The sequence below is a fragment of the Apium graveolens genome, unplaced genomic scaffold (assembly GCF_009905375.1).
Source record: "Apium graveolens cultivar Ventura unplaced genomic scaffold, ASM990537v1 ctg7811, whole genome shotgun sequence".
In the NCBI taxonomy this organism is placed as follows: domain Eukaryota; kingdom Viridiplantae; phylum Streptophyta; class Magnoliopsida; order Apiales; family Apiaceae; genus Apium; species Apium graveolens.
In genome coordinates this window covers 6368-135807 of record NW_027420650.1, presented here as the reverse complement: position 1 = coordinate 135807, position 129440 = coordinate 6368, and the positions used below count along the sequence as shown (strand labels likewise).

Below are 129440 nucleotides of genomic sequence, written 5' to 3'. Positions count from 1 at the left end.
TAATTAATTAATAGAGAATAATACTAACCCTGAGCAGCATCCATTCTTCTGACAATCTTCTAAAAGTCACTGAGACTTATGAATCAATTCCGCCACTTCAATGCTGACACTCGATGTACTGTCTGGTTCATGAGTGACTAACTTTCGTGACGTTTCTTCATGTCTTGACTTTGTTGTTCTGATTGAATCCTTGTAATAAATGATACCCTGACGAGATCTCTGTCACTTGATTAAATCCACGATCTTGATTTATATCACTGAGGCATGATCAAATTCTTGAACTTCTTCCAGTGAATCTTCAAGTCTGCAGATGAACAATGTTTCTTTATTCTTTGACAGATGTTACTTTGTGAGATCTCTCTGATGATTGATCCACTATTTACTTATTACATTCTTATTTGAGTTGAGTTAAATACTCGAATAAACGAGTAGGCTATGACATATGCCTTTCAACGAGCAACACACCAAGGCTTACAGGTGCTCCATCTCAGAATGTGCCAAGGATTGAAGGACCACCAGCAAAGGACCAGCCAAAGGCCAGGACATTCAACATGATTATGAAGGATGCTGTTCAAAGTTCAGATGTGGTTGCAGGTACGCTTCCAGTCAACTCATTAGATGCTAAAGTTTTATTTGATTCTGGAGCTACAAGGTCATTTATTTCTCAAAGTTTTGTCGATAAACTACATTGCGAAGTTAAGTTGTTAGGACAAGCATTAATGATAGAGTTAGCTAATAAGAATCAAGTTTCCGTCGACCAAGTGTGCCCGAGGTGCGATATTGAGATAGGAAAACATCATTTCTATGCCAACTTGATACCTTTTAAGTTGGGAGAATTTGATGTTATCTTAGGAATGGATTGGTTGTCAGAAAATAACGCTCAGATTGATTGTAAGAATAGGAAAGCAAGACTTCATACCTTGGATGGTAAGAAAAAGGTGATATTTCGAGGAAATAAGCAAGAGAAAAAGTTCTTAACGATAGCTCAAGTGAAGAAGTTATTGCGTCAGAATTGCGAAGCGTATTTGGCCCATGTGGTAGACACCAGCCAAGAAGTTCCAGTACTAGAAGCGATTCCCGTTGTCAACGAATTATCAGATGTCTTTCCAGACGATCTTCCAGGATTACCACCCGACAGAGAAATTGAATTTGTGACTGATCTAGCACCCGGAACAAAACCAGTTTCTAAAGCTCCGTACCGGATGGCACCAGTGGAGATGAAGAAATTGGCAACTCAGCTGCAAGATCTTTTGGAGAAAGGAGTTATAAGACCTAGTGTATCCCCATGGGGCACACCAGTATTGTTTGTCAAGAAGAAGGACGGGAGTATGCGACTGTGTATTGCATAAGCGGATGCATAAGCGTTCCACACTTAGAAGCATCATGATGACTTGTATCATATTGCATAACATGATAGTCGAGGCTGAATTCGTAGAAGATGAATTTTTGGAGTCAGTGGAAGAAGATCTAATAAATCCATCAACATCACAGGTTTATGATGGGCCGGTAGATAGTAATGGAGTTCGAATTCCTTTTGCACCAGTACAAAAAAATGGAAGAAATCAACAAGCATTTTGGGATCGTATTGAGAACTTGAAATCAGCTTATATCCATACAATGCTTCAAAATGATTTGGTGGAGCACAGTTGGGCAATAGAAGCTAATCAGTAGTTGTCAATTTCTTATCTCTTGAATTGTACGACTTGGTGATTGAAATAAATTTATTTTATTGAATTCAAAAGAAATAAACATGGTTGAAATTAAAAAACAGATACAAACATGGTTGAAATTTTGTTGAAATGGAGGAGAAGTAGTGGGAACGTCTACAAATTGAGGATGTGCCGCAACTTCTCCATAACATTCCCATCTATCAAATGTCTTATTCATTTCTTTAAAATATAGTCCTTGAGTCTGAGTTATCTACAAAAATAACAAATTTTGGATATAAAGTTAGCACATGAATAATATAAAAATATATTTAAAATATATATATAAATTTACCTCATCTACCAAATTGGTTCCGTTTGCACTATATCTACTAGCTTGATTCTTTGCACATTGCCATTTTTTTAATGCTCTCTTCAATGGTGTCCAATGCGAGTCAAGAGCAACTTTTGAACGTGGTTCTGCATGAAGATTCTCGGGAGTGCCACACCAAATTTTTGCATAATCCTCGTGAATTCGCCCCCATAAATTATTTTGTTCGAATATCGGCCGGTGATCGGATCAATAGATTGTCGAGCCCACGAAACACATAATTGTAACTCTTCGGAAGGGAGTCAATTAGTACCCATTTTCTTAAATATGTATTTATATAAAACAAAAAATATGTAAAAAATAGAAGTGTGTAAAAATTTATGTCGTAAGTGAATCTAAAATTTGTAATTTATAGGCGACAAAATATGACCGTTAAAAATTAGAAATATAGCTGTTAGAAATTTGTAGTAGTTGTATAGTCGTTGAAACATCACAAAACCATGTGCAAAGCAAATAAAACAGGATAGTAGATATGGACCCCCACTAATTGATAGCATCAGCTAGTCCATCAATATTTGATAGAGAGGGTGATGAATTGATGCTCCATCAATAATTGATGGAGCCAAAAAGCAGGCGTTGCATTACATTTTTACACTAAAACATTAATATAGCTGCTGAATTGCTTTCTTAATCCAACCCGTGCATATGCTCTAAGGGGGTGTTTTGTTAATGGTTAATGTGCCCGTTAAATGTGAATCAGAACCTTAAATCCAAGTGACAGTGTTTCGATTATAAATTTGGTGGTAGAGAATCGAAACCTCATTCACTCTTTGATGGGTAAATTAAACCCTCCATATATCTTGGATTTTCATTTCATTCTCATTCTCATTCTCATTAACCCTCGTTACCATACCCTTCATTCTAATTCCCAGGGTACATCCAAACGCCCCCTGAGTTCACTAATATGTTGTTTAATATTTTTAAATTGAGTAGCGCTAGAGGTTGGTTCAATTATTTTAAATGAATATTTTAATGTGAATATACATGAGTTAATCTTTTTTAATTACTTTATAATCAAGTAAAGAATGTCACATGATATTTGAAATTTTTTTAAAATCCAATTTAAGTATTCTAGTATTTTTCTTTTAAATTAGTACTATATATCAAAAATACTCGATTATATTTTTCCATTCACGTACCATTATTAAGTAAATAAAAAATAGTATAGTTACATTTCCATTCACTGTTATTATTAAGTATTCCCTCTATTCCAATCATTTCTTTATACTTTTCTTTTTGGGACTCTTCCAATTATTTACATTTCAAAATTTTCCAAAAGTAATAAAGTTTTTATAATATAAAAAGTAAAGGGAAATGTTATTTACAGAGCATATTTTTAATTTCCAGAGCAGATGAGTTACGAAAAGACGAAATTACCCTTATACTCCTCTTTTCCTTTTATTGTTTTCTTTTGTTGTTATTGTAAATGCATGGGGGCAGTTTTGTCATTTCATACTTTAAATGCTCTGGAAATAAAAAAAATTGGCTCCGGAAATAGTATTTCCCAAAGTAAACTCATTCACTACTTAACTCCACTATATCCACTTTATACATAAAATATTAATCGGTCTCACCATCTTACTCACTTTTTTAACTTTTCATCACTACTTTATCATTTTTCTTAACTTCCGTGCCCAAAAGAAATGTAAACAAATGATTGAGAACAAATACTGCTGGTATAATAAAGAGTGACGTGACTTGAGATGAATAGAATCCCGTACTTGATGGCTGTGTGCATGGAAGTGCTGAGAATGATTATGAATTTAAAAACCCAATAACATTGTAAACTCAACTTGTCGAATAAATTAAGGGAGGGTGTGTGATTGTAAGTTTTTAATTATGGATGGGTTTGTTATGGTAATGTTTGAAATTTAAATATTTTAAATGAATATTGTCGTAGTATTTAACATGCCATTTAATTAAATTGGTTAGTTTATGTATGAATTATCCTTACCTTTATTCGTAAATCTATTAATTTTAATGTCATAGTATTTAACATGTCATTTAATGTTAATTTTAATGAACTTAAATACGAAGAATGTAATATATTCTTAATAGTAACGCTATTGAGCATTCTACTAAAACTAGACATAAATAAAAATTAATTGAATTATACGTAAATGTTATGTCAATGATTGTTAATATTAGGTGGATAAATTTTTCATAATTTAAAACTTTTTTTTCATAATACAAATGGAAATCAATATAAAGATTAGTTTATAAAATAATCATAGTTTGTTTATCCTGAAAAGTAAATTATACAGTAGATAATATGCACGTCGTAATAATACATATATTGTATTTGATTGTCATCTTTTATATTGAATTATTATAGTAGAAACAAAAACAATACATTATTCGTTATGTCAAGATAAACGATCATAAAACTCATTTGCCACAAATGTAAAGATAAATAATATATTATATAATAAATAATAAAATTAATATAGAACATTCTCGCTTGCACGAACTCTAGAGTTAGTTATATCAAGAACATCTAAATAATGTACATCTTTTAACAATATCATTTATGGTTGTGATATCTTTTTATTTATTTTGATGCTTAATTAAATTAAAAATATCTCAAACCAACGTAAGGTTTTTTGACAGAACTTTATAATTTCAAGTAGGTTAGGTGAGTAAACTTTAATTTTAATGTAAATCCATCATGGGTACACTTATACAACTTAATTAAAAATAAAAATTTATTATACATATTATAGAGCAATTAGGGGATTTATTGAAACAATTTATTTATTCAAAATACTAAACCCTCATAAATATATCTTAATAAATGTCAAATTTAATAATATATATTAATTACGTCTATTCCCTTAATTATTAATATTAATAATTTTGTATTTACTATTAATTCAATATTATATATTAGAGTTAAGTTATATGGTAACCACGTTTTTTGTTGCAGACCGCAGAGACCACTTATGTTCTGCAACTAAAATCTTGCATAAAAACATTGCAAAATGTATTATTTTGTGAATTATGTTCAACAAAGATTATTATTTTATTCAAAATCTTGAATATCATACATGTACTGCATGTAGAATATTACAAAATGTTTTATTGTACGAAACATGTTTAGTTTGTAGAATATTTCTTCAAATTGCAGAACATACATTATACTTATTAAACTTAAATGATCTTCAACAATTTTAATAAATTAGTGATATTCGTAAAACATATTTCACAAAAAAATATATTTCATAATGATGTGATGGCAGAACATAAGTGGTGTCCATGGTATCCAACAAAAATGTGGTCTCTATAGAACCGACTTTATTATATTAACAACTTACAACTATTAATGTAATTTTTAGTTATAGCTATTAGTATAGACTAAAGTTTTAATTTTATTATAATTTTAATATGTTGACTGATAGGGTATAAGAGACCCGACTAGGATTCAACTTGGATCTAATGGATACCAGGCTCGATCGATGGGCCGAGACCCCCCTCTCCCAGAACAATCAAATGGAGAGACCAGGCCCAGGCCCATCCCATGACCCGGATCCGGATCCAACCCGGAGCCTAGGCCCGGGCCTATCCTACTCCCCAGGTCCGGATCCGCCTGCATACCCGGATCCGGATCAGGGCCAAAACCACAGCGAGGGAGGTCCCAGCAAGCACATGCACATCCCACAACCCGCCAAGTAAGGGTACGTGGGCACGTGACTATGACAGCTATCAACAACCAACACACCAGACAAGCACGGCGCGTGTCAGAGGCCGTTAGGACACTCTGGAGGTGGTCCTCCCCTGGACACGTGTAAGCAATCCACCTAAGCCAGGCGTCCTCTGGTCCCAAGATCCAACGGCCCAGATTTAGAGGTAACTACCCCTAAACCCTACCTTGGGGCTATATATACCCCCAAGGCTGAAGGGTTTGGGGGTTGGAAAATAATTTCTCTTGCACTCACACACTCACACACTCAAAAACATATAGCAGCCATCACATAAAAATACACATACACAGCAGCCTCTAAATTATATAAACGTATATCCCTTCATCTTCTCCAAAGCTTGTTCTCATTCTCACACCGGAGGCGCCGTGGGAGCCAAACCCCCCTTCCGGTGTTGTTTCGCAGGCGCCCAACCTACAACTACACCTCTCTCACGCACAGAAGGTCCAGGAACGCCGACGGACGGAGCCGCCCGCTCACCGGAGTTATCATTTGGCGCTAGAAGGAGGGGGCCTCCATCCTTGGGTCTCGGTGCCCCTGGATTCATCTTCATCAGCAAACTCTTGAGAGAGTCCACTTTCAAACCTGTAAGAACATAAACAACCAAACCCTTTCTTGAATATGAGTTTTCACTTTGAACACGTTTGTATGAGCTTCTTGCTTTAGGCCGTGTTTGTGTGAGCCCGCTCTTGTTTGTTAAATTTTAGTTGTTTAGGGTTTGATAGTCTTGGTAATCTCGAAGCCTGGGGTTTAATAGTCTTGGTGGTTTAAAACCCAGAACTGTTTTAGCTTGCGTATTTTCTTTTGTGTTCAAGAGCCTGTTGTTCTTGTTTGGTATTATTTTTAGCAAAACCCAGAAAGTTTGCTTGCTGTTATTCTGGACAATTTCTGTAATATTCAAAAAAGCAACCTCAGATCTACATTTGTAGCCTCAAATTTTGGTTAGTTGTTTGTACAATTGTGGTAATGGCAAGAGCAGGAAAAAGTACAGCTGGTAGGCCCTCCGCCAGTACCCACATTCAAGATCAAGACCCCTCTCAAGTTCATGAACCTGGGGGAGACAGGGAAACCTTCCAGGAGCAACCACTGACACAGCATACTCCAATCAGGGATGCTAGAAATGTCATAGAGCTAAATCAGTACAAGTACACAAATGTCCCAGTGGCAGAGGAGCATATGGCTAACTTAACAAGCCATGAACTTGCTGAAGCAATCAGGCTCTACAGAGATGAACAAGCCCGGGCTCAGATGGAATTTGAGCAAGATGATGAGAAAGAAGAGTCCGGGGACTCTCAGCAATCCAGGAGATCTGTCTTCGACCGAATTGGGGCTAAGGCAAAAAAGAATCAAAAGGAGCCTAGCAAGAAGGAGACAGAAGCAACCAGAAAGAAAAAGCTAGAAGAAATCAGAGAAAAGATAAGAAAAGAGGAGGAGGAAAAGCTGGAGCAAAAAATTCAGAAAAGAATGCAGATGGAGGAGGAGAGACTCCTAGCTAAAACAAAAGGAAAAAGAGCACGGAGGGACCCTACCCCCGAACTCATTTCCGATGACGAAGAGGAGGGTCAGAGAGACCTCAAGGAAATGATCTACGAGCTCCAGAGAAAAATGGAGAAAGAATCCGGGGTGGAAGTTGGGGAAACCCTCACGCCCTTCAGCCACTCCCTAGAAGCCATCCCCCGACAGAAAAATCTCAAACACTACAACTTCGATTCTTTCGATGGGCTGGGGGATCCGGAAGAGCACCTCAACTATTTCGAACAGATAGCCCAGATATACTATTACAATGACTTGACGAAATCCAGATTCTTCGCTTCGATCCTCAAAGGGGGGGCTCAAAGATGGTTCAGCAGAATCCCATCAAGAAGCATTCACTCCTGGAAAGAATTCAGAGAATCCTTCCTTAGAAGATTCAGAGCTAATAAAACACATGAAATGCACATGTGCCACCTGGAGACAATCCGCCAGTACGATAACGAAGCACTCTCAGCCTACATGCGGAGGTTCCAGGAAGCTATCAACAAAGTTTCCAATCTAGATGAAAGGGAGGCTCTAAGCATATTTCGAAGAAACCTGGATCCAGAACACAACGAGAGATATATTGTGGAATTGATAAACAAGGAACCCCAAAGCCTGGCCACTGCTTATTCTATGGCAGCCCGGTTCATAAAAGAAACGGATGTTCTTCAGGCAATGAGAATGACTCGGAATGGAGGGAACAGGAACAAATCTTCTGATGACCGACCAAAAGGGGGTTACCATCAGGAGAAAAAGTTCAAACAAAGCAACCAAACCCAGCAAACAAACGTTGTACAAAACACCTCAATATTCCAAAGATTGGGTCCTAAAACAGAATCCAAAAGTGATCTCGGTCCCCCTAGGCAGCAAAAGGAGCCTAGGCAAGAGCCAGAGTGGACACAACTAAACAGGACCCGGGAAGAGATACTGAAGGAGATCAAGGGAAAGCCATTCTACTATCCTCCAAAGCCAATGCAAACTCCCCCAGAGAGCAGGCCTTACAACAGGCAGTGCGACTATCATGAAACCCATGGACACAAGACTGAGAATTGTCTCTCTCTAAAATACTTCATTGAAGATCAAGTCAAGAAAGGCAACCTCAATCAATATATCTCAAGGGAGAAAAATCAGAGAGAGGAAAGGCCAAGAAAAGGTAAGAATGTGGTAAATGTGGTCCTGGGAGGCTCGCACTCTCCCCCTAGGAGCCCGGGCTCAGGGGATGAGGTATTCTCAATCCAATCCTACCCGGAGATGATGATCTCATTCAACAGCAAGGATTATGAAGGAGTCAACCCGAATCACAATGAAGCCTTGGTTGTAACACTTGATATCTTTGACAACGAAGTAAGAAGGATGTTGATCGATAATGGATCCTCAGTAAACATACTCTTCAAGCATACTGTGGACAGGATGAAGCTTGGGAGCGTACGCTCCAATGAATGCCAAGAGGACCCTCTGTATGGGTTCGGGAACAACTTGGTCCCGATCCAAGGAACTTTATACTTGCCAGTAATGTTTGGATCGGCCCCAAACCAAGTTACCCATGTGATTAAGTTCTACGTGATCAATACTCCCTCATCTTACAACAGCATAATTGGGCGCTCAGCCTTGACCAGGATCCAAGCAATCACCTCCATATCACATTTGAAAATCAAGTTCCCAACCCCAACCGGGGTAGGAGAAATCAAGGGAGACTATGAGGTAGCTGAAAGATGTTATAGCCAGGCTCTGGTAATGGCTGAGACCCATCAAGATAACAAGAGAAAGGTTGTCGTGCTCCGGAAACAGCAAAGTATTAAGAAACATCGCAAACAATCAAGGGATGAGGGGAGAAAAGAAGTTCAGGTCATAGAGACCCTCTCAGATCCAAAAGCAACCAAACAAAGCTCAGAAGAGCAAAAAAGCAACCAAGTCATAAAGGGGATTGAATTGGGCCTAGGCATTGACCAAACCAACCCTACTGTGCAAGCAACCAACCCAGAAATAACTGAAGAAAGAGACAATAAAGAGATGACAGCCCAGGCTCAGATTTATATGAAAAAGAACACAGAGGCTCGGATCCAAAAGATGGTATCACATACGGATCAATCCAAGATAGAGGCCGCTGTTGAAATAGAAACAATTCTGATCAGCACGAGCGATCCTTCAAAAAAGATAAAGATAGGATCCGGGCTCGAGGCTAATTTCAGAAAAGACTTGGTGTCACTACTCCAAGGGTACTCTGATATATTCGCTTGGACCCCGAAAGAAATGCCCGGGTTGGATGAGTCCATAGCAATGCATAGCTTGGACGTCAACCCAGAAAGGAAGCCAGTCAAGCAAAAGAGAAGAAATTTTGCCCCAGAAAGGCAAAAAGCAATCGATGAAGAAATTGAGAAACTACTGACAGCTGGAATAATATGCGAAGTCAAATACCCAAAATGGCTGGCAAATGTAGTGATGGTGAAAAAACCGAACGGAAAGTGGAGAATGTGTATCGATTACACAGACTTGAACAGTGCATGCCCAAAAGACCCCTACCCCTTGCCAAATATTGATCAATTGATCGATGCAACCTCTGGGCATGTGATGCTAAGTTTCATGGACGCCTACTCGGGGTACAACCAGATAAAGATAAATCCTAGAGACATTCTAAAGACAGCCTTCATCACCCATAGGGCGGTCTATGCCTATGTAATGCTGTCGTTCGGATTGACTAATGCGGGAACAACATATCAAAGGACAATGAATAAAATCTTCAAGGACCAGATTGGAAGGAACCTGGAATCCTATGTGGACGATATGATTGCAAATCCACAAGCGTCCCCGGGCACATAGGAGACCTGAGAGAATGCTTCGACAACTTGAGAAAATACTCACTCAGGCTCAATCCAGAAAAATGCACATTTGGAGTAGGGGCAGGAAAATTCCTTGGATTCATGATAAGCAACCGAGGAATTGAAGCCAACCCAGAAAAGATAAAGGCAATTCAAGAGATGAAGGCTCCCAGAACACAAAAAGATGTACAGAAGCTAGCAGGATCGCTAGCAGCACTCAGAAGATTCATCTCCAAGCTAGCTGAGAGATGCCTACCCTTCTTTGACCTATTAAAAGGAGCAACCAACAAGAGAGAAGTTAATTGGACCCCGGAATGCCAAAGCGCATTTGAAGAAATCAAAAGGTACCTTTCTCAACCCCCTGTGTTAACAAAAGCTCAACCCGGGGAACCCCTATCCCTTTACCTGTCAGCAGGGGCCCTGGCAGTTGGAGCAGCCTTGATCAGGGAAGAGAATGCCAAATAGCAACCAGTTTATTATGTGAGCCAAGTGCTAAAAGATGCAGAAACCCGGTACCCGAGGCTAGAAAAGTTTGCTTATGCCTTAGTCACAGCATCCAGGAAACTCAGACACTACTTCCAGGGAAGGGAGATACGAGTTGTAACAAATCAACCATTAAGGAAGATAATACACAAGCCAAATATCTCAGGGAGGTTGGTAAATTGGTCAGTTGAGCTAAGTCAGTTCAATCTAAGTTTCATTCCTAGAACAGCAATCAAAGCCCAGGCTCTAGCTGATTTCATCATAGAATGCAATTTCCCAGAAAAAGAGCCCGTGCCCATGAGCATTGACCCTGAGAGAAACACAGATCAAGAAACAGAAGCCTGGGCTCTCAAAGTTGATGGTTCTTCAACAATTGAAAGATCGGGAGCCGGCCTCATCCTAAAGAGCCCAGAAGGGTTCACAATCCAAACAGCAATCTCATTTGCATTCTCAGCAACAAACAACCAGGCAGAGCACGAGGCCTTGATTGCAGGACTGAAGCTAGCAAGAACACTCAGGATTCAGAATCTCAAAATCTACAGCGACTCCCAGATCGTCGTAAAGCAAACAAATGGTGAATACATAGCCAAGGATCCAGTTCTATCCAAGTACCAGGCTTTGGTCCAAAGCTACCTCGCCTTGATACCAAAAATACAAGTCATCCAAATCTGCAGAGAGGAAAATTCAGAAGCTGATACACTATCTAAGCTTGTTCAAAATTCATCAGACCTGGATTGTTCCGTCTACTTCGAAGAATTGCAGAAACCAAGCACAGAATCTGAGGAAGTCATGGAGATAGAAAACAGTCCAAATTGGATGACTCCATTCATTAACTACTTGGAGAAGGGAGAGCTCCCGGAGGATAAAGGCAAGGCTCAAAGGTTAAAGGCAAAATCTTCGAAATTCTTCATGGAAGAGGGAATACTCTATCGCCGGACCTTTTCCTCCCCAATCCTCAAGTGCATAGGCCCAGGAGAGGCACAATACTGCCTCATAGAAGTTCACGAAGGAATCTGCGGGGACCACATGTCCGCAAAAGCACTAGCTCACAAAATCATAAGGCAGGGGTACTACTGGCCTACTATCCACCAGAATTCAATAGACTTTGTGAAAAAATGCAAGGAATGCCAACTCTTCAGCAATGTGACACGGATGAGCCCAGTACTACCCTCCTCAGTCTTGTCACCAATCCCATTTGCCGTATGGGGGATTGATATCATGGGACCATTTCCCAGAGCCAGAGGAGACCTCAGGTACTTACTAGTCTCAATTGACTATATGACAAAATGGGTAGAGGCAAAGGCAATGAGAACAATAAACCAACAAGACTGCATCAAGTTCATGGACAACATATTGATGAGGTTTGGAATCCCGAGAGTACTTGTCTCAGATAATGGTCCGCAGTTCATCGGTTCAGAATTTGAATCCTACCTTCAAGAAAGGGGCATCCGACACAAGAAGTCATCTGTAGCCTACCCTCAAGGAAATGGCCAAGTTGAGGTAACTAATCGAATACTTCTCAGGGGGATAGAGAAGAGACTCAGGGAAAGCAAAACAAAATGGCCAGAAGAATTGCCTAATGTACTCTGGGCATACAGAACAAGCCCCAGAACAAGCACAGGAGAAACCCCCTTCAAGCTGGCTTATGGAACTGAAGCCATGCTACCAATTGAAGTAGGATCCCCCTCCCATCGAGCAATCAACTTTGATGAAATAGCAAACGAGGAGGGGCTCAGAACTAATATTGAGCTAATTGATGAAGTTCGAGACCAGGCAGTGGCAAAAATGGAAAAGTATAAACAGAAAACAAGAGAGCACTTCAGCAAGAAGTCCCGGGTCAAAAACTTTCAAGTTGGAGACCTGGTCCTTCGAGACACGGAAGCTTCAGACCCCACCAACACTGGAAAGCTAATGCCAAAGTGGGAAGGCCCATACAAAGTCAAGGAAGTTCTAAGGCCAGGAACATACAAGCTCATGAACATGGATGAGTCTGAAGTACCAAATACATGGCATGGACTCAGGCTCAGAAAGTTTTACCAGTAAAAAAAAAGCAACCAAAAGCAACCAGAACTTGTAGCCTATGTCAAGCAACCAATCTATGATAATGCATTTTGTATGAAAAAATTTGCAAATCAATGAAAAGAATTTTCCTTTCTTAGAAAGTTGTTACTTTTAAATTACCAGTCATGGAAGCAAAAAACAACCCGGTTACGATTTCATACCCGTGTTGGAAGCAAAAAACAAAGGCAACCACTATTTGCTTAGAAAATTTCTAAGTAAATGGAGCAATCACCAATCCGGATTAAACATACCCGGATTGAAATCAAAGTTAAAAGCAAAAAACAACCCGGATAAGCATTCAAATCCGAGTTGCAAACAACCATTATGTACTTTGGTAACCCTCCAAGTACATAAAGCAAAAAAGCAAAAACCAACCCGGATAACAATCCGAATCCGGGTTGAAAACAACAATTATGTAAAGCAAAAGAGCAAACAACCCGGATAAGCATTCAGATCCGGGTTGCAAGCAACCATTATACATATATTTCTCAAGTACATAAAGCAAAAAAAAAAACAATCATCAACCCGGGTGGTTCATATACCCGGATTGAAAGCAAATTTAAAAGCAAAAAACAGCCCGGATTAACACTCAAATCCAGGTTGCAAACAACCATTATGCACTTGTATTTCCCCAAGTACATAAAGCAAAAAATTATACTTCAACCCAGGTGGGTATCATACCCGAACCCCTTTCTAACCATCTCGCCCCGGATCTGTTCTCTACCAGACGAATCCGGATCACTCTCCTCGTCAGAAAAGTTGGGATAGCAGTTGTATACTTTCCTAGCTCGCTCTTTGATCCGGACCATATACCTATTAAAATGAAGGTCAGTTAGTCTGGGCCCTACAGATTTTATTTGTCTTCTAAGTGGTTCGGATCAGGTACGTTATTTTATCGCAACCTAATGATCCGGACCACCAATACAAGTCCAACCCGGAAAAACATCAACGATCCGGATCATGTTAACTACAATCCACAAAAGCAAACCACCATGGACCCGGATCCTGATGGCAAATACCCAGATCCGGATCCATAACAACAAAAAACTTAAAGCAAAGCCCGTATACCCGGATCCCAACGACAAACAACCACGCCCGGATCAAAAGCACCAAGAACAGATCAAAAAACCTAAGTTACGCAATCCTACCATAAACCTCCCCCAAATCCGGACCCTACACCCCAACCCGGATCAAAATCAAAACCCTAACCCACAAACAGCCAACCAAAGAATCAAACAGCAAAATCTACCCTCTTTACATATACATACATATATTTCCATCAAGAACACGAAGAACACAATCAAAAACCCCAGAAAACCAGAACACAAAACCCAATTTCCGTGCAAAAAACATAACAAAGAAGCCAAAAACTACAGATCCAAACAAAGAAAACCAAAAAACAACACCACCAATAACAACATATAACCGCAGAGGCCGATTTGTACTCCCAAATCACGAACGGGATATAAAACTCGAGCATGCATCAATTTAAAGAAAAAACGAAAGGAATCAAGAAAAGAGACTAAAAAGGGGGAGAGAAGAACTTACAAATCGCGACAAAAACAAAAAGAACAGCAGCACGACGGCGGAAATATCCGGCAAGAAACGCAAGACTTCGAAAGAAAAGGGAGACTGTTGGGCTTCGTTTATATCTTTTTTGTGAGATAAAAGAAAAAATGAAAGAAACAAATGGCTTTTTATAGGCCCTGGAGAATAAACAGCCCCTGCCACGTGGCAGGGTATGGTTGGCTGGCAAATCAGTTACAAAACCAAAAAGCAAAAAACCCCTTGGTTTGCCCATGTATTTATATTTTATATACATGAATATTAAAGCACATTTAAACCACTCAATGATAGTGGGGCGGGTTTCTAGGGAGTAACTGCCCAAAATTCAAATTCGAAGGGGGGAAAATGAGCAAAACCGTTTCCAAATTACATACTTTTCAAATTCCACAGACCAGGACCCGGATCAATAGCAATAATCCGGATCATTGTCAACCAGAATCATTCTTAAAGCAACCATTCTACTTAATCCAGATTGGTATCCATTAATCCAGATCCGGATTGGGGGGCAACCAGGAGCATAAATTTTTATGAATTATTCTACTTAATCTGGATTGGTATCCATTACACCAGATCCGGATTGGGGGCAACCAGGAGCATAAATTTTTCTCCAAGGCAACTATGTAAATCTAATCTACTCCCTCATCCAGAAAATCTGCATAAGGGAGTGGGGGGCAAATGATAGGGTATAAGAGACCCGACTAGGATTCAACTTGGATCTAATGGATACCAGGCTCGATCGATGGGCGAGACCCCCCTCTCCCAGAACAATCAAATGGAAAGACCAGGCCCAGGCCCATCCCATGACCCGGATCCGGATCCAACCCGGAGCCTAGGCCCGGGCCTATCCTACTCCCCAGGTTCGGATCCGCCTGCATACCCGGATCCGGATCAGGGCCAAAACCACAGCGAGGGAGGTCCCAGCAAGCACATGCACATCCCACAACCCGCCAAGCAAGGGTACGTGGGCACGTGACTATGACAGCTATCAACAACCAACACACCAGACAAGCACGGCGCGTGTCAGAGGCCGTTAGGACACTCTGGAGGTGGTCCTCCCCGGACACGTGTAAGCAATCCACCCAAGCCAGGCGTCCTCTGGTCCCAAGATCCAACGGCCCAGATTTAGAGGTAACTACCCCTAAACCCTACCTTGGGGCTATATATACCCCCAAGGCTGAAGGGTTTGGGGGTTGGAAAATAATTTCTCTTGCACTCACACACTCACACACTCAAAAACATATAGCAGCCATCACATAAAAACACACATACACAGCAGCCTCTAAATTATATAAACGTATATCCCTTCATCTTCTCCAAAGCCTGTTCTCATTCTCACACCGGAGGCGCCGTGGGAGCCAAACCCCCCTTCCGGTGTTGTTTCGCAGGCGCCCAACCTGCAACTACACCTCTCTCACGCACAGAAGGTCCAGGAACGCCGACGGACGGAGCCGCCCGCTCACCGGAGTTATCATTGACCATTTTTGAAAAAATACTATTAATATATTAAACACCAGTCCAAAAAATGTGAGGGAACTTTCTCTTCATATACTGTTGGCGTTTGGCCTTCAGAAAAAAGTGGAACTAGTCAATCATAAAATTAAAAAATTTATAACATTCCCGAGTATATCTTTACGGACATTATCTACTTGTATTCTATACAATGGAAAAAAAATGTATCATCACATCATATTTTTTAATGGGTTTGTCTAGTGTGTGTCCATGGGCACATTCTAAACACTAAAATTTATAAAGTTTAGAATGTTTTGATTGATGTATTTGTTGTAAATGCAGGGGGTCTATCATCATTAAGAAATACACTACAACAAAAATTACTAAAATCCACCGCCAAATATCGGTGGAATTTATCTATAATCGGCCATATTAACATGTTTGTGGCTTTTAAGAGGGTGGATTTTAAGTTTTGCGGTGGAATTTATATAAAATCGACCGAATCTTTGGTCACTTTTATAAAATTTGAAATTTGAAATTTTGTGAAAATTTGAATCTCCCCCCTAAATAAATTATACCAAAATCGGTCGATTTTAACATTAAATATTTCAAAAAAAAAAAGAGAACCACCCCACCTATGAACCACCGACTACCACCGGAAAAAATTTCAGAAGTCTTTGAATTGATAACTATGTTGCCAACATTCCGAGCACTGACTTTACAGGATGTGGAGCTCTAGGCACTGCTGCATAACATATAAGATATAGTATACTTGATAAATGATCTAACGCATATGATGCTGTTATTGACTTAGACAACCTAGAATATTCAGACTTCTAGAACATACGGACAATTCAGCCTAACATCGACATCAACTCTCTCAAAACAATCACAGCTACTCGTCTGATCGTGGACGCGCAACCGAAAGCCTCCGTCGACACATTCTGTTTATGCAGGATGCTATTAACTCTATCGAGAAATGTCGAAAGCCAGTCATTGCCTGTATTCTTGGTGCTTGTATTGGAGGTGGAGTTGATGTGATCACTGCCTGTGATATTAGGTTTTGTATCGACTCAGCTTTTTTCTCGGTTAAGGAAGTTGATTTTGCTATTGTTGCTGATCTCGGGACGCTTCAGAGGTTGCCTCGGTTGTTGGTTATGCTAATGCTATGGAGCATTGACAGTGAGAAGAGGGGAGCATGGGATGGGATGGGATGGGAGGGGGTGGGAGTGAGTGGTGGGTGGGATTAATTATATAGTGATTGTTAACATATTGTTAAAATATTTAAACAAACCGTTAACATAAAAACCACTGAATATGGTTGTTTTTGTTGTTTCCGATATTTGTAATTTTTGGAGGAAAATTTCCCGCCTATTATTATTGAATTTAATAAAAAAAAAGGGATAACAAAGATTAAATTCCACCGATTAAAAGCGACCGACTATAAATTCCACCGATTAAAAGTGACCGAACTTAAATTCCACCGCACGCGGTGGATTTTATTCATTCGTTAATGAAAATTCTAGTTGACTTTAAATTCCACCCAAATCGGTGGATTTTAATGTCGGTGGCTTTTAGTTGGTGGAATTTAGTTATTTTTGTTGTAGTAATATGAGCCAATCAAAACAAGCTAAATTTATAGAAGTCTGTGCTTAATGTGTGCCCATGGGCACACAGCAGAAAAAACGTTTTTCAATTACATAACAGATACATAGTTGATTAACATTTAAGTTCAAAAAATATTCGTGAATCGTACATGTTATAAAGTACATATGTCAAAAGAAGTTATACTTACAATAAAAGTAATACACATACGATATAACTTCTAACAAGAGTAACTATATTTCATTTCATAATAATATTTATTTTATCAAATTTTCTCACAACAAAAATATATTATATTTCACAATAATCGATGTTATATTATACCAATGCTTTATACGGGTTATAGAGTTATTTATCATTTTAATATAATATTACTCATGTAACTTAGTATGACAAATTTATTTACTCTATCAATAAGTGAGTCGGACCTAGTCTATCGTAAGAGATTTGCCATTTTTATTCATTCTTACATATTGGATAAAAATTCTTGAATGAGGTATTCAACTCTAGGGATGAATCGGAAAAAAATCTTTATTGACTCTACCTATTTTTTATGAAGAGGATGAATTCTTTATTAAAGGATTATAAAAAATTGGATCCAAATCTTCTGCGAAAATTATTTGAAAGATCAAAAAAAAGAATGGTATTTTCTAGTAATAACCTAATGGAGGTGGTCAATTAATATGGATTAACCTAATTTTGATTCAAATATAATATAGCACCAACTGGCACATAAGAAATATATTGAATTGATTCTTTTTTAATGAATAGATCTAATCGTAACTTCGAATACTTAGATTTATATTTCTCTTTTTTGATATCAGGAATCAAGCTTTGTTTTTTTTAGTATTTTCATGTAGAGGTCACGACCTCAGGTAACAACCCTGAAGTTAAAACAAATACAATATAAAAGTGGGGATATTTTTGTAAATACATAGGGGAAATTCAATTATTACAAAAATGACATCCATCATTTATATGGAAAATTGTTATAACCTTAGGTAAGATAGTCAGTTTTCTCTTTTCATTTTCATGTATTATATTATGCAATGACATGCAAAATTTATACAATAATAAATCAGTGACTAATATTATTTTGAAAAAGTAGTTAATATAGATTAAAACAAAACATGAAAACATGCAAAATATATTAATTCATCTGGTAATCCACCCAAAAAAAAGATATAGAGCACATCGAAGAGAAATAATTAACGAAAGCCGGTAGGAAGGGAGAGATACAGCACGTGGAACATGTGCAAGGGGAGGCAGCAGTAGCCAGTAGGTGCAAACATACAAACAAATGAAGAAAGAAAGAAACTTCATTCTAAACACTATTTGTTGTTTCTATTATTACTAGCTAGCTGTTGTTTCTTATCTATAGTTGCCATTCAAACAATGCTTCTTTTTTATATTTTTATTTCTTCCCAAATATAATACTTATTATGTACACAGCTTTCGAAAATAAAAACTAATTGATTAAGGTCTGATTTATAGTTTATTGGACAATTTTTGAAAATTAAATTATTTACCAATAGCTAGCTTATTGTTGATTTATCAAATTGGTCAAATATTTTTGACCAATTTATTATCGATTTTTAAAAAATAATTTTTACAACATATAATAACTCTTATAATTCAATTTATAATTCTTTCGTCAACTAAAATAGTGGATATTAAGTCTATTGGTCATCAAAATTTCTTCAAATAATATCACCGACATTGCATTATGATCCATTTTTAAAATAACTTAAGTAAATATTTTATATCTATTTACCTCATAATATTGCCATTATAATAATAAAAGCAAATCATGAAATTTTAATAGTATTTATAATCAAAACTTGAAAAAATGAGGGTGGTGACGAGGGAAAAGTTGAAAACAAAGCTCATCTTACGGATCTTGCTTAATTTCATATGGCTCCCACACACATGACACCTCCTCCTGCCATCTCCACTTGTTAATAATTTTGTGTACTTGAACAATGTGTGTATATATAATACTACATATGTAACATAATTTGGGTAAGTCATTTGAGGAGGACAAGAACTCGAATGCAATCAATATCATACATACATACAACCTAGCCTATACAATCCACAGGTTTTCTTTAAAAAAACATGGAGAAAATGGCTTCTTCTTCTTCTAGCAACACTTCTTGGGTGAAAACAATCACAACTCCATTCAGAAAAGCTCGAACTTTCTTTAATCCTAATGGAACTTCCACTAGATCAAATACCAAGTCACACCTCCACCAAGGTACATATCTTTTTCGCATGTCAGATAAGGTCTGCGTACATTTTATCCTCGTGGGTACATATATATACTGAGTAGGGTTGATTTGGTTACTTTTATTTATTTTTAGCTTTAACTGATGTAAAACTAAAATTGCAGGACATGAAGATAAGAGGATAATGGATCTTCAACTACAAGGAGAAGTGATGGCATGTGCCTATGAAGATGTTCAAGTCATGTGGTCCATTTTGGACAAATCAAACCAAAGAGTTTGCAATGTTTCTTCTTAAAATTTGCAAGTCTTTAAGGGAGACAAAGAAGGGGAGATGTGTTTGTACTAAAATCAAGAACCTCTGCCTCTGCTCTATTGTTGTTAGGCTTAGTTAGGTAGCTTAGTTAGCTATAAAATCATGCTACCTCATGTTTGATTAAGAAAATTCAAAGATGATTAGAATAATGAAACAAGAGGGAGTTGAAGAAATATGTGTTCAAATGGTCAAGGAGAGATGCTGATTTTGCTTTGTAAATTTAAGCTTCTTGTTCTTTTCATCATCTCAAGATGAGTCCCTATGAAACATATATCATGTTAGATTTTTATTTTCAGTGATATATGTATATCAGATATTGTACAGAGTTAATTTCTATGTCTATGGCGATTGAAGGGCACTTGTTCTCTGATTCATACAAATTACAGACTATTTCTTTTCTGGCAGATATTGCAGATTGCAGGGTTGCTCCAACTGCTGTGGCTTAGACCAATCTTTAAAAATAATTGATCTATAAAAATATGGTGTTAATTAAATTTGGTCCCTAAAAAATTACTAATCCAATCCGAGTGTCCAAAGGTTCTGATTGCTCCGGTACGGTTTCTTTTTTCGATATAGAGTATAAGATGTTCGTTGATCTTTCTCTAATAACTTAAGTTTTTAGATGAAGTGATATAACGGACGCATAAAATTAATGTATTATATTCAAGTAGCAGTGATTAGTGATTGCCGACTACTTTTCAAGAGGTTAAGACAGAGTTACTGCAACATCTTCTTCATCTTTTTGATAGACAATTTTGACCACAAAAAAGGAGATATTTTATTGAGACATTTTAACCTGGTTTAACTGGGCCATCATATCTTTCTTTCACCATTTCAATAATTGATGCAAATCATATGTCATGACAAAACTTCAAATTCGGTGATGCCATTACAATCCAAAATTTTATTTATTTCTAACTGTATATTATATTGATTCTGTAGAATATACCACAAACACTGCATATTAAGATTATTATGTATATTTTTTGTTTGATTTTAGTCAATGTCAATGTTTTGATGAAACTAAATGAGTTAGAAAACTGGGTGTTCAATCATTACATGAATTGACATAAATGTGGAGTGTGAACACCTCTAATTCATTGATATATTACACATGATAATGCAGGATCTTGTTGAGTATTCTAATATCTTACGATTTTAGACGACGATTTTAGACGAGTCGGTTACTTAACTTGTATATCAATCAATTGAAGAGTAATCATTTAGGTGATTTTGTTTAGATAGATAGTAATCTTAGTAGAAAGATGATATGATTGTGTAAAAGCATGTCATGTGGCTGATATTTTTTGACATTCAATCTGCTGATATTTCAGCTTTCACTACATATATATATGTGTCTGCTCCTGCTCTGCTTTTAGGATGAAAAGTTTGTGTTTGTAGCTTGACCACCCTTTTTGTTTCTTTTGTTTGTCTTCATTTAATGTTGTCTTTTCTGCTGCTTCTCAAGTTTTTTAAACCCAATATTTTTTCTTTTCTAAATGTATTAAGCTCAGATTACAAATGAGGTACCTTTTCTTCTTGCATAAAATACTTTCAAATAATATGGTGTCATTCTATATTATACATAATGGATATCTCAGTTGTTTGCAATGTTATAAGAAGAGAGAACAAAAGAGCATGCTGCATACATTCTCTCAAATCCCAGAATTGTTAAAATGTTTATGACAAGTACAAAGCCAAAATTTTTGCCCCTCTAGTTCCAGATCTTTGCATATCTCTCAAGAGGGCCGGCTGGAATAGATATACAACTTAAAATCAAATCTGAAATAGATATATGTACCTTTTTTTTTGTCAGTTAGGACATCTTCCATGTACATGTACCGGTTAGCCCATAGATATGATTTTCAGATTTAAACAAACTGATAATTTCTTAAGTTAAATATCCCATGTTATTTGATGCAAGTGTAGCAGCAATCTTAATGATCCCCGCGATAGTCGAGCTGAAGTGGTAGCCAAATGATAAAGAAAGGAACAAGAAAGAAGTACGCAGATAATGATCTCAAAGAGGTGCTTCACTGTAAAAGAATTTCATTCTTTCTCTTTAGCTCTTTACCTGGTATCCTGTACCAATGACTGTTAAGGAACCGGTAGCTCAAGGCCTCAGCCTAAGCCCTGATACCATGTTAAGGAACCAGTTGTTTTGAAATCTCGAGGTGTTAGAGGAAGCCCTTTCCACGATACTCTATTTCATACAACTTCATAAATTTTGGGGAAACAATACTTTTAGATTCTTGTTTGCAAGCAACCTGATCTGCAATCCTTTAAGGACTTAAAGTGTCACTCTGGAGCAAGTATCAAACACAAGATGTCAGATATCGTCATGTATTGACTGTTCAGTGATATTTTAGAGGCATTAATATGTAATCCACTGCTAACTGGTAAAACAATTAGTCCAGACATATGAACATAGATACACAATGAAAGGCTTTCCAAGTGAAACGAAATAAAGACCCATGAATGAACAAATCTGAGATGTGATGAAGCTACTATCCTGTCCCCATTGGCAGCCAATACTCGAGAAGTTATACCAGACAAAAGCCGAAACAGGATGCTGGCTATAGTTTGCTTTGCTTTGATTCACCCTAATCAAACTGATCAGTACCCAAAGTAGGCACTGACCCTCTATTCCCACAACCTCCCAGCTTTGGCAGCCAGAACATATAGAAGCTTAAAACATCAGTGCTTTAGTACCATTCTTTTCATTCTTAAGTGCTTTAGTATAATATGTACTTCATAGAATTCATCATGTACTTGCATGCAAGAATCAGATTTCGTCCTAACACTTTTATGCTTATTGATCACTACTAAGTAAAGATCTGTGTTTTCAATTCAAAGTTTTCGTTTGTTTAATAAGTAAAAGTGACTTGTGAATAACTAACAAACTGAATTTTAAAATGCACAAAATAAGTTACATAATTTAAAATCTGCAATCTCACTTCATAAAAATGAAAAGCATCCTTTCTAAAGTTAACTTTTAGTACTTCATTGTTATGTTGTTAAATTTGCATGTTATAAGTTATAAATAACCATAAATTTATCCAAACTGATAGTAACTTATGAGTTGAAAAATACATACTGTACATAATTACAAGGTTTTACTGCCTGCAGAAAACTAGTGTGAAGTAGACACAGGCTACTCTATATGCTAATAACAAACTAAACTATAAATGTTTTTTGTCAAGTATTGAATTGCATAACTGCACTTAGTTTTGCCATACAATTCCACACCTGTCTGTAACTTATTACCTAGTCTTTGTTGTGAAATAAAGCAAAACAGACCAACCAGACAAAAGTAAATGCACTCGTAAATATGTTCTGGAGAGGGTAAGATGTAAGACGACCTTACCCTACTTTTTACTCCAAGAAGTAGTAATGAACTAATTCCTCGTTCATTATTATACCAGAATAGAGCAATACATGACGCGCTACCTGATCAGGAAAAATTACTTAATTGGTTCCTTTCCCTTGTTCAGTTGCAAAGATAACTGGACTCCATCCTGAAGGAGATGGATTGTTACTAGGAGTTCCTGTCAGCATCGGCTGCTCAATGGGCTCAACTGGAACATTTATCTTGTACTTGTACCAGTTGGCCCAATACACATAATTTCCTAAGTTTAAAACACTGAGAATTGCCAAGAACCAGTAAAAAAGTTCGACATGGTTCTTGTTCATATCAAGGCCTTCTAGCCACCCTTTCTTGCTTGAAGTATACCTGCTGGTCACGGAATTTATGATTTCCACGAAAATTGTGCTCAAGTAAAATCCTATTGAGAGGGAAAGCCATGAAAATGAAGTGGAGAGCGATTTCATGCCTTTCGGAGCCTCACTATAGAAGAATTCCATTAATCCAACAAATGTAAACATGTCTGCTATTCCAAATATCCCGTACTGATATGAGAGCCAGAAGAGGTTAATGCGCTTGTTGTGGTTCACAAATTCATTTCTTCGTTTCACTTCTACAAGTCCTGCTATCCCCATAGAAATGACTGAGAGCACCAGCCCAACACCAACTCTCTGGAGATGGCTAATGCCGCTTGGATGACCTGTCAGTTTTCTGAACAAGGGCACGAAGAAAACTTCATATACGGGTACGAGAATGCACATGAACAACAGAGGAATGATGGGAATTGAGGCTGCCGGGACATCAAAAGTGCCAACTTTTGTGTCCATTAGGGTGCCCTGCTGGATGGAAAATGTTTGTAACTGAGCTAAACATGTGTTCATGAGTGTGGTACTTAGAAGGATAGGTATCATTCTTGTGAGAATCTTTACTTCTTCAACTTGAGTTATTGTGCATACTTTCCATTTTTCTGGCTTGGTGCCTTCAGGAAGAACAGCAGCTTTATCTAGAAACCTGCTCCAATTAATTCAGTTAAATTTTTTAATAATACTTTTACACAGTTCAATTCTCTGTCAAAAATCCAAAAAATGAACAAATCATTTTTTATCACTAGATTATGAGATATATTACCTAAATTGTTGGCTGTAACGAATGCGTTCTCCACATGAAGCCTGCTCTGGGGTACTGTGCAGCTCATACAGCTCTCCAGAATTCTGTGGCAGCTGCAATTTCCGGTTCTTTCCAGCAACCAATAAGACCTGCAGAAGTTCATTAATAAATGAGTATGGGAAAGGTAATTCCAATACAAAGTCATCAGTTGATGATTACAAAGTCGACAAGATTCCCAACTCCTTGAAAAGATAGCATAAAAAGTACCTGTAAAACATTCAGAAAGGCACTTTCTCCAGGCACTCGGATGCGATAAAAAGGCTTTCCCAATGCAACAAAAACTAGACCGGTGAATGTACAAGCAATGGATATGATGAAGCTCTTATCCCATCCTTTATTTGTGCTTACCCACACTACAACTGTAACTCCAATACAAGCTCCACCAGATACAAAAAACAAGAACCAATTAAAGAAACTGGCTATGTGCTTACTTTCTTTTGGAATATTCTCATCAAACTGATCTGCTCCTAGAGAAGGCACTGATCCTCTAATTCCACCTCCCCCCAGCGCCAACAAATAAATAGAGGCATAAAATAGTAGAGCCTTGGTACCTTTCACACAGCTATACTCCCCACATGCTTCAGGTTGTAATTTAGCATAATGTGACTGAATAATGATTAACAAATATCCCTACAATATATAAAGTAGGATACAGTTAAACCTGAATATACAGTAGCATTCTTTGCAGGAAGGACAACTGAGAATTAGTTACCAATAGCTCGATTCCGCCAAATAGGAGGCAGGTATTGAGGCGATTCATGTAATTGTCAGAGACAAGGCCTCCAACAAGTGTCAGCAAAAACGTAGTGCCCAGGAAGTTGGTGGTGGTGTTCGCAGAGCCAGACAGATCAAAACGTATGACATTTAAAAAATACAGAACCAGGCTTACCATATTTGCAACAAAGCCTATGTTATCCAGCAACATTAGCACTGCAATATTAATGAAAATGAATCTGATAAGGTCATGCACTCATGCTTACTTCTCCAACAGCTAAAGCAATGCATCTTCATTCTGAAATTCAAGTGAAATGAATTATAGGGTCTTATTACTCACCGAAAACAAAGAGAGTGGGCTTATAACCACCTTGTCTAGGATTATGCAAGGTTCGGTAAGATAGATTTTCCACACCTTCATTATTTGGTGCCTGAACAAATCCAAACAATTATGTAAATTCTGAACATGCATACTCATATATTCAGTTGCTGTGTGTTTTTATTTAAAATTAAAAACAGTTGATTGCATTGCTCGAGTCTAATCATGCATGCTAGTGAATGATAAGATGACTAAATGAAACTGATTAGATTACCATGGTTAAGAAAGCCTTGGCGAGTGCGACCTAATTTAGAGATGTATATACCTAATTCAGAGATTTACATATGTAATGAAATGAAAGAGTGCCCTTTCTAGTTTAATATATATACACATACAGATACAGGATGAGTTTACAGAGTAAAAAAACAGGGATGCAATCTGACAAAAGAACAAGTATCTAACAGATGAACTGAGCGGCAATGCATGTTACAACAAAAGATCATCATATTATAAAGAGAAGTATCTAACAGATGAATTAATTATGTATTCAGTCAATTGTAGATTTAACCAAAGACAGGTCTCTCTCGCAGCCCTGCAGGAGACAAAAAGAAAAGCTTGTTTTGGTTAGTATATTGCAAATCAACAAGTGACTGCAATTGTTTCCTGCTAAATTTTTTAACAATGTAACGAACAAAGAGATAGCTGACATTTGTTTATTTTATTTGACACTGATACCGTTAGCACTCTTTCTGATCCTGCAGCCACAGTACATCAATTTCAGAAAAGCACTTTCTCCAAGCACTCGAACGCGATATAATGGCTTTCCCAATTAACAAAAACTAGACCAAAAAATGTACAAATAATGGAGATGATGAAGCTCTTACCCGCACTAAAACTGTAACCCCAATACCAGCTCCCCCAGATACAAAAAATAAGAACCAATTAAAGAAACTGGCTATGTGCTTACTTTCTTTTGGATTATTCTCATCAAACTGATCTGCTCCTGGAAAAGGTACTGATCCTCTGATTCCGCCTCCCCCCAACGCCAACAAATATACCGAGGCATAAAATAGTAGAGCATTACTACCCTTCACACAGCTATACTCCCCACACGCTTCAGTTTGTAATTTAGGATAATGTGAGTGAATTATGATTAACAAATATCCCTGAAATAATGAATAAACCAATGTGCAGGTTATTAGTGAATATTAAGTAGCAGTCTTTGCGAGCAGGACGGAGGTAGAAAATAATAATTTACGGAGAATTAGGTACCATTATCTCAATTCCACCAGATAGGAGGCAAGTGTTGAGGCGATTGACATAACTGTCAGAGACAAGGTCTCCGACAAGTGTCAGAAAAAATGCAGTGCCCAGGAAGTTGGATGTGGTGTTTGCAGAGCCAGACAGATCAAAGTGAATGACAGTTTAAAAATACAGAACCAGGCTTACCATATTTGCAACAAAGCCAAGGTTATCCAGCAACAATAAGACTGCAATATGCATATAAATGAATTCGATACTGCCTCCTTAATTTATCCATGCTTGTTTATGCGGGAAATTTAAAGAATATGTATATAAATAATAGGGTTTTAGTACTTACCAAAGACGAATAGGGTGGGCTTATAACCACCTTGTCTAGGATTATGCAGAGCCTGGTAAGATAGATATTCCACACCTTCATTACTTGTTGCCTAAACATATTCAATTATAAATGTATATGTTAAACATATTCACAATCTGTCATGTAGACAGCTTTTGGTTCCTTTAAGGCCATTGTATTTCTTCTCTTTTCAAACATATTATCAATTTAGCCAAAAAAAAAAGAGAGAAAATAAATCACATTACTTGGAAAAAACAAATAGATTACAATTCCGAAAAATGTTGATGAATTTGCTGTTGTTTATCAATCGGAATATCTTACAAGTACTTATACCAGTTACCCCAGTGATATTAATTTCCAAACATAGTAACTGTGTTTATTTTAATTTCTAAACATGTAAAGACAGCACTGGAGCCTAATAACTTTTCCTTTCGATCATGCTGTCTTTAGCTTTGGAATTGCTTGCAAAGGTCCGAGTTTTTTTGCCGACACCCCCATTGTCTCCCTCATATCTATTGTCTTCCCATCATCACAAAGCTCCCAGTCAAAATGGTGAAGTAAGGAGCCTAGAACTAAATGTACCATTCTATGTGCTAATGGAAGACCTGGGCACATCCTTCTTCCAGACCCAAAAGGCAAAAACTCGTAGCTTTGACCCTTGTAGTTAATATTAGAGTCCAGAAATCTTTCAGGCTTAAAAGACAAAGCATCCTCCCAACTATCTTCGTCTCTTCCAATTGCCCAGTAATTGATCATGACTTGTGTGTTTTTCGGAATACTATAGCCCATGAAATTGGTATCTCGAACCGCCTTCCTTGGAATCAATAGTGGAGCGGGAGGATGTATGCGCAGTGTTTCTTCCACAATTGCATGCAAATAAGGAAGACTACCAATGTCATTCTCTTGCACTTTGTTATTTTCTCCGACAACTCTAACAAGCTCAGCTTTAATCTTCTTCATTTGATTTGGATTTTGTAAGAGCTCGCACATCGCCCACTCAATAGTGGCGCTTGATGTTTCTGTCCCAGCAAAAAACATTTCCTGCACAAATCTTATGCAATTAAACATGTAATTTTGTTATCTAAAATTATATAAGCACAACTACTGTAACTGTTAATGTTGCCAGCAACAAAAATAGCCATGATTGACTTTACGGCACTATTTCTGACAACGTTACTTGTGCTTATACTCACCATTAGGAAAACTGTAACTTGGAACTCTGACAATTTAGCTGGTTCAGCCTTTCCAGTGCCCCTATAATCTAACAACACATCCAGGAAGTCCTGCTGCTCTGATGATAATTCCTGATTCTGTTGCCTCTCTCTCATACGCTCCTTTACAAATGTGGAGATAATTTCGATGGCTTTTCCTAAACTACGATCTGCAGTCGTCCTTATTCCTTGAAGGTCAAATCTTCTAAGCCAGGGGAATATATCAGAGATATTGGGACGGCCTACACATTCGTGGAAATCTGCCAAAGCCGTGCAAAATTCAGAGGAAATTTCTGATTGTGGATCCGCCAAGTTGCGGGACAGCGTGAGATTCCCGATCATGTTAAAAAATGTTGGGAACACAAAGTCTCTAACCACAATTCTACCACCTGCACTTTTCTCTACTTCATTTTCAATCCACGACAACAGTTCATCCACGCGCTTTTGCCTAATAAGGACTGTGTCGTTAATCCTCTTGTTAGCAAATATCTCAGAGGTGCATATTCGCCTCAAGGTGCGCCAGTAGGTGCTGGATGAGCCAAAAGCTATAGAGACCGTGTAGTAGTCATGAGGCCTGGTGGAGTCATAAGTGAAGCGGTCAACAAAGGAGAGATCATGGTTTTTGAAAAAATCTTCGGCTGCACCAGCGGAAAGAAGCACCATGGTGTTGACAAAACCAAGATTTAACCATACAACAGGACCATATTGTTGTCTCAGTGCTTCTAGACTCCTGTGTGGAAAGCTCCCAAGATTAAACATATATCCGAAAACTGGCCATCCCCTAGGACCAGGAGGGAGCTTGGAACGTCTGTAATTATTCTTCCTCCTCAAGTGCCAAACAAGAGAAATCAAACTTATCAAAGTCCACCAGAAAACACAGTTCTCCCACTCCATGAAAATACTACAAGGAAATATATCCCGATTGAGGTACTAACCGCGTCTGGTGGTCAGTGATCCTCTATTTTCTTCTAGTTGAACAGGTTTGCTGTTCATAGGTAGATAAAATAGGTTATGCAAGAGAAACAATTATATGTATTGAGCTGAGGATTTGCACAATTGTATGTGTGAGAGAGATTCCTTCAAGATGTACGTGTGCAGTTTAGAAACAAACGCCCCCCAAATACAACAAGCTAGGAATAGAAAGACATACATACAATTCATAGCACCCCTGTTACAAAAACCTTAGGCATGAGTAATCATATTACTCAGTATATAATACCAATGAAATCTTACTACACAAAACAAAGTCAACTGCCTGTAAAATACAATGTGAGCAACTAAATGTCAAATAAAGCAAAATGCAAGGATCGAAGTTACATAAGTCGTGAGATAATTAAGATAGAAGAAGGTACCAGTTTCTGTGAAGAAAGTCGTGGTCGCAGAGGCTGGGATTCAAATTCAGGCCAGAAGCTGTGATTTGTAGTAATAGAATTGTACCATGTTTGTTTTCCAATAAAAGATGCGAAGTGATCACTGCCGACAGATGTACTAATTTGAATATGCTTAATATTCTAATATTAATTACATGACTAAAAAGAATGTGTTACTGTTACATAAATCACTAATTGGACTAAATCGGCTGAGAAAATCGGGGATTTATCGGATTTATAAATCGGATAAAAATCGCATATATTTTAATAATAAAATTAATTAAATATATTAAATTCAAATATTTTTACTGAAATATATATATATATATATATTTCATGGAATAATATATTTGTGTGTGAAAATACTAAAACAAATAAAAAATTGTTGCTACAAAACTAAAGAAATAAAAAAACAAGAAAACTAATAAAGCTGTTGCAGGAATATTATATTAACAAAACAAAGTAAAGCATAAAAACAATTCTATTTCGATCAAATAGGTACTCCCGTCCTACCAAATTCTTCATTTTGAGATAGTGTCCAACACGTATTTTAAGATGAATATAAAGTATAGTTATATAATTTTTTTTAAAAAAATTATTTTTCTGAATAAAAATAGAATGTTTAAACTTTTATTCAATAAAAGATTTTTTTTAAAAAAAATCATAAAACTATACTTTCGATTCATCTTAACTGCCGCATACTATTTTACTCCCCATCCACACTTCATTCCTCTCCATCTCTCCCTTTCTCTCTCATATATCTTCTCCCTTCTCTCGCTTTATCTCCGTCTCATGTGTCTTCTTATTTTTTTTGTGTATATATGCTTAGGTATCAAGGAAATTAGTATGATGGAAGAGACAATTAAAGTTCATGCTTTCCTATTTCCTCTTCTCTCTTTTACAATGGGATTGAAACCCGGTTCTGACCAGCTGATTTTTTCGATTTTGACCCGTTTTTTTACCCGAAATCGTCAAACCGTTTTTTTTGTAGCGATTAGTCTTAATAATGTCGGCAGCACTGATCTGAGCGAATTATCGGCCGATTTATCGACGATACGGCCGATTTTTATAACACTGGTTACACACTTCAAATGTTCTATTTATGCTGGTTAAAAATTTCAAGGTAGGATCATTAGTTGACATTTAAAAATGTATACATCAGTGACATTTTGTTCTTTTCATATTTCTTGTTAAACCAAATTATCATGCATGAGTGCAACCACTAAGGCATGATTTAGCAAGTCATGAAAATATTCAATCCCAACTTATGCCGAATCCTTTCCCTATTTAACCTTATTTTCTGTTCATTTTCCCAAACTAACATATTTTATTCAATTCTTCCCAAAATGATCTACTTTTTTCAACTCTTCCCGAACTAACCTACTTTTTATATTTTCTAACTTTTAGTTATAATTATAAATTATACATTATTATTAATTATATATATGCTGAATTAAACAACTTAATAAACTAAAACACATAGACAGAACATTTACTTAATAAACTAACAACTTAAAATTAAATTAAAAATATTACATTAAAGATCTTTTTGAGGACAACGTGCACTGCGTCTCGTGTGACCTTGTTGTCCACATTTTTCACAAATTTTACCAGTCTGCGAGTTATCCATTTCTGTGCGAATTCTTTGACTTTTGCTGTGCTTTTTCTTCTTTTTCTTCCTCCAATCCTCATTAGGTACGAGCTTTCCATAACCCTCCCAATTATTTGCTATTGGAAATGTCCAATATGATTGATGCGGTATTGAGAAAAATTCATATTACCACATCTTATATGGTTCAATGTATTGCTTCCAATCTAGGTTACATGTCATACAAGCAGCAACTATATAGCAACTATATGAGAACAAGGAGAGTGATACCTGTGCCATTTTCCACAAGAACAATATCCTTTAGAGAGATCTATATGATGCTTGTTGCCACCTTTCCAAAATCCCTTATCTGTTTTCTATCTTGCAGTAGTCACCTCAAATACCCCTCTTTCTTGATTGTATGGAATAATCTTATGTGCCGATGCCTTTTCTTCAATCTTTTGAAAGAGCTCTCTCGAATTCTTGCAATATACATGACCATTTTGAAGATCGTTCAGTGTTTGAGTTCGTCTTTCAGCAACAAGTTTGACACTCCGATAATATATGTACTCAACCATTGAAGTGAGTGGGAGATGACGAGCGGATCGTAATTGACCATTATATGTTTCAACCATATTTGTTGTTGCTTGACCATATCGATATCCTCCATCATGAGATATAGTCCACATCTCTAGTGGAATGTCTCGTAGCCATTCTTCAGCACTCGAACTAAGGTCTTTGATTTTTTTCATCGCTCTTTCAAATTTCCTCACTTGAGATGTATTTCCAGCCAACCAACATAACAACTTCAAATGTGCACCTGGATTAGCTGAAGAAAAATTCACCTGAATTATTAGTAAAAGCCTCTGTTGTAAACCATGGGGCGGTAGGTACATGTGTTCCGACTGCTGCGATTGGATTGTCTCCTTCTTCACCATCATAACTTGCTGAACCTGAATTGGGATTGTCTCCATCTTCACCATCAGTTTCATCACTTTCAGACTCGTGTGGAGAGATTAAATGATCAGTTTCACTTAAATTGAATACTGCATTTGCTCTTTCCATCATATCTAGAAAACTCTCATTATCCATCTGCAAATTAATTTGCTTTGTTTTTCTATGATTTATTTGTTGTAGATTGGTTTGTATATATAGGCATTTTAGAGATAGGATAAGAGTAATTTTGTTTTGTGTTTTGATTGGTTGTCAAGATTACATTGATATCAACCACAACTTTTAGATATTTTATTAAATTTTAAAGATAAAATATTATCTCAATATCTTCATTTCTATTGGTTGTCGAGATTTCACATTTGATCATATCTGATATCAATAATGTAGTGTGGTTGTCCAAACAAGTTTTTTTTAATTGCTCAAACAAGAAATATGCGAAACAAAATAGAAAAAAAAATATGCATTATATTTAACCAAGTATTAATGAATTATTGTATTTTAATTTTATTTATTATTGAAAATGTTATATCAAAAAATTAATTCAGCATATATATAATTTAATAATAATGTATGATTTATAATTATAACTAAAAGTTAGAAAATATAAAAAGTAGGTTTGGGAAAAGTTGAAAAAAGTAGTTCATTTTGGAAAGAATTGAACAAATTAGATTAGTTTGAGAAAGTGAACAGAAAATAAGGTTAAACGGGGAAAGGCTTCGGTTATGCCTGCATAGCTAACCCCCGGATATTTGCTAACAACAAACCATAAATAACAGTCTTGCTATTCATTTTTGTACCAGTCTATCACTTATTACAGAGTTCTATCCAGTAAAATGAACTATAACAGCCCATAAACACCAAGTACAGTCTAAGGAGGGTGAGACTTTCGACGAGTTCTCCTCTGACCATTCCCTACTTTTACTCCTACAAGTAGTAACCAGCTACCAGATCATTAAAATTTACTTAATCGGTGCCTTCTCCTTGTTTAGTTGGCAATATCAATGGACTCCATCCTGAAGGAGATGTAAGGTTAATAGGAGATCCTGTCAACATCGGCTGGTCAATGACTTCAACTGAAGCGTCTTTCTTGTACTTGTACCAGTTGGCCCAAAATAAATAATTTCCAAAGTTTAGAATACTGAGAATTGCCAAGAACCAGTAAAAAAGTTCAAGATGGTTCTTGTTCAAATCAAGGCCTTCTAGCCACCCTCTCTTGCTGGAAGTATACTTGCCAGTCACTGAATTAATAATTTCCACAAAAACTGTGCTCAAGTAATATCCTATTGAGAGAGAAAGAAATGCAAAAGAAGTGGAGAGTGATTTCATGTCTTTTGGAGCCTCACTATAGAAGAAATCCATCAACCCAACAAATGTAAACATGTCTGCTGTCCCAAATACCCCGTACTGGTATGCGAGCCAGAAGATGCTAATGTGCTTGTCGTGGTTCACAAGTTCATTTCTGCGCTTCACTTCTATAAGCCCGGATATCCCCATAGAAATTGCTGAGAGAACTAGCCCCACACCAATTCTTTGAAGATGGCTTATGCCATTTGGATGACCTGTCAGTTTTTTAAACAAGGGGACAAAGAAAACTTCGTATATCGGTACAAGAATACACATGAATAATAGAGGTATAACAGGAATCGAGGCTGCTGGGATTTCAAAACTCCCAACTTTTCTGTTCATTAGCGTGCCCTGCTGGACGGAAAAAGTTTGGAACTGTGCTAAACATGTGTTGATGAGTGTGGTGCTTAGAAGGATAGGTATCATTCTTGTGAGGATCTTTACTTCTTCAACTTGAGTCACTGTGCATACTTTCCATTTATCAGGCTTGCTGCCTGCAGCAAGAACAGCAGCCTTATCTAGTAACCTGCACAATTAAGTTAAGTTAGTTTTGTTTATATTATTAAATGCAGTTCAATCCTTCGCCAAACAACATAAAATAGTCCATTTCGCCGTCCAACAAATGGACAGATCAATTTATCACTAGCTAATGGTTTGCAGGAAATGGACAGATCATTTTTATCACTAGCTAATTGTTTGCAACTAATGGACAGATCATTTTTATCACTAGCTAATTAAATATCTTACCTAAATTGTTTGCTGTGACGAATGCGTTCTCCATGTGAAGCATGCTCGGGGCTACTGCGCAGCTCATATAACTCTCCAGAATTCTGTGGCAACTGCAATTTCCGGTTCTTTGCAGCAACCACCAAGACCTGCAGAATTTCATAATGTTGAAAGAGTTATAAACAATCAAGGTGATTGATTTTAAACTAGCTTAAAAAGTATCATCAGTTGATGATTTACAAAGTCATGACAATATTTTATCCGAACTCTTGAATAGTTAGCATAAAAAGTACCTGGAAAACTTTCAGAAAGGCACTTTTTCCAGGCACTCGGGTGCGATAAAATGGCTTTCCCAATGCAACAAAAACTAGGCCAACGAATGTACAAATAATGGAGATGATGAAGCTCTTATCATATCCTTTATTTGTGCTTACCCACACTACAAATGTAACTCCTATACAAGCTCCACCAGTTCCAGCAAACAAGTACCAATTAAAGAAACTAGCTATGTGTTTGCTTTCTTTCTCATCATTCTCATCAAACTGATCTGCTCCTAGAGAAGGCACTGATCCTCTAACACCACCTCCTCCCAGCGCCATTAAATAAATAGAGGCATAAAAAAGAAGAGCCTTAGTACCCTTCACACAGCTATACTCCCCACACGCTTCAGGTTGTAATTTAGAATAATGTGATTGGATAATGAGCAACAAATATCCCTGCAATGATGCAAAAACTAACATAGAATTAAACCTGAATGTATAGTGACACTCTTTGTGTTAAGTAATCAGTCGCTCTAAAACTTTAAGGTATTAGAGGAAGACCACAACGGGATCTTATACTCTTTAACACCTGGTAGATGGACGGAAAGAGAAAATTATAATTTAGCGAGAAACATTATTTACCAGTAACTCAATTCCACCAAACAGGAGGCAAGTGTTGAGGCGATTTATGTAACTGTCAGATATTAGGGCTCCGACGAGTGTCAGCAAATACGCAGTGCCCAGGAAGTTGGTGGTGGTGTTTGCTGAGCCGGACAGATCAAAATGTATGACTGTTAAACAATATAGGAACAGGCTCACCAAAATTGCAACAAAGCCAATGTTATCCAGCAACGTTAAAACTGCAATATGCATAAAAGAAATATACATTAAGGCCTGCATGCTTAGTTCCGAAACAGAGCAAAATATGAGCGAAACCTTGTCCCTGACAAGGTAAGAACCCTGAACATCCCGTAAAGGAAGCAAGAGAGTTACTGCTACACCAAGAGGTGCTGGGTTAAGTCTTAGTACTTACCAAGGACAAAAAGGGCGGGTTTATAACCGCCTTGTCTAGGATTATGCAAGGTCTGGTAAGATTGAGCTTCCGCACCTTCAATATTTGGTTCCTGAACATATTCAAATAGTACGTAGTGTATATGTTAAACATGCATAATCATAAATTCAGGTGCTATGTGATGACTGAATGAAACAGATAAGATTACCATGGTTAAGAAAGTGGTGCGGAGCGCCAACTAATTTAGAGATGGCGACTAATATGTAATGAAATGAACAAGTGAGCTTTCTAGTTTAATATATATAGACTCTTGGGGTAAGTTAATATTTTGTTTGGTTGGGGAATTTGTCAACAGAATAAGCATCTAAGAGCTCAACTAACCAACAATGCATGTTACAACAGAACTCTGATAAAACCAGTACTCTACAGTTAAAATTTTGAGATTACAAAACAATTTTTTTTTTTATTTTTGAAAGTCGATCAGCTCGGACTTTAGCCTAGGCCGGGCCTTGGTTGCGGCAGCAAAAGATCAAGTAAAATCCGTCAAATCAATAGGCATTTAGCACCTCTACGAGAAAAACCAGTTTTGACAACAGAAAATCCGTTGGAATATTATGGAAATCCATTGATATTGCAGCATGCCAACGGTGGAAAAAAAAACATTTAATCCTCAACAATTGCTCTAGGTTGACCGATTATTCTAAATAATCTAAAATACAAAATTTAAATATTTAAACATAATTTTCAATAGTGACTTTTCGACCATTTCTTGCTGTAGCAGACTGCATTGTTTAGAGAATTGTAGTATTATTTATGCATTCAGTCAGTTGCAGATAAACCAATACATAGGCTTGTGATGCACAAGACAAAAGCATGGCTTGTTTTGTATAGTATATTGCAAATCAAGTCTGCAATTGCTTTGTATATATGTGTTTTACTTTGGCCAAACAAACAAACAACACAAGGCTGCAATTTGTATACTATAATTACCACCTTTAGCACTGTGTCTTACTCTGCAGCCACAGGATTCTCAGAAAATATTTTCATTACATAGCAAATATCATGAAATATTTGTCCATGTCACAGTTTGAAATGAAATGTGTGCCTTAATATATGTCCTTCTCATCATTCAAAGAAAGTATTCATGTAATTTTTAAATTATGCATACTATTATCTATTATGGTTGCTTTGTCATGTAAAGTGTTGAGACTCTGAGGCTTCTATCAGAGCCTCAAAACTTTCAATCCATATAATGTGCCTACGTATCCCTATTCCCTAGTTTGAGGGAATCGAGTATTGAAGAAAAAAAATTACATCTAATGGAAGTAGTTTCTTAACCGGACGGCCAAAAATTGGTAAAGGCCCCAGAAGACCAGAATATTGGCGGAATATCCACTCATACAAGTCCAATATGATGAAGTCTAGTCATACAGGTCCAAGACTCGGCCTTCCAGTGAGAAGTTGACGGATACAAAACTGATCTGGTATAACGAAGTTAAGACTAACTGCTAATTCTAGAATTAGAAGATCAAAGGGATGTAGACCGGCTAATTTTGGTGCAGAAATATCATTAAAAAGTGATTTAGCTTATTAACAAAAGAAAAACGTGCCCTTCAAAATTTAATTTTGTTGGTACCCCATTGGCGGCCGGTTCTGGATATCTTATTGCGACGCTGCAGCATTTTCCTGATAGACAATATATAATTGACCACAAGTAGGAAACATCTAGACCTTCCAAAAAAGGGACCATAATATCTTTCTCTTAGGTGCAGATCATCGCGTAAATCCTATTGGTTTGGGACCTTACTTCTGAGAGAGACATACTAGGCGTGTTGTGTTTGGCTAATCAATAACAGTAATCACATCACATTAATATAGCCAAAAGAAATGAAAAGATCAATGAATTTGCTCTCGTTTGTCGATTGGAACATCTTGCATGTGTTTGTACCAGTTGGCCCTGAGATTTGGTTTCCAAATTTTAGCATACTGAATATGTTGCTTTTGGGGAGTTTTAGCCTTGGCTAACACATAAACTAATTGTTTTTTCTGGCCTGACATATTTAACCATATGCTTATTTAACACATGAACAAATTTGCACCAACATACAAATCAAACTTATTAGTTGGAATTTTTCAATTAAATATTTTAAACTTTTCTGCTCGGTGTATGTGTTTGTACTCAGTTATATATACGCGTTCTTGATTTTTGTATGGTTGCCCATTTGCTCGTAAATTTCTTAAGGACATGACATGTTGACAATAGTGTCGGTGATACTCTCTGAATGGATAATGTATTGCAAAGATTTTTACAAACAGAGAAGACAAGAACAAAACCAGAATTTTTGTTTCTCTCATAGGGATAATTTTTGAGTGCCTAGCTTATGCCTGCAGAGATGACTAGTGCCAAGTAGACACTGGATATGTGCTAACAACAACCCATACTAGAAAATTTATCCGTCAATTATGAGTTGCAGCAATCTACTTGGAAATCTAATACAACTTTAGATCTTAGTATTCAATTATATACCAGTCTGTAACTGATTACAAAGTTCTATCTTGTAAGATGAACCAACACAGACCAAGAATACCAAGAACATGACACTCGCAAGTATGGTCTGGAGAGGGTGAGATGTACGCGGACCTTACCCTACTTCTACTCCGTGAGGTAGTAATTAACTTGTTCATGTAGAATCAGTCCCTTCCTCCTGTTTAGTTGCAAATATCACTGGACTCCATCCTAAAGGAGATGGAATGTTACTAGGAGTTCCTGCAGTCAGCACGGGCTCATCAATAAGCTCGTTAATAGGCTCGATTGGAACATCTTTCTTGTACTTGTACCAGTTGGCCCAATATACATAATTTCCTAAATTCACAATACTGAGAATTGCCAAGAACCAGTAAAAAAGTTCTACATGGTTCTTGTTCATATCAAGCCCTTCTAGCCATCCCCTCTTGCTGGAAGTATACTTGCCTGTTACTGAATTAATAATTTCCACAAAAACTGTGCTCAAGTAATATCCTATTGAGAGGGAAAGCCATGAAAAAGAAGTGGATAGTGATTTCATGCCTTTCGGAGCCTCACTATAGAAGAATTCCATCAATCCAACAAATGTAAACATGTCTGCTATTCCAAATATCCCGTACTGGTATGAGAGCCAGAAGAGGCTAATGCGCTTGTTGTGGTTTACAAATTCATTTCTTCGTTTCACTTCTACAAGTCCGGCTATCCCCATAGAAATGGCTGAGAGAACTAGTCCAACACCAACTCTTTGGAGATGGCTAATGCCATTTGGATGACCTGTCAGTTTTCTGAACAATGGGACAAATAAAACTTCGTATATGGGTACAAGAATGCACATAAACAATAGAGGAATAACAGGAATTGAGGCTGCCGGGACATCAAAACTGCCAACTTTTGGGTTCATTAGGGTGCCCTGCTGGATGGAAAAAGTTTGCAACTGAGCTAAACATGTGTTCATGAGTGTGGTGCTTAGAAGGATAGGTATCATTCTTGTAAGGATCTTTACTTCTTCAACTTGAGTCACTGTGCATACTTTCCATTTATCAGGCTTGGTGCCTTCAGCAAGAACAGCAGCTTTATCGAGTAACCTGCTCGAATTAATTAAATCAGTTTTGTTTATAATATTAAAAGAAGTTCAAATTTTTTGCCAAAAAAACAAAAGAATGTCCAGTTTACTTTCCAGCAGATGGATAAGTCATTCTTATAACTAGCTAGACAGCTATTTTACCTAAATTGCTTGCTGTGACGAATGCGTTCTCCACGTGAAGCATACTCTTGGATACTTTGCAGTTCATACAACTCTCGAGAATTCTGTGGCAGCTGCAGTTTCCGGTTCTTTGCAGCAACCACTATGACCTGCATGTTTTTGAAAATTTCAATAAGTATTATCAAACCAAGTTAATTTATTTTAAAATATCTAAAAAAACCATTAGTTGATGATAAGAAAGTAATGACAATATTTTATGCCAACTCTTTGAATAGATAGCTTAAAAAGTACCTGTAAAACATTCAAAAGGGCACTTTCTCCAGGAACTCGAATGCGATAAAAAGGCTTTCCCAATGCAACAAAAACTAGACCGACAAATGTACAAACAATGGATATAATGAAGCTCTTATCCCATCCTTTATTTGTGCTTACCCACACTACAACTGTAACTCCAATACAAGCTCCACCAGACACGAAAAACAAGAACCAATTAAAGAAACTGGCTATGTGCTTGCTTTCCTTCGGATCATTCTCATCAAACTGATCTGCTCCTAGAGAAGGCACTGATCCTCTAATCCCACCTCCCCCCAGTGCCAACAAATAGATTGAGGCATAGAACAGTAGAGCTTTAGTACCCTTTACACAGCTATACTCCCCACATGCTTCAGGTTGTAATTTTTCATAATGTGACTGCATTATGATTAACAAGTATCCCTGCAATATTGCAAACACTAATGTCATTCCTTGCAGGAAGGAAAGAAGTAGAAAATGATAAAATTACTGAGCACTACTTACCAGTAACTCGATTCCACCAAATAGGAGGCAAGTGTTGAGGCGATTCATGTAACTATCAGAAACAAGGCCTCCTACTAGTGTCAGCAAAAAAGCAGTGCCCAGGAAGTTGGTGGTAGTGTTTGCAGAGCCGGACAGATCAAAATGTATGACATTTATAAAATATAGAACCGCGCTTACCATGTTTGCAACAAAGCCTATGTTATCCAGCAACATTAGCACTGCAATTTGCATGAAATGAGTTTGATAGGGCCATGCTTAGTTCATGAAACAGCTAAAGCAATACTTGTCCAAATTACAATGAATTATGGGGTTTAGTACTCACCAAATATGAAAAGGGTGGGCTTATAACCACCTTGTCTTGGATTATGCACGGTCCGGAAAGATAGATCTTCCACACCTTCATTATTTGGTTCCTGAAAAATTCAAATAATAATATAAATGTTAAACATGCATAGTTAACTGGTGTTGTTTTTATTTAAAATTTTAAACAGTTGATTGCATCGGTCAAGTCCACGCAAGCGTATATATCCTCACTGAGTACTGCATAGCTGCTACAATGTAGTAAGATACTAAGTGAAACTGATAAGATTACCATTGTTAAAAAACTGTCGAGAGCACGAACTAATTTAGAGATAGAAGTATGTAAATGAAGTGAGGTTTCTAGCTTAATATATAGACATATAGGCTGAGTTAATATTTTGTTTGGTTGAGGAATCTAAGAGGCTTATACTTGCTGCTGAAGATAAAGAGAACAAAGTAAAAAACAGAGATGCAGTCTGACAAAAGAACGAGCGCCAAGGAGCTGAACTAGCCAACAATGCATGTTGCAACAAAAGATCATATTTCTTTTAAAAAAACCTGTAGGTCAAGTTTATGAAATCCCAGTTAGTCAAGGTGCTTAATTGTTTAAGCAGAAGTAACAAAACAGTAAAGACTAGTGGTATTAACGGGTAGGTTCCGCTCGGTTTTTACCGAAAACCGTTACCAAACCGTTGATGTCGGTTCGGTTACTAAAAGACCATATGGTTCATGTGCATGAGCGGTGTATAGTATAGTAGGACACTAGGATTATTTTCATAAGGTGTTGACATAAAAGATCTATGACTGCAACCATGAGCAAAATCCCAGAGTTAACAACAGAAGTTATGTTTCTTATGTGGCTTTTTTGGACCATTTTTTTGCCGAAGCAGACTGCATTATATTATTTATTCAGTCAATTGAAGGTAAACCAAAAGATAGGTATCTCATGCAGGAGACAAAAGAATTGCTTGTTTTGCTTATTGGTATGATTGCAGATCATATAGTGTTGTGGCATTAACTTTGTAATATATGTTTTACTTTGGCAACCTTTGTTTTCTGGGTACAATTTGGGGACATTGTTGCACTAAATCTAGTAACAACATAACAGACTAGCACTATGTCTGCTCCTGCAGCATCAGTATACTTTTTTAAAATTTCACTTAACAACAATATAAATATACAAGTCATAAGAAATATTATTTTGTTATACATTTATTAGACAAAATAAAACGTGGTTGAACAATTTTTTGTGCACTGAAATTGCAGAGAATAGGAAATACTACAAAAAAAAAATAGCCTTCCATTTATGGGCATTTCATCGTTCCATCTCGTCTTCATTCCATTCGCTCACACACGATGGTCTCTTAAAATTGCAGAGAACAGGAAATACAGCAAAATGTAAGAAAAAATTGTCCCTTTCTGCATTATCTTTATTCTTTAGGTATTTTTGGTAAGCAAAGCCATTTTAGAAATTGCCATAAGATATGTTCAAATTGGAAAACCAAATGGGGAGAAGCAAGGAATCGAACATTGACCTTGACGGTCGAGTTCATTGAAACTAATTGTAAGTTATTTTTGCTACATCAATTTCTGTTATTTGCTTCCGGTTCATAAATGTTTTCACCTTATCAAATATCAACATGAACCAAGAAACAACATCAGTCGAGGTTCCCGTAAGACTCAGCAAAGGAAAACATGATATAATAACAAAGTTTACCCTTTTTTCTTCTCTAATTCCAACAGCCAACTTACAGGGGACTTGAAAGCATTCTTCAATTACAACATTTAGCTTATGAGCTGACCCTTCATCCATGCTTCTTTCTACATACAAATTTTCTCATAAAATTTTTTGAAAGGAAAATGAAAGATTCTCAGAAAATTTCAATTAACCACTCAAGTTCTAGAACTGAAGGCCATGTTCCCGGGCAGCATTAGCAAGTGCTTCAATGCGCCCATGGTAAGGGTATCCACCTCGATCAAACGCCACTTTGGTGATCCCTTTGTCAATACAGGACTTGGCTATCGCTTCACCTACTTTTTTTGCTACATCCTGATCAAAAAATAAAATTGCAATGGTTCAGTTTGAGGCTTTTTCGTATTCATGTCATAATACGAAGGTGCAGTTTATTTACAATAATTTAAACATGTAGACAGATTTTTTCTTTATGAATATAAATATGGTGCTTAAAAACTCATCTATAGTGATAGCGAATTTGTGAAGAAAACAAAGTAACTAATAAGTGATTCTAGCCTGAATACATCCAACTGATTAGTAATAATTACCTCACACGTAGTCATTAACAGAAACTCTTGGTTAAATACAAAGATAAGACCCTGTTTAATGTTTTCACCAGGTAGACGTATATAATAATCAGGTTCCTGATATATTATCGAAAATTAGATGTGCCAGATGATGAAGAATTATAAGCAACCTACGTACAATTGTTCCAACATCTCGTGGAAGTGACAAATAGCAGTGTTCCAGAAATCGCTAGGCGTGCCAGGGCGGTGAGGGTACCTTCGAGAGATTAATCGGCAAGTCGGAGATTAATCGGACCGATTAATCGGAACACTAATCGGAAGGATATAAATATTATTTTTAATTTTTATAATTATATAATGATCAACATGTCAAATATTTGTTTGAAAAAAGAAATTAGAATGTTATTAAACAATATCTACACATTTGATATGCGTTATGTACTAATTATTGAGTTTATAATATTAACTATATTTTAATTCACACTTTTAAATTAATTATAATATGTTATTTTTATATTTTAAGTGAGAAAATAAATATTTTAGATTACTTGCTACTTCTTACCAATACTTTATATTATAAATTGACATGATATTGTGTGAAATTATGAAATTAATGATTTAAAATTATAAAAACGTAAAAAATATATATATTTTAATTATTTTCCGCCTAGGGCCGATTTTTGACCGCCTAGCCCGCCTAATCCCGATTTTGACCCGATTTTTTGAAAAAACGCCTAAATCACCGCCTAGGTCCGAGTCGGGGCATTTTACCACCGCCTAGCGCCTACGCGCCGCCTAGACCGATTTTTAGAACACTGCTATATAGCGATCTTAAACAGATATTTGGTCTCATAAAATGTTTAATTTTTTCTGCTAAATTGAATATGTCCAAGTGTTCAACTTCTACATGTGTCCCTTTTAGAGGGTGGAGTGGGGATGGTAGCTGTAAATATACTTTTAAGTTAAGTATCTAATATGTCAACTTACAATAGTTGGACCAGCGCTGAAGTCAAACTCCTCCGAGATGGGTTTCTGCATTGTTGAAGCTGAAGCAAGAGTATGCATCTTTGTGTCGTCTATCACCTGCACATATATATGCTTGTTGGAGCGGAACACACTTAATCTTGGTCTTTCTGTTGTCCCTTCAACCTTCAAGAAAAATATATAGTGACTTTATAGAACTATAAATTTAAATTGTACATTAAACTTGGTCGTTCAAAACCCAGTACATATGCATTATTTCATACTGTTGAGTCATTATACTTTCCCGACTGGGAGCCTTGTGCAGTGGGATTTGACCCTTTTTAGTTGACAGTTATAAACTGAAAATAGATATCTATAATCAACAAAAAACTTAATGAGCTGGTGTTCTATCTGTTCTTGCAAACAATACGCCGATGTGCTATGATGAAGACTCGAGCTGTCGGTTGGGAATTCGAGGTGCCTATCTGGCCATTAGTCTCGTTTTTTTCTATTATTGATGTCCACGATTTAGAATTAAAGAGTATCAGTATATCAGTCTAGTTCAGAAGGCCAAGTAAAAGGATTAGTAACCTAACGAGAATCGGAAACTAAATGCTGGATATCAAACTGATTACCTTTAGTGCCTTACTTTGCTTCAGATATAGAAGTGATTACATTCACAGATACAGAAGAAAACTACCTAGTGGTACTCAAGACATTTTTATTGCCTTCAATTAACAGAAGCAAAATCAAGAGCAGGGCAAAAGATGAGATATTGAAGCGGAGTCAATATAAGAGTATTAGACTATTAGTAATACGGACACAAAGTTAAGCATTAAAAGTTTACCATCAAGACATTAATAAAATAGTGACCCCGGTGTTTCTAATTCTTGGCTACACCTCTGTAGTCATATACACTTAATCTTGGTTGGAAAAAAATTAAGCGGGAGTAAACTGAAATTTGTAATATTACGCAAGTAATTACTAACATGCTTCATTCCTATTTATTTCCTGTCAGACTACATCATAGACAATTTAAACTCTCTTTTTATCTCTTCCCTTTAACATCCTTTCTTTCGCCTCTAACCTTGTCAACATTTTTCCAATCCATCCCTTTTTCATTCCAATTCTCTGACACATGTAGTACTAATCTCCCAATATTGCAAAAACGAGTTATATACTACTTCAAATTTACCAAAAACACAACAATTTACCACCCAAGTTACCGAAAAAGTAAATGCAGCATCATATGGGTAAGTACAAAAGCAAGAATAAGCAAATGAGTAGGCAACTAGGCATAAAATCAAGAATAAGCAAATGGGCAATTACGAATGAAGAATAAGCACATGGGTAGGCACAAAATCAAGAATAAGCAAATTGGGTATGCACAAAATCAAGAATAAGCAAAAGGGTAGGCACAAAATCAAGAATAAGCAAAAGGGTAGGCACAAAATCAAGAATAAGCAAAAGGGTAGGCTCAAAATCAAGAATAAGCAAAAGGGTAATGCACAAAATGCAGATACATAAACCTAAAAGTAGATAAAAAGGAGAAAAAAGGGACCTTCTTGCGGATACGAATGTGACGAGCAACACGATTATCTTGCCTAGTTCTTGCCTTGGCTTCAACAACTAGTGACTGGTAGTGTGGCTTTGGTGCTGATAATAAAGATGGGAGCTTTGGGCGGAGAAATGGGTGGTGTTGAGAGTACGCTGCTGAAGCGCCAGGGAGAAATAATAAGGAAGAAGCTGAAGCCATCTTTACAAAGATAAATTTATCAGTTGTGTCCAGTGTTGTAGATAAGGTGTGTGTTTGTAATTTGTTTATATACCCCATTTATCCAGACTCCTGGAAGTTAAAACTCAGAAAATGTCAATTGTCAAAGCTCATTTACAGATAATTTTTTTAAAATTTAAGAAATAAAAAATGGTAGTAGTTGTTAATTCGTTGTTACGGATTTCGGAAATCGATATCAGTTAATTGAGACATTATCCATTTATAATTTATCGGTTAATTTTTGTAAAATCAGATGATTTATAGGTAATTTTAAAAGATTCAGTTCATTTCTATAATGGTGGTTGGTATGCATATGTAGTCTGAGTTTTTATTCAATTTAAACTTAGCAAAAATTCCTTTATTTGTTGGAACTTTCAAAATATACCGTGTTTCAAATATTTTTGTTAAAAAAGTAAATGCATTCTTACCTTAAAATACTACTCAGTATTTACTTAATATAGTGTCAGAGCTCGGTTTATGAAAACAATTTCCTTAAAAATCTTGACTAAACTGAGGAGCATAGATAATAGATAACCTTTAATGATAATTTTGAATATAGGAGATCTACAAATGAAAACGAGTTGGCACTACTCTTTACTCTTCAGGTTACTTCATATCGCTAGTAGTAAGAGGGAGGGGGGAGGGGGTTAGATTTTGTTGCTTTTGCTCTATAAAGCACACAATTCATACTTTATATTTTCCCGTAAGAACTGAAAGAAGGTATCACTTGGAAATCAGGGAATTACACATCAATGTAAATGATACAAAATCCCTATCTTTGAACTCCTAGTTACTTTGTTTCTACATTTATGAGTTTTCTATCTCATCTGTTCATATGCGGATGGCACATCATGCAGGGGATGGCCTTTCATGTTTCTCTCGATTATCCGCCTTGCAAGGGTCACTTGTTTGCCAACCACAAAAATAAATGCTTTTCCAACACCCCCAGCACCTCTGGCAGTTCGTCCAACACGACGTACATATTCACTTGGGTCTCGAGGGAAATCAAAGAGTATAACATGATTGACACCTGTAAAGTCAATTCCACGTGATGCTCTGCAGAACAAAAAGTATCTCCACATAAGTGACACTATATGTTACACTTCTCATTTCCCTGTTTCTTGTATAAAGGGAGCTTAACTAGAAGAAAATTTGTGAAGTAACAACTGGTTAACATTCTATAATATTCAAGGATCATACAAGGACGAAGCAAAGTATACCTATCGGTGCACACCAAAAACAGGCTGTCTTTCCGCTGAGAGCTGCGGAACTCCTCCATATTTGCAAGTCTGGATTCTTGTGCCAAAGCAGCATGAAAAGGTAAAGCTCTCACTCGATATTCGTTTCTATCAAACCGTTGTAATGCATTCTCAACTTTTCTGCACGTCTCAATCTATACATGGAAAACACTAGACTCAGCTTTTTTTAAAAAGACTATCACTGCTATACAGATAATGCAAAAATCAATATGAATATAGTTGAACTTACCTTGTTACAGAAAATAATTGTCTTGGCAACTTGCCTTTCCTCTACAAGACGCAGCAGAGCAGTTTTTTTGTTAAAAAATGCTGTTTCTGGAGTTTTTTCTGCTCCATCATCCCCACTGCAATCCACCAGGATCTGGAAATCAAATATGGTTATCTTGTATAATAAGAGCAGGTTAAAAAAACAAAAGCACCCGAAGACTTATGATATTTCATATGGAACGTATGGAAAGCAGTTCATAAACTTTAGCACAGACACATCAATTTTATCTAGCCTGAAAAGCTGTTATATTATTTGGAAAATACCAAGACATATATATACAGAGAGAGAAACCCAATATCCCCAAGGTAAAACATATTTTATTAGTTTTAGAATAAGAATAAATAGCTGTGTAGCAGTATAGCAGAAACCAGGGACAAATGAATTCAACCTTTAATAAAGCTTAACTTTTTTACCACAAAGGCAATTGCAAAAACAGACGTATCGTTAATGCACTGTGGAAGATACGTTTTTGAAGAAAATTTACCTCCTCAAGCCCAGGGCTTGTCCTGTGCATGCCAGGCCCCATAATAGCTTCACAATCAGGAAAAACTTCAACTAGCTTGTTATATATATTCACTGGTAAAGTCGCAGTAACAAAGAGGTATTGTGTGGTATAAGGTGAAGAGTTGATTAATATTTGCAGTGCTGGCTCGAAATCTTCAGAACTATAAAGTATGTCTACCTCATCCAACACAGCGCTGAATAAAATTTAGACATTACATTAGCAATGATCAAATGCCCAGTTAAACATATTTGGTAGGTAACAAAAGCTCCGCATACATGTCAAAAATGCTGCTAGGGGGGTTCATTAATCAATTTAATGTTAACCAAATTGCTTATTAACAAGGGTAGTACTTAAATTTTCTTTGTTAATAATTGGAGGACCCCTTCTGAGAGGTGATTGTTAAAGAGTATAAGATCCTGTTTGGGCCTTCCTCTACCACCTTAAGGTTTTAGTGTGACTGGTTACTTAACATGGTATCAGAGCTCGGTTTAGGGAGGGACTCGGGTTCGAGTCCTCCCACCCCCATTTATTTAATTTGAATATTTGTTGTTGACATTGGTATTGGTTGTATTTGTTGTTGTCAATCGTAACGAAAAGTATTGTACAATTGAGGGAGTCTTAAAGAGTATAAGATATTGTTTGGGTCTTCCTTTACCACCTTAAGGTTTTAGTGTGACTGGTTACTTAACAGTGATAACTTGACAACGTAACAGATGTCAGACCATCATCGCCAACATTGACGTGTCCCAAACATTACACACACACTAAATTAAGATGACTACAAAATAATAATGAAGGATAATATCACCATAGAGAGACATATACATATATAAAGTTAATGAATGGATACATTTGAATGCAATATAAATAAAGCTCTCTAAGCAGAAGCAATCGACTTACCATGTAAGATTAGTTAATTGCAAGAAGCCTTCTTTAACTAGGTAAGTGAGTCGACCAGGTGTTACTATTAGAACATCTAACTCCTGACGGAGACTTTCCAGTTGCGTTTTCTGTTTGAAACCTCCTGTGGCAACCATAGACCGAAATGGGACACCAAACTTTGACATCAAACGGCAATTAGTTAAGACCTGCAAAAGTTGTACCAAGTTACCAACATCAAGAGGTAAATCTTGACAAAAATACATGAAACCAACTAGCCAAAAGTTCATTGATGCTTCTTCAAGTTTCATGGATGTTGCTTACATCAACAAAGAATTTAGAAAGTGATAACAAGAAATATACGATAACAAGAAAAGTTGTACTGTTTCTAAGAAAGGTTTATGTTTCTACTTGAACACTATTAGGATATTCTTACCACTACACCAGAACACACCAATTGGTTCTGTAATGACTTAAATATAGGAAAATGACTGTGATCAAATGATCATCCACTCTAATCAAAAGGACACGGTTGGAGGATCACTTTTACGAGAAGATGAATATTGATGAAAAGACTAATAGTGTCAGCACTCAGCAGTGTGAATGTGATAAATCATATTATATCCATGGTTATCAAACAGAAAGGAGGAGCACGTGCGTGGCAATTGTGAGAGAGAAAATCCAAATGATAATATTTATTTATACGGCACAGACAACAATCAAGTATGTAGCATAGATGAAGAGCTGTTGTGACTTCATTTCGCAAGTTTCAGAATTGTAGGTGTGATAACAAGTAAAATTATTTCTAATAGATTTAGGAGCACCAGAGAGCAATTGAACTTATATTTATAAACAAGTCCCAAAAATATAGGAAAGAATAGGAAATTTGAACAGTTCTTACATACTCTGTGGAAGCATGGTCAAGTACACAAAGATAGGCATACAAATGAAAAATTATCGACTTGAAAACAATAAAGCAATAGAGATATAACTAAACTTCGTGAAGGAAATATCTCCACTAAAAAGACAAATATAGAGCTTGAAGGATCTACAACAAAAAGTTGTAATAGCAAAGTGTAATCAGACCTGAGAAGCCAACTCAGCTGTCGGTACAAGTATTACTACTCGTGGATTTTGTGGTAAGGATTTTCCAGTTCCTTCTAGCTCTTCTTGCCTAATGCGTTGAATAACTGGTAAGAGATATGCCAGAGTTTTCCCAGATCCACTTTGATCAGCAATAATGCAGCTCTTTTTTTCAAAAACAGGTGCAAATGCCATAGCCTGCAATAATCGACTTCATCATTTTTAAGTTATGCTTCCAAAAGAGGTACTACAAAGGACAATTACTTTAAATTGTTTTCGTGTTTTCATTCTGTTCATATAAATTTTCCCAGTGATCATATCTCTATCAGTTCATAGTACTTGTATACCTGAATATGTGAAGGGCGGTTAAAGAGCCGGCTCTTTAGAGATTCAATCATATATTCGGTGCAGCCCATATCTTTGAACGTCTTTCTGCTAAAAAAATCACTATCAGCATGTGCTTTCTTCCCTTTCTTTGGATAAACTGTTGGCCTATATTCATATTCATCCTCCATTGGAACACCGCGGCTCCAGCCCCTGAAGGAAGCAGCAGAGGTTCTTGCACCAGAACTTCGAGGATCAATCCTCTGATATTTGGGAGATCTACTCTGATCCTTAGGTAGTTCCTCAACTTCATCTACATCAACGCTCTCATAAATTTCCATGTCTTCTCTTGTCATAGCCTTTCTTCTCATTGTACCTTGGTTATCCTGTGATCGACTAGCTCTTGAAACATTTAACTTATCTCTGAGAGCATCAAAATTTCTCTGTACAGCCAACTTTTCATTCTCATAAGGTGAATCAACAGTCATATCTGAATAAGTGTCTTCAGCGCCTTTCTTGCCCGTTTGTTGAGATGACGAAGTTGTTCTAGCAAGCTTCCTTACTTTCTGGACTTTCAATCTTCCAAAATTTCCTACTAAACTTTTATTTCCTGCTGCAGGAAACGCAAAATTGACTTCAGAACAGAAATAGATAAAAATCTCCGCATTGAGTGGAAAAGCATTTATTTACTGATTTTTCATCATCTCCGGTTTGAGCACCTAAAATATATATCTTCTAGACTAAATTAGTACTACCATTGCAATTCAACCCTTGCTTGCTTTGCCTTACGAGGTGAAAAATTTTATCCTATCATAAACGAGATTCTATATTCCAAGGGCTTGTGTAAGAGCAAATCTAATGTTAATGCTAAAACAGCTATAGCTACTGCATAAGTTTTGTCACCAAAAACCAGTATTTGTTGCTAAACTAAAACATACAGTCCACGCTCGACTTCGTTTCAATCATCATTGTCGCATTATTGTTTCTTATATACAACCTCAACTCTATTTCCCTAACCAGTATTAACAACTACATTTTCCGAAAAAACTTATCCTAATTATTCCAAACCAAGTCATTTCTCGCAAACACGCCAGATAATAACATAAACACAAATTCACCAAACAATACATACACACACAAACTACACATTCCATTACCTTTACTTCTACTCTTATTTCCCTCTCCCTCGAAAACCGACTCACTACGCCTACTCGTATCGACACTAATTCTCTTCTTACTCTCCTCCGGCTTCCACTGAATCACATCTTTCGAAATAACCGAATCATTTTCCACATCACTATCATCATCTCCCCAAACAATAACCTTATCGCCTGTTTCATCATCAATAAGCTCATACGCACCCGCAGTCTCGAGTTTTCGCCTCGTATAAGCAGCTCTCGCCACAACTGAAACCCTAGCACCAGCTCCGCCACTACAATTTCTTCTCCATTTCATTTGATTGATAGTAGTGCAGGTATTATCATTGTTGCTGTGATTTCTAGTGGTTGTGGTGAATGAAAAAGACGGTCGCCGGAGAGCTTCTGTCCGGCGAAACTCGAAGCTTATCGCCGGTGGTAATTTAGCTAGCATTTGATTTTTCTAGTTGTTTGAGAGAGAGAGACGATAAGAGTATTGAAAATATCTTAGGGGCCGTTTGGCTAAGATATTTATTAAACCTTTTTTTTTTCTTTTTTCTGGTCCGCTGACATTTTTGAGATTCTTTTTACTAATATTTTTTAATTTTTTAATTTTTTTTTTATGTTTTTTAATGGTGTGCACATAAACACTAAAATTTATAAATTTAAATTATTTTGAATGATTTGTTTTTGTTAATACACCATTGCATGCAAAAAAACTCCGTTAATCAAAATATCGTAAATTTATAAATTTTCGCTCGTATTTTGTACCTGTGGTCACGTAGATTTTTTTTTTTTTTTTATATACATATTTTGTAGTGTATTTGACAAAAACTATCATTACATATTTTAATATATTTATCTTATCATGAGTAGTTAATTACTTTATGCAAGAGTTGAGTGATATTTTATTGATTTTAATATGTTTGTTTGATTGTATTTTGATTTTTTTTTGTTATTGTTAATCTGTCATTGAGCGCTTTATACAATTAGATGAGTAGCTAACTTCTAATTAAATCTTTAGGAGTTATAACGAATCGGTAGAGGAGTTGTAATTCTAGTACATGATATGATGGACACAATTTAAGTGTTAGATCGAGAGATTGATATGTGATTTGCGAGACTAAAAATTATTGGTTCTTAATAGTTTATAATTGTACTTTATGTGACTATGGGAGTGACATTCAAGAGATAGTTATAGGCACTATAATCTACAGTGAGAGAGGATTTTATAAATATTAAAAGGATTGTTTTTAACAAAACAAGAACACAAATTAGACATTCATGAAAGCCATTAAAGAACCCTAATTCTTGTATTATTTCCTCTCACACTTGTTTCATAGTTATATTTATTTATTAGATTAATTTAGTTGTTAATTATACACATCCAAAAATTATTCTCCACGCTTCTGAATTGTGAAAAATAAGACACTTGAGATTGGTCTTTAAAAGAATATTTTCCTCAAATGATTTCTTATCATTGCCTTGCTATATATACTCTTTACAGGATACAAGATATGCCATACAATTAGGCCTCAATACAGGAAACTAATCCTAACCACACTGATTTACAGGACCTAATTTACAGTAATTGATTTACACTAATACCAAAGATATCTCTAATAACAAACCATATCTACAGATATCTTAACACACCCCCTCAGTCGAAGCGGGAGGAAGACGGACACTGAGACTGTCCCTGAAATCTTCAAATAAAACACGTGGAAGACCCTTCGTAAAAATGTATGCAATCTGATGTCGGGAAGGGATATGAAGAACTCGAACTTGTCCATGGGAAACCTGTTCACGAACAAAATGAATATCCATCTCAATATGCTTTGTTCGTTGATGCTGCACCGGATTACCCGAGAGGTAAATAGCACTCACATTATCACAGTACACCAACGTAGCCTTTTTAACCGGACACTGAAGTTCCAATAACAAGTTACGTAACCAACATGACTCAGAAACAACATTAGCCACACCCCGATATTCCGCTTCTGCACTAGAGCGAGAAAGAGTAGGCTGTCTCTTAGCGGACCAGGAAACCAAATTGTCTCCCAAAAACACACAGTACCCAGAAGTAGAACGTCGTGTATCTGGGCAGCCACCCCAATCAGCATCAGTATACGACACCAATGATGTTCGTGAAGATGAGTAAAGATGAAGACCATAATCAAGCGTACCCTGAATATACCTTACAATTCGTTTAAGAGCTTGCATATGGTCAACCTTTGGAGCATGCATATGTAAGCACACTTGTTGTACTGCGTATGTAATATCCGGCCTGGTGAAGGTAAGATATTGTAGAGCCCCAGCCAGACTCCTATACAAAGTAGGATCCTCAAATGCACTGCCAGACTCAGCACTAACCTTCTGTTTTGTGTCAACAGGAGTAGCAGAGGACTTGCACGAAGACATTCCAGCTCGCTCAATTATCTGCGTAGCATACTTACGCTGGGAAAGAAAGAGACCCTCCTTATGTCTCGCTAGTGCAATGCCCAGAAAATATGACAAAGAACCAAGATCTTTGAGGGCAAATTCAGAGCTAAGACTATCCATGAGAGACTTGCGGAGAGTAGTAGAAGAAGCTGTTAGAATTATATCATCAACATAGAGCAAGAGATAAGCCATATCAGTCCCGTTGTTATATATGAACAAAGAACTATCACACTTGCTATTTGTGAAGCCAAGAGAGAGAACATAGTCAGCAAAATGCTTATACCACGCACGAGGAGCCTGCCGAAGACCATATAACGCTTTAAGCAATAGACATACATAATCTGGATAAGCAGGATCCCGGTACCCCAGTGGTTGATGCATATAAACTGTTTCTTGGATATCACCATGAAGAAACGCATTCTTCACATCCAATTGATGAATGTCCCATGCCTTGGAAAGAGCTAGAGACAGAACTGTGCGAATCGTAGCCGGCTTCACCACCGGACTAAAAGTCTCTCCACAATCAATACCAACCTGCTGAGTCTTCCCATCAGCCACAAGACGAGCTTTATGTCGCTCAAGCACCGCATTTGAATTTTCTTTATGAGTAAAAATCCACATAGATCGAATGACATTAGCATCAGGCGGACGAGGTACCAACACCCATGTCTTATTTTGAATAAGAGCATCATACTCATCATTCATTGCCATTTTCCAATTAGGATCCGTGAGAGCCTCTACTGGGTTACGAGGCAAAGCAGAACGAGCCACCGAAGATAACAAACCATATTTTTTATTTGGCTTAAAAATGCCATGTTGACTCCGAGTGACCATGGAAGGACGAAAAACTTGTGGCTGTTGATTTACTGAAGTGTGTTCAGAATTAAGCTCTGGGCTGAGAGATGTAGTTTGACTCGGTGTAGAAGTAGACGAAGCATGCTCAGGACTGGGAGATGTGGTCTGACTCGGTGTAGGACTCGAAGTAGACGACAGTGGGCTGCCAGAACCTTGTGTGGGAGGTGATGACGGACTGACTGGGCTTTGTGGTGAAGGTGGAGTGACTGGACTAGTGTTGGGGACCAGATTTTGTATGTGGTGAAGCATATATGGTGAAAGATTATCACCTAGAAAATCATAGTCAGAGGGAGAAGGAGCATGTGTGTTGGCAAACGGAAACACCTGCTCATCAAAGATCACATGACGACAAATAATAATTTTATTTGAAGATAAATCAAAACACTTGTAGCCACGATGAGTTGACGAGGGATATCCCAAAAACACACATGGAGTAGTCCAGGGTTGTAATTTGTTAATTGTTGTAGACGGAAATAACGGATAGCATAGACACCCAAACACTTTAAGATGAGAAAATGATGGAACCTTTTTGTATAGAATTTGGAGAGGAGCTTTATTTCTCAAAATCTTACTGGGAAGAATATTAAGAAGATACGTGGCCATTTGTAAAGCATGATGCCAAAATGAAGGAGGAAGAGACGCATGAGCAAGAAGAGTGCGAGTAATATTATTTATACTCCGAATTTTCCTTTCAGCTTTACCATTTTGAGACGATGTATGAGGACAAGATAGTCTGAATGACATACCATTAGTTTTACAAAGATCCCAAAATTGACCATTGTCAAATTCCCTCCCATTGTCACATTGTAAGGTTTTAATCGGACGTTCAAATTGGGTGAGAATATGGTTTTTAAATGTCAAGAATTTCCCAAACACTTCTGATTTATTTGCCAACGGAAAAGTCCATAAAAAATTTGAATAATCATCTAAGAACAAAACATAATATTTATGTCCCATAGAACTCAAAACAGGTGATGTCCAAATATCACTATGAATAATATCAAATGGCAAAGACGTGCAGGAAGTAGAAGATGTAAATGACAACTTAATATGTTTCCCAAAAATACATGATTGACAAATACTGGACCCCGAAAGACGATTACAAGCAATACTTTTATTGAGCCTAAGAGCATCAAAAACAGGAGCCCCTGGATGACCTAATCGAGCATGCCAGAGTGTAGGAGAGATAGCTGCAAAGGCGGAATGGAAAGCTTGATTTTTGATAGAAGTAGTAAGAGGATACAGTTCTCCCTGACTATCACATCTCATGATGAGTCTTCCCGTCGGAAATTCCTTCACAGAAAACCCAAAAGGATCAAATTCAACCGTCATATTATTATCAGTAGTGAATTTTCGAACGGAAATTAAATTTTTAACAATTTGGGGGGCATGAAGGACATTGTTTAGGACTAGAGGATGACTCGAGGAAACAAACTCAGTACGTCCATAACCACTGATTGGAATAGAATGACCATTGGCGACCATAATACCACTATTATGAGGACTTAAAGCAGTATAAGAAGATAAATTACCATTTGATGATGTCATATGAGATGTTGCCCCAGTATCCATGTACCATGAGGAATCAGGTAGATTAAGAGACATAGTATGCATTGCTGCTTCAATATTTGTAGGAGAGTAGGAGACGGACTGATTTGGAGCCGCCACAAACGCTTGCTGAGGACGAACCACTTGTTGAGGACGAGTCCCCAGAATTCCAGGCTGCTGTTGCTGTGGGTGATTCGAGTATCCTCGAGACCAACCTTGGGTTGGATACGGGCACGGTGGAGTAGCCCATGGTGACATCCAAGCCCAGGGTGGAACATTACCCCACGGAGCTTGATTTCCCCACTGATGTTGTTGATGACCACCACTGCGGCCCTGCTTACCCCTTCCAGAACCACGACTAGCACCAGTATTCGGTCTGCGTCCAAAGCTTTTCTTGTTGCCAGAAGGTTTACCATGGCTCTGTGTTGGTGCCGATTGTAATGGGCCAGAAGTACCATCACCAAAACCCGAATTTGGGTTGGTAAACAAAGCAGATTCTGTGGTAGCCTCTTTTGCCAGTCCAGCCTCCTCGAGCGTGAGCATCGAACGAGCCTTATAGAATGAGGGTAATGGGTCACTCTGGCGGATCAATGTCCCAACACCCCTATAGGCTCGAGAAAGACCAGAAACCAGTTGAATGACTAGTCGACTTTCCGATACCAGTGCCCCTACATTCTTCAATTGATCAGAAAGTGTCTTTAGACGTTGGCAGTAAGCCGAAACATTCGGAAAATTTTCCATCTGAGTATTGGAGAACTCATCCTCCAGAGTTACCACACGGGAATTTTTATTATCTTGGAATATGTCACGTAAACGATTCCAAGCATCCATGGCCGGAGCATCCGGTTCAATAATTGTGTGCAATAGATCGCTGGAGATTGTTGCGTAAATCCAAGAAAGAACCGTAGCGTCAAGAGTAGACCATAACTCTTTTTCATCCTCAGTAGTCTGGACCTTCTCCTTGCCTTCGGCGGGAGGAATAATATGGTGAAGGACCTTGTGAGAACGTGCAACAATCTTGAACAGCTCTGCCCAGGTTGAGTACTGAACATTCTCCATCTCAATAATGATGGGAATATGATTGCGGATATTCGACACCGCAAGAGCTGGATGAAAAGAGTGTTTGTTTTCAGATTTATCAGACATGATGCTGAGAAAGAAACGAAAAAGAGATGAAGAAAATAGAGAAGAGAATAGAGAATAAGATAAGCAAAACGCTCTGATACCATAAAAGAATATTTTCCTCAAATGATTTCTTATCATTGCCTTGCTATATATACTCTTTACAGGATACAAGATATGCCATACAATTAGGCCTCAATACAGGAAACTAATCCTAACCACACTGATTTACAGGACCTGATTTACAGTAATTGATTTACACTAATAACAAAGATATCTCTAATAACAAACCATATCTACAGATATCTTAACAGTCTTGATATCAGTCATTTCTTGAGAACGATACTCTCAAAAATACACATCAACAAATTGGTGTTGCTGCCGGGGAAGACAACAATACTGATTCTGGGTTAATTGTTTCTTGTAGTTTGGATTTTATATAGTATTTTTTCCTTACTTTTGTTTTTCTTGTGTGTCTACAGGTTTCTTTGAGGTAGACGACGTAAAGCTTTAAATTGAGGAGACAATATGTATAATATTTTTTGTTGGAATAACGCTCATGATTTCATCAACAATCAAGAAAGGTATCAAGACTTTAATTCTTCTCAGAATTTTAGCGCATATCAGGTGAACTCGTCCGATTGTTACAGCTCATATTATGCTCCATACTCTCCTAGGACTGATTTTTCATATTATTTGAAAATCAATACCATGATTATTCATATGTATGCAATGGTGTTAATGAGAGATTGAATCATTTTAATCATTCTTTACTTTTGTTGGGACTTTTTAAAAACTTTAATGACCCAACTTTTGAGATAGCTACTAAGAATGATATTTCACGAGAACCAGAATCAATAAGTTGGTATGAGGAGAATGCTAAAATGAATAGTTTTATTATGGAAGTTCAACTTGTGATGCATGATGATTGTCTTCAAATTCCTCCCTGTGTCAATTTTCCAACAATCCATGATTGTTATTTAGCAATTGATGACAATTTTGTGTATGACGAGTTTACTTATTTAGTTAATGATAGTCCCGTGTGTGATAATGATAATTTGGATGCTATTGAAATTCTACCAAATTTAGAAAATATTGTTGAGCTTAATAAATTGGTAGACGGGGTAAAAGTTGACGAGTGTCCAATTTTAATTGAGGAGGAATTTAAGATTGATGAAAATGAATTTTTTGGTTTGGAATATAAGGATCCAATTTGGGAGGAGTTTATGAGCCGTACTTATGATGATTATTCTGATGACTTTTCCGATGACTTTGATTTTTTTAAGTCTCTTGAGCAGGTGAAGATCATAAATATTTTCTTATATTTTTATGGATTGAAGATATATTTACACATCATAATTCTAATACTGATTCGTAGATTTATGCATTTATTTGCTTTTTCACCACATTGATAATGTTAGTTGCATATAAGTCAAGTTAATGACATTAAAGAAGCGTTGCTTGGGAGGCAATCCAAGATAATATTATTAGTTAGAGTTTGTATTTTTTTTACTCCCATAAGTTACCTTGATGTGTTTGTTTGAAGTGGTAGTTATGAGAGCTGAAGATGAAAAATTCACTGGAAATTTTTTGGTTGAGTCAGCTGCCTTGTATTTGCGTTTTCCGGAGTTTCAACGGTCGGATCATCCTGAATTTTGGACAACATCTTTAATACTTTAATATCTAAATTTTGAACAATGAAGATCGGATTTGGAGGTCCAGAAGATGAGTTTATCAATTCCTGAATAGAATTTTTTTAAGACCTTGTGTGTTCTTTTCAAGACCTTGAACGCTCTCTTTGAAAAAAATAAAGAAGCGTGGGTTTGATGTAACCGAACATAGGGACCGCAACACTTCATGCTTATGCATAGGGGAGTATTTCTTTCATTCTTTTATATTATAGAATTATTAGTTTAGTGTGTCATCGAAGATATTGACTTATTTAAGCGTGATGATGTGTTTTCAGTGTTGCGTTATATATAAAAAACAAAAAATCATATAGATTGCATTATAACATATAGTTACATTTTATGTTAGTTGCAGTGTAATAATAACATGATCTCAAATTAGTAGTAGTCCAAGTTAGTGACCTATGATGATACTATTTGTAGCTAGTTTTTGACTAAGTCTTGCTATGATCACATACTAAAGATGTTACATGCGTAGTGTCACTTGTGCATAACTCATTTCTTAACACACACTTATTATGCTTTTGAGTTAAGACTTAGATATGCTTATTTCTTGAGGGTAACAGCTTATTGATGATTAGAATTTTGATTATTCCCTTTTGAGCTAAGACGTAAACGCTTAAGTTTGGGGCAAACAGTGGGGTGTACATGTCTTTAAAAAGGATAGATGTATAAATAGTAGCAATAAGTTACGCGCAAAATAATTATGGTATGATTGACTAGGTTGAGCTCATTAATACTCGAGTAATTAAGTCCGAGAGGACTTTGTGCCTAGTAACCTAAATCCTTTCCTGGTTTGAGATTGCTGACCTAACACTCGCTACATGGGTATTAGGGCATAAATCTTTAGGGATCTCAATAGTTGCACTGTTAAATAAGCCACTTGGAATATATGTGTGTATAATATGGTTGACAAAGTCTGATGATGGCTGTAACTCACTTACACTGAGAAGCGCCCCAATCTTAGACCGAGCCTGTGAAGTTTTATGGTGGCCGTAACTCACTTACCCTGAGGAGCGTCTATAACGACTCCATATTTTGTGTTATTAAATATATATATATATATATATATATATATATATATATATATAATAAAAACTATATTATTCTACAAATTATGTGTTACGTGTTAAATGCTTAATATGTGTTAAATTATTCATGCTCTTAATTGTTGTTTAATTAATATTTAAATGGTATTATTTTATCCTACTATTTAAGAAGGAATTATTAAAGTTTAATTTTTATAAATATGAATATTATTTTTTTTAAATTTTTTTATAACTATATAATTTCAATAATTATTTATAGGAATAAATAAAACTGAGAAAATAATATTTCGTCAAGTATTTAATTCCAAATTATTTACTAAGTGTAATTAATTATTAATTCAATGTTAAATTCAAAAATGATTTTAAAAAATTAAAAAATTATGTTTTATTAGTTTTCAAATATTTCGTGAATTTTAAAATTATTTCGATAATTTTTTGACTCGTTTCTATCCGTAAATTTATATCGTTAAAATGTAAAATATGAGTCAAAAAGCCAACTTGCAGGCATGGATGGACACATGTCAATTCAGGGAGACACATGCCCTGTTAGTTGCAATACATGAATCTGATATATATAAATAAATAAAATAAAATAAAAACACACACAACCTCACCACCGCCTCTGTCTCTTCTCTCTCGACTCTCTCTCTCTCTCTCGATTCTCAATCTCTCCTGCCTCTCTCCTCTCTCTATCTCATCCCTCCTTCTCACTCTCCATGTTCTCTCCTCTTCCTTTCTTCCTCTCGGCTGTTTCCTGGTAACTCCCGTGCCTATCATGTTTGTAATATCCCATATTTTTAGATATTATTATTATAATTATTTGGAATTATTTATGTGATTTTATGTGAATTTTAGTGAATTATATGATAAGTGGAATTGATGTTTGGGTGTTTATATGTGATATTATTTGAGTATTTCAATTTTTATGTGCTCAAAATAAAATATGGGATGAGTCTGTGTGTTACTTTATTGTTAATTTTGGGTAATTGTGGATACGAACCTTATTTGTATAATTAATTATTGAACGACATTATTTTGTTCTTAAAATGATTTTATTGATTATTTATTCTCATAAATGCTAAAATTATTTCTAAAATTATTTGTATTGTTTTATAATTTTATTTATTCGTTTTAGGAATTTATAAAATTTAGAAATCAATATTTTATTGATTATTTATCTTTAAATGATTGCCTGATTTCATCTAATTATAAAATCAGTATTAAATTCAGAAATGCTTCAAAAATCAAGAAAATTTTATTTTATTAACTTTTAAATATTTCGAGCATTTTAAATTTTTTTCGTCAATTTTCTGGAATTGTTTTGTCTGCACCTCGATCCGTTAATGTCAACTTTCGGGATAAACCGGGTTTCAGAATCTTCGTGATTATCTATTAGTACACGCGTTTGATTTTAGGATGGGTTTGGCTTCGTGTCACTTTCTTGTTGGGAAGGAGTAATGGAAAAAATAAAACAACAAACACAATAACAAACAAAAAAAAACACAGCCCCCCCCCAGCTTTTTCTTTCTTCCCCGTCGCTGCTCCCCTCCCCCGCCTCTACTCCACCGCTTCAACGCCTTTCCTCCACCCCTCTTATTTCTTTCTTTTTCTTTTTGTTTCTTCCGTTCTTTAATTCAATCACCCTCTGAATTTAACCCTCAATCAGGTATATACTCTCATATACATACATATATATATTCGGCTTGATTTCTTTTGTTTTAATCCTACAATTGATGTTGGGAAGATCGCGAATTCCTTGATAGTACGAGAACTGGGCTGCTTCGACGAACCAGAGGCTCGACCTCGATCTTCACCCGTGATTTGGGGTCGATCGGAGGTCAGCCGGCCGCCGGCAATGAACTCCGGCGAGTCGGCGGCATAAAATATTATTTGGTTTAGGTTGATTTTGCTTGTTAATTATAGTTATGAACTTGCTAATTGATTTTGTGTAGTTTCGAGTTGTGTAAGTCAATACTTGGTTGAATTTCGCTTATATATTCTTAGGCGGATTGAATGTCTAAATGACAACTACTATTCTTGATTTTATAAAATCTGAAATTTCAGTTGGTACAGATGATTTCCGGGTTTTTAGATTTATAACATTGGTGTAGTAGTGTATAACTTGAGTTTTGGTTTGTTAAGTGATTATGGCTTGACCCGGTTAATATATGTTTAAGTTATAATAGTTTATGGTGGTTTTAAATTTCAGTCTTGGTATTTTGAGTTGTTCTACAAAATTTTCAGATTTATACATAGTTATTTGAAGGATTATTAGTGAGTTATATGCATGATATGTTGTGAATTGTGTTGTCAAATCCGTTTAGAAATAAGCTGAGTTCTTGTTAAATTCGTAGCTTTTAACTAGTTCATCGTATGATAATGATTTTGCACTCTCTGGAAAGATAATGGAATTATCTACAATTTTCATTCTTTGTGTTTTTCCAAATTCGGCCTGCAATTATGATAAAATCTGCCATTTGTAAAATCTGTCCTGTTATTTCAGTTTGATACATCCTGACTTCAAAAATTCGTAGTAAATTCATTATTTTAGCTATGACTTTGAACTATACCAATTTTAAAAGCTTAATTCAGGATCTACAATTGTTACTTATAGTTCATTAATCAATTCTATGATTTAGGAGTCTCAAATACTAAGTTACTTGCGAAAACAGGGCTGAATCTGCTTATGCAGCTGTGTATTTTAAAGTTTCTGAATTCGTTACTTGGTCATTTTTAGCGAGCCTTACCATTTTGGAAAGGTCGCTAAATATCCTACAACTTTTATGTTTTAAACTTTTCTGTTTAAGTTCATCTAGGTGTTGTAAAATGTCATTCTTCCGAGGCTGGTTAACTTAAATTTTAGGTTCGGTAGCTATTTTGTATGTTATAACTCGACATATGGTTTCGTGCTAATATATGTGATTGATAGTCATTGTTTAATAGATTAAATATATGAACCTATAATATAGAAGTGTTGGTTAGTGATTTGATATGTGCTTTCTAGTTTATTAAATTATAGATTTAAGTTAGCATACTTGATGACATACTTGACTTGTGCACATGTACATTGACTTGTTATTTGTATATGTGATAGCAACGATGTGTCTTATGAAAATACATGTTAGTATATGCCTATTTGAGATTGAGTTTAGTTGCTAATTATTAGAGTGTGATTTGAATATGTGTATAGTTAGTCTATGTGATATATGTGTAAGGTGATTTATTTAAGTGTTTACTCAAGTTGAATTGGTGATGCTAAATTATATAACTGTAAGTTCAAATATTATAAATTATTCAGTATACTTAATTGTTTAGGTGCCGCAAGTCTGGGCGGGTAATTTTCCTTAAATGTTTAGGTGCCGCAAGTCTGGGCGGGTACTTTTCTTACTTGTTTACTTTTATGTTGCTGCAAGTTGAGGCAACTTTATTTTGTTTGTTTATAAGATTAAATTGTGGAATTGAAAAACAGGCGGATAGTCCTAATTACGAATACTTCATGCCAAAATTTTCTAAAATTCCCCTGTATCTAAATCTATTTGACTTATTTGATTTCAATGATTTGAAAGCATGTTATGATTGTTAGTCGTAACACGTATAGGATATGTTTGGGTAAGAACATTGAAATGACTTGTGGGTTGTATTTGTGGTGTGGTTATTCAGGGTATTTTCCATATTACAAATAGGTCATGCCGATTTTTTCGTAGAAATATTATCATAAGTTGCGCGTTCTCGTGTTAAATAATATTCTGAGTTGGTAGTAAGTTTTAAACTATAATATGTGCGACCTGTTATGTGATATATATATATATACATATATATCGCGAAAGGGTAGAAATAAGATAATCATTTCAGAAGGATACTAAAGTAGTATATTTTTGCTTATGATAGGATCAGGCATTAAAGGCGTGAGACCAAGAAAAAGAAAAGAAAAAGGGAGAGTTGCATAGGGGTTCAGTAGTTACGGATGGTTCGAGATTAACAGAACCATACGTTGGGGATCAAGACTGAAGTTGGATAAGATTTCGTATCAGATCCCAGTAACTGCATTAGCGACATATCAAAGAGTTAAGAATAAGAAATTGTGACGTCTTGAGAAAGCATCATGAGATATTTGTGTTTTTGCGAGTGTGACTAACTGCTAAAAACCCAAAGGCAAGTATTCCTAACCTTTCTCCTTAAATACTGCAAATATTTATTCGTTCCTATTCTAAGTTCAGAATAGTTAAACTGTTTTATATTTCGCTGCAATTACTCTTATTTATGCAAGTTCCTTTCACTATTATTCCTTTATCATCGATTGCTCTCTTGAGCAAGTACCCAAAGTGATTTGACATCAAAATACTCCACGGACTGGATGGTTACTATATATATATATATATAAGGACCAGTGATGAGCTGGATCCTATGGGCCGGAGATGAACCGGACCCTTTAGGCCATAGTTGCCTGAGTACTCCTTATGTTGGTTGGGTCTATGCAGTTGGGTATAGATCCGCACTATATTCTGACTGATCAGCAGATTATAGTGCATATGTTGGTTTCTAGTATCCAGTCTAATTTATTGTTGATCGCCATTGACGGCATTCCTTCTTGAAAAGAAATTATGATTATGAATTAATTTCTTAGCACTCAGTTTCGGGAAAATTACAGTGTTTATAAATGAATTCGAAGTTCAGATTGTTGCTGCAGCATTTGTTGCTCAGTGATAATTAGAATCTTGAATGAATTGGGATCTTCTTAATTATTTAACCCGTCCTTATCAGGCTGGTTTAGCAGGCTAAGTCTATGGAAACTTAGTCGATAATGATGGATACTGAATAGTTAGGAATTTCTTGAACATTGATAAGTATTAATTTCCAGAGTTCGGTTTTGAATAAAGTTTATGATTCAATATATATTCATTGTTTCATGTTATTGTGGTTTACGATATTTCCGTAAACACTGTTTTACGAGTTTTATTCTCGTCAAGATTCAAAGTATTGCTGAAGCCTTTCGCTCAAAAGTATCAAAATGGTTTTGAATATAATTAAGGAATCAATTCTGGGATTCCTCAACTATAAAATTTTATGATTCAGCAATTATGATTTTTTTCTATGTTCTGCGCTGATGCAGATGTCGGTTTTATATCAAAACGACCCTATATATGTTATAATTAACTTGCTGAGCATTTCTTTCGCTCATACTTGCCTGTTTTTAAATTTAACCTCCAGTGAGGATTAGCTTGCGTTGTTTAGCTGCATAATTCGAGGAAGCAAAGAAGAAGCTCTTGGAAGGTGGTTGGTCCAGGGTTTGCGGACTAGTGTAAGTTTTATTGTGTAAAGTTATTTATATTAGATTATATTATAGTTGTATATTTTATTTGGGCCTAGTACACTTCATTTCGAAGTTATACTAGTGGGTTTAGTTTTGAGTTGGAATTTATTGAAAAGAGTTTTAAAAGAAAGTGAGAAAATTTATTTATTGAATTTGGATATCTTGTTTCTAGAACTGTAACCTTAAAAGATCTTGGATTAGTTTGGGGTCATTTATGATAAATATCTTCCGCTGGCATTTATTATTTGATTTAACAGGTTATTTTGGATTGAGGTTTCATCGTGACGACCAAATCCCCTGACCCCGGATTTTGGGGCGTTACAGGTTGGTATCAGAGCTGAGGTTATAGTAAACTAGAAACGAGAGTGTGTAGGAGTGTGTATAGCTATGTGAGGACGTTTGAGCTCATATCGAGTTCCTGTTGGACTATCAGATATAGTGCCAACGAGTAAGTTAAGATAGGCGCATTCGTTCGAGATGGTTGTGTTGAGCTGGACGGAACTCCGGGAAGCTGCAAACTTCTATTGTGGAATCTTCCGAGGCTACTACGATTCGACGACGATGAAGATTATCGATATCCTTGGAACATAAAGAAGCGTCTAGAATCAGATGGCGAGTCAACTGGAGAGTTCAAATTGAAGATAAATATTAAGACTTTGGCAATACCTTTTCTTTCTATAATTCCTTTTGACATCTCTCAAAAGAAGTGATTGTTAGAGGATATATTCCCTAACACTCATTTTCAATCCTATCTGTGTTTTAAATGTGTCAGAGGCTGTCATGAAGCCTATTTTTTCAGGTTTTGATAGCTCTGCCAAGTTATGATAATTTAACTTCCACTTTTCTTATTTGGTGGATGGTTTCTTGGTGATGTGACACCACTTGCTCATTTGGTGCCATAATTATTTTCTCTGGATTTCATTCCTTCAGAAATATCAGCTTTGAAATCTTTTCAGTTTTATTCATTTGATTTTCGATCACTTTGACATTCTTTTATTCTGACTGGGATAAACAACCCTAACTATAGGGGACACAAGGTATACCTGTCTGTGTGATAGGAGTTGGATGGGACGCCATCACTTGTGTGTATTGTGAATACATGAAGGTTAACAACCTTTAGTAGTGTCTTAATTTGGACACGCAATACCAAGTTCGTTTGATCATATTGATCTCTCAGTTATTCTTTTATTTCAACAATACTTTTTCTCAAATTCAGATTTTGGTTCCGTTATGGTATCAAATTCTTTTCTTTTTGAAATTCCATGATTTTGTCATCCCAAACATTCGAAGGTATGCCAATCAAGTTAAGCTGAGTTATCCTGGTCAAGTCAAAGCAGGGTTATGTGATGGGATTATCAAGAGCAACAGTGGATTGCAATGCGATTAAAATATCAGGGGTGTATAGCGAAGTCATTCTGTTTCTTTATTTCTCTATCTTTCTCTTTCTTTTCTTCCCTCTATCTTTCTCTCTATTCTTCTTTCTCGCAATCAGTAAAGCGATTCTATTGAGGAATTGGTCAAAAGAGGTGAATGGAACAGTGGTGCACGGTGAAGCTCCTATAAAAGTTTTATCATACAACGAATACAAGATTTATTTGAGATTATGGAAAACTAGGATTATTTGGGAATGGAAAGTTGGTTAGAAAACCCTTAGTGCTTTCTTCTGCTGATTCCGAGGACGGAATCCTTATAAGGTGGGTAGATTGTAATATCCCATATTTTTAGATATTATTATTATAATTATTTGGAATTATTTATGTGATTTTATGTGAATTTTAGTGAATTATATGATAAGTGGAATTGATGTTTGGGTGTTTATATGTGATATTATTTGAGTATTTCAATTTTTATGTGCTCAAAATAAAATATGGGATGAGTCTGTGTGTTACTTTATTGTTAATTTTGGGTAATTGTGGATACGAACCTTATTTGTATAATTAATTATTGAACGACATTATTTTGTTCTTAAAATGATTTTATTGATTATTTATTCTCATAAATGCTAAAATTATTTCTAAAATTATTTGTATTGTTTTATAATTTTATTTATTCGTTTTAGGAATTTATAAAATTTAGAAATCAATATTTTATTGATTATTTATCTTTAAATGATTGCCTGATTTCATCTAATTATAAAATCAGTATTAAATTCAGAAATGCTTCAAAAATCAAGAAAATTTTATTTTATTAACTTTTAAATATTTCGAGCATTTTAAATTTTTTTCGTCAATTTTCTGGAATTGTTTTGTCTGCACCTCGATCCGTTAATGTCAACTTTCGGGATAAACCGGGTTTCAGAATCTTCGTGATTATCTATTAGTACACGCGTTTGATTTTAGGATGGGTTTGGCTTCGTGTCACTTTCTTGTTGGGAAGGAGTAATGGAAAAAATAAAACAACAAACACAATAACAAACAAAAAAAAACACAGCCCCCCCCCAGCTTTTTCTTTCTTCCCCGTCGCTGCTCCCCTCCCCCGCCTCTACTCCACCGCTTCAACGCCTTTCCTCCACCCCTCTTATTTCTTTCTTTTTCTTTTTGTTTCTTCCGTTCTTTAATTCAATCACCCTCTGAATTTAACCCTCAATCAGGTATATACTCTCATATACATACATATATATATTCGGCTTGATTTCTTTTGTTTTAATCCTACAATTGATGTTGGGAAGATCGCGAATTCCTTGATAGTACGAGAACTGGGCTGCTTCGACGAACCAGAGGCTCGACCTCGATCTTCACCCGTGATTTGGGGTCGATCGGAGGTCAGCCGGCCGCCGGCAATGAACTCCGGCGAGTCGGCGGCATAAAATATTATTTGGTTTAGGTTGATTTTGCTTGTTAATTATAGTTATGAACTTGCTAATTGATTTTGTGTAGTTTCGAGTTGTGTAAGTCAATACTTGGTTGAATTTCGCTTATATATTCTTAGGCGGATTGAATGTCTAAATGACAACTACTATTCTTGATTTTATAAAATCTGAAATTTCAGTTGGTACAGATGATTTCCGGGTTTTTAGATTTATAACATTGGTGTAGTAGTGTATAACTTGAGTTTTGGTTTGTTAAGTGATTATGGCTTGACCCGGTTAATATATGTTTAAGTTATAATAGTTTATGGTGGTTTTAAATTTCAGTCTTGGTATTTTGAGTTGTTCTACAAAATTTTCAGATTTATACATAGTTATTTGAAGGATTATTAGTGAGTTATATGCATGATATGTTGTGAATTGTGTTGTCAAATCCGTTTAGAAATAAGCTGAGTTCTTGTTAAATTCGTAGCTTTTAACTAGTTCATCGTATGATAATGATTTTGCACTCTCTGGAAAGATAATGGAATTATCTACAATTTTCATTCTTTGTGTTTTTCCAAATTCGGCCTGCAATTATGATAAAATCTGCCATTTGTAAAATCTGTCCTGTTATTTCAGTTTGATACATCCTGACTTCAAAAATTCGTAGTAAATTCATTATTTTAGCTATGACTTTGAACTATACCAATTTTAAAAGCTTAATTCAGGATCTACAATTGTTACTTATAGTTCATTAATCAATTCTATGATTTAGGAGTCTCAAATACTAAGTTACTTGCGAAAACAGGGCTGAATCTGCTTATGCAGCTGTGTATTTTAAAGTTTCTGAATTCGTTACTTGGTCATTTTTAGCGAGCCTTACCATTTTGGAAAGGTCGCTAAATATCCTACAACTTTTATGTTTTAAACTTTTCTGTTTAAGTTCATCTAGGTGTTGTAAAATGTCATTCTTCCGAGGCTGGTTAACTTAAATTTTAGGTTCGGTAGCTATTTTGTATGTTATAACTCGACATATGGTTTCGTGCTAATATATGTGATTGATAGTCATTGTTTAATAGATTAAATATATGAACCTATAATATAGAAGTGTTGGTTAGTGATTTGATATGTGCTTTCTAGTTTATTAAATTATAGATTTAAGTTAGCATACTTGATGACATACTTGACTTGTGCACATGTACATTGACTTGTTATTTGTATATGTGATAGCAACGATGTGTCTTATGAAAATACATGTTAGTATATGCCTATTTGAGATTGAGTTTAGTTGCTAATTATTAGAGTGTGATTTGAATATGTGTATAGTTAGTCTATGTGATATATGTGTAAGGTGATTTATTTAAGTGTTTACTCAAGTTGAATTGGTGATGCTAAATTATATAACTGTAAGTTCAAATATTATAAATTATTCAGTATACTTAATTGTTTAGGTGCCGCAAGTCTGGGCGGGTAATTTTCCTTAAATGTTTAGGTGCCGCAAGTCTGGGCGGGTACTTTTCTTACTTGTTTACTTTTATGTTGCTGCAAGTTGAGGCAACTTTATTTTGTTTGTTTATAAGATTAAATTGTGGAATTGAAAAACAGGCGGATAGTCCTAATTACGAATACTTCATGCCAAAATTTTCTAAAATTCCCCTGTATCTAAATCTATTTGACTTATTTGATTTCAATGATTTGAAAGCATGTTATGATTGTTAGTCGTAACACGTATAGGATATGTTTGGGTAAGAACATTGAAATGACTTGTGGGTTGTATTTGTGGTGTGGTTATTCAGGGTATTTTCCATATTACAAATAGGTCATGCCGATTTTTTCGTAGAAATATTATCATAAGTTGCGCGTTCTCGTGTTAAATAATATTCTGAGTTGGTAGTAAGTTTTAAACTATAATATGTGCGACCTGTTATGTGATATATATATATATACATATATATCGCGAAAGGGTAGAAATAAGATAATCATTTCAGAAGGATACTAAAGTAGTATATTTTTGCTTATGATAGGATCAGGCATTAAAGGCGTGAGACCAAGAAAAAGAAAAGAAAAAGGGAGAGTTGCATAGGGGTTCAGTAGTTACGGATGGTTCGAGATTAACAGAACCATACGTTGGGGATCAAGACTGAAGTTGGATAAGATTTCGTATCAGATCCCAGTAACTGCATTAGCGACATATCAAAGAGTTAAGAATAAGAAATTGTGACGTCTTGAGAAAGCATCATGAGATATTTGTGTTTTTGCGAGTGTGACTAACTGCTAAAAACCCAAAGGCAAGTATTCCTAACCTTTCTCCTTAAATACTGCAAATATTTATTCGTTCCTATTCTAAGTTCAGAATAGTTAAACTGTTTTATATTTCGCTGCAATTACTCTTATTTATGCAAGTTCCTTTCACTATTATTCCTTTATCATCGATTGCTCTCTTGAGCAAGTACCCAAAGTGATTTGACATCAAAATACTCCACGGACTGGATGGTTACTATATATATATATATATAAGGACCAGTGATGAGCTGGATCCTATGGGCCGGAGATGAACCGGACCCTTTAGGCCATAGTTGCCTGAGTACTCCTTATGTTGGTTGGGTCTATGCAGTTGGGTATAGATCCGCACTATATTCTGACTGATCAGCAGATTATAGTGCATATGTTGGTTTCTAGTATCCAGTCTAATTTATTGTTGATCGCCATTGACGGCATTCCTTCTTGAAAAGAAATTATGATTATGAATTAATTTCTTAGCACTCAGTTTCAGGAAAATTACAGTGTTTATAAATGAATTCGAAGTTCAGATTGTTGCTGCAGCATTTGTTGCTCAGTGATAATTAGAATCTTGAATGAATTGGGATCTTCTTAATTATTTAACCCGTCCTTATCAGGCTGGTTTAGCAGGCTAAGTCTATGGAAACTTAGTCGATAATGATGGATACTGAATAGTTAGGAATTTCTTGAACATTGATAAGTATTAATTTCCAGAGTTCGGTTTTGAATAAAGTTTATGATTCAATATATATTCATTGTTTCATGTTATTGTGGTTTACGATATTTCCGTAAACACTGTTTTACGAGTTTTATTCTCGTCAAGATTCAAAGTATTGCTGAAGCCTTTCGCTCAAAAGTATCAAAATGGTTTTGAATATAATTAAGGAATCAATTCTGGGATTCCTCAACTATAAAATTTTATGATTCAGCAATTATGATTTTTTTCTATGTTCTGCGCTGATGCAGATGTCGGTTTTATATCAAAACGACCCTATATATGTTATAATTAACTTGCTGAGCATTTCTTTCGCTCATACTTGCCTGTTTTTAAATTTAACCTCCAGTGAGGATTAGCTTGCGTTGTTTAGCTGCATAATTCGAGGAAGCAAAGAAGAAGCTCTTGGAAGGTGGTTGGTCCAGGGTTTGCGGACTAGTGTAAGTTTTATTGTGTAAAGTTATTTATATTAGATTATATTATAGTTGTATATTTTATTTGGGCCTAGTACACTTCATTTCGAAGTTATACTAGTGGGTTTAGTTTTGAGTTGGAATTTATTGAAAAGAGTTTTAAAAGAAAGTGAGAAAATTTATTTATTGAATTTGGATATCTTGTTTCTAGAACTGTAACCTTAAAAGATCTTGGATTAGTTTGGGGTCATTTATGATAAATATCTTCCGCTGGCATTTATTATTTGATTTAACAGGTTATTTTGGATTGAGGTTTCATCGTGACGACCAAATCCCCTGACCCCGGATTTGGGGGCGTTACAATGTTTCTCCTCGCCGCCGATGTATTTTCTGGCGAAGGTTAACTGTGTATGCGTTTGTGTGATTGTGAATGTTGTGCATGTGTGCGTGTTGTGTGCAGTGGTGGTGTCGATTTTGTTGGCCGTTGAATCGAATGATTATTCTGAATTTTGTTCGAATTATTTTTGTATAATTCGAATGATTTCTGTGATTATTTCGAATTAGTGATTATTTAATCATTCGGGTTTTTTAAAATTAATGGTGAAACCCTGACCGGAAACCCGTATGGGCACCGTCGGAGTTATGCCGCCGTCGGTGATGAAATCATTGAGCCGACGGATTATTGGCGATGATGATTCGTGAGCCATAATATTAATTACGCAGTATTATTTCATAATATTTGAAATAAAAGAAATAGTACTCGGAAAATTTAATTTTAAAAAAATTGATTGGTTTCTTTTTGCTTGGTTATTGTGTTAATTTGAGATCGACTGGTAGTCCGATAAATAGAGAAAATGTTGCCCGGTTTCCGAGAAACTATTTATTTTGGAAATTCGAGCGTATATCCTTTAATTATCGGGAATAATAATCAATTATATAAACATTCATTTATAAATCATTTTACAAACTTACTTTCTTATTTTAAGAAATTAATTTCCAAACAGCTATTAATATTAAATTCGTTTGGTGAAACATTTTTGTAAAAAGAATTTCGAAAACCTATTTCATATAACTAAATCACATGCGTATCTGGTACCGTATTAGTATACTGAAAATATTCTTTTACGTGAAACCTGTATATAATACGATATGTAATTATGTGTTATAGCCTCACTTCTTTTTTATCGGGTAGAATTAAATAGCGAAGATATGTCTAGCATAATCGAATATCTAATCAAGGGTATTTTAATTCTGTAGATTCCCGGTCAAAGGTCTGGTTTCCCAAAGTCAAGTTAGGAATAACTCGTGTCCCTGTACCCTACTGCAGCAAGGCAAGTACCTCTGACCATATCTTTTATGGTTCAATATTTTATATATGAATGAACTGTTGATTATAACTCATACTTGATCGATATGTTTTAAGTTGCGTACCCCCTTTATTCAGAATTTTTTGATTTACTTTTAATAATATTTTAAGGGAGAGTAACTTGTAGCAATACCTATCTCTAAATTGAATTATGGCCCTTATTCTCACAATTTGGAGGGAGAAGGCCCAAAATCTCACAAGTTTTATGATATGACCTTTTCTATCACTCAAAAACGTTATTAATGCTTGCGTTTTCAGTTATTACAAAATGATATTGCTAGTTCAGTGGTTGAGTGCAGGATTTGGAAGTTTTTTGTGCTGAATAAGCAGGGTTTGAACCCTCGCACACCCAATTAAATTTTTGAACCACCAGCAACGTAAACTAACTTTGTGTTTTCTTTTAGACAAACGCATGAAATAAATGCGTTTAACTCTTAACGCAAAATTTAAATGCGTTTTCTTCCTTAATTCATATATTAATAAATTTAGTTTAGAAAAGTAAACGCATTAAATAATTGTGTTATTTATTATAGATAGAAAACACAAAAAAGTTTGCGTTTCAAAGTGATAAAAAAGACCATATACCCGAGCTTGTGAGATTTTGGGCCTTTTATCCCTAAATTGTGATACTAAGGGCCATTACCCCTCTAAATTGTGCTTCGCATTCAGAAAATATTTAGTAATCAGTCATTACTAAACTTTGTGATGAAAATCGTGTTTGGAATAAAATTATGTTCACCTATGTCATGAAATTTTTTAAGAGATAAGTATAATCAAATCAAAATTTTAGAAATAGAATATCGGAGTAGTTTTAGCATTCTATTGGAGTTGCGTAAGAGGTCCGTTATTCGGTAATGGCCCAACATTTGGTGGCGTAAGAGGCTAAGTCGGTTGTACACATTCGTTTAACCGATTAGTTCAGCGTATTAAAGACCTAGCTAGTCTTTAAGTTCCGGAATATATAATTATAAGTTAGCCATTAGAGCTGTCCGGTGCTTGATAGACTGGTCTCTTCACCTGTTTAAACGTCCAATGTATCTGATTAATTCAAATTTTTGAAATATTTACAGTCAGTTTATTCAAGTGAGAGATAGCATGTTAAAATTGAACTTTGGAATTCATTCATCTATGTATTGTGTTACGTTTTAAAAGAGCATGCTAGTATATGGTGGTTTATAGTTCTTAAATGATTTTAAATATTTTATTCTTATAACTGTTTAGAAAGAAATATATATATTCCGCTTATTCATATATTTGGTACTGCTAAGTGATTGATAGCTCACCCTTGAAAATCTCTATATTAACCTATTTCAGATGCATAGAGATTGTGTTCCCTCTAGAAGAACCACTGTTGGTCATAGTCAGGGTCGGGTATCGGCTCCCCCTTTGTTTGGATCTTTTGAGGTAGTACTAGTTAGACTAGTTGTTAGGTCTGTTGGTCTGTATAATAGACATAGTTTGTAGCAGAATTATTCTAAGTCTTCCCTAGTGTAATATTTTATAACCTTGTTCATACTTAAACCTGGAAAGATCTTGGCCATGGGGTCGTATGTGTTATGGTGGTATATTTAATTTCAGTCTAGTTGTTATATATTCTTTTTTTGTTATTATTTTTGACGTCAACTCTAGACCTCAGACTTGAGGCTGTCACAGCGTCCTGACCATAGGCCGAGCATATAAAAGAAATCATATGTGTATATACTAGTATTGAAAAAAGCTAGTGCTAAGTAACGAAGTGTTTAAGATCCATTCAAGTACTCAACTTGGGGCTATTAACTCGCATAAATTGTCATGTTAAAGCTTGTGCTCCTTTGTTATTGGTTCATTAGAGAGCATTTTGTTAAGCTAAGCACACACGCACACTCTCTACTTGTGTTTACTATATGTTGATATTGTGTGTGAGCCTGATTTGTCTAAACTTGGTGCATAAATATCTTATGGTTATTGCTTACTTGGCATACACTATTATAGTTGAGATCTTTGCATTTTAGACCATTTAATTACATTCATGTAATTGCATATTTACATGAGCTAGATGAATTTTGTGGGTACATTTACTATAGGCCCTCACGAGACCTTACCCGTTCACTAGGGCTACCTTAGGGTTTAAATGGCTTGTTGCATATGCCAAATGTAGCAATGATCACCTACAGAAGTGGTACTAAGTCATATTGACAACCCTAAGACTTAGTTGTTTGATAATCAACTTTATATTTTGTATTGTATTACTTGAGTCTGTAAAATGGTTAGAAGATTAGACTGGAGTATATTTCTGTAAACAGTTCAAACCTAAGGAATAAACTCTAGAAGAAGATAAAGTTAGATCATGCATCAGAGAAATGATACAGAAGCTTGGAGTTGAATAAATCTGTTTTTTGAAAAATGTTCTAAGTCAAGATAACGACAAGTCACAGATCAAGCAATATAGAGAAGTTATTCGAGAACTCTAGAATGACTTATCGAGAAGTCCAAAATGGCTTTGTTAGGAATATATTGTGAACTTGATGATAACTTGAACAAAACACTTAGTAGATTTTATTTAAGTGAATTTTGTAGCTTTCAACGGATGATCATTTCAACATCCGTTGAAAGAGTAGCTTATGTAACATTAAGACTAGTAGCACATTCCTGCATATTAAAATGGCTTAGTGAACTGGAGATATTCAAAGATGCTGGAAAGAGAAGTGAAGCAGCATGAAATTAGACTAGAAATATTTTGTCTTATTTACTTGTCTTTTTATCATATATCTTGGTGATATATAAACCAAGTGTAGCAAGTTGAATAGTAACTAAGTTAGTACGCAATTACCAGAGAAATAAAAAAGCTACAATTGTAAAGAATTTCTCTGTTCTTTGTAAGTTCAGCTTGTAAGCAGCTGTGTGCAAACATTGCATCACAGAGTTCTCATATTAATATATATATCTGGTGGAAAAGTTTAATCCACCAGAAAGTTTTTAAGTACTTGTATTTAAATACTTTATGTTTTGATTTCTATACTACTTTCATTCCGCACCATTGCTAAATCAAACACAGTTATATATTCTTAGAAGAACTGTTCTTAAAATTGAAAAGTAGCCAGAATTACATTCAACCCCTCTTCTATAATTCTTGTTTAGATTGTTTGGGAATAACAATTGGTATCAGAGCAAGCTCTTAAAGAACAAAGAGTTTAAAGATCACAACAACTCACAAGATGAGCAGAAAAGATGTTGGAGTAAAGATTCCATTTCTGGACAAAGACAACTATCATCATTGGAAGGTGAAGATGCACCTGCATCTCCTATCTTAAGATGAAGCATATGTGGACTGCATTGAGAAAGGTCCACATGTCTCTATGAGAGCTTCTACAAGAAATGAAGCATCTGTCCCAAAGCCTAGAGCAGAATGGTCTGATCCAGACATTAAACATGTTCATAAGGATAAAAAATCCATGAATATTTTGTTTAATGGTGTTGATGGTGACATGTTTGACAACATCATAAACTGCAAAACTGCTAAGGATGCCTGGGACATAATTCAAGTTATATGTGATGGAACTGAGCAGGTAAGGGAAAACAAAATGCAACTCTTGATTCAGCAAAATGAGCATTTCCATAGTGAAGAAAGTGAGTCACTCACTGATATTTTCAGTAGATTTCAAAAACTACTAAATGCTTTAAAGTTGCATGGAAGGGTCTATCAAACAAAGGACTCAAACCTTAAATTTCTTAGATCTCTACCAAAGGAATGGAAGCCTATGACAGTCTCATTGAGAAATTCTCAAGATTATAAGGAGTTCACCTTGGACAGACTGTATGGGATTCTAAAGACCTATGAGCTTGAAATAGAGCAAGATGAGAAGCTGGAGAAAGGAAAAAAGAAGGGAGGATCCATTGCATTGGTTGCTGAGCAAGAAAAGGAGAATGAGACAAAGGTTGAAGCTGTTGAATCTGTACCAAACCCAAGAATTTGTGAAGGCAAGGGAAAAGGGCTAGTAGCTGAACATGAAGACCAGCTTAGTCAAGATGACATCAATGACATAGATGAGCATCTTGCTTTTCTGTCCACGAGGTTTTCCAAGCTCAAATTCAAGAAGAATTTTGGAGCAGTCAAGTCAAACAGAAATATGGTTGATAAGTCTAAATTCAAATGTTTCAAGTGTGGCTTGGCAGGTCATTTTGCTAGTGAATGCAGAAAGTCTGATTCTGATAAAAAGAAGTTTGAGCCTGTTGATTACAAACAGAAATATTTTGAGTTGCTCAAACAAAAGGAAAGGGCTTTTATCACACAGGAAAATGACTGGCATGCAGATGGATTAGAAGAGGATGAAAATACAAGCTATGTTAATCTAGCACTTATGGCCAAATCAGATGAAATAGAGGTCAGTTCATCAAGTAATCAGGTAATCACCACTAATCTAGCACATATATCTAAAGCTGAGTGTAATAATGCCATAAATGATATTTCTACTGAATTGTATCATCTGCGTGTTACACTCAAGTCTCTCACTAAAGAAAACACTAAACTTAAAGGGAACAATTTGTTTTTAAGTGAAAAAAACATTGTGTTAGAAACTCAATTTGTTGAGTTTGAAAAATTGAAGATAGAATGCAAGATTGCTAAAGATGAACTAACTGGATCCTTGAAGAAAGAGGAGATTTTAAGAAAGCAGCTTGAACGAGAACATGAAGTAATCAAGGAATGGAAATCATCTAGAGATGTTCATGCTCAAATTACTAAAGTTCAAGGTATAGAATCTTTCTATGATGAAGCCTGGAAAAAGAACAAGGAGAAACTAGATTCCAATTTGGTAGAAGGACTTTCAACGGATGTGGATTCGACGGATGATGAATGTTATCCGTCGAAAGATCAAAAGGATTATCCATCGAAAGACAGGGAATCACATCCATTGAGTGAAAGAAATCCAGTTAGCAAAGCTAAACTAGCTAAACTAAATGAGAAATATACTTCAGTTTCTAAGAACTTTGTTCCAGGAGAAACAAGTCAAGTGAGCAAAAACAAGAGAGTCAATGTAGGACATCTGTCTATCAAGCAATTGAATGACAGATTGGAGAAAATTGAAGTGAGAGCAGAGTCTAAAAAGAAAAATAATAGGAATGGGAAAGTAGGAATTAAAAAACATAACAACTACACACCTGATAAATATGCACCAAGAAAAACCTGTGTTAAATATGGTAGTGTTAATCATTTATCTGTTAATTGCAAACTTGCTATGCCTGCTCCCATGTCTGCACCTCCTTCATTTCCCAGTATGCCTACAATGCCTGTGAATGTTATGCCTGTACATAATTTGAATGCACAGTTTGCTAATATGCTATTTGCACAAAATCCTTACTATGCTGCATTTAGTATGCCATAAATGCCATTTAGCATGCCATACTAGAATAACATGTTTGCACATAATATGCCTTTCCATGTTAATCATCATGTGCATAATAATTCTGCAATGATGAATGGTTCTAAGGGTTATACTTAATTGACTAAGGATGAACTTCAAATGCCTAAGTCAAATGAGGACAAGCCTAAGAAACCTAAGAAAAAGGATAACAAAACAGGACCCAAGGAAACTTGGGTACCAAAATCAACTTGATTTGATTTTGTTGTGTGCAGGGAAACAGAAAGAATCTTTAGTATTTGGATAGTGGGTGCTCAAGGCACATGACTGGAGATTCTACCCTGCTCACTGAGTTCAAGGAAAGAGCTGACCCAAGTATTACTTTTGGAGATGACAACAAGGGTTATACTGTGGAATATGGCTTGATTTCAAAAGATAATGTCATCATTGAGGAAGTTGCCCTAGTGGATGGACTCAAACACAACTTGTTGAGTATCAGCCAACTTTGTGTTAAGGGCAACTCAGTAACATTTAATTCTGAAGCATGTGTTGTGACAAACAAGAGAAGCAACAAAGTGGTTCTCACTGGAGTGCGAAAAGAAAATGTGTATTTAGCTGACTCTAACTCATCAAATGCAGAATCTGTCACTTGTCTATTTAGCATGGTAAGTCTAGATGAAAGTTGGCTATGGCACAAGAAGCTGTCCCACCTTAACTTCAAGATTATGAATGAATTGGTTAGGAAAGATTTGGTAAGAGGTATTCCTTAATTAGAATTCTCAAAGGATGGACTGTGTGATGCATGTCAGAAAGGAAAGCAGATCAAGGCATCGTTCAGAAAGAAGCTTGATTCAACAATTGAAGAACCTCTACAACTACTGCACATGGACTTATTTGGACCAGTCAATGTATTGTCCCTCTCAAGGAAAAGATAATGTCTAGTAATTGTGGATGATTTCTCAAAGTTCTCTTGGACATATTTTCTAAAATCCAAAGATGAAGCTAGTAAAATCATCATCAATCACATAAGACAAGTCAACAATCATCCTGATTTCAAAGTAAGAAGAATCAGGATTGACAATGGAACTAAGTTCAAGAATTCTGTGATGAGATCTTTCTGTGAAGAGAATGGGATCATGTATGGGTTTTCAGCAGCAAGAACTCCACAATAAAATGGAGTGGTGGAAAGAAAGAACAGATCTCTTATTGAAGCTGCAAGAACAATAGTGAAAGAATCAAAGTTACCAACATATTTTTGGGTAGAGGCTGTAAATAATGCATGCTATACTCAGAATATTTCTTTGGTTAATTAAGCAAAATGCATGACACCCTACCAATTGTTCAAGAATAGGAATCCAACACTAAACTTTCTTCATGTTTTTGGCTGTAAATGCTATATCTTAATGAATCAAACTGATCAGCATGGGAAGTTTGATGCCAAAGCAGATGAAGGCATTTTTGTTGGATATGCAGTTGGAAAAGCATATAGAGTCTACAATCTTAGAACAAACATTGTTATTGAATTTGTACATTTTGTGTTTGATGATAAGAAAATTAAAGGACTGCAAGATGGAGATTTCCATGAAAGCCTCAAATTTGATAATGTTGAGATGATTTGTGATGACAGTGATGATAAAAGTGATCAAGAACAAATATCCAAGGACAATACAAAAAAAATCTACAATTAATGAAGCACATAATTCAATATTCGTCAAAAGATCAAGTGCATCATCCGTTGAAAGATAATCTGCATCATCCGTCCAAAGGCAAAGAGCAATATTCGTTGATCCATCAATAGGAGTTGAAAGCCAAGTTAGATCACAATCAGAAAGAACTCCAATTTCAAGTCAAAGATCCATAAACTCAGGGGGAGTTTCTGACAATCAAACCTTTGTCACTCATCAAGACAACAATGAGGCCTCTTCATCTAGAGCTAATATACCTCAACAGAGAAAATGGACTAGAGATCACCCATTTGAACTGATCATTGGTGATTTATCTTCAAAAGTGCAAATAAGAAAAGCAACTGAAGAGGAATTTCTATATAGCAGCTTTCTATCTCAGGAAGAACCTAAAAAGGTATAAGAACCTCTGTTGGATCGTGCTTAGTTTTTAGCTATGCAGGAGGAGCTAAATCAATTTGAAAGGAATAAAGTTTGGATGCTGGTACCCAAGCCTAAAGGAAAGAATCCTATTGACACCAAGTGGGTATTCGGAAACAAGATGGATGAAGATGACATAGTGGTCAGGAACAAAGCTAGATTGGTTGTTAAGGGCTACTGTCAACAAGAAGGAATGGATTTTGATGAAACTTTTGCTCCAGTTGCAAGACTTGAAGGCATCAGAATTTTCCGAGCCTATGCAGCCCATGCCAATTTCAAGGTCTATCAAATGGATGTCAAAAGTGCTTTTCTGAATGTAGATTTGGAGGAGGAAGTCTATTCCAGTCCGCCTCCTGGTTTTAAAGATCCAAATTTTCCAGAATATGTCTACTATCTTTTTAAAGCACTTTATGGATTGAAGCAAACACCTAGAGCCTGGTATGATACTTTATCAAAGTTTCTTTTAGAAAATCACTTCACAAGAGGTACTGTTGACAAAACTTTATTCTTTAGAATGGCTCTAGCATACTTGTTCAAATTTATGTAAATGATATTATATTTGGCTTTAAAGATGAAAAACTTTGCAAAAAGTTTGCCAAATTGATGCAAAGTAAATATGATATGAGCATGATGGGAGAACTAACTTACTTTCTTGGTTTACAAGTTAAGCAAGTTAGTGATGGAATATTCATTAGTCAAACCAAATATACGTATGATCTCTTGAAGAAGTTTGACTTAATGGATTGTACATCTGCAAAAACTCCCATGACCACTGCAACTAAACTTGAATTAAACACTACTGAAAAGTCTGTGGATATTTCAAGCTATAGAGGCATGGTTGATTCACTTTTATATTTAACAGCTAGTGGGCCAGATATAATGTTTGCTAAATATCTGTGTGCTAGATTTCAGGCTGATCCTAGAGAATCTCATTTAGTAGCTATTAAGAGAATTTTCAGATATCTCAAAGGAACACCAAAACTTGGCATTTGGTATCCTAAAGATTATGGTTTTGATCTAACTGGTTATTCGGATTTAGACTATGCAGGTTGTAAAATTGATAGAAAAAGTAAAACAGGAACCTGTCAATTTCTAGAAAATAAGCTAGTATCATGGTTCAGTAAAAAGCAAAATTTAGTCTCTACTTCTACATATGAAGTTAAGTATATTGTTGCTGGTAGTTGCTGTGCAAAGATTTTATGGATAAAAAATCAACTGTTAGACTATGGTCTACATGTGAATAAGATTTCTATTTTCTGTGACAACACAAGTGCTATTACAATCACTGAAAATCCAGTACAACATTCAAGGACCAAGCACATTGACATCAAGTATCATTTTATTAGAGAGCATGCAATGAATGGTACTGTGGAACTTCATTTTGTTCCAAGTGAGAAGCAACTTGTAGACATCTTTACCAAGACACTTGATGAATCCACCTTTACTAGGTTGGTAAGTGAGTTAGTTATGCTTAATTACTTTTAATATGTTTTGATGTCTAAGCAGTTAAAATTGCAGCCAAAATAATATCTGATATTTCTTGTCAAATGTAAATCTTGGCTAAGTCAGAATTTACATCTCAACGGATGTTCATTATCCGTTAAAAATGAATATCCGTTGAATCTTATCATCCGTCGAAGTATCAATTATTACTATGGGTACTTTTATCATTATCCGTCGAATTGCACTCAATCTTAGCCGTTAATTTTAAGCATTATCCGTCGAATTTACTTACATCCTGTATGTATATTTCAACGGATAATCTTAGAATTTTGACAGTTTATTTATGAGTAAGTATACAAGCTAATTTCATTTCTATTATTTACTTTTATCTTTCTCAAGCAATTTTCCTAACTCTCTTCTTCTCCAAAGCAAATACTCTCTTTCTGCAACTAATTTCAATCACAGAAATGGCACCCGTAGTCAAAATCACGTTCTCGACTGGGTTCGTCTATGAAAAGAACAACTTTGTGGCTCTGGTGAACAAGCAAATTCCGACATCTGAAGATTATCACAAGATGATGGACTTCATACTAAACTGCAAATTGAGTTATGCCATGCTTGAGTCCCCAACCATCTACTGTGAAGTTATCGAGGAAATTCGGACTACAGCAGTGTTCAACTCTAAGGACAAAATATTACCTTCACTATCAAAGGTAATGAACACTGTGATAATTATGATGCTATTGAAAAATTCTTTAAATTGCCTGAAAATAACACAGTTGCTCCACACACAGACACTGATGTGAGTAATATGCTAGTTTCTATGGGCTATGCTCTTGATGCCACTAAGTAGGTGATGTTAGGAGACTGGGTCTTAAAAAAGAATGGATTTTTCTGTGTGATTCATTCATTAAAGTGTTTTCTGGAAAAATTAGCAATTTTGATGATGTATCTTACTCACTTGTTCACATGCTTTATATGCTCCTTAGTGATAAGTACTTCAATTTTAGCACTTCTGTTATGTATGAAATAGGGAGTAATTTAGGGGATATTAAGAAGAGGTCTATGAATATTTATTATGCTAGATTCTTCATGATGCTAGCTAATTTTATTTCTGAGAACCTCTCAATTGAGAACCCAACAAACAAGTTAGATTGTTGGGTTCAAGAGAGGAGAATTATTGTTGATTTAAACAGGGCAAATCATCACAAGGATGTTACTCTTGTGTATATGCCAATCATGGAACTGCCTCAGGTAAGTAAGGTAAACATTTCTGTCCCTACTACTTCCCAACCTATTACTTCTTTGCAAACAACTGTGGCCATGGAACCTGTGACAGTGACCAAACAGGTGCCTACCCAAGCCTCAAAACCAAAAATTTCTAAATCCAAGTCAAAGAAAGCCCCCTCTAGTTTCTCTCAAAAGAAACTAGTTGTAAAATACATTAAAATCCTAGAGGGGAGTGTGAAGGGAAGTGAGACTGGTGAGGGACAGGGTGGACATCAAATAAGCCCTAAGAATAAGGATGAGAGGTGAGTGCATCCCAGCCTAGCCACACTGCAGTTTCCCAACAAACTGCAGTGCTTAATAAGCATATAAGCTCATTGTTAGTTGCATCCTCCCAAAAGGATGTGACTATTGAACAAAGCTCTCAGCCAAGAGCACATGCCAAAAGGGTTAGGGACACAAGCTCACCCCAAACTTATATTAGAAAGAAGAAATCAAAAATCCTTGGGGATACACAGGGTGCACACACTGTGCCTACTGCAGTCAAAGACTCAGTTCATGCACCTTCTCAAAGTCAGGTTGATGTGGCTCCAATAAATGTGGAGTCACAACCAAAATATTTAGTTATAGAAGCACCTCACACTCAAAACTCACCCACAAATTCTCTGGATGTGGACATGATTCACATATCAATTCTTGATTCTCCATCTTTAACTCTCATTGAGGAGCCAAAATCTATAGCAAGTGAGTTAGGTATGAAATGCACATAAGAGGAGGGGGGTGAATGTGTGATCTTGATTTTTCTTGCTCAAAATTAAGTTATGTGTTTGGCTTACTCTTAAACTTAACAGACTATGTAATATTTGCAGTGATAATTAAATTTACTATAAAAGACACAAAAACAGTTATCAAAACTTACTTGATCTTTATATTAAAAACCAAATATGTTGTGCTACAAATCCACGTTCTTAAATATTTAAGAACTCGGCTACTTCTTGAGAGAATAGAAGAAATCCTAGATCTATTTGTTGCTTTGGAACTATAAGGACCCGTGACATGTTTTATAGATCAACATGCACAGTTTACTCAACTTTCCCTTGTAAAGTTTGTACCACCAGTGCATTTAGATTTTCTCTTCTCTCCCCTATCAAGAAGAGAGTATTATTGTCTGGCAACATCCAACAACTGTTTTTGCATTTAGATATATTCTCCCCCTTTGACATTATCTCTAGGTGGAAAGATTCAGCTATATGCACAATGTTCAAGCTTTTGTCATTGTCTATTTAGAACAATATCTGCAGCTTCAAGCTTCAGTGATTTTTGTAGTGATGAATTCATCAAGTAGAATTAGAGACTTTAATTAGATCCGCATAAGAAGTCTTTTAGTACCAAAAGGTCATAAACTCTCTGTTCTTTTTAATAAGTAGTCTCACTACTGCTCACTGCACTAGTCTCGTGACTTTTAAGAGTCAGAGTTTCCTCACAAGGATTACTAAATCCAGACACTCATCTACCTCTCCTTTTGCCAGGAAGGATCCTGCCTATCTTATTTTCTGTTTTTCTCTCAATCTTTTCTCTCATCCTCACATGAAAGGATCAAATGTTGTTTGACCTACAGAAATAAGAGGTGGTTGAGAAGAGTTGTTTGTGATCATATGATTAGGGGTGATCCATATAGGTCTAATCATACTCATTTCACCAAAAGAGTGAGTATGCATTTCATACCTTGTGAGATGCTGAAGAATCAGTTGATTGATTTAGCAGTACTGAGCAGCTGCATCTTTCATCAGTTTCAACTGTTCCCACAGTGATTTCAGTGATTCTGCCTTCAGCACCATTTTGAGGTAATGGTTCTTGTGTGGCTGGAGATTCAAGAGTTGTTGGATGACTTTGACATCCAGGTTCTTGTGTACTCTACTCCACTGTCTGAATTCCGAGCTGCTGTTAATACAATTTGTTGTGCAGTTATGTCATGTTTATCAAGAGATTCTTCCTTGTCTGCTATACTATGTGAAGTATAGGTTCTTGTGGAACATGGATCAGGAAATGATAGTGCTTCTATGCCCCATTAAGAAATAGGTTCTTGTGTGCATGATCCAGGAAGTAAAAATCTTTTGTTAGTCTCATCTATATGTCCAAGAGTAATCGCCTTTACTTTCTTTTAACTTTGATATTGTAGGAACTTCTGACAGTTTTCCTTAGCAATTATTCCTTAAGTCTGACATAACAGGGTTGATGAGCTTAAGAGAAGATCAGTATTAGATGAAGTTCTGGTACTTTCTTTGGAGATGAATCATAATATCTTGGAGCAGTTCTGATTTAGTAAGCACAAGTATCCCCTTCATGAATTCTAAAAGTTTTATATAAGCATGAGGACCTTGGCTTTTTACATCCTTCTTTTCTTAAACAACAAAACAAATGAAGAACATTTTGTGAGGTTTTTATCCTTTTGTAAAACAGGTTCCTTTCGAGAGTCACCTAAGTGGGATTGTGTTTGAGTTTGTGTTGATGTTGTTGTGCCTGGGTGAACTGCAATTTGGTTGTGAAAGATGTATTAACTGTAGTTTAGTACAAATGCCTGTTGAGTGATCCATAGATCTCAAAAATCTTGTAATTAACGAGTTTCTTGCAATTATAGGCAAATTCAGAGAATTTTGCAAAAAATTGATTTTCAAATATGTTTACATACAAAAGTTAAGAGATTTAAAATATAAATCAAGAATGATTTTATGTAATATTCTACTTTACTTATCCGTTGATATGTCGGATGCATCAGTTGAAGCCAAATGTGTTATCTCTGCTTCGAGTGATTTGTCTGATTTTCCTGTTATTGTCTTAAAGAGATTGTGTTTACCCTGTACTGTATTGGACATATGTAACTTTATGATATTTAGTTAGACATATGCAGAGAGATTTTCAGTTGCATGCAGTATTACAGGAAAGATGATACTCAAATAAATGGTAAACACATAGCAAACAAGACACAGACAACTTTAAAATAGAGAAGATGAAAGATTTTCATTAATATGGAAACAGAGTACATGATGATTTAGATTCCAACAATTTAAACCCTAATCCTAACTACTCTGGTTTCTGCTTCTTCTCTGCTTCAATCCTCCTCGCCCTGCGTTGGTACGCTCTGGACATGCATCTTTTAGATGATTTGTTGGATCACTCGTCATTTCATTTTGATTCTACTGAGAATACTGCGCAAAATCTCAAATCAATCACCACAGATTCTATAGTAGTTTCTACTCCAAACTCTGTCATTTCTACTATCTCGACGGATATTGTTCATCCGTCGACTAGTGATTGTATCTCGACGGATGTGCTTAACAACAATCATCTGTTGACACTCTCAACTACCACCTCGACGGATGTTTCTCATCCGTTGAATATCACTGCACCACTTCTAATTTCAACTACTGTTACAAGTGCAACTGATCTAGTGGTTATACAATCACTCTTAGGATTGAGGGAAGTGAGTGAACAAAGTGAGAGGCTGAGTTGCTCTCAGGCAAAAGGATAGGAAAAGAGTGAAAATCTGCAAGCTATTTCTTCCAGCTCGAAAAAAGTGAGTGAGTGGAGTCCCACCTTAGTAGGTGAAGGTGAGGGTGTGAGGGTGGGAAGCCAAGGGGAGCCCTTGATGCAAAAACAGAGAGAACATGAGGAAAAAGCAGGTACAGGAGAGATAAGGGTGGAAACCATTGCTAGTGAGTCAATGAATGTCAGTGATGCAGAAAAGGAGAAACTGTTTCAGTAAGAATATCAAGTTGTAATAGATTCTATCTCTCTGGATGCTGAGACATTTACTCATCCTGTTCCAGCATATCAAATTCTGGCTGGACAGGGCAATAAGGAGGCTGAGAAGACATTGAACCTGGTGCACACTACTGCTTCTATGCAAAGGGCCAAGGATGCCATCACTGTCATGCCATCCACAGTTGGTGATGATGTTGATTATCGAACTGGTGGTTCTGAAGATATATTTGGGGATGAAGGAGATTTCATGGATATAGGGGAAGAAGCAGGCCCTAGCTCAAGATCAAACATGTCATCTTGGGTGTTTGCCAAAAATGTGATGAGAACCATTTCAAATCCACTCTTTTTTACATCATTCAACAAACACAGACAACTCTTCAAGCTACTACAAATGCCAACACCAAGAGATTTCTCTAAGTACATCTAAACTCTCTTCAAATGCACCAAATTCAATCTCTCAAGCAAAATCTAGATGTCACTAAGCTAAATACAGAAATTGATCAAGTCAACAAAGATATTACTGTAATATTGGAGGCTACCTTTCCTAAAACAACAATGCTAGATATTAACAAACAACTTGGGAAAAACTCTGATCTAGCCAGAAAATTGGACTCCTTAGACAAAAGGCTTAAGACCCTGGAAACATCAATTACTGAAATCCATCTACATCAAGCCCAACAAACTCTGCTCCTTCAGAAAATGGTGGCTGCACAAACCTCAACCTCAACTCAACTTGATGCTAACAAAAAGGGGAAGAAAGACTCTATCATTCAAGTTAGTCAGGGGGAGTCAACAAGTGAGGGGGAGAAAGTGCTAAACACTCAAGTCAGTAAAGTGATTGTGCCAATAATTATTTTCTCTAAGTCACCAGCTCTTGACATCATTGATCTGATCAAGATAGCAGCTGCTAAGTTGGAATCAAATGAAAAATTGCAAAAGCTTGATGTAGCAGCTGAGAAAGAACTAGATGCAAAATGGAGGAAGCTTGATGAAAACATCAAGAAGAAGTTTGGTCCAATTGGGAAGCAAGACAAGGTCTTCTCTCACTTCTCCCAATTGAGATAAATTTCAGGAAATAAAATGAGCTTAGGGAACATGGAAAGGGGTCAACCCTCATCAATCAAGTCTCCAAAGGCCAGTGTGATTTTTCATCCAAAAAGAAATTATCCAAAAAATTCAGACAAAAATCCACTGGACTTATCCTATGAAACACCTAGGCCAGATGAAAAGAAGTTGCTTGCAAGGTCCATTTCCTTATCCAAAGATCCCAGAGACACAGTGTCAAAGAACAGAATTGCTAAGATCTACAGGAATGGAAAACTAATCAGTGTAATGGCTGGACATCCACAGTTTGCAGAGGCTAAGAAAGAAGAAAATGTGAGGCTCAAACAACAACAAAAGCAAGCTGCTTTAGAATCCAAAAACCTAACCAAGAAGCCTGCCACAACCTAAGCTGCATTACCTGTTGTGACAACTGAAAATCTGAATGAAGGAAAGAAAGAAGAACCAAAGCAGACTAAGAGGAAGTTTAGATACAAACTCCCAGCAAAGAGGAAGCTAGACTTTGATGAAGATAAGGAAGACTACATGCCAACCCAATCTACAACTTCAAGCCAATCAACCATACCTACTGTGAAGGAGGCTGTATTCAAGGTTGATCCCAACATTACTTTCCATGGTGAACCTGTAACTTCCAAGGATGAACCTATAGATTGGGATAGCTTGCTTCTTTCTGATCTAAATATTCCAATCTTTGCCAAACCAAGAAAGACAAAGAAAAGAGAAGTCAAAATAGTCAAGCCTGTCAAACCTCAATCCAAGACAGTGACCCAACCCAAACCTATTGTCAACAAGGGAGATCAACTCTTCATATATGACATCAAAGAATTCTCAGACATAAATCTTTATCTGGAAGAAATAGATGAAGTTAGAGCCATTGATGCTTATAGACATCTTCCAGAAAGATTAGTCTTCAAGTACAAGGGTGGAAAAGAGATAACATGGCCCCTTCACAAAATTCTCAATGAAGGTTATTCTACTCTGGTGACTATCTTTTCCTCAATCAAGAAAAACCTTGGATTCAACATGGTTGCCAAGAAAATGGTACTAAACAAGATTGAAGAGATAAGAAATAGCCGGAGAGGACCAAATGCACTTCCAAGAGTATTGAAAATTCCTTTTACTGGAGATAGGGTGCATTTGAGGCCATACTGTAATATGGAATTCAAGGATGATAAATACATCAGAAGGTTCTTCAGATTGGAAGATCAGCTAAAGATTGCAAGCAATGAAACTCTCGAGGAGATGCAAGAAAAGCTGGATCAGTCAAATAAGGATGAATCGCAATTTTTCAGGTAACTCCAAAATCAAATTGAGGAAAACATTGTGAAGCTAGGAAAGAAGTCAAGACAATCAAGGAAATGATCTAAATTTCCCCAGTCTAGAGGAGCACCTTGAAAATGATATGTAAGACTCTCTACAAATTTTTCTTTACGGGAATTTTCAATAATTTGCAGCACTTGTAAATGTTATCTACTGATTTCAATCTGTATTCTTAGAGTGTTTTGTTATCAAGTTTCTCTTAATTTATGGCTACAATTCTAGTAGACATAAGTAGACATAAATTGGGGGAGATTGTTAGGAATATGTTGTGAACTTGATGATAACTTGAACAAAACACTTAGTAGATTTTATTTAAGTGAATTTTGTAGCTTTCAATGAATGATCATTTCAACCGTTAAAAGAGTAGCTTATGTAACAATAAGACTAGTAGCACATTCCTGCATATCATAATGGCTTAGTGAACTAAATGTTGTAGAAAGTATAGGTCATGTTGACTACTAGATTGATATGCATGATAGGTTCGTTAATTGTAAATATCAGATGCCTTGTAATCTTGCATAAATGAAATGGAGTTAACTGCCAAGAAAACAGTCTCAACGAATGATTCACAAAGTTTCAACGGATGCTCAGCTAAAGCTTCAACGGATGATTCACAGAGTCTCAACGGATGATCAGCCAAAGTTTCAACGGATGATCAACCACAGTTTTAACGGATAATTCAATAAAGCTTCAACGGATATTCGAATTCAAAAGAGCAGTTGATAGTGACTTGATAATCACATGCGTTGATTATATGCAAATGGAATGTGGCAGCCTATTTGCAGGGTTTAGAGAACAAAGAAGCATTCCCACTTCCATGCTACACTAAAGATATTCAAAGATGCTAGAAAGAGAAGTGAAGCATCATGAAATTAGACTAGAAATATTTTGTCTTATTTACTTGTCTTTTTATCATGTATCTTGGTGATATATAAACCAAGTGTAGCAAGTTGTAGAGTAACTAAGTTAGTAAGCAATTACCAGAGAAATAGAAAAAGCTAAATCTGTAAAGAATTTCTTTATTCTTTGTAAGTTCAACTTGTAAGCAGCTGTGTGCAAACATTGCATCACAGTGTTCTCATATTAATATATATCTCTGGTGGAAAAGTTCAATCCACCAGAAAGTTTTTAATTACTTGTATTTAAATACTTTGTGTTTTAATTTCTATACTACTTTCATTCCACATCATTGCTAAATCAAACACAGTTATAATGTAATATCTGGGATATATCGTGTAATTATTTTTGCTAATAAATAAATGTTATGAATATTCAGTATTTATTCTGTGAATTATTTGTTAAGTGGTTTATGTGTTTGGATGTTTAAAAATAATATAAATTGAGTATTTTAATTTTTATATGTCCAAAATAAAATATAGATAATTGTCATATCTTCCTATTTATTTTTATGATGATTTATGATTTTATAGAAAATTTATGGATTTTAGAATTTCTTTTTCCGAGTATTTATAAACTATTTTATATAATCGGGAACCAGCCGACTTCACCTGTTTTTATATTTTTATAACCCGAAACTCTTCCGAAAACTCCTTCCTAACCTAATTATAATATTCCAAGCATTTTCCATGTTTCGACTTTTTCGATCCGGCGTACGGTTTGTCCTGTGCGGGTCCCGGCGCAATATTTTCGATACAAAATTCTTTTCGGTAAATCAATAAAACTTGTATTTTCGATAAACGGGATATTTTTATTAAACTATTATAATTATCACCTCGTAATACGTGTAACCAGGCGCTGAGACCAAGACTGCAGTACAAATTGTACAGATTTGGATAATTATCCCGAAAACCGTACCGTTTGGATCTGTTTTTTATAAATAAACGTACTATTTTATATCCGGAATGATCCAACGGGATACTAATTTTCCGTAAATATAAATAGCCTTTACCGTATTTTATTTCGTACGGGAAGTCATTTACAAATAGTAATTATAGAATTTTCCTGAGAAACACCCTAATTTCATAAAACCTTTTGAGAATCAAACTACAGTTTCAAGGTGTTATTGAAATCGGTTGGGAAAGTTGGAGTAACCAAAATGAAGGATTCAGAGTGTACTTTCAGATTCTAGAACTCGTTTTACTACAGAAATCAAGGTTTAATTTCTATATTTTTCTTTATTTTTGAATTAGTTTGATTAAAATTATGAATTTTTGTTCGGATGATTGTTTGGATGATTTGATGATTGCATGTTGTAGAGCTTTTCTTCCTGATGATTTTGATATGTCATATGACTGATTTGGAGTTCAATAACATGTTTAAAATTGGGTTTAATTCTCGAATTTCAAAATTAGGGTTTATAACCCGTATGAATGTTCTTAATTGAATTTTGGGTCTTTTTGTTCTAGGGGTTATTAGACGTTTTTGTTGATTGCTTCATGTTATTTGTTGAATTTGTAATCGATTCATATATATTACAACAACTGACGATTCGTGGTTTGCTCAAATCGAAGCAAACAAGTTCGCCGGAAACCGGCGAACATCTCGGCCAAATTCCGGCCAACTCAGGGGTTATTAGAACGATTTGAATACATGGTTGCGTTCCTTATGAGCTGTAGTTGTGATCTGGAGGTGATGGTGGTGTGAGGATGCCGGAATCGAGTTCTCCGGCGAGGCAGGGGAATTTTCCGGCGAGGGGTGTAAAAATTGCACTTTAGCCCCTGTATTTTTGAAGAAGATGAAGTTAGGTCTCTGTGGTTTTCAGAGTTTGCAGAAATTGGATCCCTGTTTTAAAAATATTTAAAAATCATATTTCCTATTTATTTTAATTATAAAAATTCATTTTTAATTATTAAAAATTCTAGAAATTATTATTTTAATTCCAAAAATTATTTTTAATTCAAAAATAAATCTAAATTAATTAGTTAATTAATTTTAGTTAATAATTAATTGATTAATTGGTCAATTAATTTGAAAATTAATTGATTAATTGATTAATTGATTTAATTAATTATTAACTAATTTTAATTTATTATTTAATTAGATTTAATTAATTATTATCGATTTAAAAAATTCGAAAAATATTTTCGAGTTTTAAAATATTATTTTAAATTATTTTCAAGGCTAGATAATTATTATAAAATTATTTTGAAGCCAGATTTGGCCAACCAAACCCTGTTTATTGCTTTAAAATTGATCCAACGACCTGTTTTGACTCCGAAAAATATTTTAAAAATCATATTAAATACCCGAAAGACTGTTTATGACCCGAGACTTCCTTATAAATAAAATTTCATTGATTGTTTGATGTGCTATGTGTTATACGTGACTTGTTTGTTTGACTGCCGGACTTTGTGATTAGTGTTTACTTGTTTTTAGCATAACTTTTAATCCGTTAATCGGATTTGGATAAAATGAAGGGTAGATAGAAGTGTATACCGAATAGAATTATATGAGTTGAGTATTGATAGATACTTATGATATGTGAGCAGAAGAGGCAAGGCGTAGGAAAGGGAAGCAAGTAGTCGAGAAGTAGGTGATTGTGATTGGAAATTGGTGAAGTATAGCAAGCTAATATCAGGCAAGTGTTCTGAACCTTCTCGAGATATATTGTAGATAATTGATAGTTCTGTTTTATATTGCAAGTGCTTTGAAGCACTGAACCCTAAACCTTGATTCCAGTTATTGATCTTTGAGCCATAAACCTTATTCTTTCTAAACTATTGATTGTTGATTACCCGAATACAAACTACTGAGATATAATACTACTCCACAAATACATACAAACTAAATAACAAACTCTGAACCAAGGTTGCTTACATACTCAAATAATTGTACCTTCTGCATTGAAAGATCAAATCCACGTAACCCTGAACTTTGATTCTTTTGTTATCCAGTTCTTTCATCACTTGTTAGCCATACTTCCTTTGTGAAGATTGAAACCATCTCCTGATTGGTAATCCAACGTTGCTTATGATTCTGTTTATTGCTTTACATTGTTTATTCTGTTATATTGTTAGACTTGAATTGTTTTATAAAATTGTGGACCAGATTCGTGGTCAGACCAGATTGGTGGTCAAGTTAGGCCAATGTGTGCCTTGGATCCAGTAATTAGAGCAGAGCTGTGTGCCTTGCTTGAGGTTAGTGCGTGACTGATTAGCAGCCTAACCTTGGTTTTTAAAATGAAAATATAATATCCAATTCTGAATCATTATTCATTGTTCACTTGATACCTCAAATCATTTCACTTGATCATTTTATTCTCAGTATTGTCAATGTGACTTGATGGGCTAGTTAGCTCATTTGTGCGATGTTGTTTATGTTCTTTTCCAGTTAAGAAGGAACCTGTTGGTAGCGAGGATCCCCAATCCAGTGCGAGAGCTAGGGGTCCAGGTTGATCGAGTTAAGCTAGCTGACAGCTTTTGGGATAATTTAAGTTTGTAAAGTTTGTAATGATGTTTAATATTCAGTTGTAAATTTGAATAGTTGGGATTTGGGCGTTTGTAATATAAGTGTGTGTGTGGCCTGTGTGCATACTTTAACCTGTTGCGATCCGTGGTAGTCGGTAAGTAAGGTCACTGCATATTATTATCTTTATTATTGTTATAAGCAGGCTATAAATAAGGTGTGTGTGTGTGTGTGTGGACCCCAAACTTCTGACCCGGGTTTGGAGGGCGCCACATATAGATTCTTAGAAGAACTGTTCTTAAATTTGAAAAGTAGCCAGAATTACATTCAACCCCCTTATGTAATTCTTGTTTAGATTGTTTGGGAATAACAGGCTTATAGAGAAGTCTCAGAGATATCGACAAGTCAAATGAAGATGTGAATATTGGAGATATCGACAAGTCATTTCTGCATGTAGAGAACTCAGAGAAATCGACAAGTCAAAATTAAAATGTGAAGATTGGAGATATCGACAAGTCAAATTATCATTAGAGATCTCAGAGATATCGACAAGTCAAAAATATATATAGAGACCTCTGGGATATCGCTAAACTAGAAATAGAAATAGAAAAAGGTTGCTTTAGAAAAGAGTTTAGTATATTTTAGTGCAAGTTTTGTAAACCCGTGCTGCTAGTGTATAAAACATGCATTGGTCCTTAGTTTAGATGTATCAAACAATTTTAAATTTTCTTGTATTCTCTCAAGGAAGAAGTTGAGTTCTTATATTTTTAATAACACATAATTTGTAGCAAGACAAACTTAATTAATACAAATTAACTGAGTTTTGAAATATTATGCTTGCTGTGCTTGTTGTTTTAATTCTGCTGACATAATATCTCTACAATTAAACTACTTTGTTCACACTCCATTATCCAAACTTCAAAAGGCTAAAAATCAAGAAAATATTACACCATAGATGGCCTATAGCAACAACAAGAAAATGTTACAACAGACCCAAAAAAATGTTACCATAGCCAGCTAAATCCCTAAGGTAACATAAAAATTAAGTTATTTTTTTTCAAGTTACCTTTGGTCCCTAAGGTAACATCCTTCTTGACCTGGTGCAACATTGACATTTGTGTTACAATAGCAGTCAAAGGTAATATCAAACTATGTCTATAATATCACACTATGTATGTTACCCTTGCACTTAGAATTAGCAAAAAAAATGGGCCCCACATATTGGCCATAAAATCATTGTAACATTTTTTTCCATACTGTAAAGTTTATAATCATTTGTATTATATTATACCAATTTATTTGTAACATTTAAGTACCTAATGTAACATATTTCTCAAAAAAAAATTTGACAGAATTTGTTTGTAAATTGAACATGCCATAAACCTGTTTTTCATACAAGTCAACAAAATAAACAAAAATGAGAATGATTAGTTTTGGTATTAATTCAAAAAATACATGATCAATATCAAACATATTCTTTGCAAGCAGCGTGATTCTTTTCCTTTGATACTAATTCTCCACCCGCATCATTGAAATACTTATTCTCCCACTCATGCATTTTGTTCAGGAGTACTAGTAACGATTTCAGATATCTTGACACCATTTGCATCGGCAACCGTAGTTGTTGCTACAAGAGCATCTTTACCATTACCAGGTGCCTTTGGGCATGGCGATGTAGGTGGATTAAGATCATCATAATTGTAGTATAAAACTGTGATGTTAATCAAGAAAAATATAATATATATTAATATAAAGAACTTATACAACAATAATAAAATATAGTACCGATAAGGTGATAACAACATGATGAACTGTATGGCTTGATTTGAAGAACTCCAAAACACTCTGATGTGTTAGGAACTGAAGGATGAGGACCATCTATAGTCCTTGGTTTATGTAGACTCCAAAAAAAGTTGGATTAAATTTTGTAATCAGATGAATAATATTTATAACAATAAATGCAGAACTTCTGAACATTCAATCAAAGCACATTCAATCAAAGCATACTATCTCAAGTAAGTCACAAAGAATGCTTATTGCTGTGGTAAAAGTATACCTACTTTTCATGCATTTTGCATGTGGATAGATATATTTGCGAACATTTTACTATTCCTAAAATGCAAAAAAAAATTGATAGTGTACATATGAATTCCAAGTAGAACAAATATAAAGTTTCAGAATGTATTAAGTTAATATCAGGTGACATAACAAGGAAGTTAAGAAAATTGCACACAGAACTTTCCGAATGAACCTCTACACTTAATTGGCGACTCAGTAACCACTCTGTAATATACTTATGTAAACGTCAAAATAGTTGGGCTATTGTATCCACAAAATGTGTCACCTACGCATTTTCTTAAAACTGTTTGTTCCAAGTACTTTACACGCCAGACTTATTGAGTACAGTTGGCATTAAAAGAAAGCAAAACAGACAAAATGCTATGTTGCTTAACCCTACTCTACTCTCATCAACCTTTTAAAAAAGACAATTAGGATACCACGTCTTATAAGAAAATTAAGCAGTGTTCTTATGGATTGAGTGCGAAATGCTTTGTTTGATCCACAATCCAAGTAAAGTAAATTGAAATACAAAACCGAATTAAATAGAAACAGAAATCACTTACTTTAAATCAATAGGATTCTCATCGACCGGTATTTCCTTGATCAGAAAAGAGATCTTCCAATAACTTTAATGGAGACCTTGCGTCTTGCCATAGATATATATCGTTAATTGCGAGTCCATGATCTTTGAGAGAATAATTAGTCCAAACAATGTATAGTATTGGTTCAAACTGTGGTATATGAATTTTAGCTGAATGCAAAAGTTCGACTGTAATTACCCGAGTTCAACCAGTTTACATTTCCAGGAAATTACAAGGTATCTATGCTAACAATTTGAGAAAATGTACATAAATGTAGATTATATTTATATACAGAGAACTGTGATACAATGGTGCTCATACAGAGATCAAAAAGGCAGACTTAGAGACAATTATTTCCTCATGTACTCAACAGATTACGGAAATACAATATGCTGTTAGAATGGTAATTTGATAAATTTTTATATACAGAGAAGAAAAAAAAGTATCACAGGTTAACATAGGTAGGGAAAACAATTCCCAGACTCCTAGTTTAAACTACTTTTAGATTTTTTTGTGCACACTTATAGCACTAGAAAAAAGGGGAACAAACAACACAACAACTAAAGCAATCAACTGCCGTTTGCACAATAAACAGGTGGTACTGACAAACCAAAAAATTAAAATAATATGCATATTCGGAATTATGTAGAAAGTGAGTGACAGCAATCTAAACGCTCCTCTTTTGTGTTATTACTGCATCTAACCAGTTACTCCACACTAAATATATATCTATAAAAAGATAGGGGATGAATAAACCTGATATGGTTTCAAATATACTCTATAATGTTAACTAGAGCTTCCTAATCTGTACCTTTTCTATCATCGATTGTGTCATTATCCAGCGTCCAAGGTATAAGTCTAGCATTTCAACCTCGGAGAAGGACTCACTCCCATTGCCGCCACCAATTGCAAAAATTTTATTTTGTAAAGTTGCACCAGCTAGGCTTCCCTTTGGTCGTCCAGTAGAGGGACGAGGAAACCATTTGTTGTCAGCTGGATTATATGATTCAACTCAACAGGCATGAAGCAAAATATGTAAGTGATTAACGAGTTTTATAAAAGAAAAGGAGAAGAAAAAAAGAGCACTGTGTAGTACCTATATTGTACCATTCAGAACCATGTTTCTTAAAAGACCCTATATAAAAGAGTAAAAATGCTACTCAGAAGAAAAAATTACTATTATATAATAAGATTAATTGTTAGATATATGATTTTGATGAGTTGTAGAGGATCACACCTGAGCTGAACTATAAATAATGTCTATATTTTTCTCAATGTATTAAGACCATTCTGGGCAGGAGCAGCAGGGAATGTTGTTGTAATATAGGCAGACGCGTTCAAAGAATCTGATGTTATTTATAGAGCACTTCTAGGGGCCACCACGATATGCTTCAAACAGCTGAACTGGTATGTGTTGTTTCATTAATCTCCATTCCTGAAACAATAAGTGTAAAACATTTGAATACCAGGGTTTTGGCCTCCTTGATAGCTCAAATTCCATAATTCCCTAGATATGTTACTCTTACCGGTAATTTTGTACTTCCCTGTCATATCACATTAGTGTACAAGCTACCAACAACTTTAAATGCCAAGAGCAAGCTAGGATCTTCTCCTTGGCCATGGGTAATACCTGTCGAACACAAATTTCAGTTGTTTCCATTTTAGTGATCTCAGCATGATGGCCTTTACAGATATATGTAGAGTAAAGTCACATAGTATCTACAAATAATAATAAAAAAAGAGAATAAAACAGCATGCAAGAATGTTTAATTATTTACTACTCACTTAAAGGGATGATGAATAGGACATTGACATTCTGGCTACATTCATCGGAAAAAGCTGATCCTGGGAACAAAAAGGCCTCCTTTGTCTCAATGTCCTAACAATGTAAAATATTTATTGTAATCAAACTATAAAATTACCGGCTCCTTCTAATTTAAAAGGGCTACATTGCATAGTTCCTTGATTTTAAATTCAAAAAGTCATTTAAAGATTTATGTACTTGCACTTGCTCCAAAACAAGGGTATCAAGTTACCTAGGTCTCCTGTAGTCACCATATATTACATAACAATAGATTTTTAATTGATTCAATTTACTAGAATTAACTAAGCAAGTTCTAGTGGCACAGTATTAAACCAAACACAATCATTTTTTTTCCGGAGACTACTATCCCAGTATTAAACCAAACACAATCATTTTTTTCCCGGAGACTACAGGATAGTCCAGTGTAGTTCGAGTTACTTATGGCACCACTACACCAAAATCTCATTCACACAACTGTCATGAGACAACGGTTCAAAATATACCCGTTGTCCCAAAAAATCAAACCACGGGGTTTTCTTCGCTATGAAAAAACAGTTGTCTTGCTTTCCATCCAACAACGTTTATAGAGGTTTTTGCACACTATTGTCTAAGCTTTTCGATTTGACTTATTTAGACAACTGTGATTTCATGGACTGTTGTTTATGACTATTTTAAACAAGCGTGAACCAATGTTGTATGTCCAAAAACTCATTATATCTTAAGACAACTGTTATTTTACGAGCTGTTGTTTGTAACCCTTTTACATAATGTTGCATGCATGTTGTATGTACAAAAATTCATTCCATCTTAAGACAACAGTTTTTGACAAGTCCGTTGTCTAATTTAGACAATGGTTTACTAAAACTGATATCTTAGACTCTATCAAACAATGGATTTAAAATACCATTGTAGAAAGCAAAGTTCATAGACAATGGTTATTAACATTATGGGATAATAGAGGTTCATACAACAGTTTACTGATTAGCAAAAGAAACCGTTGTCTATACAGCAAAGATGGAAAAAAAAATTGACTTGCACATATTACATATCCCAACCCTGCTGTACACAAACCAACAATAAGATGTCCAATCTGAATAAACCCAAACCAACAGATATAATACCATAAATCAGCCAAAGGTCCAACCAACAACAAACTAGAGATCCTCAATCAAAATTGTAAGCCATTCCTCAAAATTGGCAAACCATACACTTTCAATTAAACAAGACAGAGATTTCAAATTACATTGTTCCATATATACAAGACAGAGTTGTTTAGTAGTGAATATTACAATGAAAATGGAAACACAATCCTTGTTTACTGCCTTTGGTAACATGCATGCTGCTTAGCCATAATTTTGCACGCCTTGACAACCGCCGTATGCTGGTAATTCTGCATAAACACAAAAACAAGTGATCAACATTAATTTGCACAAGTTTGATGTGGAAAATTTTATAATTTATCCTCTGCAGTAGATAACATATCTCCAAGCCCTGTTTCTGCAGTAGAAGCTAGCCATACTTGTATGTCCGCCGAATGATTATTTTTGCTATGATAAAATCATCATCTATTATAAGAAGAGCATCAACCAGCAGCATTCACAAATTGAAAACTCAGTCAACTAGATGATGATTTTATCACGGCAAAAGTAATCTCATCAAGGGGTTCACGAGCAGTACACATGGATAATGGGAGCTTCACCTACAAAAAGAATAAAGTGAGCGGTACATGGACTCAAGTATCTATAAATAATTATATATATTACCACTATGGAAGTTGAATCCATTCTTCTTCCTCTCGCATATAGCTAGTATTTTCATCGTCCAGTTCATCAACATTCGGGAACACGGGCAACTGCAGCTCATTCTCAAGTTCTATTTCTACAGAGCCTTCATTTTCATCATCACAGTGGTCATAAAAGTTCTTTTCCGGGACTTTCAACACCACAGACCAAAATTTTTCAAGAGTATCATCAATGTAGCAAACTTGCTTAACATGTTTCCCTAGAACAAAAGGATCATTTGAAAATCCTAATTTATTTAAATTAACCAATGTATATCCCAACTCATCAACCTTAACCCCTTTGTTCATATCTACCCAATTGCAATGAAATATAGGGACTCTAAAATTATTATAGTCTAGCTCCCATATACTTGTTATAACTCCATAATAGGTATGTGAAGTATGTTCAACAGATTTAAATTTTTCGGAAAGCATTAATGTATCTGCAACAACACAAACACCACTACACTGTACTTGTCTATTATTATCACGCTCCTTGGTGCTATAAATAACCCCGCTGATTTTATAACCACTAAACGTAGGAACATTCTTGTTAGGCCCTTCTGCCATCCACCTTATATCATCACCTATGCTATTATGGTCATGGAGCAATTCCGTCTCAATCTGTACAATAAAAAAAAAATTAAACAATTTTTTTAGGTCTGTGTTTTTATTTTTTATTGGTTGTCTTCGACTTCTTATATTACTTGTCTGTATTGTTTTTAATCAGGACTACGTAACAAGGTAATAAACACATAAATAAAACTTACCTTTTTCCTGAACCATTCGGGGAATTGTTCATTCTGCTTGGTTTTTAGCCACACCTCGTCATTTTCATGCTGCTGGTATCTTAGCATTAAAGATGCCATATGTTCACTACAAGTAAAATCAATTGCTTCAATATATTTACCGAATTGCAGATAATGAGAAAATAACAAAATGCACACACACACACACATATGTTAGTAACTTACTCAAAATATTGCCTCATGTGATTGCTATTTTGCAGAACACATAAGTGTGCTAGATGCAATTCCTCTTTGCTTGGCTTGATCATTGTCGCACCAGATAAAGGTTTGCTTATTGCATTTTGCTCATGCCTATCATTTTTTGGCAAACCTATGGTAGCTTCTTCAAAATTGACCAAACGTTCAACGGCCTCTTCGGCAACATATGCCTCGGCAATACAACCTTCGGGATGAGCAGCATTTCGAACATATACTTTAAACGCCTTCATATATCTCTCAAAAGGATACATCCAACGTAGAAAGATTGGCCCGCAAAGCTTAACCTCTCTCACAAGATGAATTGAGAGATGGATCATGACATCGAAGAACGAAGGGGGAAAGTGTTTTTCCAGCTGGCATAATGTTTCCACCAACTGAGATTGCATATTTTCCAATTTATCTACATCGACGACTTTGCTGCAAATTGCCTTGAAGAAAAGGCAAAACCTTATTATTGTGCACCTGACTTTTTTGTGCAGTACCGACCGAATCGCAATTGGAAGCAAATGATGCAATATTGTGTGGCAATCATGAGATTTCATTCCAACAAGCCGAAGTTTTTCCATATTTACAAGATTCTTGATATTTGAACAAAATCCATCTGGTAACTTCATTTGAAGAAATGATGAGCAAACTACCTTCTTTTCAGCATTTGATAAGTTCCATGCAGCCAAAGGTACCTTCTCTTTCTTTCCGGGAGTTTTTGGCCTTAGCTCCATTCTTATTCCCATTTCTGCCATATCGAGACGGACTGACTCCCTATCTTTTGTCTTTCCGGGAATATTTAGCAAAGTTCCAAGTAAAGCCTCACATATATTTTTCTCGATGTGCATCACATCGAGAACATGCCTAACTGGCAAAAATTTCCAATACTCAAGTTGAAAGAAGATAGATAACTTCTTCCAAACTGGTCTAGCATCACCTTTCTTCAGTTTATGTTGGCGTTGTGTCTTACCAAAGACATGGTCCCTTAGATGTTGTACTCTTTCAAAAACCTGCTCACCAGTTAATGGAATAGGACCAGCACCTGTCTCAACGCTATTATCAAAAGCTGCCTTTTGCTTTCTATACGGATGATGACGAGGCAACCACCTCCTATGCCTCATAACTACCGTCTTCCGATAGTGAACCAGCCTAGTAGCCTCTGTTTTATCAACACAAACAATACAAGCATTATATCCTTTAACTACATGTCCCGACAAGTTCCCCAAGGCCGGATAGTCACTTATTGTCCATAATAATATGCCCCTAAGTACGAAAGACTCTTGTCTATATGCGTCGTACACTTGTTTCCCGCGCCACAACTCCTGCAGATCTTCAATAAGTGGTTGAAGGAACACATCTATATCATTTCCAGGCTCGGTCGGTCCTGATATTAACAAGCAAAGCATAATGTACCTTCTTTTCATACAGAGCCAAGGTGGAAGGTTGTAAACCGATAGCAAAACTGGCCAACTTGAGTGATCAGTACGGTTTCCACGAAAAGGATTGAAACCGTCGGCGGATAAAGCTAACCGGAGGTTTCTACTCTCCGATGCAAAATCAGGCCACTTTTGATCGACATCCTTCCATGTTTGCGAGTCTGCTGGATGCCTCATTTTACCATCTTGTTGTCGTTCGGTCTCATGCCAAGTCATGTCCTTCGCAATCGCTGGTGTATTGAACAAATTTCTTATTCTTGGTATCAAGGGGAAATACCATAAGACCTTAGCAGGGACTCCTTCTTGTTCTTCTCCTTTCTTATTCAGTTTCCATCTAGAGGCCTTACATATGCGACAAGTAGTCTCATCTTCATCTTGTGGCCCACGATATAGTAGACAATTATTCGGGCATGCGTGTATCTTATCATAACCCATTCCTAATGCACATAAGGTTTTCTTCGCTTCATTGAAAGAAGAAGGGACATTGTTGCCTTCTGGTAGCAAAGACCCAATCAATAATAGAACATCAGAAAAACATGAATCAGACATACCATGCTTCACTTTCAAGTTGAATAACTTAACCAAAGCTTTCATCTTAGTGTAATTCTCACAACCAGGATAAAGAGGTTCATGCTCACCTTTCACATGGTTGATGAAATCTGAAGAATCTGAAGAAAGAACATCATCATCGTCAGCTTCACCCATTCTTGTGCAGAATTGGTAATTAGAAGATACCGAGTTGTCACTTTCATCCAATACAGGACTTTCTACAATATTTGGCTCCCCGTGCCATATCCAGCGAGTATACGTTTCATCAATACCATTTTGAAACAGATGGTTTTTAACAATCCGAGCTTTCCAAGATTTGCTATGTGCGCACTTTAAGCATGGACAACTTATTTTGTCTTCGTTATATCCATTCTCAAAGGCAAACATAAGTAAATCGTCCACTCCATTCTCAAACTCTCTTGTTCTTCTATCAGCTTTTAACCATGACCTATCCATATTTTGATATAAAACAAGCTGCAAAAAGAAAGTGACATGATGGTCAAAAACAGAGCATATACTATTAAGCTTATGACTAACTACCAAAACAATTACAAACCCAAATTCCCAAATAACCAAAACTATTAAGCTTATGACTAACTACCAAACCAAAACAATCAGCAACAACTACATAATCTATTAGCAATTAGTAACTAATTAAGCTTATCACAAACCCAAATTCCCAATGTGCATCACTTCAAACAATTAATTGCAGAGGTGACTAATTAAGATTATGACTAACTAATTAAATAATTAACTAATTAAGATTATGACTAACTAATTAAACAATTAACTAATTAAGATTATGACTAACTAATTAAACAATTAACTATTAAGCTTATCACTTCAAACAATTAATTGCAGAGGTGAGCTTGTGTTAGAGCTTAAACCACTGAAACAATGGAGGAACCCTAAAACACTAAAAAGATAATTTAGGTTACGGATTTACCTAAAATGGAGGTCTCTGCGATGGAGGTCGAGGTTCGATGGGGGAGGTTGAGCTTGAGGTCGAGGTGCGATGGAGGAGGTGCGAAGCAGCTTGAGGTCGAGGTCGAGCTTGAGGTCGAGGTCGATGGAGGTTCGAGGAGGTCGAGGTGCGATGGAGCCGCCACGAATCACGATGGAGAGTACAGGAGGGGATAAGATGAGGAGTAATGAATGACCTAATTTTGACTTCAATTATTATGTTCTCATTCAGACATAACAAAGCTCAATGATTGGGTTGTTAAAATTTTAAATAATCCTTAAATTATGTCCAAGAATGTCAAAATCAATTAAATCCAAATAAAAATCGACTTATGGATAGTCATTTACAAATTTTATCGATGTTAATATCGACTTATTGTAGTCATGTACAAATTTTATCGGAAAATAATCAACTCTTCTTGTTCGTCTTTTTAACAGAAATCCGGTAAAAGCTGTAGTCCCTGACACGGGTACTACTACCCAGTTGACTTAATTAATTTCTGAAATGGATTTGTCAACGATCCAACCGTACGGATGTTAATATCGACTTATTGTAGTCATGTACAAATTTTATCGGAAAATAATCAACTCTTCTTGTTCGTCTTTTTAACAGAAATCCGGTAAAAGCTGTAGTCCCTGACACGGGTACTACTACCCAGTTGACTTAATTAATTTCTGAAATGGATTTGTCAACGATCCAACCGTACGGATGTTAATATCGACTTATTGTAGTCATGTACAAATTTTATCGGAAAATAATCAACTCTTCTTGTTCGTCTTTTTAACAGAAATCCGGTAAAAGCTGTAGTCCCTGACACGGGTACTACTACCCAGTTGACTTAATTAATTTCTGAAATGGATTTGTCAACGATCCAACCGTACGGATGTTAATATCGACTTATTGTAGTCATGTACAGATTTTATCGGAAAATAATCAACTCTTCTTGTTCGTCTTTTTAACAGAAATCCGGTAAAAGCTGTAGTCCCTGACACGGGTACTACTACCCAGTTGACTTAATTAATTTCTGAAATGGATTTGTCAACGATCCAACCGTACGGATGTTAATATCGACTTATTGTAGTCATGTACAGATTTTATCGGAAAATAATCAACTCTTCTTGTTCGTCTTTTTAACAGAAATCCGGTAAAAGCTGTAGTCCCTGACACGGGTACTACTACCCAGTTGACTTAATTAATTTCTGAAATGGATTTGTCAACGATCCAACCGTACGGATGTTAATATCGACTTAGTGTAGTCATGTACAGATTTTATCGGAAAATAATCAACTCTTCTTGTTCGTCTTTTTAACAGAAATCCGGTAAAAGCTGTAGTCCCTGACACGGGTACTACTACCCAGTTGACTTAATTAATTTCTGAAATGGATTTGTCAACGATCCAACCGTACGGATGTTAATATCGACTTAGTGTAGTCATGTACAGATTTTATCAGAAAATAATCAACTCTTCTTGTTCGTCTTTTTAACAGAAATCCGGTAAAAGCTGTAGTCCCTGACACGGGTACTACTACCCAGTTGACTTAATTAATTTCTGAAATGGATTTGTCAACGATCCAACCGTACGGATGTTAATATCGACTTATTGTAGTCATGTACAAATTTTATCGGAAAATAATCAACTCTTCTTGTTCGTCTTTTTAATAGAAATCCGGTAAAAGCTGTAGTCCCTGACACGGGTACTACTACCCAGTTGACTTAATTAATTTATAAAATGGATTTGTCAACGATCCAACCGTACGGATGTTAATATCGACTTAGTGTAGTCATGTACAGATTTTATCGGAAAATATAAGATGTTTAAAATAAAGTCATCTTTTTAACGAAACACTGAACCGAATAAAAATCTTCTAATCGAAATTATTAACTAAACAATTGTAACAAAGTATGTCTAACAACAGTTTTTCAGACAAGATAATTTAATTTTTAAAAATTAAAATATATTAAAAGACATTACATACCGTTAGATTGAGGTACTATCTCAAATCAGCACCGTTCATTTGATTTTTCATTTCCCCCCAATCAAAAATTGTCTCCCACCTTGGCTTCGTGGTGTTTACTTTACCAGTTTACATTCACAATTTCATTTTTCATTTTCATTTTATCACACGCGACAACGGCGATCACAGGCGACAACGGCGATCACAGGCGACAACGGCGATTACTCAACCTAGCATCACACGCGACAAGGGCGATTACTCAACCGTTTAATCACTGGTATGGGCTTAAACCCTAGAACCCTAGCGTCCCTGATTTTATCTTTTGTATTTGGGGTTTTTTCATCTTATGTATTTAGGGGTTGTAGAGTATATGATATTTTGGGTATCTTCATTCCGATTATATGCGTCCTTTGCATGCATTTTGTCACTCACTCTTGATTTTGAGTCCCTGATTTTATGTATTTAGGGGTTTTGGGTTTTTATTTTGAATATATGATGGTTGTGGGTTTCGATTTTGAGTCCCCGATTTCATGTATTTAGGGGTTGTGGGTTTCGATTTTGAGAAATGCATTTTGTGGATTTTGAATATATGATGCTGCTTGTGGGTGTTGATTTTGTGGGTTTTCACTATGCTTGTGGGGTTTTGAATATATGATGCTGCTTGTGGGTGTTGATTTTGTTGATTTTTTGGGTTTTCACTATGCTTGTGGGGTGTTCTATGCTTGTGGGGTGTTCTATTTTGTTGATTTTGTGGTTTTCACTATGCTTGTGGGTGTTGATTTTGTATTTTCACTATGCTTGTGAGTCCCTGATTTCATGTGTTCTATGTTTCACTCTAGATTTTAGTGTTCCTCTAAATACACTCTGCATATACACTCAGCATCCCTGATTTTAGTGTTTCACTATGCTTGATTTTAATGTTTCACTTAAGATTTTGTGGATTTTGATCCACATTGCCTCTGTTTGATTCACGGAACACATAAACACATTGCCTCTGTTTGAGTATATATGTTTCGTGCATATATGCGAAGTCCTTTTAGATATATGACAGCTCATTTTACATGTTCTATATTATGTGACTCTGAAATTTGGTTTTTCTTCCATATACATTTGATACATGTGTTTTAAACTTTAGTTTTTGTTTGGTGTATAGATAATGGCCACTCCGAAAAAGAAAAGTGAGTCAAAGAAGACAGAATTGAACACAAGAAAGTCACCGAGAACAGGGCCAAAGAAGAAAGAGCTTAAAAGGTCCAGGTCTTCATCCCACCCAACTACCATGAATGTGATCAGGGCTTTACGAAAGACCAGGTCCTTAAACAACCAGACCCCTGCTATGACCCCCACCCCATCCACTTCTTCCCCAAAGTCTGTGAAGAAGAAGCCTATATCTGAAATCTTACAGAAAAAAATTTCCAAAAATAAGAAGAAAAAAGTGAAACCTGTTACCACCCCGAACAACAATGAAGGACTAAAACTACTCAAGCGAGGTTGTGTAACGATGCATAGAATTGTGAGACGAAAGATCCAGGGGAATAAACTTAATGTGTCTTTTAATGGAAAGGGAGAGCCGTATGGTCCTGAAGCGGCAGAAATGCAATCCTATATTGGGGTTTTGGCAAGAACCAAAGCACCAATCTGGCATGATAGTTGGAAATGTGTTCCCGATGAGACAAAGAACAAGCTTTGGGAGTGTGTTCTGGTAAAACAAACTCAAATAATTATGTATCTTTCATTATATGTTCATTACTTATGTATCTGATATCTTTTTAATTTCTTATGTATGTAGCTGGGTTTCATTTTACCTCCGTCTGCGAAAAAGTTGGTTTTACGTTCCGCTGGTCAGAAATGGAGGGAGTTCAAAAGTCGACTGACCACAAATTACATTCTCCCTTATCGAGATCAACCTGAAGTGTTGGCCTATCCTCCTGCAGATTTCTCTTTCATAGAAAAATCGCATTGGGATATATTTGTTGCTGATCGCACGTCACCTGAGTTTTTGGTATGTTTCCAGTTAGCATTATGACATACTTATTTCTAGTTAGCATTAAAACATACTTGTTGTTTCTAGTTTTTGGTATTTAATTAATATTGATTTCATAACCACATTCGTGCTTCTTATGCAGAAATGTCATGATGATGCTATACAAAGAAGGATGCTGAGTGTATATCCACATCGGATGTCTCGAAAAGGTTATGCTAACCTCGAGAATGAATGGGTGCGTAATAGTGAAATGACATAGTTATTATTCTAATACAAACTAATTTGTCTAACATATTTATACTATTATACTTTCCTGATCATATACATGTGAATGCAGTATCAATCTCATCCAGATGAAGAGGAAGTTGATCGGTCGTCAACCTGGGTCCTAGCAAGGAAGGACAAAGATGGTAAATTTTTAGGAAAAATTGTTGAAGATAAAGCAACGGAAATTGTAAGTTATATATTAATTTTTGTCTTAATTAATTGAAAGTATATGGTACTTAATTATGTTAGTCTTTTACATGGAAATAGCTCAGACTGTGATAATATGGTACACTTAATATTTTAGGAAAAATTGAAAAAGGAGGTTAAGGAAGGGAAACTAATAGCTGAAGGTGTTGATGATGTTTTAACACTCGCGCTCGGTAAGCCTGAGCATGGTGGACGGGTCCGTGGACAAGGTGTTCATGTAAAGCAGTCGGTTTATTTTGATCTTCCAAGGCAAAAAAAAGCTAGAACAATGGATGAAAAGATACAGGAAAGAGTTCAGAGGTACTTGGCAGAGGAGACTCCAAAAATAATTAAAGCGAGAGATGATTTTTGGGCTGCTGAAATGGAAAAGCTGAGGGCAGAGATCTTGAAAAGGCCCGTACAACAAGAATGTACTCCAACGCATCCTTCCCAACAAGCAAGCTGTCACTCTAACGGCGGGGTTGATGTTGATGCAGCTGTAAACCATCCTGCTACACCTACAACTGCAAAGAATTTATTTCCTGTTCAACAGGAGGGAGGTGGTCTGAAAATTCAAAAGATTGAAAGTTTGTTTGTTGATTTAGGGGTGGATCCTGAGGATGCTCAGAGGTTGGATGGCAAGGATGAAAGTTGTAGAATTGTTTTTGAGGAAGACAGATGTGAAGAAGTTAAAGTGAATGCTCCGGATAATTCTGTTTGTAAATTGGCTCTTGGATCGCTCAGCAACATTGTAGCTTGTGCGAAGATTGATGAAGTTGTTGTTGTTGAAGGAGAGGAGACAATCCATGGAGTCAGACTTGGGGAAGAGAATGCAAGAGTGTCAATCACTCAAGTCATTCAAGGAGATGCTAAGATTCCATATCCCATCGGTGACGAGATTTTGACCGTGGAACAAGCCATGGGAACTTTTATTGCATGGCCAAGAAACTTGATAACAATGAGGAACAATAGCACTTCCAATGTTTTGTCAGCTCCGAAGGTAAAAATATTTAGAATAGCACTATATAGCTAGAATGTTTTTATTTAGTATTTTCTTTCTTACTATTTTCATGTGTATTTTCTGCAGAAAGCCAAGAAAAAGGGAAAAAAGAAGACTTATAAATTAGTCGCTGATGTTGAACCAGAGCTTGTTGTTGAGATGGGTGCAAATTACCCATCTGCATTAAATCGTTTGTGGACATGGGCAAAGGGTGCCTTAGCTGATGAACGAACGGTTTCTTTTCAACTATCCCAAGAAGCCTTTGGCTCTACAAAAAAGATGGCCATTTACTTATCAGATATATATTCGGTGTGCTCTGGAGGTGAAATGTCGGGGTCTGTGATCGTCCTTTTTATTCAGTAAGTTTCTCCACAATTTTTTTTTTAATATCTCATAGTTAGTCTGTGGCTCCAGAAACGATTTTTTTTTAATCTCTCATATTTTTATATGTAGCTCCATAAACGAATACGTCAAAAAAAATAAGATGACCAACATGATCAAGTTCGTAGATCCCACCACAATTGGTGCCATTGGCTGTGGTAATGCAGGGCAGAGGTCGCGTGCACTCGCTGCACGATTTAAGAATGCTAAGAAAGGGCAATACTTTCTTATGCCTTACAATGACGTGTAAGTTTTAATCCAAGAGCTAGCTAGTTAGACATTCTCATATAATGTTTTAGCTAAACAGGATCACATGCCTTTTTAAATTGATTTTTTTTGGAGCTTCTAAGTTTCAATTTTTATGACAAGGCTTCAATTCATTCATGTTTGTGTAGGAACCATTGGAATTTAACTGTTGCAAATCCTGAGGCAGAGGTTGTCTACCACATGGACCCTCTAAAACGTCGAATCGCTAATGTGGAATGGCTGGATGTTGTCGACAAGTAAGATTCAGCTTCTAAAATATCTGTATGGAGTCTTGAACTTTGATAGACCACGCATTTTTCAGTTGCTTAATGGTTTTGCTGGTATTATTTTGGTTGTAGTGCCATTAAAATTTACAAAGAGGATCTCAACAAGGTTGTCAAGAAGAAAATTTTGTGGGAGAACATGGCGGTAATAATCAATTCTCATCATATTTTTTCTATGCTATTAAGGATATTGTAATTAAATAATTATTTCTTACATCTCAGTTAGTTGATATTGTAATTAAATAATTATTTGTTACGTCTCAGTTAGTTGTTAAGGATAGAAGTTAGTTAGATTAATGCTTGTATATAAACACTACTGCACTCATAGTTTAGAGACTTATTTTTTACATTCACCAAATCTGTTTTGTATAGTTATCTCTCTGCAATATACATACAAGAGCTTCTTTCTCTCCAATTCACAGCTTTTGTAATGCATTTTTAATTAATCCAGGGAGTTCCAGTGCAGTCAGGAACCAAGGATTGTGGCCTGTTTGTGATGCGCTATATGAAGGAGATTGTTCAGGACAAAGAACTTGAGTTTGCTGCTAAGGTGAGATTTTCACTTTGGGTTTTCCCATTGACTTATACTCTTACTCGTACAGTACTTAATTGTATGACTTATGTAAAATTTTGGGTTATTTTTCAGTGGATGCGCAGATCAAACTTGGTTTACACTGATGATGACATTAACGAGATCCGCTGTGATTTTGCAAAATATTTCATGAAACGCCATGCAATCTAGGTTCCAAATTTGTGGCCTTTTGTTTGAACTAGTAGTCGGATTTGAACTTTAAATTATGCAGTTGGTCATGGTGATGCACTTTTTGGTCCAATCCAAACAGAATTGTCGGTAGATTGATAGATTTGTCTCAATCTATTAGTAGATTGCATGGTCAATCTATATATATTGTGCTCAATCTATATATATTGCCCGGTTCTTGTTCTAGTGTTGTAGGATTGTTGGATTGGTTGTGTTTGGTGGATTTATATTAGATGTTTGGTGGATATATATATATATATATTGGCTTGTTCTAGGATTGTTGGATTGATATGTGTTTGGTGGATTTATATATATTGGCTTGTTCTTGTTCTAGCTAGTTCTAAGTTTGTTGGTTTGGTGAATTTATATATATTGGCTTGTTCTTGTTCTAGCTAGTTCTAGGTTTGTTGGTTTGGTGGATTTTGATTTTTTTGTGATTGGTAGTTAGTTCTCGGTTTGTTCGTTTGGTGGATTCATTTTTGGTGGATTCATTTTTGGGATTTAGTTTTTAGAAAACAGGTGGTTTGGATGAAATCAGGATTTTATATGCAAAATTTTATATACAACAGATGATTGTGTTCTCAATCAAAAACAGCCATTGTACCAAACTAATTGGAACAACACTGTAACATTGTTTTAACAGTTGACTAAAGCTCTATTCACAACACTTTAAAACATGGTAATATTGTGTCTATCATGTTCACATAACGACAAAATATACGATGGTGTTATCTCAAGGATAACACTACAATATGCTTTAAACAAAAAATGTGGTCTAAAGAGCATTAAGATGGCAGTTAACATAACTTAGTATTAAAATACTATCACAAACCATTGTTTGAAATAGCTCCTTACAATATTTACCTAAAACTGTTGTATAAGACAGCATAAAATAACAGTATTGACCTAAAACTGTTGTGGTTAGCCTTTCAAACAACATTATATACGACGCTGTTGTCTCAAGGGGTGCACTACAATAGGAGTTAAACAAAAAATGTGGTCTAAAGAGCTTTAAAATGGCCGTTAACCACAACTCATTATTGGAAATACATTTCACAAACCGATGTTTGAAAGACTTCCTTACAATACTCTGGCTCAAGGTGTTGTCTAAGACATCATAACATAACTGTATTGTCCTAAACCTATTGTGGTTAGCCTTTCAAACAACAATCAACAAACTACCCGTTGTTTGACAAATAATATATAGAAATTTTGCACTCTTAGTTGACAGTAATACACCGTTGTCTTCTTGAGGAAAACCGTTGCAGGTAAACTGTTCCAACAATACAGTCTTTTATACAACCTGTTGTTGAATGACAGTTTCGGTAACAGTTATGAACCTGTTGTGTCTGTAGCTTCTAGTAATGGTTCGATGCACTGTTGTCTGATCGAAATCACACGGCTCCTCAATAGACGACCAAAAATTTTGACATCAAACAACGGTGAAAAACGGTTGTAGGATCATGTTTTTCTTGTAGTGCACTACCAAATTTTCAAAACAAACGAATCAAAAAAATCCTTTGCAAACATGTAATTTCTGACCAAAAATTAATACATAAAGGGAAAGAGAACATTAACCCCATGTATTCCCTGATCAGACGAGACAATATGCTAATTACAAATAACAAAAAAGATACTTTGAATAATAGACTACCTTGTAGATCAGTTTATGTTAGGTCACACACATAGGTCACACATACTGTAGAAGGGGGTTGAATACAGTGTATAGCACAATCAAATCGAATTCAAAGAACACAAGTAACAGAAAACAAACTTTACTAAACTCTGTTACAATGTAGAACTGTCCTCTTTCAGTGATGAACAAATATCACGAGAGCTGCTAGGGTTACAATGAATAATATTCTCGATAATAATAACACTTATAGTATAAACCCTATGTCTGTGTTTATATATCACACAGTTACAAGATAATCTCTAATTGATATGGAATATAATTCTGCTTCCTAAAATATATCACTCAGTTATCTTTTCTTCCAAGTATTCCATTCTTCACAGAATTCCTTCTTCATGCATATCTCTTCTTACATTTGTCTTGATCTTCTTTCCTTTCAATCAGCCGCCTTCCTTATCTGAAAGTTTCCTTTAAGTCCTGATATTATCTCCTGATAAATATCTCCTGAACCTTAAGTACTGATAACTTAAGTTCTGACTTCAGTATAAGTGCTAATTTCAGTTAAGTACTGATTTGTCCTGTTTAAGTAAGATCTGAAAACTAAACATAAATCATATTAGACATGACATTATCAAATATATCTAACAATCTCCCCCAACTTGTAAATTAGCATAATATACAAGTTTATCAGATATTTGATGATGTCAAAAACATTAAGTACAAATGCATGAGAATTTGACTAGATAACTATAGCTTACAGTCCTTAAAGCTTTACCAACTTTAACTTCTGATAACAACTTCAGTCTGTATACATATCAGAATTTGAGCAGTTGTAGATCTTGACTTGGCTTCACTTTCTGATCTCTTCGATGTCAGGAGTTGTTCTGAGATAGTTCTTTAACAAACATCTCTCAGCATATCTGAGTTCATCAATCATCCTCCTTTTAGCATCTTTGAGTTCTGCAGTATCTTCACCAGTTTGGAAGATAGCATATATGAGATCATAAATTTTTGCTTTTCTCAACTCCTGATCTAGTCTTATGACATAGGCTTTGTCAGACTCTAGATTGAATTCAAGTCCCTCAATACTAAGATATGTTCTGATCGTTGCAGTATTAGGCTTCATATCAACAATATCACCCTTGTGATCTCTGTACTTGAGACAGTATGTGCTGTCAGACTTTACAGAATAAAGCCTTTTCTGTCTCTGAATTTGAGTCTTCAAATAGTTTGCAGCACTTTCTGTTATTCTGTCATTCACTTGAAGTAAGAATAAAACATGTTATAGTTCCTCAAAATACTTCAGTGGTATAGCATTTTCCCTTATATGGTAAACCCTTCCATCTGTCATGAAATATAACAAGATGTGTTCTTTCAAGAAGGTATGGTAGACCATCTGTACAGATTCTAGTTGATTCAATCTTTCAGGAGTTGCTCCAACACCTGGTTCACTTAAGGAAGTTGGATCATTGGTTGTGTTCTGCACTCTTCTTTCATCAGCACTACCCAATCCAGATTTATCTCTTGCTTCCTTTCCAGTAACCACTCTTGCTTCAAAACCACTTGTTGTAGTCTTCAAAGCTTGAGTCTGTTTGGCTTTAGTGAATCCTGGTAGGAGTAACTTTAAGGATTTAACATGAGCAATGTCAGAGGTTTCCTTTGACTTATCTTCTGATACCAAGCCAACTTGAGCTATGTCAGAGGTAGCTTGCTTCATTTTTATATCAGAACTAACTATATCTTGACTCTGAACAACTTGAGCCATGTCAGAGGTTGTCTTAGAAATCTTCCTTGAAGTCAGAGTAAGATCAGCATCTTCAATAGAAATTTCTTCATCCATAGGAGGCACATAAACCTTTACAGGTTCACCAACTTTTTCTTTGGCCTTGGACCTTGGATCTATCTGCAATTGTGATTTGGCCTTGGTTGCCACATGATTTGTCCTTTCTTTTATCACAAAGTTTCTTTATAACAACAGAAGCTTCAGATTTGGAGTTGACCTTTTCTAACTTAAGTCTAGCTTATTCTTCCATTAGACTCTCAAAGTCCATTCCTGGATTTTCTTTTAGAAATAGATGTCTTGAAATTTCTTCATCAAGATCCAAAAGTTCATCAGAACTTATCATTTTACCAGTATCAGAAGTTATTCTTCTCCCAGTATCAGAACTTGTTCTATGACTTGTAGTTCCAGCTCTACTTGATGAGAGACCTCCACTTTGACTACGACCTCCACCCATTCCAGAGTTTACCGGGTCATTACCATCATCCTTTTCTTCAGTGTCTTATCAGGTTTACATTTGGACTTAATTACTTTCTCCCCCTTTTTGGCATCAGCAGGTAAAAGAAGAGAGAGAATCAATTCCACTGAGTATTGGATCCCATTGAGTTGAGATTGCTGAGAAGCTTGATTTTTCAAAATTTTATCAATCTGAGACTGTTGCTTCTCTTGGGTTTTCTCAATGTTGGTAATTTGGTCAAAGGAAGGTTTGAAAAACCTTTTCTTGTCCAGCTTGACAAGTGTATCTTGCTGCATTAAGGATTCTTGAATCTTGTCCACCTTGGCCCGAGTTACAGACTGTTGACCTTGAAGGTGCCTTGTAGTAAGTGCAGTAACTCTTAGCCGTGTCTTGAAATCTTCATTGACTAATAACTCATCTGCTTTTTCCAAATGATCAGCAAGAATCTTTTCAGTAGGAACAAAGGTAACTGAGTTCCACTCCTTAGTCCACTCATGTCCTCTAGGAGTTTCACTCCAAGGTACTGGTGCTTCCCCTGTAACAAACTTTTTGACTATTTCAGCCTTTAAAGGAGCTTGCAGAGGTGCATGTCCAGAAGGACCAGCTGCATCAGCATCTAAATTTGTAGCAGCATTACCAGTAGCATCAACATTTGTAGCATCAGAACGTACAGAGTCAACAGCTTCAACATCTTCTGATAAAGAACAGTATGAGAAGCTATGGATGCTTCAACATCATCCTCTAAGGACTGATCTCCAACTAAGTTCTGATCAACATCCATATTCTGATGCTCACCTAAAATCTGATCTGCAGTATCTAGATGCAGAGAAGGTGTTGTAGGCAATCCTGGATTAAAATCAGCATCGAGAATTGGTGTTGCTGGTGGAGTGACTTGTGTTATTGGAGCTTCTAGATGCAAAACTTGAGGCACTTCCAAGTTATGAATGTCAATTTCATCACTTGGCCCCTGGGTATCAGCATTTATTGGAGATACTGGAGGTGTAGGAATGTGAGTGGATTCTGGCTCATGTAGTGGTGAGTGATGAGTGGCATGAGGATCTGAATCAGCACTAGGAGAATTGTGAGCTTCAACATGGTCTTGCGAGATCAGAGATTCCTGATCCCCTTCCTTAGCTACTGCTTCCATTCCTTTACCAGAATCTTCAGGCCTTTTTGCCAATGTTTTGAATCTTTTAGCTTTTAAGGTGACTGTAGGAGCTTTATCATCAGAATTATGCTTTCTAAGCCTTTTTAGAGGCCTAGAACTCCCAATATCATCATCCTTCTGAGAAGAGACCTTCTCAGCTTCTTGAACAACAGGTTCTGATACAGGAACCTGTTCCTCAGCATCTGATTCATCTCGCAGAATGAATCTCCTTCTCTTCTGTTGTGTCTGAGGTACTTTCTTAGTCCTCTTAGGTTTAGAAGATGAAGGTTGCACTGTAGGTTCTGATGGTTGAGGTTGAGAAGTTTGTGGTATTGGAGTAGAGGTGGTAGGTGCTGATGGATGAGGTTCAGATGGTTGAACATTAGGATAAAATGCAATGTACTTAACAGGATCATAGGTTATTAATGCTTGTTTGACAGATAAAGGAATTAAGAGGGGTCTTATCACAGCCTTCTTATTATCAGTAGATAATAAGTCAGTAAAAGCTCTTTTAGCTATTTTGAATGATAAAATTAATTCACCATAACCTTGGGGCTTATTATCACAACAGAAACTATAAATGAGCTGACAGAATCTAGCAAAATAAATAGTAGATCTATCTTCATTCATTTTGTCCCCAATAAAACCTAAAACAGCACGTGCATAGTCAAAATCAGTTCGATTTATAAGAGCATACCCGATTTGTTGGATGAATATGGGAATTGCATCAAAATTGGAACATTTGTTTACAAAAGCTTTAATTATGTAATCAAAGAAGAAACTCCATTCCCTCCTTATGAAAGATCTCTTCAACTGGCCCAGCTTTGCCAATGTTCTTTCATATCCCAGACTGGCCATCATGTTTTGAAGAACCGGTTCGTCAACAGTAGAATATACACAGTTCTTAGGTAGCTGCAGTGCTTGTCGAACCGTAGACAACGTCACAACATACTCATCCTCCCCAGATGAAAAAATAATGCTTGGGGACCCTTGAGCACCACCATCATCATACACACCGCTTCTCCAGAACTCCAGTACTTGAGTACCAGAAACTGCTTCGGGTTGAGTCAGAGCATACCCAATATCAGAACTAGCAAGAAAGTCCTGAATGAAATGAAGTTCAGAGGGTGCTTCTGACTTGCTAAGAATAGCAGAGAAGTTATTGGGAACAAACGTATCTCCATCAAAGATTATGTCCTTGGGTGCCATGAGAATTTGTGAGAAAGAAAGTTGCCTGTAAGGTGTTTGAGAAAATGTCTGTATGAAAAATTGTCAGTAGATGAGAGAGAATAGAAGTAAAGAGAGAGATAAAATGTGAAAGTAAATAAAAGATTTTACAATTTTTTCTCTCTTTTACTTATACACGGTAGAAAAAGTAACCATTGGGACACCTGTCAGACATGCAGCAGGAAAAGATAATTAATGGGCACGTGTATTCAGTAATCATTACTTATCACATGCAGTTTTTCAAGGAAAAACCGTTCCACTTACCAAGTAATGCTATTAATCAAGGTAGTTCAGTTTTATTTTAAAATTTAAATTATTCCCACTTAAAATTTTTTATCACTGCATGACCAATATTCTGTAAAAATAAGACAAATGAGAGAATAACCAAAAATAAATCAAGTAAATAAATCCTGCCACGTCAGAATCAGAACTTGATTTGTATCAGAGCTTGAAGGTCATCAGAATATGGTTAGTATCAGGATTTAACATGTTATCAGAATATCAAATGACTCAGAGACAAAATCTTGCATAAATATAAAATTTCATTAATATATTTAGCAAATACATTTCCTGAAATTCAAATTACATGCTGAAAAGTACAAGATTGTCCTAAGCTACAAATCCTAACATCAACAGTTTTTGTCCTAAGCTAAGAAGCCAGACAAAGCTGACGGTGAAGAGAAATAGGTAGGAGAAATTATTTCTTCTTCCTACTCTCAACAAAAAGAACAGCAAGATGAATAATACGCTCCTGCTGTCGGAGAGCTTCCAGCCGTTCCTCTTCCAGTCACTCAAGATGGCGATGGTAGTCCATGTAGAAGAGCAAGAGGTCTGTGAGGACCTCTTGGGGAACCGAGTCCCAAATTTCATCAGGAGTGGAAGTAACATGCCATTCCTGCTGCCATTCTGTACACCTCATATTGACAGTGAAGGTGTCATAGTTCAGAACTAAGTTGTAATGAACCATGGTTGTGATGAGTGAAAAAGAAAAGAGTTGGATGGTTTTAGAGAAAATGAGAGATGTGATGGCTGGAAAGAGGTGTTGGTTTATATAGCCAATAGAATGCCAAGAGACGCAAGGAAAATTGAATGGTTATAGGTAGAAATAATTCTACCTCGTCTCCCTAGACTGATGAGAATAAAAACAGTCTTTGGAAGTGTAAAACAGGATTTAATGCGCACATGAAACAAGTAAAAATTACTGTGCATAGACGTGTACCACTGACCCAAATTATATTGACAGTTAATATCTCACCCAAACATATTCTGATTTTAAATAAGACTGTTTCAGATTTTAACCACAAATAAGTCAAGTAAAGAATCAGAGTGTAATATCAGAACTTAGACTTATATCAGAACTTTAACAGTCATCAGAACATGATTTCTTAACTCAAAAAATGAATGCCTATTTCTGTAATTCTTCACACAAATTCTGATTTCGTTTCTTCAGAACTTAATCATCAGAACTTCCATCATAACTTGTCCTCAGAATTTATGTAACTAACACTTAAACGTTCATCTAAAACACCATTTATCACCACAGTAATTTTTATCATTCATATGGAGTGTATGTGTGTGCAGTAAGCTAAATATCAGATAAAGATTAAAGTCTGATTCACTTCAGTACATCTTAGAAATAAGGCATAACTAAGAAATTTGCTCAAAATCTGTCATGATTCTGAAGTCTACTTTAGAGTGAGTTCATGCATGAGTTCATCTCAACTGTTTTGTGCTTATTGTTGTGCATATGTTGTGTACTTGATGATTTCATAAACAAAACATCTAAGTAGATTTTACTTAGTGAAATAATGTAGCACTCGACGGATAAGAATTATAGTCCCGACGGATAACTCATTATAGTCCGACGGATGATTAACTTATTATCCATCGAGTGAGTAGCTTATGTAATAATAAGTTTGTAGCACAGTTATGTATGCACCTTTGTATAGAATCTGTAGTAGCATATAAGTCATGTTGACTTTAACTAGATATGCAGAATAGGTTGATTAATTGTACATAAACGATGTCTTGTAATTCTACATAAGTGAAATGGAGTCAAGTGCCAAAATAGCTACTGACGGATGATTAACAAAGCCATCGACGGATGATCAAATGACTATCAACGGATGTTTAATATAGCAGTCGATGGATGATCAATTAAATCATCAACGGATGTTCTGAAAGTTGACGGATGATCATATGAAGAATTCAAACAGCAGTTGAACAGTGAAAGCTGACACAAAGCCGTCGAGATGTATACAAACACACTATGGAAGCCCATTAACTGGGTAATAGAGGACGAAAAGCAGCAAAGCTTAAGACTGTTAGATTTTATATTTGTTCAGTCTTTTTGACTTTGTAATCTTGGTATTATATAAACCAAGAGAGTAACAAATAGAAAAATAACTGAGATAGCTGAGAAACAAAAAAAACAGAGAAATCTTTGTAAGCAGAATCTTTAGCATTTCCTGTATTCTCAGTAGTTCCATTTGTAAGCAGCTGTGAGCATTTCTGCACACAGAGTCCTCTCGATATATTATATATATCTCTGGTGGAATTGTTTAAATCCACCAGAAAGTTTTTAAAGACTCTTGTTTTTAATTACTTATGTTTTGATTCAATTAAGTTTACATTCTGCATTGTGCTAATCAAAACAAATATATCTATAATCGAGTTGAACATTTTTATTTCGAGAAAAAGGTTCAAGAATTCCATTCAACCCCCCTTCTATAATTCTTGCTATATTGTTAAGGGACTAACAATTGGTATCAGAGCAAGCTCTTAATATACAAAAGTTTAAAGATTAAAACAATTCAGCAAGATGAACAAGAAAGATGTTGGAGTCAAGATTCCTTTTCTTGATAAAGATAATTACCATCATTGGAAGGTAAAGATGCATCTTCATATGCTTTCTCAAGATGAGGCCTATGTGGACTGCATAGTAAGAGGCCCTCATGTTCCAATGAGAGCTGCAACAGGAAATGAACCATCTGTTCCAAAGCCAAGGCATGAATGGTCTGATCCTGACATTGAACAAGTCAGGAAAGATAAAAAGGCCATGAACATTTTGTTCAATGGTGTTAATGCAGACATGTTTGATAACATCATCAACTGCAAAACTGCCAAGGAAGTTTGGGACACAATACAGATAATTTGTGATGGCACTGAGCAAGTAAGAGAAAATAAAATGCAGCTCTTGATTCAGCAATATGAGCATTTTCACAATGAAGAAAGTGAGTCACTCACTGACATTTTTAGTAGATTCCAAAAACTACTAAATGCTCTTAAGTTGCATGGAAGAGTCTATCAGACTAAAGACTCCAATCTGAAATTTCTCAGATCTCTTCCAAAGGAATGGAAGCCAATGACAGTCTCATTGAGAAACTCACAAGATTATAAGGATGACATTCTGAAGTCCTATGAGCTTGAGATAGAGCAGGATGAAAGAATGGAGAGAGGAAAGAAGAAAGGAGGATCCTTTGCACTAGTTGCTGATCTGGAAAAGGAGAAGGAAGTGAAGATGGAAGCTGTAGAATCAACTTCAAAGGTCTGTGGGAATAAGGGTAAGGGGCTTGCTGTAGAAAGTGAAGATTCATTGAGCCAAGATGACATGGAGGACATTAATGAGCACCTAGCATTTCTTTCAAGAATATTTGCCAAGCTCAAGTTCAAGAAGAACTTTGGAGCAGCCAAGCCAAATAGAAACATGGTGGATAAGTCAAAATTCAAATGTTTCAAATGTGGCTTGGCAAGGCATTTTGCAAATGAGTGTAGAAAGTCAGATTCCAGTAAGAAAAGGTTTGAGTCTGTGGATTATAAGCAAAAATACTTTGATCTATTCAAACAGAAGGAAAGGGCTTTTATTACACAAGAGAATGACTGGGCATCTGATGGTTTGGATGAAGATGAAGATGTCAGCTATGTCAATCTAGCCCTAATGGCCAAGTCTGATGAAACAGAGACAAGTTCCTCAAGCAATCAGGTAATCACTACAAACCTTGCACATTTATCTAAAGATGAGTGTAATAATGCAATAAATGACATGTCTACAAAATTGTATCATTTGCGTGTTACACTTAAGTCTCTCACTAAGGAGAATGCTAAAATCAAAGAAAACAACTTATTTTTAAGTGAGAGGAATAATGTACTTGAGTCTCAATTTGTTGAGTTTGAGAAACTAAAAATTGAGTGTAAGATTGCCAAGGAGGAATTAACTGAGTCCTTGAAAAAGGAAGAAATTTTGAAGAAGCAGCTCAAGCGTGAACAAAAGGTGATTAAAGCATGGAAAATATCCAGGGATGTTCATGCTCAAATCACTAAAGTTCAAGGAATTGAGTCTTTTTGTGATGAAGCCTGGAAAAAGAATAAAGAGAAACTAGAACCTATTTTGGTAGATGGGTTGCTGACAGATGTAGACTCGACGGATGATGAGGACTATCCGTCGGATAACAAAAAGTGTTATCCGTCGAATGATAAAAATCCTCATCCGTTGGCTGTAAGCAAACCCATTAGCAAAGCCAAATTAATCAAGCTAAATGATAAGTATGGGTCTGTTTCCAAGAACTTTGTTTCAGGAGAGTCAAGTCAAGCTAAGAAAGGGAAAAAGGCAAATGTTGGTCACATGACTGTCAAACAGTTAAGTGACAGACTTGAGAAAATAGAGGTAAAAACAGATACTAAAAAGAGAAACAATAGGAATGGTAAAGTAGGGATTAACAAACACAATAACTACACACCTGATAAATATGCCCTTAAAAAAATCTGTGTCAAGTGTGGTAGTGTAAATTATTTGTCTGTTAATTACAAATCTGCCATGCCTACTCCCATGTCTGTTCAGCCTCAATTTCCTAACATGAATGCCATGCCTCCCATGCCTGTTAATGCTATGCCTACACAGAACATAAATGCACAGTTTGCTAATATGCCATTTGCACCTAATCCATATTATGTTGCATACAATATGCCTCAAATGCCATTTAGCATGCCTTACTGGAATAACATGTTTGCACCAAGCATGTCATTTCCTGTTAGCCATAATATGCATGATAATTATGTTGCATTAAATGGTTTCAAAGGCCCAACCCAAATGACTAAGGAAGAATCTGAAATTCCTAAGTCAAATGAGTTAAGACCTAAGAAACAGAAGAAAAAAACTAACAAGGTAGGACCCAAGGATACTTGGGTACCAAAATCAACTTGATTTGATTTTGATGTGTGCAGGGAAACAAAAAGAATCTTTGGTACTTGGATAGTGGCTGTTCAAGACACATGACTGGTGATTCTACCCTGCTCACAGAGTTTAAGGAAAGAGCTGACCCAAGTATTACTTTTGGAGATGACAACAAAGGTTATACTGTGGGATATGGCTTGATTTTAAAGGACAATGTCATCATTGAAGAGGTTGCCTTAGTGGATGGTCTCAAACACAATCTGTTGAGTATCAGCCAGCTTTGTGACAAAGGCAACTCAGTAACCTTCAACAAAGAAGCCTGTGTTGTGACTAACAATCAAAACAACAAAGTGGTTCTCACTGGTGTGAGAAGAGGAAATGTGTACCTAGCTGACTTCAACTCAACTAAAGCAGAATCTATAACTTGTCTTCTCAGTAAAGCAAGTCAAGATGAAAGTTGGCTATGGCACAAGAAGCTATCCCATTTAAACTTCAAGACCATGAATGAGCTGGTAAAGAAAGAACTAGTAAGAGGCATTCCTCTAGTGGAGTTTACAAAGGATGGACTGTGTGATGCCTGCCAAAAAGGGAAGCAGATCAAAGCATCATTCAGGAAGAAACTTGATTCAGCAATTGAAGAGCCTCTGCAACTGCTTCACATGGATTTGTTTGGACCAGTCAATGTATTGTCAATTTCAAAGAAAAGATTTTGCCTAGTAATTGTAGATGATTTCTCAAAGTTCTCTTGGACATATTTCCTAAAGTCTAAAGATAAGGCTAGTGAAATCATCATCAATCACATAAGGCAAGTTAACAATCATCCTAATTTCAAAGTTAGAAGAATCAGGAGTGACAATGGAACTGAGTTCAAGAACTATGTCATGAGAGCATTTTGTGAGGAAAATAGGATCTTGCATGAGTTTTCAGCAGCAAGGACTCCACAACAGAATGGAATAGTGGAAAGGAAGAACAAATCACTTATTGAAGCTGTAAGGACAATGCTTGAAGAATCAAAATTACCAACATATTTATGGGCTGAAGCTATAAACACTGCATGCTACACTCAGAACATCTCTCTGATTAATCAAGCAAGATGCATGACTCCTTATCAATTATTCAAGAACAAGAAGCCAACTCTAAACTTTCTTCATGTCTTTGGTTGTTAATGCTATATTTTGAGAAATCAAACTGATCAAAATGGGAAGTTTGATGCTAAAGCAGATGAAGGAATTTTTGTTGGATATGCTGTTGGTAAAGCATATAGAGTCTACAATCTAAGAACCAACATTGTTGTGGAATCTATACATGTTGTGTTTGATGATAAAAAGATTGAAGGACTGAAAGATGGAGATTATCATGAGAGCCTCAAATTCGACAATGTTGAGATGGTCAGTGATGAAAGTGATGATGAGAGTGATCAAGAAACAGTGTCTAAGGATAATGTAGACAAATCTACCACTAATGAAGCACAAAACTCAACATCCATCGAGTTACATAATGCTTCATCCGTCGGAAGGCAATCTGTGTTATCCGTCGGAAGACAACCTGCCTCATCCGTCGGTACTCAAAATTCACCATCCGTCGGGTTATCAAAAGGAGCAGGAAGTCAAGGTAGATCACCCATAGAAAGTACCCCTTTCTCAAATCAAAGATCCACAAACTCAGGGGGAGTTTCTAGCAATCAAAACTCAATCACACATCAAGACAACATTGAGGTCTCTTCATCTAGAGCTAATCTACCTCAACCAAGGAAATGGACAAAAGATCACCCCTTTGAACTGATTATTGGTGATGTTTCTTCTAGAGTTCAAATAAGGAGAGCAACTCAGGAAGAATGTTTATACAACAGCTTTCTATCAAAGGAAGAACCAAAGAAGGTAGAAGAAGCGTTGTTAGATCCTGATTGGATTTTAGCTATGCAGGAGGAGCTAAACCAATTTGAAAGGAATAAAGTTTGGAAGCTGGTACCCAAGCCTAAAGGAAAGAATCCAATAGACACCAAATGGGTATTCAGAAACAAGATGGATGAAAATGGCATAGTAGTAAGGAACAAAGCCAGATTGGTTGTTAAAGGCTATTTCCAGCAATAAGGAATATATTTTGATAAAACATTTGCTCCTGTTGCAAGACTTGAAGCCATCAGAATCTTCTTAGCCTATGCAGCCCATGCCAATTTCAAGGTCTATCAAATGGATGTCAAAAGTGCCTTTCTGAATGGAGATTTGGAGGAAGAAGTGTATGTTAGTCAACCTCCTGGCTTTGAAGATCCAAATTTTCCAGAGTATATCTATTATCTACTGAAAGCACTTTATGGACTGAAGCAAGAACCTAGAGCCTGGTATGACACTTTATCAAAGTTCCTTTTGGAAAATCACTTTACAAGAGGTACTGTAGATAAAACTTTATTTTTCAGAAATGTTAATGGCTCTAGCATACTTGTTCAAATTTATGTAGATGATATTATTTTTGGCTTTACAGATGAGAAACTTTGTAAAAAGTTTGCCAAACTGATGCAGAGTAAGTATGAAATGAGTATGATGGGAGAACTAACTTACTTTCTTGGTTTACAAGTTAAACAAGTTAGTGATGGAATATTCAATAGTCAAACTAAATATATTTTTGATCTTTTAAAGAAGTTTGATCTAATGGATTGCACATCTGCAAAAACTCCCATGGCCACTGCAACTAAGCTTGAATTAAACACTACTGAAAAGTCTGTGGATATTTCAAGCTATAGAGGCATGGTTGGCTCACTTTTGTACATAATAGCTAGTAGTCCAGATATAATGTTTGCTACATGTTTATGTGCTAGATTTCAGGCTGATCCTAGAGAATCTCACTTGATAGCTATTAAGAGAATTTTCAGATATCTCAAGGGAACACCAAAACTTGGCATTTGGTACCCTAAAGATTCTGGTTTTGATCTAACTGGTTATTCAGATGCAGATTATGCAGGTTGCAGAATTGATAGAAAGAGCACAACAGGAACCTGTCAATTTTTAGGAGACAAGCTTGTGTCCTGGTTCAGTAAAAAGCAAAATTTAGTTTCTACTTCTACAGCTGAAGCTGAATATATTGCTGCTGGCAGTTGCTGTGCACATATTTTATGGATGAAAAATCAATTGCTAGACTATGGTTTGCAAGTTGAAAGGATTCCTATTTTCTGTGATAACACAAGTGCAATTGCCATCACTGAAAATCCAGTGCAACATTCAAGGACAAAGCACATAGACATCAAGTACCATTTCATAAGGGAACATGTAATGAATGGTACTGTAGAGTTACATTTTGTTCCAAGTGAGAAGCAACTTGCAGATATCTTTACCAAGCCACTAGATGAATCCACCTTTTCAAGGTTGGTAAGTGAGTTAGGTATGCTTAATTACTCTTGAATTTATCTGAGTTATTTTGCAAGTTGAAATGTAGCCAGAAATTTAACTGATTTTTAGTCATGGATGAAATTTTGGCTAAGTCAAAATTTGCATCTCGACGGATGACCATTATCCATCGAGTTGAGTCATCCGTCGATATACTATGTGCAAATAAAAATCAATTACTTTTCTGGAATCTTTTAAAACTCGACGGATAACAGTTTATCCTCATCCGTCGAATTGTCTAAATCTTAACCGTTAATTCCCTGAACATTATCCATCGAGTATACTTACAGTTTGTAAGTATTACACGACGGATAATGGGTGGAATTTTTACAGTTTATTTTTAAATGGCTATTTTAGGCAATTTCTATTGGGTAATTTACTTTTCTTTATTATTTTCACCCGTTGTTTTTGAGATAGTATAAAAGCTTATTTCATTCCAATTATTTTCTTTTATCATTCTCAAATTCAACTGCTTTTATTTTATTCTCTCTCAAGCAAATATCCTCTTTCTCTTCAAAGCTTTCATTCTCTAACAATGGCACCTGTAGTAAAGATCATGTCTCAGACTGGGTTCATTTATGAGAAGAACAACTTCACTGCTTTGGTCAATAAGGGTATTCAGCAATCAGAAGACTATCACAAGATGATGGACTTCGTAAAGAACTGCAAGTTAAGTTATGCCATGCTTGAATCACCCACAATTTACTGTGAAGTTGTTGAAGAGATGTGGACCACTGCAATCTACAACTCTACTGACAAAACCATCATTCTAACTATCAAAGGTAATGAGTTCTGTATCAATAGTGATGTGATAAAAGCATGTTTTAAAATTCCTGATGATAATGTAACTTCACCACACACTGACACTGATATTATCAATATGCTTAATTCCATGCATTATGCACTTCCTACTACTAAGCTAAGTGAGATTAGAAGATTAGGTCTTAGGAAGGAATGGAGTTTCATGTGTGATGTTGTGACTAAAGTTTTCTCTGGAAAAGTCAGTAATTTTGATTTTGTGAACATTTTCATGCTTAACATGCTATACATGCTAGTTACAGATAAATTTTACAATTTCAGTGACCTTGTCTTGTATGAGTTAGGTTTTAAACTAGGTGAGTTAGCCAAAAGGGGAAAGAATGTATATTATGCTAGATTTTTCATGATATTGGCTAACCATCTTTGTCAAGAGATTGTACTTGAGAACCCAAACAACAAATTAGCTTGTTGGGTTCAAGAGAGAAGAATCATTGCAGATTTGAACAGAGCCAACCATCATAGGGGTGTGCCAATGTTCTACTTTCCTGTAATGCAGACACCTCAGGTAAGTGAGGTAAGTTCATCCATACCCTCAACTATTCCAATCTCCTCAATTTCTTTGAGTTCAGGAGTAGCTATGGTAACTGTGACAATGACCAAACAGTTGCCTACCAAAGCTACCAAATCAACTATAATTTCTAAATCCAAGTCAAAGAAAACCCCCTCTAGTATCTCTCAAAAGGTACCAGTTGAAAAATCTACCAGAGCCAAAGAGGGGAGTGTGAAGGAGGGTCAATTAGGTGAGGAAAGGGGTGAACATCAAATAAACCCCAATGATAAGGTTGGATAGTTGAGTGAATCCCAGCCTAGCCACACTACAGTTTCCCAACAAATTGTAGTGCTTAAAAAGGACAAAAGCTCACTTCTAGCTGCATCCTCCCAAAAGGATGTGGCTATTGAACAAAGCTCTCAGCCAAGAGCACAGGCCAAAAGGGTTAGGGACACAAGCTTACCCCAAACTTACACAAGAAAGAAGAAATCCAAAACAACTGGGGATGCACAGGGCACACACACAGTGCAAACTGGTGCTAAAGACACAGTCCCTGCACTTTCTCAAATTCAGATTGATGTGGCTCCAATAAATGTGGAGTCACAGTCAAAATCTCTTATAATAGAAGCCTCTGAAACACCATACTCACCAACAAACTCTCTGGAAGTGGATATGATAAACACTTCAATTCCTGATTCCCCTTCTTTAACTCTGTTGGGGAAGCCAAAATCTAGTGCAAGTGAGCATCATCTTTTAGATGATTTGTTGGCTCACTTGCCAATTCTTTCAGATACTATTGTGACATCTGTGCCTCAAATAATTTCAATCAACACAGAGTCAACAATAGTTTCTCTTCCCACCTCATTCATTTCTACTCTCTCGATGGATATTTCTCATCCGTCGAGTAGTGATTGTATCCCGATGGATAAGTTTAACAGCAGTTATCCGTCGGATAGCTTTACCACTCACCCGATGGATATCACTTATCCGTCGAGTATCTCTGCACAACTTCAAACTTCAATTATTTCAAGTGCTGAAGATTTAGTGGTAATACAGTCACTCTTAGGAATGAGAGAGGAGAGTGCATTGAGTGAGAGGCTGGGTTGCTCCCAGGCAAAAGGGGAGGAAAAGAGTGAATCTCAGCAATCCATTTATTCAGGATTGGCAAAAGTGAGTGAGAGGAGTCCCACCTTAGTAGGTGAAGGTGAGGGTGTGAGGGTGGGGAGCCAGGGTGAGACCCTGATGCAACAAAAGAGAGATTATGAGAGAAAAGCAGGTACAGGAGAAATAAGGATGGATCCAGCCATTGCTAGTGAGTCAATGATTGTGGATGATGCTGAAAAGGGAAGACAATTGCAGCAACATTACAAAGCTGAAATTGATAACATTTCCTTGGATGCTGACACTTTTACTCATCCTGTGTCAGCCTATCAATTGTTGGATGCTCAGGGCAATGTGGAGGCAGAACAGACCTTGAATCTAGTACACACCTCAGAATCTCTTCAAAGAGATAAAGCTACTGTCAATAGGATGCCTTCTCAAGCTGGTGAGCCATCTGAAGAATTTGGAGTAAATTCTAATGATGATGACTCTATTTCTTTGGATGGAAGCATGAACTTAGGGGGAGATGAAGGCCCAAGTTCTGTTTTAAATTTACCTGGATGGGCATGGACAAAGGAATTTACACCAGGACAATTTGATGTGTCTTTGGTCAAGCAAGTGATGGCTATTTAAAAGGCCCTTCAGGAAACTTCAGATGCTGGTACCAAGGCTATTCTTCAAGCTCACCTAGACTCTCTACATCTCATGAAGATCCAGCACTTAAGACAGAATATGAGTATGGATGAACTAAAAAGAGATATAGCTGACTTGAAGACATACACTTCTGAGAAGCTGGATTCAGTAATGCCATATGGTACCATGCAAGATCTACTACTAAGATTGAGGAGAGAATCAGACTCTGAAAAGAAGCTAGCCAAGCTGGAAAACAGAGTTCAAGTTATTGAGAATTCAGTGGCTATCCTTCTTCAAAATCAACAGACTCAGACAAATCTTCTCATGCAACTGGCTAAAGCACAAGGCCTAACTCCTCAACTTGATGATAACAAAAAGGGGGAGAAAGAATCAAATAAGGGGCAGAAAGGACCAACTGAGGGGGAGAAACTTCAAGTACAAATCAGCAAAGTAATTGTACCTTCAATTACAGTCTCCAAGCCAACAGTTGCAGATGGTATAGATCTAATTAAAGCAGCAGCAGCAAATTTGAAAGTTGCTGAAAAAGGAAAGTTGAGTTTGATCAACTGGAATAAGATTGATGAGGAGATACAGAAAAAGTTTGAACTAGTCAAGGAGCCAGTTCAGTCGGCCATACATCACTCTCATGTCAAGCCAATCAGTGTGAATGAGATGAACATGAACTATCTGGAAAAAGGACAATCTTCCTGCATCAAGTCTACAAAGGCTGAAATAATTCTTAAACCAAGGGCAAATTATCCAAAGTCATCTTGAAAGAACCCTATGGACACTGTGTATGAGACACCCAAGCTGATGAAAAGAATCTTCTGTCAAGATCTATAGTCTTCTATAAAGATCCAACTGATTCAGCTTCAAAAAGGAGAATTGCTAAGATATTCAGAAATGGAAAGGAAATTTGTGTGGTAGCTGGACATCCACAATTTGCTCAAGCAAAGAAAGAAGAAAAAGCCAGATTAAAGTAGGAAAAGAGGCAAGCTGCTCTAGATGCAAAGAAGTCTAAACAAAAGAAAGAACAGATTGCTATCTTGGCCAAGCTACAGGCTGTGAATTCTTCTCAACAAATTCCCTCTCAACCATCTGAAGCTGCTGAATCAAAGAAGAAAATTGAAGAACAGAAGAAATCCCCAAGGAAGAAAGAATTGGCTAGAAGAACAAAAAGGAAACTGGATGTTGTTGACAAGGAATTGGAAGATCAATTTCCTAAGGAATCCACTCCAACTACAACTCAAGCATCAAAGCCCTCTGTGGTATTTGAAGATATAAGGGTGGTGGATCCCTACAGGAACATACATGGTGAACCTATTGTGCCAAAGGATGAGCCAATAGAGTGGGATAAAATACCAATTCCTGACTTCAACTTACCAATCCTTAGCAAGCCAAAAAGGACAAAGTCAAGGGCAGTCAAGAAAGTGAAGCTGTCACCTCTCAAATCCAAGTCAGTAGTTAAAGCTCAACCCAAGGTCAACAGGGGAGACTACTTGTACT

At 36.0% G+C, this 129440-nt stretch overlaps 7 protein-coding genes and 3 long non-coding RNA genes across 14 annotated transcripts; 3 read left to right on the top strand and 7 right to left on the bottom strand.

Annotated features, from left to right (window-relative positions):
* The first annotated feature begins 19259 nt into the window (after positions 1-19259).
* Positions 19260-20101, top strand: LOC141704412 (uncharacterized). The gene is made up of 2 exons (XR_012567952.1): positions 19260-19487; positions 19623-20101. It is a non-coding gene; the product is annotated as an uncharacterized LOC141704412 (long non-coding RNA).
* Positions 20102-23099: 2998 nt separating this feature from the next.
* Positions 23100-27109, bottom strand: LOC141704418 (protein NRT1/ PTR FAMILY 4.5-like). Its single transcript, XM_074507655.1, has 10 exons — positions 27086-27109; positions 26936-27026; positions 26771-26825; positions 26608-26659; positions 26220-26501; positions 25357-25447; positions 25015-25232; positions 24510-24932; positions 24264-24391; positions 23100-24146 (listed from the first exon to the last, which is right to left on the bottom strand). Exons 1-10 carry the CDS (start codon positions 27107-27109, stop codon positions 23240-23242), a joined length of 2271 nt encoding a protein of 756 aa, XP_074363756.1. The 3' UTR covers positions 23100-23239.
* Positions 27110-27158: 49 nt separating this feature from the next.
* On the bottom strand, positions 27159-29653 carry LOC141704420 (cytochrome P450 76A2-like). 4 transcript variants are annotated; one of them, XM_074507660.1, is made up of 4 exons: positions 29499-29653; positions 29082-29314; positions 28129-28972; positions 27159-27976 (listed from the first exon to the last, which is right to left on the bottom strand). In XM_074507660.1, the coding sequence occupies exons 3-4, from the start codon at positions 28903-28905 to the stop codon at positions 27371-27373; spliced, it is 1383 nt and encodes a 460-aa protein (XP_074363761.1). In that variant the 5' UTR covers positions 28906-28972; positions 29082-29314; positions 29499-29653; the 3' UTR covers positions 27159-27370. The 4 variants fall into 4 exon arrangements, with proteins under 4 accessions (XP_074363761.1, XP_074363762.1, XP_074363759.1 ...); XM_074507661.1 differs by having other exon boundaries at positions 29082-29131; positions 29499-29639; XM_074507658.1 differs by having other exon boundaries at positions 28129-29314.
* Positions 29654-32862: 3209 nt separating this feature from the next.
* Positions 32863-37082, bottom strand: LOC141704417 (protein NRT1/ PTR FAMILY 4.5-like). Its single transcript, XM_074507654.1, has 7 exons — positions 37037-37082; positions 36832-36947; positions 35422-35512; positions 35031-35248; positions 34422-34844; positions 34150-34277; positions 32863-33928 (listed from the first exon to the last, which is right to left on the bottom strand). The coding sequence occupies exons 1-7, from the start codon at positions 37080-37082 to the stop codon at positions 33022-33024; spliced, it is 1929 nt and encodes a 642-aa protein (XP_074363755.1). The 3' UTR covers positions 32863-33021.
* Positions 37083-38007: 925 nt separating this feature from the next.
* Positions 38008-42036, bottom strand: LOC141704416 (protein NRT1/ PTR FAMILY 4.5-like). Its single transcript, XM_074507653.1, has 6 exons — positions 41941-42036; positions 40246-40336; positions 39924-40141; positions 39420-39842; positions 39150-39277; positions 38008-39009 (listed from the first exon to the last, which is right to left on the bottom strand). The coding sequence occupies exons 1-6, from the start codon at positions 42034-42036 to the stop codon at positions 38082-38084; spliced, it is 1884 nt and encodes a 627-aa protein (XP_074363754.1). The 3' UTR covers positions 38008-38081.
* On the bottom strand, positions 41925-45253 carry LOC141704421 (large ribosomal subunit protein uL18c-like). Its single transcript, XM_074507662.1, has 3 exons — positions 45010-45253; positions 43473-43634; positions 41925-42273 (listed from the first exon to the last, which is right to left on the bottom strand). Exons 1-3 carry the CDS (start codon positions 45202-45204, stop codon positions 42124-42126), a joined length of 507 nt encoding a protein of 168 aa, XP_074363763.1. The 5' UTR covers positions 45205-45253; the 3' UTR covers positions 41925-42123.
* A 621-nt stretch (positions 45254-45874) lies between these two features.
* On the bottom strand, positions 45875-51179 carry LOC141704419 (DEAD-box ATP-dependent RNA helicase 50). 2 transcript variants are annotated; one of them, XM_074507656.1, is made up of 8 exons: positions 50698-51179; positions 49564-50153; positions 49220-49414; positions 48155-48342; positions 47234-47447; positions 46711-46842; positions 46443-46615; positions 45875-46278 (listed from the first exon to the last, which is right to left on the bottom strand). In XM_074507656.1, the coding sequence occupies exons 1-8, from the start codon at positions 51128-51130 to the stop codon at positions 46041-46043; spliced, it is 2163 nt and encodes a 720-aa protein (XP_074363757.1). In that variant the 5' UTR covers positions 51131-51179; the 3' UTR covers positions 45875-46040. The 2 variants fall into 2 exon arrangements, with proteins under 2 accessions (XP_074363757.1, XP_074363758.1); XM_074507657.1 differs by having other exon boundaries at positions 49564-50150.
* Positions 51180-60994: 9815 nt separating this feature from the next.
* LOC141704413 (uncharacterized) lies at positions 60995-64989 on the top strand. Its single transcript, XR_012567953.1, has 3 exons — positions 60995-63532; positions 64589-64679; positions 64949-64989. It is a non-coding gene; the product is annotated as an uncharacterized LOC141704413 (long non-coding RNA).
* A 2240-nt stretch (positions 64990-67229) lies between these two features.
* Positions 67230-71249, top strand: LOC141704414 (uncharacterized). The gene is made up of 3 exons (XR_012567954.1): positions 67230-69767; positions 70824-70914; positions 71184-71249. It is a non-coding gene; the product is annotated as an uncharacterized LOC141704414 (long non-coding RNA).
* A 28817-nt stretch (positions 71250-100066) lies between these two features.
* LOC141704415 (uncharacterized) lies at positions 100067-102529 on the bottom strand. Its single transcript, XM_074507652.1, has one exon. It carries the CDS (start codon positions 102527-102529, stop codon positions 100067-100069), a length of 2463 nt encoding a protein of 820 aa, XP_074363753.1.
* Between the last annotated feature and the right edge of the window lie 26911 nt (positions 102530-129440).

Excerpts from the sequence above, each read along its gene's own strand:
- LOC141704418 (XM_074507655.1), bottom strand. The coding sequence starts at position 27,109 with ATGGCCTTAAAGGAACCAAAAGCT. Across the intron at positions 27,027-27,085 it reads CCTTAAAGGAACCAAAAGCT|GCAACAAGTAATGAAGGTGT; the intron begins GTCTACATGACA and ends GAATATGTTTAG. Across the intron at positions 26,660-26,770 it reads AATATGGTAAGCCTGGTTCT|TTATGTCAATCGCCTCAACA; the intron begins GTATTTTTAAAC and ends TGTCTCTGACAG.
- LOC141704420 (XM_074507658.1), bottom strand. The coding sequence starts at position 29,040 with ATGGAGTGGGAGAACTGTGTTTTCTGGTGGACTTTGATAAGTTTGATT. Across the intron at positions 27,977-28,128 it reads AAGTTACAGTTTTCCTAATG|GAAATGTTTTTTGCTGGGAC; the intron begins GTGAGTATAAGC and ends AGATTTGTGCAG.
- LOC141704417 (XM_074507654.1), bottom strand. The coding sequence starts at position 37,082 with ATGCTGCAGCGTCGCAATAAGATATCCAGAACCGGCCGCCAATGGG. Across the intron at positions 35,249-35,421 it reads ACCCGCCCTTTTTGTCCTTG|TTTTAACGTTGCTGGATAAC; the intron begins GTAAGTACTAAG and ends TGCATATTGCAG. Across the intron at positions 34,845-35,030 it reads TTGGTGGAATTGAGTTACTG|GGATATTTGTTGCTCATTAT; the intron begins GTAAATAATGTT and ends GCATCATTGCAG.
- LOC141704416 (XM_074507653.1), bottom strand. The coding sequence starts at position 42,036 with ATGGATGAAGGGTCAGCTCATAAGCTAAATGTTGTAATTGAAGAATGC. Across the intron at positions 40,337-41,940 it reads GAATTAGAGAAGAAAAAAGG|GAACCAAATAATGAAGGTGT; the intron begins GTAAACTTTGTT and ends TGAATTTTTCAG. Across the intron at positions 39,843-39,923 it reads TTGGTGGAATCGAGTTACTG|GGATACTTGTTAATCATAAT; the intron begins GTAAGTAGTGCT and ends GCAATATTGCAG.
- LOC141704421 (XM_074507662.1), bottom strand. The coding sequence starts at position 45,204 with ATGGCTTCAGCTTCTTCCTTATTATTTCTCCCTGGCGCTTCAGCAGCG. Across the intron at positions 43,635-45,009 it reads ACATTCGTATCCGCAAGAAG|GTTGAAGGGACAACAGAAAG; the intron begins GTCCCTTTTTTC and ends TTTTTCTTGAAG. Across the intron at positions 42,274-43,472 it reads TCAGCGCTGGTCCAACTATT|GATGTAGCAAAAAAAGTAGG; the intron begins GTAAGTTGACAT and ends TTTTTTGATCAG.
- LOC141704419 (XM_074507656.1), bottom strand. The coding sequence starts at position 51,130 with ATGCTAGCTAAATTACCACCGGCGATAAGCTTCGAGTTTCGCCGGACA. Across the intron at positions 47,448-48,154 it reads CAATTAACTAATCTTACATG|CGCTGTGTTGGATGAGGTAG; the intron begins GTAAGTCGATTG and ends AATTTTATTCAG. Across the intron at positions 46,843-47,233 it reads CAAGCCCTGGGCTTGAGGAG|ATCCTGGTGGATTGCAGTGG; the intron begins GTAAATTTTCTT and ends TTTGATTTCCAG.
- LOC141704415 (XM_074507652.1), bottom strand. The coding sequence starts at position 102,529 with ATGGATAGGTCATGGTTAAAAGCTGATAGAAGAACAAGAGAGTTTGAG.